This window comes from Aedes albopictus, chromosome 1, assembly GCF_035046485.1.
Source record: "Aedes albopictus strain Foshan chromosome 1, AalbF5, whole genome shotgun sequence".
Taxonomy (NCBI): domain Eukaryota; kingdom Metazoa; phylum Arthropoda; class Insecta; order Diptera; family Culicidae; genus Aedes; species Aedes albopictus.
The window spans coordinates 331,492,069-331,636,247 of record NC_085136.1 but is presented as its reverse complement, the minus strand read 5'-3'; the positions used below and the strand labels follow the sequence as shown (position 1 = coordinate 331,636,247).

Here is a 144,179-nt window from a genome sequence, read left to right as displayed (position 1 = left end):
ACTCACATTTTGCGAGTTTGTCGGGAGTGGGATTCGATCCCTGGTCCTCGGCGTGATAGTCAAGTGTTCTAACCATCACACCAGGTTCGCTCCACTACATGATATATCATGTAAACCATCATAACACTAAGTTTACATGACTAAAATGAACTTTACATGACGTGTAAATCTCATTATTTTTATCTGTGTAGCACGGCTTGCTTGATCCACATGGTCGTTCCCATAACGACGTCCAATTACGTGGGTAGTATATATCAAGCCTAACTTTACCAAACACCGTATGTTACATATGTACAAAAAATAAATTTTCACATGAAGCGCTGAATTTCGTTAAGGACTACTTAAATCACTCACCATTGGGGGTGATTTTTATATAAATACCCGAAATGCTCAATGTATGAGTTTCTATGGGAACAGCGAACTTCCCCTTCGATTTTCTCCGTTCATTGATTTTGTTAGACACGGTGTTTGGTAAAGTTAGGCTTGAAATGTATGCAACCATTAAAGTTGTTCGAATGAGTGTAATCAGTTATTGTACCATTCCGCCCTCTTTTGCTTACATCTGCAGAAAAACTAGAAGGAAATCTGATAGAAATACTAGCAGCAACTTTCAGAAGTCCCGGAAGGATCACAAAAAATCTGAGAGCAAATCAAGGAAACCCCAGCGTGAAGTCTTGGGAAAGTGGAATTAAAAAGAACAGTACTTAACCAGATTTTCTTTTCACTATGCTCACATACTGTTTTTATGTATCTGTTTGTGTATAGTTTGTTATTTGTTGTATGTGTGTTTTTTATGATGGAATATTGAACGATCACCTCACGTGGGTGGTCGATTGTTTGCTTTCCGCGTGAAGCGAACAATATATTATGTTTCCAGTTCAAAACCGAATTAGCGACATTTTTTCTTCGACTTCCGCTGCTTTTGCCTTGCGTTAAACACAATGTCGGAAGTGGGGCGCTGTATAGAGCACCAGGTGTACAATACAGCGCCCCACTTCCGACATTGTGTTTAACGCAAGGCAAAAGCAGCGGAAGTCGAAGAAAAGATGTCGCTAATTCGGTTTTGAACTGGAAACATAATAGCGCTGCAGTCTGCATGGCATGGTTCAACTTCAAATCCAGACCCGTCGATACCTTCCCGACTAACAAGCATTCCTTCCTGCAGCCTTTGGTGGAGCTGTAGCGGTTAACGCGGTCCTTCACAACAAAGGTTGCTACTAACATTCCTTCCCTCTTCCAACCTGACTGCAAGGACGTGGCCGGCGCCATTATTGAATCGTTAAAGAGAGCCTCCGAAGCGAGCACAGTGTGAATGTTGACCACTTGCAGTCAATTATTCAGTTGATTCATTGTGCAATTGGCATTAGTTCGTGTCAATCACGCAGTAGAAACCACAGATACATATGTGAGGTAGCGTGGTTCATAAAATCGTTTTTGCTCCACACCGCTTTTTCGTTTCGTAACCAGATTCTATGCCTTCTCCCAAAATTTGAGCTCATTTGGTTAAAAATGGAGACTGCACAAGCCCTTTAAAGTTTGTATGGGAATTACTATGGGAAAACGATGTTTTTCATTCAATCTACGGTCGATTTCCCCAAGTGCCCTAGAGGGTTAGTTGACCCTTGGTACTCCTAGGCTACTCTATCAGCTACAACTTTGCCGAAGATCGCATTCAAATCGGACGCCTCATTAATTAGTTACCAATTTTAATCCAAAATCGAGATCTTTACTCATGATGATTAAACTATTCGAAGGGCATCACTGCATTCTGCAGTGGACCATAGTAGCCATGACTGCAGTGTGCATCCATCCTCATCCATTCATCATTCTAGCTTTGACATCCGAGCAGAGTAGTCAACAAGTGAGCTCAGAGTCCCGACTAGCGATCCGCTCAAAGACCCACACGGTAATCTTAGGCGGATACCGCTCGTCACCCACGGATTTTCTGTTCCCACTGGCCTGTTGGCATCCCACGCTCGTATAAAGTTTTCTTTCCCGCGTTTTTTCCCCCGTTTCCGCGTCACGATCCGCGTCACTACGTTTTCCCGCTCCCGCCAACCCATCGGCATCAGATGGACGTTGAAGAGACGCCGCTTGGAGCGGCGTTAAATTCCAATGGTTCGCGCCCCAAGCGTCCCAAAACCGACTACTCCGACGCTAAGCTGCAGGAGCAGCTACTTCAGCGAAACAGTTTTGCCACACTGGCGAAGCAACCCAACAACCAACCGGCCGCCACGGTTACCACCAGCTCCGACAATCCCGGAAAGGAGAAACTACCACCTCTGGTGGTAAAAAATATAGATAGTAGAGTAAACATAGATCCGTGATGATGAATCGGTTGTATCCAAACGAACTGTCAAAATCTGTATCCAAACGAGCATGACGTTATGATTCCAAAAACACCAATGGAGCGCATGACGTCATATTCAACCGTCGCACTCTTGAAAAATACTATTCACACGCTTGAAACATTTCACTCAGCGATGTCCGCGGATCTATGTTTACTCTACTGTGCCATTCACTTCCCAGATGATCCAACGTTTCTCTCGCCAGCTGGAAGAACATCCACCCTGGATGTGTATCTATCGGATATGCGGATATGCCGCTGTCCAAACCAGTCACTTATCACGATCTGAGCTCGGACCACTACCCGGTGGTGTGTAAGCTCGACTGTAATCCCACCTTAGCACCCCCGGCGGTGACTCGAGACTACCATCGGGTGAATTGGGTGGCCCTCAGGCGCATGGTCGACCCTGCCATCCCCGAAAACCCCGATCTGTCAACCACTGGTGCCATCGACGACCAGCTGGCTGCATTTGAGGAAAGCGTCCGCGCCGCTGAAGAAGCCTGCATTCGCCGGGTTCCGGTGAGGAGGAAATTTGTCAAGATCGATCAACACACTCGCCAACTGATCCAGCAACGGAACACGGTTCGGCGAAAAATCCAGCGCTCGGGTTGCCCCCGGGAAAAGCAACAAGTCTCCCTCCTCGATAAACTGATTGGGGACAGGATGACAACAATCCGTAACAACGAATTTGCAGCCAGCATTCAACAGATGGACGACCACTCCAGGCCATTCTGGAAGGAGGCCAAAGTTCTGAAGAAAAGGCCTCAAGCGGTGCCCCCCCTTCGAAACAACTCCGGCGAAATCCTGGTGTCCCCGTTGGAAAAAGCCAACGCTATCGCCAGCAAGCTCGTGGATGCCCACAACATCGGATCGACAATGGTAAGTCCCCACGAAGACGCAGTCCGTAGCTCAGTGGATCAGCTCGACGAACAAGCCGGCCCAGATCCGGCCCTGGTCCCGATAACAGAGGAGGAAGTGCAGGCTGCGGCGCGCCGTGGCAAAAACATGAAGGCCCCGGGTAATGACGGAATCGTTAACCTGGTGCTGAAAAATCTGTCTGGCAGAGCTTTCCTCCTTTTGTCGAAGATCTTCACCAGGTGCCTCGAGCTGAGCTACTTCCCGGCCAGGTGGAAAGTTGGGAAAGTAATCCCAAATTTGAAACCTGGAAAGGACCCGACCGCTCCCACAAGCTACCGTCCAATTACGCTGCTGTCCTCGGTCAGCAAGCTTTTCGAAAGGCCAATCCTACAGCGCCTAACGGCGTACATCGAGGAGCACCACATTATCGCCCCGGAACAATTCGGCTTCCGGAAAGGACACTCCACCGTCCACCAATTGGTCAGAGTGGAGAACATCATTCACCGTAACAAAGCGCTCACAAACAACACCGCCATGGTGCTCCACAAACTGGTGCAGGCCGGCATCCCGCAGTACATCTGCAAAGTTGTTCGGAACTATCTGTCGAACAGAACCTTCCGAGTCCATCTAATCGGTGCAGCATCGGAGGTTCAAGCTGTCCTGGCCAGCGTTCCCCTAGGAAGCTTGCTGGGCCCAATCCTCTACAACATCTACACGTCGGACATCCCAGAACTACCGGGAGGGTGCAGTCTGGCACTTTATGCGGACGACAGCGGGATTGTCGCAAACGGCAGGACTCCAGCGATCTACCGATCAAGACTCCAGCGGGGGGTGACGGCCTATGTCACATACCTTGCTTCGTGGAAAATCAAGGTGAACGAAGCCAAGAGCCAGGCCATTCTCTTCCGGCACCGTCAGTCACCAAAGCTCCTTCCGCCACCGGACTGTTTCATCCGGGTGAACAACAAGCCCATTGACTGGGCCAACGAGGTCGGATACCTTGGGGTCGTCTTCGACGATAAACTGACGTACCGGGCCCACACCGATGGGCTGAAACAGAAGTGCATGTGGCTGCTCAACTCCCTGTACCCACTCATCTGTCGACGATCCCGACTGTCACGCCGGAACAAGCTGGCTGTACTGAACACCATCATCATTCCGGTAGTCAACTACGCAATGCCGATGTGGGGAACCTGCGCGGAATCCCACAAACAAAAGCTCCAAGTCGTTCAGAACCAGCTCCTACGAATCATCCTGGACGTTCCCTACGACAGCAGAATCGTAGACATGCACAGTACAGCGGGCTGCAAAACGGTCAGGGACCGCATCGAAGACGCGATCGACATCCTGTACGTGAGTGCCACCGCCTCCGAATACCCGCTCATAAGAGCGCTTGTTAATTAGGTTATCAAATTGCAATTAGGTTAAGTAGGTTATGCCATGTTCAGACTACGCCGTTGTATCATGATACAAGCGGTTTTGGTGATACAAGGCCAATATCATGTTTCTGGAACGTGATACAGCCATACATTTTTGACACCTCCAATATCACCTTCCCGAACGTGATATTCCGAATATCATGATACAACTGCTCGAATTTTCTACTCGAACGATGATTTTCTGGCAACCCTGTACGGATTTGACAGCAATCGCTTTCAAACTTTTTGTTTTTGTTTATCATTTTGTTGTCGCAAAATCGTAAAAAACTGGTGTGGAAGTGACGATTCTACAGAAGTTTTTCGGATCGAATGTTCCGACCTCGGTTCCGAAGGTGGCCCCATAAAAGGAACCAATTGATAGGGAATCAACTACGAGTAGTATGACTCCGAACCAGTTAGAACATTCATCTCGTAGGAACCGCTCCCAGGAAGCTCGCAGTAGTAGACTCACGGGGAAGGAAAGAAATCGACGTGACCGAACGTTTCCATGTCAATATACGACCACCAGCAAGAACGGAATTCCCGGAGGATCTTCAACTGGCATGCAGCTGCACCGGGTAAGTTGTGCGACCTACCCGCTAATCAACCGACGATAACTACGGATGATGTTTTCTTCCAGAACACTTCCTGTTTTCAACACGGAATCGTTCAATCTTCGATTTGTGGAGAAGCTGGAACTTGGTATATTATACGATGCGATGGTGGTCCGTGGCAGCAGATTACCCAACAGCAAAACGCTGGCTAAATTTAGGACATTTATTCGGTGCTTGATGCAGAATTAAGCTGCTGTTTGTAGTTATGAAGAAGTTATTTCAAGGGATATTGGAATTGTGAACAAAGATAAGTTGAATACTATTGACGTTATGATTTATTACTAGATCATTACAGATTCGTCCGAGCTATCTACCAATAATTTTTATGTCCTTTTCTAAGGAGTTTCTCCATTATCTCCAAAAAATCCTTTCTCCGAAAATTCCTCCAGAGATTATTCTACGAAGTCCACCGAATTCGCTTTAGAGTTTTTAGGTGGAACATTTATACATTACGTTAATCATTTGGGGAATATCCAGGAGTTCCCTCTGGGGATTCCTTAGGAAGTACCTGCTGGGGATTTCACCAGAGGTTCAATCTGGGGATTTTTCTAGGAGGATTCCACCAGAATTTCTCTCTGTTACCATTACAGATTCCACCAGCCGTCAGTTTCCCAAGGAGATTCCACCAAGAATTTCGTCCAAAGATTACTCTAGGAATTCCCTCCGCGGATTCCTCCAGCAATTGCCTTCGAGGATTTCTCCAAAAGCTCCTTCCGGGGATTTCTCAAGGAGCTCCCTCTCGGAATTCCTCCAGTAGTTCCCTCTTAAAATTTCTTCAGGAGTTCCCTCTAGGGATTTCTCCAGGAGTTTCCTCTGGGGATTCCTCCAGGTGTTTCCGCTGGAGATTCCCTCAGGAGTTCCCTGTCAGGATTCCTCCAGGAGTTCCCTCTGATGATCCCTCCAGATGTTCCTTCCGAGGATTTCTTCATGAGTTTTCTCTGGGGATTCCTCCAAGAGTTCCCTTCAGGAATTCCTTCAAGGAATCCTTCAGGAATTGCTTCTAGGATTCCTTCAGAAATTCCTTCAAGTATTATTTCAGAAATCTCTTCAGGAATTCCTTCAAGAATTTTATCAGAATTTCCTTCAAACTATTGCTTCTGAAGTTCCCTTAAGGATTTTTTCAACGACTCTTTCAAAGATTCCTTCAAGGATTGCTTCCAAAATTCCTTCAAGGATTCCTTCAGGAATTCCTTCAAGGATTCCTTTAGGGAATTTTCCAATCATTCCTTTAGGATCTCCTTCAAGGATTCTTTAGGGAAATTTTTAAGTGATTCCTTCCGGAATTCCTTCATGAATTCTTTTAAGGATTCCATGAGGGATTCCTTCAACCTTCAAGGATTATATAAAGAAATTCTTCCAATATTGCTCCTGGAGTTCCTTTAAGGATTCTTTCAAGAACTCTTTCAGGAATTCCTTCAAGGATTTCATCAGAGATTCCTTCTGGTATTCCTTTTAAGATTTCATAAGGTATTTCTTCAAGGTTTATTAGGTTAAATTAAAAATGCACACATACACATTGTATAAACACGCAAACACAAAACAGAGAAAAGAAACAAGTATCAATGATACAAAATACTTAAACTTAAGGCTGAAAATGGAAACATAAATCACTTAAACACCATCAATGTAGAACACACAAAAAGAACTGAATAAAAATTGATTTACAAATGCAAAAAAAAAAATGATTGCAGTGTGCTATCTTTGGCGCCATATGCTGCAATGTTGCCTGCTGGGAAGCTGGAGGATCACTGTTAAAGTTTGTCCAGTTGGGTACAAATCGATAACTAATTAATGAGGCGTCCGATTTGAATGCGGTCTTCGGCAAAGTTGTAGCTGATAGAGTAGCCTAGGAGTACCAAGGGTCAACTAACTCTCTAGGGCACTTGGGGAAATCGACCGTAGATTGAATGAAAAACATCGTTTTCCCATAGTAATTCCCATACATACTTTGATGGGCTTGTGCAGTCTCAATTTTCAACCAAATGAGCTCAAATTTTGGGAGAAGGCATAGAATCTGGTTATGAATCGAATAAGCGGTGTGGAGCAAAAACCATTTTTTTAACCACCTTAATGTGCAGTCAGTCAAAGCTAAGCTCAAGCGAACTGTACCGAATTATCTTCATAGTAATAATCACACTAATCTATCACATTATGCCAGGGAATCCACGCTCCAATGTGTGAACCCTCTGTCAACCTTATCCCACCAACACTCCAACATCCGCATGAATTTGCGCAAACACGTGGTATATTCGGTCTGCTGTGGATACAAACGGTTGCAATCGTCATCTCTTTCACCTTCCCCACATTGACCTACAACACGACGTATCTCATCTGTTCCTTGTGTGAGTATAGCTGATGTGGCGATACTGAAGTAGCATCTACGAGCAGTCAGTCAAGCTCAACCTTCGATAGTTCCCAACTAACAATCACTCATTTTATAAGCACCTTTATGATTATTAATTCAGCAATATGCCAACCATCTAATGGATACCTGGGGTCCATTTGGACCCCAAATTGAATTCTCTATATCTTTTTATACTGTTGTTTTAGAATATTCATGTCTTCGTCAAATTTGTTCAGTAGGTAAAGCGCCATCTAGCGGTGAATTGGTTAAATCGAAATTTCCCCACTAGATGGCGCTATTTGGAATCAACAATTTAGTAATATAATGTCATAAAACGAAATTATTGGAAGATTTAGAGCTTGTAGAAGCGTCACGTCTTCGGGAAAGTTGCTCAGTAAGTCAAGCGCTTACAGATAATGGATGGATTGATTTGAAATTCCACCACTAGGTGGTGCTAGTGTGCATGTTAATTTTGTATCTCATAATATTTCATATATATCACTGGATCCTTATCACTTAGAAAGATGACGTCTTCGAGATAGTTGTTGTGTTGGTCAAGTACTTCCAAATGGACCGTTTGATTTGAAACTCCACACATAGGTGGCGCTAGTGAGTATTCTAAATGTACATTTCTTATATCTCAGGATCCTGATCACATAAAAAGATGGTGTGATCGGTAAAGCTGTTTCATAGGTCAAGAACATACAGATGATGCAAAATTTGTTTCGGAAATCCAGACATAGGTGGCGCCACTGAGCATGCAAATTTTATACTTCAAATATCCCAGGATCCTAATAACTCTCTTATCGTCTCTACAATCTTTGGCAAAGATGTTTGGTAGGTCCAGAATTTACAGATAATGGATTGCTTGAATCGAACCTCTGTTACTAGATGACGCTAGTGAGCATACACATTTCGAATCATTTATACATCTGGATTCAGATTATTTAGAAAAAATAAGTTGCAAGAACTTATAAAAAATGAGTCGTTTTACTCTGAATTTTGCTCATAGCTTGCGTCAGTGAGCATGTAATTTTTATATCTCATATAGCACAAGATTCTAAAAAAGAGAGGAAAACACACAATTTAAAACATAAAATTGCTCTCATGCAGAGTTTGTGTGCGGGTGACTAGACTCCTGCGTGAGAGCAGTGAGAGCCAGCAAGTCATAATCCCAGTGCACAATTTCTGCACGCACTCAAAAAAAGAAAACACCACTCAGTGCACACGAATGTTCACAGGGGACTGTTCAAATAATTTGATGAATCAAACGCATACCAGTGGATCAAAAAAAAAAAAACTAAGAAACATCACATCTTCAGAGACAAACAGACATAACACTGACAGAATTTCTCACCCATATATCTCAAGGTTTTGAATACTTAGAGTATTGGTGTGTACGGCAATACTGTTACGCTGGTCAAGGACTAACAGTTAATGGGCTGTTTGATTCGAAATTCCACTAATAGGTGGCGTTAGTGAGACTGTAAATTTTAGTTTTTAAATATCTCAGGACGCTGGTTGCTTAGAAAGATAATTTCTTCGACAAAACTGTTTAGTAAGTAAAGGGCTTACAGTTTTTTTTACCATTTAATGAAAAATTTCATCTCTAGGCGGCGCTAGTTACAAATTTGCAGTAATTTGCAAATGATTAGAATTTTTAAAAATGTTTTCAACAAGCTGTAACTTTTTTCCCTTCAGACATTTTGAGTCAAGTCTAATTATAATCAAATATCAATGTATAAGTCATACATTTTCAATCCGTCGTGCTACTTCGACTGTCAACTTTCTCAAATTTTGGTAGTCAAGAACTGTCAAATCGTATGGGAAAATCGCGAAAAACGTTAATTCACAGAGAACAGACATCCAGGCTAGAATAAATTTCATTCGGAAGGTTGTGTAAGGAGTGGTAAGGATTTGAATCTTTACTTGAGTAAGGTTGCAAACCAATACACGATGACAACACTAACGCCACCAAACACCATATTGCCACAGTCAGTGGTGAGTTGAAACATTTCAAGTGGTGAATTAAATTAGTATGGGAAATTAACTGATTGCAGCGCCACGCTATTGCCACTTGTGTTGCCGATTTCAAATGACCGTTAAATTCCTTACACAGTTTCGGAACTGGACTTGGATGTCTGTTCTCTGTGGTTAATTGTTGGAAAACGGCAAAGTTTTGTGAAAAAATAGTGAATAGAAATCAAGAATGGTTTGGATTGGCAACTTCTTTTGTTTACTCCATCCCAACTAACAATTGCAAGTCACAAACAAGCAAGCTTGCTGAATTGTTGCTTAATAATGGTAATGATAGCTGAACTAAAATTATGCTCTACACATTACTGTTTAAATGATTTCTCAATTGAGAATGTAGTCAATGTTCGACTTTCCTCATCGGTATCAACAATGATAAATTAAAGCACTTTTCAAAAGTTTAACAAGAAATTTATTCGACAAGCATTGATTCCTTAACAAAAGAGTTCAACAAAACATTTGTCTGCATCTTATTAAACTGATGTATCGATAAGCATATGCTCCTGAACAATGTGCCTTTCACTTGTCAAATAAACGCCTTCAGCCCGTCATAGTTTGACTCGGAACTTTGTTCGGATTATGGGATAAATCATGGCTAAAACTGTTTAGACAACCAAGTTATTAAAAAACCATTATTTTAAACGAATCACATAAAATAAAACAGAATAGAATTTTATATGTAGTTTAACATTGAGTGCCAAGAGACGTAATGAACGTAAAAATGAGGCATTTTTTTATTATTATTAGTCTGTAACAAGATATCTTGTACCTTGATTATTATATGTCCGCAGCAGTTCGATTGTACGAGACGCTTGGATCGATGCATTTGACATTTCAGTACTGTCTGTTTACTGAATATTGTTCCCACAGTCACCTAGACAACCAAACAGCATTCAGAAGTCGACACATTTCAAGTATCCCTAAACATCCTTATGCACTATTTATTGAACACAACATCAAGATTCCATGACAAAAGCATAAATAAAAAAATTGCTTAACGGATCTTCGACTGAGCATGAGTAGATTACCTGAACAGATGCTGTGAATACACCATGTCCAAGACCATACCGCACCACATATTGTCATACATTTTTAAAGATCGATATTTAATAATAAAAATAAAAACATATTCATATCACAATTAGTACGTCTGGAAACAATATCTTCAATAAGGACCAACACTTTTTGGCCGCATTCTATACAAGTTTTCTCACCGTGCGATAAAAATACTGACAGCGGAATCAGAATGGAAAACACGTGTTTTGGGCTGAACAGCTGTTGAGTATAAGGCGTTGTTCAGTTGATTACCAAGTGCTGTGCTAATTCACCACTGCTGAACACAAGTTCAGGAGTGATCATTATTCAGTCATGGGAAGATTATGTTTTGCTTTGAGTGCTGTATCTCACCATCTCTAGGATGGCGCAGATAGGAAGGCATGCGGCTGGCAATCGACAGGTCTCGAGTTCTAATCCGGATTTAGGTAATTTTATATGTAATTCTTATTTCATAATAGGTGTTCTCAACATGAGAGCAAATAATTACTCTCGTGAGAGTTCAACATTTTTGCATTTTATTTATTTTCTATCATTTTTGCCAAAGCTGAATAACAACTTTCCTGTGCATTTGTAAAACGCTTTAACAACAAAAAAATAAGTTGGTGCACAACATGATGCTTTATAACTTCTCCAAATTTGTGTGAACAAAACCCGAACAAAGGTTGTACGTGAAAATAATTCAAATGTTATTCAACATTATGCTGAATAAATTCGTCATAATGGTGCCTGTTAAATGAGTGATTGTTAGTTGGGATGTTCCGGAATAGCTTATTCACCGAGAAAATTCGATTTTACTACCACACAAAAAAGAGCCATCTGTTATATTTTTAGTTAAAAATGTCGATCTATTGAAAAAGCATTTGTACAGTAATGTATACAGCATAATTTTAGTTCAGCTATCATTACTATTATAAAGCAAAAATTCAGCATGCTTGCGTGTTTGTCGCTTGCGATTGTTTATTGGGTTGTAGTGTAGTCAACTTGTTTTTATTCATTCGAATATGTTCCACAAGTAGTATTTACTACCAAAAATGAAGAAACTCAAGTTACTACTTTTATTCATACCATCCATTACTTGTTCATCGATTTTAGATCGTCTATAATAATTGATCGATATCAGCTATGCAGCTATGGCATGGCAGATTATGCACGTACAGTAGAGGATACTAAGGCTTGAAACAAGAGAGTACGATTTTCACGGATTCTGATGAATTGGCATGTTTTGCGAACGACATGAACATTATAGACGAGTGCACCGATGAACTGAATTCATTGCGGTCCGAGAATCATCAGCAGGACAATCATCAACAACTTTTCTTCAAGCTCATTGTTTGATCAACAACTATCACATGAACTAACACAACAAACATTTTAGCTGTATAACAGTTGAACAAACTACTCTTAAGCAAACTTCAGCTTAAGAAACTGTTGTTTAATTAACCCTGTTTCTTAAGCATGCTTTAGTTCATTTTCCTCCAATAAATATCCCATAACGTTCATATTGTAGAAACAGCACATCAATTTGCAGCCGCACATAAATCCATCGGTAGGTGAGCATTATCCACACTATTCCACAAGCCAAATATCTCAATTTGCAGCATACGTTCACCAACTTTTCCGAATTCCAAATTTTCACATTTCCAGCACATTTTCGCCATCACCAGCAATTTTCGATTGCACACTATCTCCATCATTCACCCGCCCGCACAGACAAAATCAATTCCGGAAAACTTTCGCGTCTGGAATACAACCATTATAAAAGTTGTTCGGCACTGCTCCATCCAGCTTCCCAACAGAACAGCCACAAGAGCAACACCACTGCCGTTCCAGATCTATCCGATACGAAGCTCCCAAACTATTTACAACCAAACAGAAGCATTTTATCGGTTGCCTGAACTGTGCTCACGTTTCACGTGCTCGCTTCATCGATTGCGTTACCACCGACGCGACGCCGCGTGCGACTTCAATCAATAACAACAAACAACAGGTTCCTGCATTGGTCGGGGAATCTCCGGATCGGTAAACAGAAAAAAAAACATTCAAAAAAGGGGTAACTTTGTTGCTCTACGTCTACGGAGAGGCGGTCGAAGTGAGCGGTGACTGAACTCGCGGAACGGTACTCACAGTCAGTCATGGCCATCTATGATGGGCGTTTTTCGAATTCGAAAAAAGCTCAATTGGCTCAATTCAATGCCTACTTATCTCTGGACGTGGACAATTTAGTGGTTTGAAATCGATAAGAACGCGTTGGGAGGAAGACGACGACTCACACGAATCAACGTGAAACAGTTGTAGACTAACAGTGGGCGAGAACCATGGATTTCTACTATTTGCCGGGATCGGCTCCGTGTCGGGCAGTGCAGATGACCGCGACTGCCGTTGGCGTCGAGCTAAACCCCAAGCTCGTGAATCTGATGAACGGCGAACAGCTGAAACCGGAGTTTCTCAAGGTAACGGCCATTAGGAGGTTCAAACGTGCGGTTTTAAACTCTTCCCGTAATTTCCAGCTAAATCCTCAACACTGTCTACCAACGCTAGTAGATGGGGACTTCGTCTTGTGGGAGTCACGTGCCATCACCATCTATCTGGTGGAACAATACGGTAAAGATGACCAGCTATACCCGAAGGAACCCCGTCGGCAAGCCGTGGTGAATCAACGGCTGTTCTTCGATGCCACTGTACTGTATCCACGCTTTGCGGAGGTGTTCTATCCAGGGATGAGGCTACCGAAGGAGTTGGAGAAATTGGACCAGGCGGTGGCGTTGCTGGACAAGTTTCTGGATGGGAAAAAGTTCATAGCAGGCGGGGATAGTTTAACGGTGGCTGACATAAGCATCCTGGCTACCGTGACGACGTTCGACGTAGCAGGCTATGACTTGGAAAAGTATGGGAATGTTCACGGTTGGTACAAGCAGGTCAGCGGCGTGATTCCCGGATGGAAAGAGAACAGAAGGGGAGCCTTACAAGCCATTTTGTATCGAGATTTCTTCCAGGTTCATTACCCAAAATATTTTGCTGGAGAGACGTCGAATTTGAACGAGTTGGAAGCAATGGAGCTTCTCAAGTTTCTGGATCAATTTTTAGATGGAATGAAGTTTTTGACAGGCGACGCAATATCCTACATGGATCAACAAGTGGTTCAAATGATTGATAAAATCCAGGCGCTAGAAGTTGACATGACTCCGTATTCGAACGTTTTGGAATGGGCGTCACAAATCAGATCTCTTACAAAGAAGTAAAGTCCTTCCTAATGCTGCAAACTTAAGAGAACTTGTTTCCTTCAGAATGAAATCTAGTTTAAAATCACTGAACACCAAACATAAAAACTGGATTATCGTTAAACCTGTTCACCATCTAACCTCAGCCATCGTCGTCATCGTCATCGTCATGTGGAAGCTGCGGAAGGAAGAAAATCCTCCGCGCTTCCGAAGGAATTTTATAACTTTTTACCTCTCCCTCCGTCACCCCAAGAGGGGCAACATGGGCACTCGTCATTGCATCGCGCCGGCAATGGCTAACTTTATTATTCCATTATTGCGCAACGTTTCATGCCTCCTCGGTTCTCTCGCGGTTCTTTTTATTTTAACATTATTCATGACGGCAGGCAGGAGAACGAATAGCCGATCCAAGTAAGCCACCACCACCATGCGGTCGTGCTGGCGACTCTTATTTGCGCTTGCTTGGTTGCAGTACACTGAAGAGAAGTGTCTGCTTAGAATCTTGCATTCATGCGTTCGAAAAGATTCAAATCTTATTGATTGAGTTCAACCGAAATTAATGAAATCTCACAAATTACACCTCGTCTTCTTTTATGTCCATCGTTGACAGAGCGATACTAATTCTCCCGTCGAGAGAATGGTCGCTAATAAGTAATCCAAGAGTTTATCCAAAATAAACAAAAGTTCCACTTCCCATGATCAACAATGAAAATTTATAGTAATTTCTTTCAAAGTTGAGAAATTTTCGAAGAGACCATCGAGTGATTTCAAATGGTATTTTTCGCAATATTAAAACAATTTTGAAAGGACTTTTTGAAGGCGCAAGTGCCTTCACTAACAACATTTCCGAAAGTGTTTTAAAATTCTTTCGGAAACCTTTCCAGGTACAGTAATGTTCCGATTTGATCACGCCCTCCGCCCATCAGCTCTTTATTTTTCATTAATTTACTGTTACATTTGAGAACATTTGTTTCCCCTCTTCTTAAAGATGGATGTTGAAGGCGTGTTTTGCAACGTTAAAAAATTGATAATGCGTATAGATCATGGTATAGATTTTGAAAAATAATCTGAAGAATTTTTGAAAAGGGGCGTGATAAAATCGGAACAATACTGTATTTCTTAGAAAATTATTCCAAGTTTTTTGCGATTATTTTTCAAAAAATCCTCATTTGAAAATTTGGAATGGTTTTTTAAGAAATTCCTACAATAATTCTTTCAGAAATTCCACTAGGAATTTCTCCAGAATTTATCTGATGATTTTTTTTCAGAAAGCCTTCGATAGATCACTTCAGAAACTCCTGCATTTTTTCTAAGAATTTCGCCAGGGGTTCTTTTATAAATTTCCTTAGGTAATAATTTGGAAATTTATGTTAAGACTTATTTTGTAATTTCTCCGGAGTTCCTTCAGAAATTTGACTAGCTCTTTTTTATTGCACGGAATCTCTCGATAAATCCTCAAGGATTTATTTGGAAATTTCAGTAGTTCCTCATAAGTTTCTTCTAAAATTCGCTTATGGATTTTTAAAGAAATTCCCGGAGATATTTCCTTATGAATATCTGAGGAAACTTCTAGAAAGTCTAGCATGTTGTACTTCAGAAATTCACTAGTGAATTCCTCTAGGGATTACTCCAGGATTTCTCCAGAAGTTGCTTTAAAGATTCTTCGAAGTATTTCTTAAGATACTCTTTTATGGGTTTCTTCGGAAATTTCTGTATCGATTCCTTCAAGAAATACTCAAGGGAACAACTTGAAAGGAACAAATTAATGATCAAGCCAGGGACTAGCAAATCCATGGACAATTTTCCCAGATATTATGGAACCGGTTCTAGTAGGGACTGAGGAGGACATTTCCTTTAAGAATAATGTGCAAAGAATTATTCCGAGAAAAGCCTCAAGGGAACTCCCCCATGAGTTACAGGGTGTGGTCTAAATGTTTGGGATAGGCAACTTTTTCATAGAGTGCATCAACAATTCTCAAATTTTGACTGTTTCTTAACCTATTATATGTGCATAACTGCTACAAATTTGAGCCCAATTGGTTAATATTTCACGAAGCTGGAATCGTTTTCGCAAAACACTATTTTTCAGACAGCTTATTTTTGAACTGTCATATCTCAGAAACCAGTGAACCGAATTGAATGAAATTTTGAACGTTCATCAACAATATATAAGTGCTTCACAAGTTATTAAAACATAGGTACTTTTTAAACATCTAAAAAAGTTATCATGGATTGACACTTTTTGATTTTTTCTCGAAAAAATGTATTTTTTTTACATCAATATCATTAAATTTTAGTTTTGATATCCAAAGAAATTTTACTTCTGTTCTCAAGGTATCTCTAGTTAGATATATTAGAGTTTATTAGGATTGAAAGAAGAGCACATTTAGTAATTTTTGTGTGATATTGTAAATTTGACTCACTTTTCTCCATATGGGTGAAAATGTCAAACCGGTCCCAGACAACCAGTAATCGTATAAGATGTTGCATAGGATGATAAAGTGGAGACCATATGCGTACATGCCTCCATTTAGGCGCATGTAAAATGTATGCATATCGCCTCCACTTTAACATATTATGCAACATCTTATACGATCACTGGTTGGCTGAGGTATAACCTAATTCGTCGTGAGAAAATATTATATTTTATTATGTCGCATGAAGTATCGATATGTTGTTGATAAACGTTCAAAATTTCATTCAATTCGGTTCACTGGTTTCGGAGATATGACAGTTCAAAAATAAAATGTCCAAAAGATAGTGTTTTACGAGAACGGTTCTAGCTTCCCGAAAGATTAACCAATTGCGCCCAAATTTGTACCAGTGGTGCACATATAATAGTTTAACAAACAGTCAAAATTTGACAATTTTTTAAACACTCTATGAAAAGCAACAGCATGTTGAATATTTTCGAGAGAGTAAAAAAGTTGCCTATCCAAAACATTTTGGCCACCCCCTGTATATTGTCAGGAGTTTTCTGGAGTTATTACAGAAGGAGAACTCTTGCAGAAATTCTTTTCATGATCTTTGCAAGAATACTTCCAGGCATTCCTTCAGAATGTTTTTCTTACCATGCATTTATTAGGAATTTTCTTTAAATTTACCGCCAGGACAACCACTGGAAATTTTTCCAGAAATTTCTCAAGACGTTTTTCTGAGAATTCCTCCAGGGGTTTTTCATGGATTTCAACCCGACAGTCTAAGAGACTTCTACAGGACTTCCTTCGAAGATTCTTGCCAGAATTCCTTTCAGAAATTTACACTTTTTGAGATTTTTTCAGAAATTCTTGTTGGAATTTTTGCAGTGGTTCCTCTAGGTATTACACCATGTAGTGGACTCCATATAGTCCACCTTCTGTAATTCCTCCACGAAATATTCCTTGGTGTTTCTCTAGAATTTCTGCAGGAAATTCTCAAGAGGTTCTTCTCAAAGTACCTCCAGGAGTTTCTTCAGAAGTCCTCAAGTGATTGCTTCATGATTTCAATTAGGGTTTCCAGCGATATTTTCAGAAAATTTTTCGGCATTCTTTTAAAAAAAATCTAACTTTCAGTCTTTGATTTATTGCTTGGCATATAAAAATCAGATGGAGTTCACATTCAGAGTTTTAAAAAAACATTACTCTTCACTATTCTTTTATTTATAGGCTAATTATTACATTTGTAAACACTTTTAAGCCACTAAATTGATAATTACACCTGCACTGCACTTGTACGTTCACCTACTGTCTCTGCTAAAGGTAAAAAGAGAGCGATCGGACGATCGATCGGATATTTATTAACTAAAGGTGCTGACGGGACATTCCGTTGGTGGCGATGGGCTTCGCCCGGGTGGCGCGACCGATTACTGCTGACGTAGCTGGTACTCTTCATTGTGGTTGGCCTAGTTCACCACATAATTCCTCCGGGGGTGAAAAAGCATGTCCTCATGCGTTTGTATTATCAACGACTGATTGTTCTGGTTCCGTGTGTTTGGCTACTGCTTTCTCGTTGTTCTTCTTCTTCTTGATTTTGTTTAAGATACCCATAGTGAGGTGGCTAAAATAGAAATAAGCAAACACAATTATGGTTATAGTTACCAGCGTGGAGATTGTGATTCCACTGAGTAAGCTCCAATTCCAAATTTCGTTTCTAGATTGTTGTAGATAAATGTGCTGGATCTGCTTTCGGTTCTTCAGTGTTCTGTTGTCTAAGGATTCCAAAGTGTTTTCTGAAAATTTGCGGTTGATTGCGATATTGTATGTTGCTCCATCAAGGACTGGTGTTTTGGTAATGATTTCTTTTGATGTAAATTTTTGTTTCTCGAACAAAATACTGCAGTTTGAAAATGTTATAAGAAAGTTTCCGTTCATTGTTCTATTGTCAGGTCCACAATTTGACATCATCATTTGGTTCTTTGCGTTTGTGATAAGCAAAAGGTTATCCGCTATGTAGTCGGCTGTGGTGGAATATTCTTGTTGTGCTTCGCAATGACTTGAAGTTCCCATTACCATAGGGTAGATGCAATCATCAGCAAATTTGTTGATGTACGAGTGTTGTTGTACGTACTTTTCTGGATGTGTAGTTGTGTAAAGTATCATTTTGTGCTGGATTAGATACTTGGGATAAGCCTTGATGATAGAATTGTTGTGATTTAATGGGAATATTTGAATTATTTTCGATTCTTCTTTCTGTAGTTCGGGTACTTTCAAAATGTAGAGAAGCGTTTCCTTATTAACTGCTATTTTAGGGGTAACGAACAAGATTGCCTCGTCTGGTAGGTCAATGTTTACTCCTTGATCTTCCAAAATGTTTTTGATGATTGTTATTTCGCGGGTGGAGAGAATTTTGTTACTGGTAACAGATACCTTGGACAGCGATATTGCCTCTTGAATTTCTTCTAATATTTTGTTGATGGTGTCGATGTTGATTATTGTCGATAGCGTATCGATTTCGTTCAGAATTAGCTTGTTTGCTTGGTTGATTTCTATCATTTTCCGCATCTCATTGGTAAGGGCTCTTACTCTTTGTCCCAATTGTTCGTTGAATTGAAATTGTAAATTGTTGCTTTTGATTAAGTCGTTCATTGTGCTATTGATGATTTTAAGGTCATGCGCGTCGGGGCTACCTCCAATCCACTTCCAAGTAGAACCGATGATATCTAAGCTTCTTGTGTAACGAGTGTTAGGCCTGATTTGATTGAAATTTGAGTAAAGATTTTTGATTTTATGTTTTACAATATTTGCAAGAGGATTGTCAATGTTTTTATAAGCAAGGTTGGTTAACATGTTGATTGTCGTTTCTAAATCTGTTATATTGATTTCATGGATTATTCGAAAATTACCTATTTGAATTTTACATGGATATTTGTTCAAAATAAGAATTGGTTGGTCATTCAGGTTCAAAATTTGTAAATTTTGTGCTTGGATTACTGATGCAACTAGTATTGTTGAAAGGAAAGAAAATTTTATCATTTTGAATTTGATTTGATGGTTTGATTTACGTGAATGTGTAGGATTTAAAGTATTCTGTTATTCTATCTAGTGCTAGTCCCTATGCAGTGCAGTTACTAAGGGGTAACCTAATTAAGACTAAGTTTCTTTCTTGTATTCCGCTTCCTTTCCCCGTGGTTCGTCTCTTGTCTGTTTGGTTGGGATTTGGTTGTATGGTGAACTCTAAAAATATAAGAATCTTTAAGTATTCGTGGTTAAGGTTGAAAGTGATATCCACGACGGTGTTTATCCGGGTTGTATGGGTTTGAGTCAATGGGTTTTCTGAAATTTAAAGTGGAATATGGATTATTATGTGAACTGTTATTGTTTCTTTAGTCTTTTTATTTTATTCTTATTTCTTTTAGTATTTCTAGGGATTCTGACGGTTCTCTCCTTATTTTCTAAGCATTTGGAAGTGTTGAATCTAGGATCCAGCTTCTTCCTTGTTCCTCGTTTAATAAAAATGGTTTGTCCTTCTTTAATTTCAGGAGGGTCTTCTTTTTCATTGTTGTATCTTTCCATTTTCTTCTGTGCTTTCTTTAGATTTTCTACAACTTTTGTGAATATTCTGTGTGCGTTATTGTCAATTTCTGCAAGGTTGGCTGCGTCCAGCCTGTTAAATATAATTTCGTTTGGGGTAAAGCCCGTAGCCGAGTGTACCGTGTTATTATAGAGGGCTATTACAATTCCCAGTATTTGCTCAGAACTGTTGTTTGGAAATTTGTGTTTGTTCGTATTGAACATTTCTATCAAGGTGCTATGTGTCTTCTCAATTTGTCCGTTGGATTCCGATGATGAAGCAAACTCCATTTGTGTACCCAAATTGGCTAGGTATTCTGCCATTTGAATACTTGTGAACGCAGCTTCATGGTCGCAAACTATGGTTCTTGGAATAGCAAAGTTTGAAAAATATTGGCTTAGGGCATTCTGAATATCGAAGGTGTTCCTTGTTTCAATTTTTATTGCTTGTAAATGCTTCGAAAAGGCACAAATAATTGTTAAATAATTGTTTTTATCCATTCCAAAGATATCAATATGTACTCTGTGGAATGGTGCGGTTTCTATAGGTCTTGGAGAGATTTTAATATTATAGGGTTTCCTATCATATTTATGCGCGGAGCATATTTGACAGGCATTATTGAACTGTCTTATCTTCTTCACCATCTCTGGGAAAAAGTAAGATCTCTTAATCTGTTGCTCAACCTCTTGGATACCTCTGTGAGCCCTATCGTGTTCTTGCCTGATGATGTTGTCTTGACGTTCTGTTGTAACAACATCTTCTACAATGTTTTGAGTAATTACTAGATGGGCATGAGTAAAGTGGCTCCTGTAAGACTCTTGTATCATGTTAAGTAAGTTCTCAGGTGAATGGATGGCTGTTTGTCTACCATTCCAGTACCTTCTAAGATAATCTGTTATTTTTTCCGGTGTGAAGTTTGTATCGCAAATGACCGTGCGTCTATACCCTGGAAAAGGGTTGGTCGTTAGGACTGAATCGACCAAATCTACTCTGAAAATGATTTGGTTACGATAGTTGTTGACCGGTCTTTCAGTGAAATGGATAAAATATTCATCTGAGCTAGATGCTGAATGGACTGTGTCTGCATCTGTCGGTTCGGCAACTTCGTTTGCGTTCATTTCAACTTTTCTGCTGAGTGCATCAGCCACGACATTTGTTTTTCCAGTTTTATAAACTACTGTGTAGTCGTAATTTTCGAGTTCTAATCGCCATCTAATAAGCTTTCCGTTTTTGTTCGCATTTTTAATGAACACTAATGGTTTGTGGTCAGTGACGAGCGTAAATTTTTGGCCATAGAGATATGGTTTGAATTTTTCAATGGCCCATATTATTGCTAAGGCTTCTTTCTCTGTAGTCGAATAATTAACTTCATGCTTGTTTAAAGTTCTCGAGGCGAATGCTACAGGTTGATCCTTATTTTCGTTTATTTGAGATAGTACTGCTCCCAGCGCATAATTAGATGCATCTGTAGTGAGTACAAATGGTTTTGAGTAATCTGGGTATGCCAGTATAGGGTCTGAAATCAGCATACTTTTGCACTTATCGAAAGATTTCTTAAATTCTGGATCATTAGTATCCACTTTTATGTCCTTTTTCAGATATTTTGTCATGGGCTTTGTCAATTTTGCATAGTCCCGTATGAATTTCCGGTAATAACCAACTAATCCGAGGAACTGTTTAATTTGTTTCTCTGTAGTTGGCAGTTTCCAAGTTTGAATTTCCTTTATTTTTTCGGGGTTCGGTTTAACTCCATGCGGGGTAATTATATGCCCAAGAAATTCACAGTTTTTCTTTAAGAATTCGCATTTGTCAAGTTGAATCTTGAGATTTGCGTTTTCTAATTTTTCTAATACTTTTCCCAAGTTAATGATGTGCTCGTTCAATGATTTACCGAACACTATTACGTCATCCAAATAGACATAGCAAACTGTTCCAATTAGATCACCAAGAATGGAATTCATGGCTCTTTGAAAAGTTGCTGGTGCGTTTTTTAGACCGAATGGCATTCTTAAAAACTCATAGTGCCCAAGGTCCGTACTAAACGCAGTTTTCTGTCTAGAATTTTGGTCCATCTCAATTTGGTGGAACCCTGATTTTAGGTCAAGGGTCGTAAAATATGTAGATTTCCCCAGGTTATCTAAGATATCCTCTATTTGGGGGATTGGAAATTTATCATCGACTGTAACTTCGTTAAGTTTTCTATAGTCGATTACTACGCGATATTTCTTTTTTCCAGAGGCGTCCGATTTTTTCGGCACTACCCATATTGGTGCATTCCAAGGAGAGTCTGAATGTGTGATTATGCCGTTCTCTAACATATCCTCAATTTGATCTTTGACGGTTTGTTTGTGGGCATGTGGGTATCTATAAGTTTTAGTATATATTGGTTTTTCGTGGGAGGTATGTATTTTATGTTTAATTTTGGTTGTAGATGTTAACTTTTCGTTTTCTTTAAGAATCACATTTTTATGCTTGTGAATCAATTCCATTAGGGATTGTTTTTCAAGTATAGATAGGTGATTCGTTCGAATCAAGTATTCAAAATTATCTGCATGTTCGATTGGGGGTAGTTTTTCGTGAGCGAAGAAGTTTTTTGTTTCAAAATTATTGACTTGTATTTTAATGGTGTTTTTTGGAAGCTTGGGAGGATCCTTGCCATTGGTCCTTACTAAAAATGATGTGCGATTGTTTTGAGCCTTATAAATTCCGGGTTCAATAAGAATGTTTTTATACAACTTAGTGGGTTTTTGTACTAACCAGTCGCCATTATTGTTTGTTTTAAGGGTAACGATATGATTAAAGATTTTCTCTTTTTTTATATAGTGTTTGAAGAACGGAATGGGATGGTTGTCGAAAACAATTGTTTTCTTGTCATAGTTTATCTCAGCTTTATGTTTAGATAAGGATTCTGATCCAATCAAGCCGTCGAATGATGGGTGGAAGTCAAGTTCGAAAAAGGTTAATTCTGGAAGTTCGGGGCCGAGTAGCTTAATCTTTCCTTTGGATGATATTGAATGTGTCCCTCTAATGTTTTTAGAATGTATGCCCTCTAGTTTGGATGTATGTTTTAGTATGCCGGGTCGCAGAAGGTTTTTATTAGCGCCAGTGTCTATCAGAATTCTAAGAATTCGATTCTCTGGGGTTTTAATTTTGAGAAACGGTAGAAAATCATGTTCTACGTGTCCGAGTCTGACTCGTCCAGAACGCAAAAATTTGTGTCTTGGATTTCTGTTTCATCCTCTTCGCCATCCGAGTGTGTTTCTTGATTATTTAATGTAAGGCGACTGCGCGTTGAACCTACTTCCATGGGTTCTGATTTGACGTTGTTTTTATCATATCTCGTCTTGTTTTGGGTATCGATAGGTTTTTTGAAGCCTTGTTTCTGTTCGTTAGGTTTTGGCACATTTATATCCTTTCGGGTTGGATGGTGCAGAGTCATTTCTCTATTCGTTTCGTTTGATGTGAACTTGCAAATAAAAGCGTAAGCGTTTTCTATGTTGTTGGGTTTGGCCGCTTGTACGTAGCCGAAATAAGGTTTTTGAAGCCCGCTAACATATGCTGCCAAGCTATACTCGTCAATAAAATCATTGACCGCCTCCCAATGGTCGTTATACTTGGGGTTTTGTTTAGCTAGCGCTTTAATACTGTGCACCAGCTGTTTTGTTTTTTGGTAGTGTTTACTTACACTGCCGTCCATTTTGTTATGCCATAGTTGGCAATTATAAGTGGACAAATCTTGTTTGTCGCCCAGTGCCGCTATTAATATTTCCTTTATTTCTTCAAAGGTGTTAGGGTTACCATTCGTGCACAGTACATCTTTGGCGTATCCTTCAATTTTGTTGCTTACGGCGGTTAAATAAATTTGGTATATCTCTGGAGAGACGAGAGGTTCAAAATTTTTCAAAGTTTTCTCGGCTGTGTCCAGCCACCAATACAACTGTTTTTTATTACCGTTAAATGTGGGTAAAATTTTTAATGGGTCGGGTATCCTAAATGGGTCGCCCATCACTGTTCTTGTGTTACCGTTATCGCGAGAGCCGCCGGTATGGCTCGATGCATCGTTTTGCATTTGCGTATCGTATTGCATCTGCTTCGCGGTAAGGGAGTTTATTGCTTCCATCATAGCCTGCATTTGCCGGGCCATGGCTTCTAAAGCGTTCTGCTCCGTCATATTCAGCGATGTGATAGGGATTGACAGGTCTTTAATCGGCACGTGAGAATATTCCTCTGACCTAACACTGTCGTCCGAATCTGAGCTACTATCGATATCTGGTCGAAAGAGCTCTCGCGTTCGTTTCAGGGCAGTTTTAATTTTTGGCATTAATTGCCGTAGGGGATAAGACTTGGCTCAATTCCTATCTGGTAGTAAATTGAGTTGCAACGAACGAATCGCCTATCTGGTAGTGCGATTTGTCGTAAAGAATGTGCGCCTATCTGGTAGTACGCGGTAGAGGCAGAGAAGGGGGAGAGAAGCTTGGCTTGGTTCCTATCTGGTAGTAAACCAAGTTGCGGCAAAGAAGTCGTCTATCTGGTAGTGCGATTTCTTTGTAGAGGTTATGCGCCTATCTGGTAGTACGCTAATCTCCTCGCAAGTAACTTTTTGAGGGAGTGGGAAAGAAAGAAAAAAATTACTTACGGTTTCAGTCGTGTCCGTTGGTTCGCGGTTGACGACGCTGGTGCTCCAGATGATTAGCGACGGGGGATCCACAACTCTGGTGACGGCTACGCCTTCAGTCACTGATGTTTCGAATTAAATTCTCCACGGGATCACTTTGCGGGAGGTTATTAGTCTTCCGTTACCACTGTTATTTCGCTAAAACACTCAACCGTTTCCGGACGGCTGCGCCAAAAATCAGATGGAGTTCACATTCAGAGTTTTAAAAAAACATTACTCTTCACTATTCTTTTATTTATAGGCTAATTATTACATTTGTAAACACTTTTAAGCCACTAAATTGATAATTACACCTGCACTGCACTTGTACGTTCACCTACTGTCTCTGCTAAAGGTAAAAAGAGAGCGATCGGACGATCGATCGGATATTTATTAACTAAAGGTGCTGACGGGACATTCCGTTGGTGGCGATGGGCTTCGCCCGGGTGGCGCGACCGATTACTGCTGACGTAGCTGGTACTCTTCATTGTGGTTGGCCTAGTTCACCACATAATTATATATCTAGGACTTTTTCAAGATACCTGTTGAGGATTATTCAGTTCTTTTAGGTAGTCATTCGAAGATTCCTTTCAAATATTATGATTCATCAGAAATTTCCGCTGTAATTCTTGCAAGAATTTATCTAGAATTTTTATTGTTTAAATTGCCAGGGGATTTTGTCCACCAATTAAATTGAACAAGATTGTTTTTTCTAAGAATTTCTCTAGAAGTATTTTCAGAAGTTTTTCTAGGGATTCCATCAGAAAATCCTCCAGAGATGACTTCAAAAATTTAATACAAATTTTTTTTCAAGAATTTCTCTACAAAATTTATCTACAATTTCAGCAAGAATTCCTGCAAAGTTTTTTCATATTTTTTCAGAAATGCCTCAGGTTTCCAAGGTTTCATTAAAGAACATCAATTGTTTAATCTGTCACGAAAAAAATCAATAATTTATTTTAGGAATCTCCAAAAGTTACTCCAAGGGTTCTTCTAGGGATTCCTTAAGAAATTCCTTCATGGATTTCTAAGAAAAATCGTCCAGGTATTTGTTATGCAATATCTGGAATAACTTGCAAAAAAATCCCTTGAAGGAATATCTGAAATAATTCCTGGAGGTATCTCTGGTAGAATCCCAAGAGAAATTTCTGACGGAATCTCAGCAGCAAATTCAAAACGACTCCATGTAGGAATTTCTGCAGCAAACCTTGAAAGAATTTCCGCAGAAATGTGTGGACAATTTTCGAAGGAAATGCTCAAGAAATTTTTGAAAAAAAAAATAATCATGGAAGAATTTTTGAAAAATCCCTTTAAAAATCCTGAAAAAACATGAAAAACTGAGCTTATGGACATATTTCTGAAGGAATTCTTGGACAAATTTCAAAAGGAATCCGTGCAGAAATTTGTTAAAGAACTCCCGAAGGAATTTTCGGAAAAAAAATCTCCTGTTGAATCCCTGAGAGAAAATCTTGAAGAAATTCTAAGAGAAACATGTGGACAAACTTCTTGGAAAACCCATGGTGGAATTCGTAGAAGGAAATTCTTGGAGGATTTCGTGAAAGTTTTTCTGGAGTAAACAAATTTATGAAGGAAGTTCTGTAGGAATTCACCTATAAAAACTTCTGCAAAGATTCCAGTGAAAATCTCCTGGGAAATTTCTTACTGAATTCCTGTGGAAATTCCAATGAAACATTTCTGAGTTTCTGAAAGAATTTATTAAAAAAAAACATTTACGAAGAGGTACCTTTGGAGGACATCCCAGAGAAATGTTTGGGGAAATACTTGCAGAAATACCTGGAGGCATCTTTGGAGAAACTCCTGCTTAAATCCATGAAAATAGTAATGTCAGAATCTTAGGAGGAATTCCCGCAAGATTTCCTGATAAACTCGTAAACTAAACCCGGGGAACATTTTCGTTTGAATTTTCAATGGAATCCATGGGAAAATTGCTGAAGAAATCACTGGGGCTGTTTGTGGACGATTTCCTGAAGAATCTTTGGAAGACTTTCTGAAATAATCCCTAGAAGAATTTCTGAAGGAATCCCTAACGAAATTTCAGGAGAAATCCATGGAAAGCTTCGTAAAAAAATTTTTTTTAGGAAATGAATTTCTGAAGTCGTTAAGTTATATCTGAGGGAAGCCCTGGAAAAAATTGTGAAAGAATTCCTGAATCCCAGAAAATTTCTGAAGAAATCACTGGCTTGCTTCTGATTTTCTGAAACAAATCATGGAAGATTTCAGGAACACATTGTTAGAGTAATTTCTATAAAAAAAAATCCATACAGCGATTTTAGAAGACATCCATAGAAGATTTTTCAAAGGAAACCTTAGAGAAATTTATGGAGAATCTCTGAGGAAAGTTCTGAAGGAATCTTTGGAAAAATTTCCGAAAGAATTTCTATGAGAACTTCTGAAGAAAACTTTGGAGAAAATTCCAATAAGTCCCTGGAAGATTGTCTCAAAGAAACCCAGTAAGATCAACTGAAGGAAACTCTGAAAGAATCTTGGAAGATTTTCTTTCGAGAATTAATCCTTGGAGAAACTTGTTGTGATAGTTCCAAAAGAAATTTTCGGAGAATCCTTTAGAAGATTTTCTTAAGAAACTTTCGGAGGTAATTTATTGAAGACTGTCTTAAAAGCTCTTAAATATTTTTCTGTAGGAATCCGTTGAAGATGTTCTATAATTAACCGGAGGTATTTCTTAAAAAAAAAATAACCCTAATGAAATCACCGTAGTGATTCCTAAAAATATGCCTGAAAAGCTGAAAGCAATTTGTAAGTAAATTATCAAAGGAATTTGCTGGAGGTACTCTCATAGGTACTGCCGGAGAAATTTCGAAAAAAAATGAGGAAATTATTTCTTTAGTGGGGGAAGTTTTTAACGACAGTCCTGGAGTTCCAATAGAATTGTGAAATAAGTTTTAAAAATTCCCGAAAAAAATCAGAGGTGTAATAAGTCTTCTATTGCATCACGTTGGGACAAGCTCGTTGACATAGTGTAAAGTTTGGGTAAAAATGACTCTTGTGCAAAAGAAGGGTTAAGGTAATTTCCGCAGAAATGCCAAGAAGAATTGCCGGTGAAATTCCTAAAACTGGCGTGAGACTCTAAAAAATAACATAAGAAATTCTTGAAAACATCACCGGAACAATTGAATTATCGGAATAATAAAGAAACAAATGACGGGGAAATTTTTCGAAATTCAGAACAAACTGATTGAAGAACTCCTGGAAAAAAATTCGAAAGAGTTTCTAATGAAATTGCCGGACGGTTTTGAGAAAAAATCCTGACGAATTACTGTTTAGAAATTTCGAAAGAATTGTACAGGAAACTTTTGGAAGAATTTCCTATGGACTTTTCAGAGAATGTCCTTTGAGAAACTCTTGAGAATTTATGAAGTTTAAATTTGTGTGTAAATGAATTTCCAAAAAGTTTTCAAATACGATTGCCAGAAATATTTCCATATAATTTTCAAACGAAGAATTGCCGAAGAAATTCTAGAAAAAAAATGTGATGCATTGGTGAAGGGAATGCCACAGGTATCAATAAGTTGCTTAAGAATTCCTAACGAAAACTACCTTCAGGATCTTGGGAGTTCTCTGACAATAATTAAAAAAAAAATTGACGACAGTTTTGTCAGGGATTGCACAGATAATTTGTTAATTCCTCCGGCAATTCTTTAAGAAGGCAATCCCCTGACTATCCTTTTGATAATCCTCCCATAATTTTGTTAGGAATTTCTTCGTATTTTGTTTCTGAATTCCACTGGCACTCTCCTTCTGAAATTATTTCAGTGGCATCTCCAGATTATTCCAGATCTCCAGATTGTCTCTTTAGGCAATTGCTATAGCAATTATACCGGCAATGTTTTTCATTCATTTTTTTTTCTTCAGGAATTTCTCCAAGGATTTCTTCAGGAACTGCTGCAGAGATTCTTCTAGGAGTTCCTCTCCGAGCTCTCTTTTAGGTTAGATTAGAAGGATTAGAAACATCTAGAGATTCCTCTAGGAATTCCTCCAAAAATATCTCCAGGGATTCCTCCAGGAGTTCCTGCAGAAATTCTATCAGGTATTCCTTTAAGAATTCCTCCAGGGTTTCCTCGCTGCATACCTTCAGCGCTTCGTTCAGGCATTTCTGTAGGAATTCTTTGTGACAATCTTCCAGGAATTTCTCCTGGAGTTGTTTCAGGGATTTTTCCAAGAATTCCTCCTGGAATTCTCCTGGAATTTCTGCAGGTATTTATCCAGGAATTATTCAAAGGATTGTTCCAAGGATTTTTCCAGTGTTTCCTTAAGGAATTTTTTCAGGGATTCCATTAGGAATTCCTCCAAAGATTTCTTGAGGAATATTTCAGGGATTCCTCCAAGAATTTCACTAACAATTTTGCTGGGAATTCTTGTAGGCATTTATCCAGAGATTCCTTCTTAGATTCTCGCAGAGATTCCTCCTGGAGTTCTTTCAGCGACTCCTTCAGGAATTCTTCAAGATATTTCTCCAGGAGTTGCTTCCGGGACTCTTCCTCGAATTCCTCCAGGAGTTTTCCAAGGGTTCTTCTAGAAATCCGGGATTTTCTCCAGGATATCCGTCAGGGATTCCTTAAGAAATTCTTCCAGGATTTTCTCTAGAAATACCTTCTGTAATTTTCCAGGGATCCCTCTAGATTTTTCAGCATGGTTTGCTGCATGCAGGAATTCCCCTCAGAATACCAATTACTTCAGGGATTTCTCCACGAATTTCTGCTAGGATTCCCCCAGGAATTTCTCCAGAAATTATTTCGAGGATTTCTCCAGCAATTCCTTCAGAAATTCTTACAGGAGTTTCTCAAAAGGCATTTTTCAGAAATTTCTCCAGCTATTCCTTCAGGAATTCCTCCAGGATTATATCCAGGAATTTCTACAGGAACTTCACCAGAAACTCCGCCAGGATGTCCTCCAGGAATTACCCTACGATTGTTTATAGGAATTCCTGCAGGAATTTCTCCAGGAATTGATCCAGTACATCCTTCAGAAACTTTTTCAGAAATTTCTCCGGAAAATTCTCAAGGGATTTCTTCAGAAATTCTTCCAGGAATTTCTTCCTGAGATTCCTCCTGGCGTTTTCCACAGATTCCTTCAGGAATTTCTCCAGGGATTTTCCCAGGGATTCCTCCAGGAAATCTTTCGAAGATTTGTTCAGGAAATCTTCCAGGAATTCCTCCAAGGATTCTTCCAGAAAATCCTCCTGGTATTTACTAAGGGATTTTTTGAGAATTTTCTTCAGGGATTTCTCCCAGAATTGCTTTGGAGATTTCTCTAGGAATATCTCCAGGAATTGATCCAGGGCATTCTTCAGAAATTATGTCAGCAAGTCCTCTAGGAATTTCTTTGGGAAATCCTCTAGGGGTTCCTTCAAAAATTCTTCCATGCATTTCTTCAGGAATACCTTCAGAATTTTTTTAGAAATTCCTCCAGGCATTCCACCAGAGATTTCTCCAGAAATTTCTTCAGGGATTCCTCCACGAATTTCCACAGGGATTTCTCCACAGGAAACCCTTCGAAGATTCCTCCAGGAAATCCTCCAGGAATTTTTCCAAGGATTCGTCCAGGAAATCCACGTGGAATTTATCAAGGGATTTTTTTCTCGGAACTTTCTCCGAGGATTCCTCCAAGGTTTCCATCAGGAATTCTTCTAGGGATTGCTCCAATGATTCGTCTAGGAAGTACTCCTAGAATTTGTCCAGAAGTTCCCCCAGGTATACCTCCAGAAATTTCTCCAGGGATTTCAACGGAAATGACTCCGAGAATACCTCCAGGGATTCTGCAGAATTTCCTCCAGGCATTCCTGTAGGAATTTCGTCAGGGATTCAGCCAGGAATTCTTCAAACGATTGCTTAGGAATTTTTCAAGTGATTCTTCATAAATTCTTCTCTGGTTCTCAACAAAAAATCATTCAGGAGTTCCTTCCGAAACCCTCGAGTATTCAAGGGAATATGAGCTCTTCTTGAAATTTCGAAATCACTTCTTCCAGATTTTTCCCCCTAAATTTCCTCAATCGATGCAATTCTTGGCAAAATTGTTTATAGAGATTAGGAGTTTTTTTTTTTGAGAAATTCCTCTAAGATTTTCCATTAGAATTCAGAAAATATTTAATGAATATTTTCAAGTACTATTCCAAACATTTTTGGTGCAATTTTCGGAAATTTTCTGGAAAAATCCTGGAGGGATATCTGAAACAATTCAGCAGGAAACCAGGAATTAAAAAATGTCCCATAGAAATCCTGGAAGAATTTGCGAAGGAACTCCAATGGATAATTTTTAAGTTTAGAGATATTTTTGAGAAAAAAAATCCATGGGAAAAATTTCCTTAAATGCTGAAAAAGTCTCTGGAAGTATTTTTGAATGAATCCGAGCAGGATTTTTTTTTAAATTCTCTGATGGAATTTCCGAATAAATTTCCACTAAAATACTCGTAGATACATCAATAAGTTCTTGAAGGACACTTGAAGGAATCTCTGGAGAAACATCTGCAAAACAACCTGGGAAATTCTGTAAGGAACTCCTGGAGAAATTTCTGAAGATTTTGATGGTGAAACTTCACGAGAAACCGTTGGTGGAATTGTTAGAAAAGTATATTGAAGAAATTTTAATTTTTTTTTTTAAATCCTGGTGAAATCTTATTATGCAATTTTAAGAGCATTCCCCGAAAGCATTCCTGGAGCAATCTGCGCACGCATTTAGAAAAGAGTTCCTGTAGAATATACTAGAGAAACGTCTAGATTGTCTTTTGTAAAGATTTCTACAAAAAACTCTTGAGGTGTTCTTTAAAAAAATCCTGACGAAATTCAAAGGAAATGTTTTTGAATAAACTTCTTGAAGAATTCGTGGAGGAAATCATAGAGTTACATAAACTAATTTCTGAGAAAAAACATAGGGAAAAATTCTGAAAACAAATCCTGCCCGGATAACTTATATTAATAACGTAAGAATCTTTGAAAAAAAAAACAATTTTAGAAGATTTGAAGAAAGGGTTGGAGGAGATTCTTAAAAACCCCTGGAAGTATTTTTTGAGAATCTGATGAAGTAGTTTCTGAAAAAAAACCTAGGTGGATTTTAATGTCGGATTCCTGGAATAATTTCTGAAGGAATCCATGAAGCAATTTAGAAAAAAAAACATCCTTGGACAAATTTATTGAGGTATCTCAACAAGAATTTGCGAAGGAATCTCAAGGGAAATTTTTGATGCACTGAATGAATTCTTGAAACAATTTCTTGAGAAGTTCTGAACTTAAGATTTTCTGAAGACATCCGTGGATGATTTCCTGAACGATTCCTCGTACGGATTTCTGAAAGAATCTATGAAGGGTCTTGTCCATAGACACTTTCTAGTGGAGTTCTTGTATAAATTTCAGGAGCACCCTCTAGAAATTCTAGGAAATTCTTAAAGAAATTTAAAAGGAATTTTTTAAGGAATCCATGAACGAAGGGAATCCGTGCAAGACTTTCTGAAAGGAACTTCTGGAGGAATCCAAGGAAGGCTGAAAGCCAACATTATAAAATAATGTTTTTAGTTCAATTTTAGGAATAATCTCTAGAAAACTTTGGAGAAAATTTCAAAGGCAACTATGAATTGACTAAACGAAACCCTGGAAGAGTTCCTACAAAGATCTCTGAAGGAATTTTCGGCGTTTTTTTTTTAAATTCCGCCGCAGATTTCTGTAGAAATCTCTGGAGTAGTTTCTTAAGAAATGCCTGGTGTTTTTTCACTATAATTTTTGGAGGAATTTCTGAAGATATCCATCGATGGTTTTCTAAATATATCTTTCGATAGATTTCTTCTAGGATTACCGCAACAATTTTTCCTGAGATTATTCCAGGAACTCCATTGGTGGTTTCTCCATAAAATTATTCTAGAATACGTCAAAGATTTCCTTCTGCGATTTCTTAGGGAGCTCCATCTGAGTTTCTTTTGGTTTTTTTTTTCAACAGTTTTCTCTGAGATCTCTTCTAAGATTCTTAAAAGGTTCAATCTAAAATTCTTCTAAGATTCTTTAAGGGACTTCAAGGGATTTATTTTGGGATTTTTCGAAGAGTTCTGGGAATCCTCATGGAATTCCATCCGAGATTCTCCCAATGGTTTCATTTGGAATGTGAATAGAATTTTTTTTCGACTTCCAGAAGATATTCCTGGAAAATATTCTTGCAAATTCTAGAAATTCGTCCGGGAGTCCTCCAGGAGTTCTGTCAGGGATTCCATCAGGGATTCCTTCCAGGAATTCCATACGAGATTGTTCCCGGGGTTCATTCTGGAATTTCCTCAGGAATTCTTCTTGAGATCCTTCCAGGATTCTTACAAGATCTCTGACAATAAATTCTTTCAGCATTCCTCTACAAACTTCTCCGGGATCCCTCGAGGAACTGCTCCCGGGATTTTTTTACTTCTGGGATTGCTTCAGGATTTGCTTCCAGGATTCCTTCGGTATTTCCATCGGGTACTCCTTCCGGAATTTTTCCAAGAACTTACTTTCCTCTTGGACTTGTTCAGAGATTGGATTCCTACGTGAACTTATACTTATGTCTGGAATTGGAATTTATTCAGGAACTCATTCGTGAATCCTCTGGGAACTTATTCCGGGATTCATTTGGGAACTTTTGGGTTCTTCTTTGAGCTTCTGGAATTCTTTCAGAAACTGTACACGGGATTACTCCAAGAACTCTTTTCGAGATTCATCTAAAGACTATTTTCTGGTCTCCAGGATTCCGTCTGGAACCCTTCTGAAATTCCCGCGGAAGCTCATTCTCGATTCTTTCAGATTTTTATAATGGAAATCCTCCTGGAGTTTTTTGAGGAATTCCTTCAGGTGTATTGTGAGGAACCACCAGCAGTTTTTGTTTATGGAATTCCTCATGGTAGCTACTGGACCACAAAAGCTGCCTTCAAAATGGATTTTCCTTCCGATGTTTAATTTTATCTGCTCTTTACCTTCCGTAGTTTTACCGGCTGTTCGGGTCCGTATGAAGTTGATCATCAATATTCACTTATTTTCCCGATCACCCTAGATAGCTGTGTAGTGTCGGTAGCGGTTGTCACAATTGGCTAAGAATAACACTACGAACTGCCTGTTCCGGTGGTAAGAGCCCATTAAACAGGTGACCCCTAATTTATGGTGTGATGCGGCTATATGCTTACTGTGCCTAGGAATGAATGGTTAGGGGGGGGGGTCTAATAAAATCCTAACCGCTTAACGGAGCCTGTGGAGTACTAGGGCGCCCTCCACAGTATTCTGCCCTTACTGCGCTAACCGGAGCAATGGTGCAGTTGACCTTGTGTTTCTCCGAGATAATCTGCTATCCTTCTTAAGCCTCAACTGCGAGGCTCAATTTGGGTGGGATTGTTAGTATGTTGTTTATTAGCTTCAATTATAACCTATATGGCTCTTCGCATTATGCGTTCTTCACAGTGTCCTCTGTGTATATTTGTCTCTGGGGTTCTTCAATCGATACCGAATTGGTTTTTATCGCTGCTCTTTTTTCTTGTGTTGTGATTTTAAGAGTTTGATCGTGCCTAGTTTGGGTAGTGGCTATGGTTATGACAGCTCAGATCAATCTTCATCATAAAAGAACAGCTTTGGTCCAAGAACCTTTTGTAGGGGGGATTTCTATGTAGATGTAATGCTTTAATTAACACCTATATGGTTCCGCATCTTGCGTTTGACCGATGTTTGCTACTTTCCGTAAAATTGAAATGGCAATCTCGCGTGTTATGCCTCGAGCCCCAAAATGTTTTGATAAAACTGCTTATTTGCAGCCTTGCTATTCCAAATCTTGATGGGATCATACTGTCAAGTTTATTCCGTAAGTGGATAATGCGTCGTACTAGGCGTCTTATGAAGATCAAACCTATCAATTTGACCTCTTTCTTATGAAATGATTAGAACGCTTTGTCGAGCATCACACCCGTGATGTTTCTCTGGCAAACATGCCTCTCCATGGGAACCAACATGCTTACCAAAATGGAAAATCCACTGTGATTTGTTTACACAATGTTGTTTACGATATCGGAAAAGCATTCATGCAAAAACAATTTTGTTCGGGTGTTTTCTTGGATTTCCAGGATACTTTTGAACACGTACCTTTTGATTTCATATTGGAAGCCACACGGATTGTCCTATTTATCTTTCAATGATTTCCAATTGGATTTACCAAATGCTCAAAAACCAACATCTCTTCTCGGCATTATGTCAAGCAGCGATTAGGAAGTTGAGTGTTTGTAGATGCCCCCATGCGGGAGTCTTGCCATCACTTTTGAGGCATCTCGTAGCAGAAACGCAATTGAGATAACTCAATGTGGTTTTCCTACTTATGATTTTGTCCATCACAAGCCTCAACAGGCTGTTTCATTTGTATATCTTAGCTCCGCCTGTGGAACTTTGAATTATTTGATATGTGACTACCCAGTTTTTACGCAACTGCGTTTCCGAGTACTTGGTAAACACTTGAAACTGACCTAAGAAGCCTGAATCTTCCAGATGTTCTGTTGTTCTGAACCCGTTGTGGCAAGTAGCTTTAGGCTTACTTTACTGTTTGAACCTGTTGTGGTACGCTTATGCGATTATGTCGACCCTATTCCCTTACCTTCCCTTTCCCTATCCCATCCCTTATTTCTCCCTTCGCTCTCCCTCAGGTAAATGATGAATAGGCTCGTATTCATGGCGATGGCACAAATTTCCCAAATGGAGGAGAACGTGCCTCTGGAGTCGACCTACTGATACCTGATACCGTGGAATTATGCACGGCAAAACGAATAATAACGGAAAGTCCACTAACTTTTGGTGAATTACCCTACCCAACTAACAATCATTCATTTTACAAGCACCTTTACGGCGAATTAATTCATAATGCTGTATAACATTTGAATAATTCTCAGGCATAACCTTTGTTCGAGTTTTGTTCACACAAATTTGCAGGAACTATAATGCATAGTTGTGTGTACCAACTGAACTATTTGTTGTTAAATCGTTTTACAACTTTATAGTAAAGCTATTATTCAGCTTTAGCAAAAATGATTAAATATAAACTGCCCGTGGACGCATAATTGTCCCATGTGCGAAAACATACAATCGAGAAAATCGCGTTCAAAGTTCAAAAAAGTAAATTGCCTCAACTATAAAGCGTAAGTGCTGAATCGTGTTAAAACATCGACCAATTTTGAATTTGAGCACTCATTTTTGGTTTAGAGCAATTTTAATGTTCCATAGGATTTGCAATGAAACGTGACTTTTTAGAATGTGACTAATCGGCGTTGCATTTTTCCGACAATTTCCGGAACAAACTAACTGTTTTTATTTCCCTATATGATTCATGTTCATAAGCTGCAAAATCTCAATATTGCCAAAAATGCACATGGGGAAAAAAATGCTTCCACCGGCAGTAAATACAATGCAAAATTTTGCAATTTCTACACGCAATAGAACACAATGTAACCAAAATTGATTTTTATAAACTAGACCCGATTAGTATTAGCTTACAACTCAATTGGTGCACAGCATCTCTATCCGATTGAGAGAAGCCCCATACAGATTGATTGTACGCTTAAGACCCGTCGATTGCTAGCCGCATGCCTTCCTATCTGCACCATCCTGGAATGATGAATTGAAGCACTCAAATGAATTGAAGCGCTCAAACTTCCCGTGGTTCAATAATGATCACACTTTGACTTCTATTCAGCAGTGGTGAATTACCGCAGAACATTATGGTTAAAAACTGAACAACACATTAATTCAGCTGCTGTTCAGAAAAAAAAACACGTGTTGTACTCTGAGTAAGTATGATGAAACGAATGCGCTTTTTTGACTTGTGAGAACACATTATACAGATACGTGTGCTAATTTGTATATAAACTTAACAAGAAGCAAAAAAGGTCTTGTTAAAGTATTTTGTAAAGGAATTACTGCAAGTTGAATAAAAATTTTACTAAACGCTTGCAAAGTGTTTTAAATTATCATTGTTAATACAAGGGTTAGTAATGATACGAAAGGTTGAACATTGGCTACGTTTCCAATTGAAAAAGCATTTTTACAGTAATGTTTACAGCATAATTTTAGTTCAGCTATCATTACTGTTATAAAGCAACAATTCAGCATGCTTGCTTGTTTGTGGCTTGCGATAGTTAGTTGGGTTGTAGTGTAGTAAACTTGTTTTTATTCATACGAATATGTTCCACAAGTAGTACATATTTACTACCAAAAATGTAGTAAACTCAATTTACTACTTTTATTCATACGATCCAGATTATACACGTACAGCAGAGGATACTAACGCTTGAGAGTACGATTTTCACGAATTCTGATGAATTGGCATGCTTTGCGAACGACATGGACATTATTGGCAGGACAATCATCGACAATTTTTCTTCAAGCTGATTATTTGATCAACAACAACCACATGAATTTACCCAACAAACATTTTAGCTGTACAACAGTTGAACAAACTACACTTAAGGACAGACTTGTTAGAATCCCACAATGGCCGCCACAATGGCCAACTTTGACACCTACTCACGATTTCGAGGGCACAAATCTCTTCGTAAACAAGACCAGCGCACCTGATCTTCTTATTTTAAGCTTATTGCGAGTGAGAAAGAACAGAATAATGAAATGTACTGTTGTGTGAAGCTTGCTTCTTGAGATTTGTGCGTTTGAAGTTCTGATGCACGGTTGAAGCGGGATTTCTAGACGTTTGTCCTTAATCAAACTTCAGCTTAAGAAACTGTTGTTTAATTAACCCTGTTTCTTGAGCATGCTTTAGTTCATTCTCCTCTTATAAATATCCCATAACGTTCATATTGTAGAAACAACACATCAATTTGCAGCCATGCAGGTGAGCATTATCCATACTATTCAACAAGCCAAATATCTCAATTTGGCATACGTTCACCAACTTTTCCGAATTCCAAATTTTCACATTTCGTGCACATTTTCGCCATCACCAGCAATTTTCGATTGCACACTATCTCCATCATTCACCCACCCGCACAGACAAAATCAATTCCGGAAAACTTTCGCGTCTGGAATATAACCACCATTATAAAAGTTGTTCGGCACTGCTCCATTCAGCTTCCGAACAGAACAGCCACAAGCAACGCCAGCTATGCATACCTTCTGCCGTTCCAGATCTATCCTATACGAAGCTCCCAAACTATTTACAACCAAACAGAAGCATTTTATCGGTTGCCTGAACTGTGCTGCTCACGTTTCACGTGCTCGCTTCATCGATTGCGCCACCACCGACGCCGTGTGCGACTTCAATCAATAACAACAAACAACAGGTTCCCGCATTGGCCGGGGAAGTCGTATCTCCGGATCGGTAAATAGAAAACAACATTCAAAAACAGGTAACTTTGTTACTCTACAAGTCTACGGAGAGGTGGTCGAAGTGAGCGGTGACTGAACTCGCGGAACGGTACTCACAGTCAGTCATGGCCATCGGCGATGAGGGTTTTTCGAGTTCGAAAAAGCTCAATTGCCTCAATTCAATGCCTACTTATCAAGATGGTCACAATATAATTTGAAATCGATAAGACGACGACTCGCCGCAGTTTCACACGAATCAACGTGAATCAGTTGGAAACTAACAGTGAACCAGAACCATGGATTTCTACTATTTGCCGGGATCGGCTCCGTGTCGGGCAGTGCAGATGACCGCGGCTGCCGTTGGCGTTGAACTGAATCCCAAACTCGTGAATCTGATGAATGGTGATCAGCTGAAACCGGAATTTCTTAAGGTAATAATCATCGAGAGGTGTGAGCGTTCGGATTTTGAACTGTTTTCGTGACTTTCAGCTAAATCCTCAACACTGTCTACCAACGCTAGTGGACGGAGACTTCGTCTCGTGGGAGTCACGTGCCATCGCCATCTATCTGGTGGAACAATACGGCAAGGATGATCGACTGTACCCGACGGAACCCCGTCGCCGAGCCGTGGTGAATCAACGGCTGTTCTTCGATGCCACTGTACTGTATCCACGCTTCGCGGAGATATTCTATCCAGGGATGAGACTTACGAAGGAATTGGAGAAGTTGGATCAGGCGGTGGCGTTGTTGGACAAGTTTCTGGACGGGAAAGAGTTCGTAGCAGGCGGGGATAGTTTGACGGTGGCTGACATAAGCATCCTGGCTACCGTGACGACGTTCGACGTAGCAGGCTATGACTTGGAGAAGTATGGGAATGTTTACGGGTGGTACAAGCGGCTCAGCGACGTCGTTCCCGGATGGAAGGAGAACAGAAGGGGAGCCTTACAAGCCATTTTGTATCGAGATTTCTTCCAGGTGTATTACCCGAGATACTTTGTTGGGGAGACGTCGGAGGTGAATGATTCGGAAGCAGTGGAGCTTCTCAAGTTTCTGGATCAGTTTCTAGATGGAATGAAGTTTTTGACAGGCGACGCAATATCCTTCATGGATCAACAAGTGGTTCAGATGATTGATAAAATCCAGGCGCTAGAAGTTGTTGACATGACTTCGTATTCGAACGTTTTGAAATGGGCGTCACAAATCAGATCTCTTACAAAGAAATAAAGTCCTTCCTAATGCTGCAAACTTTAGAGATCCTGTTTCCTTCAGAAAGAAATCTAGTTTAAAATCACTGAACACCAAACATAAAAACTGGATTATCGTTAAACCTGTTCACTATCTAACCTCAGCCGTAGTCGTCGTTATGTGGAAGCTGCGGAAGGCAGAAAATCCTCCGCGCTTTCGAAGGAATTTTATAACTTTTGCCTCCCCCTCCGTCACCCCAAGAGGAGCAGCATGGGCACTCGTCATTGCATCGCGCCGGCAATGGCTAACTTTATTATTCCATTATTGCGCAACGTTTCATGCATCCTCGGCTCTGCTCGCGGTTCTTTTTATTTTAGCATTATTCATGACGGCAGCAGGAGAACGAAGAGTCGATCCAAGTAAGCCACCCCCACCATGCGGTCGTGCTGGCGACTCTTACTTGCGTTTGCTTGGTTGCAATACACTGAAGAGAAGTGCCTGCTTAGAATCTTGCATTCATGGCTACCAAAATATTTAAAATTTATGGATTGAGATCAACTAAGACTGGCTGATCAAAAAAAAAAAAACTCCCAAGACAATAAGTAAACCTGTTGTAGGCTAAGTTCCGCTTCCCTTGACAACACACCAGGCTTGTCCACACTGAGCGCATGAAAATTCTGCTCTTTTGATTTAAACCACAAAAACCATCGTTTTTAAGCAATCTTCTTATCCTACCTAATAGCAGGATGTTTGAATATCCTAAATGACATTTCGAACTGTCAAAAAATCGCACCGCAGTGCCGCACTGAGCGCGCAAAGAGAAATTCACTGGGGTGAATTCACCCGGGTGAAATTCTCTTTGCGCGCACCGTGTGGCACTGCGGTGCGATTTTTTGACAGTTCAAAATGACATTTAGGTAATTTCAACATCCTTCTATCGGGTAAGATAGGAAGGTTGCATAAATACGATGGTTTTGGTGGTGTAAATCAAAAGAGCAGAATTTTCATGTGTTCAGTGCGGACAAGCCTGACACACACACACACACACTTTACTTAACTTCAGTGTATGAATCATATTTATCCACTACAAAACACAACGGCACTGATTTTTTTCATTAGGGCCCAACTGACATTTTCGATTTCTCTTCATCGATCCTCTCTTTGTGTTATAACAGAATGTGTATTGAGTTTTCCCTAGATTTTTTGGTTGAAATGCGAAGGAGACGACTACATCTTGCTATAGAAACCAAAAGAATAATGTTTTTTTTTTGTTTTGATCAAGTTATTAGCGAAAGAGAGAGTCGACGAAGAGAAATCGATCGCGTCAGTTAGGCTCTTATGAAAAATCATTTAATGTATCCCTGATTTACCTGCTTCGATACCTTGTTGCCAACAACGTAACTTCACTCCAATGCCGACCATATAGTAGAGCACCATGTTCGTCGGTTTTAGGCGATGTTCCTTCAGTTCCCCGAACGTGTAGGGTCTTTTTCAACTGCGTGTAGTGAGAGCGCTCGCAGTCGCCCACGAGGTGGCTGCCCTCTACCTGGTTCCCTGCTGAATAGTGTTTTCGCTATTCGCTTCCTTCCATCATTTTCACAACGTATCCAGCCCATTGAAGTCTGCCGTATTTTCAACGTTTCACAATATTTGTTTCTTTGTATACTTGGTATAACTCGTGCGTGATTCATGCGCTTGTGCCACACACTTTTTCTTGTTTCCCACCAAAAATTGTCTGCAATACTTTGTATTCCAATTTTTTCCGGCCTACCTCCTTTAACGTTTACGCACAGACAAACAGACGTAGCACATTGAACGATTTTCAGGGAAATCCATCGCCCAGTTCACACTACCATCACCTGGTGGAAAAGTTGCATGAATCACTGTGTTGTGCAATATCGCCAACAGAAGGCGCTAGTGTGAAACGTCGAACGCATAGAAAAACCATGCGCGCGCCTCTGGTTGTGAAAGCCACAACTATGAAAATTTAAAATGTTCGTTGAAAGCGTAGTCGATGGAAATTTCGCAAGTGTTACGTCTATTTGTCTGTGGTTTACGCCTCGTGATCGTAAAGGACTACCGGAAGAATCAGAGTCTTTTACAGAGCGAATTTCGTTTGCGTTTGTAAGTTACGAGACTTAAGCCGGTTACGTAATCCGTTAAAGGCCCTTTCCGTAACTGAAATACGCTTTTTCACTTAACGGGAAACGTCAAAGCCACATGTTACAAAGTGTGCCAAGATAAACAAATGCTTCACAAATTTCACAAATCCCCATCAAGCACTAACACTACTTAGACTGATCTCTGTCTCTACCCGCAATCAAAGTACATGTACAAGTCTTGGTAAAATAATTACACTTATGCCGTTTTTCTTTTTGATCCAGTTCCAACCTGGGTTGGAACTGGATGAGATCACAGTTTGAACCCCAACCCGACTTCGGTTTCGCTTGTACTAAAGTTTTTTGACGTTGTTTGTTTACACATTTTCCGCCAATCCAGTTCCAACCCAGGTTAAAAAAGAAAAACGACACTAGCTTCAGAAACATCGTAAAAAAAACTAATGTATGGAGCACTTTTTTTTTTGTTTTACCTGAAACTTAATAGAACAATGTACTAGCTAGTCAACAGAAGGCAGCAAACGCAACTCTCCACGACTTGAATGTAATTTACATTCACCGCGTGCAGAGTTGCTTTCACAGTTCGTTCACGAGTTTGGTATGCGTGTGCGACCCTAATGCTATTCGGCGAACTTTCAGATAAAACAACAAGGTTCAATTCATCCATACACAGTTTTTTGATAGAATGCTTCTGAACTGAGAAAGTATCAAGTGAATGTATGAATAACTCTTTGCAAATGAATGATCCCATCCCTGTTCCCAGTGAATCACATTTTTGTCAATGTCTATCTACACTGCAGAATCAAACAGGTCCGTGCACAGAAAAGATGGCAAGGGAGGGGGTTTGCGTGATTCCAGCAAAAGGTGGAGGGGCGCATAGTATATAAGACTTCGATAATGGGAGGAGTTTTATCCCAAACAATATTCATGAAAACATTTTGATTGGAGCCTTTGTCTCATGATTAACTCATTTATCCGTACTTCTGGTAGCTTTGAAAGTAGTGGACTTGCAAAATTAATCTTTTGTAAATCAAAGCTTAACTTTAATAGAAGGGAATTCAATAAATTCTTTCATCCAGCTGGGGGTTCAGAGGAATTTCAATTGCTTTCAGGGGCATTTCAAGAGGTTCGATGAGCGTTTTAGAGGGGTTCAGAGCTCCAGTGCCAAACCTAAAACCCCTAAAGTGCTCTGACACCCCTTTAAACGCAATGAAGCGCTCTGATACCACCGAGATCCCCTTAAGACTCTCTGAATTTCTTAAAAAATCCTCTGAAATACCTCTAAAGACCAACCTGAATCCCCCTCAAAAGCTCCGGAAAACCAGTCGTAATCTTCTGAGATTCCATGATACGCCCCTGAAACCTCCAGATATGCTCTGAAATGCCCCCCAAAATTCTCATGGAGTACTCTGAAATCCCACAAGGCTGAAACGCTTTTTAGAACTCAGGTAAGCAATGGAATGCCCCCAAAACACAACTAAAAACTATTCTGAAGCCCCCCTGCAACACATATACAACCTCCTGAAACGGCCATGCAAACCTTCACAAACCACTAAATGTTCACCTAGAAACAGGTCCTTGTAACTCTTTGAAACTCCTCGAGAAGCTCTCAGAGCCTGGAGCTTTTTTGAAACTCCCTAAAAACCCCTGAAATCACCTACAAAAATCCATATGGAACCCCCCAATAGCTCTCCTGCAAATCCCCTAAACCATCCGACTGTTGAATTTTCGTCGATATTTGAAGAAATAAAGTCGATACACCACTGTAGTATCCAGAGCTGTCAGGAAAAGGTTAAACAGTATATTAAACAGTTCAAATATTTATTGGATTTTTATAGCGCACACGCATGCCTTCATTTTAGCGAATAAAAGTGCTCAAAGAGGGCTAACGTTCGACAGCGCGTAGCGCACTATAAACATCAACGATGTGTTGATGCGCGTTTGATGAGCAAGGATGCCTCAGTTTAGTGAATATTGTTGTAGCGGATGGTTGTTCCGTGATGTAAGTGGTGGAAAAAAAAAATCGGCTGATGGCAAAGCAGTCGAATTGGCTGCTTTGTTGTGACTGGATACCACAACCACGTCCTAACTTGAGTTTTTATTTAACTTCACAATTTGTTTTCTTTTGACAAACAAGACCCAAAAATCATGTGTGCAAATAGCATGTAGTATAGTTATTAAACTAATTATTCTATCTACTGTTCGATATCCCTCCAACGCCATGAACTATTGGAACGAATAGGCACAGACAGTCTCCTGGAGACAGGGGTCTCCAGTTAGCCTGGTGGTTAAGGCTATAGATCGCCAATCCGGAGACGGTGGGTTCGATTCCCGTTCCGGTCGGGAAAATTTTCTCGACTCCCTGGGCAAAGTGTATCATTGTACTTGCCTCACAATATACAAGTTCATGCAATGGCAGGCAAAGAAAGCCCTTCAATTAATAACTGTGGAAGTGCTCGAAGAACACTAAGTTGAAGCGAGGCAGGCCAAGTCCTAGTGCGAACGTAGAGCCATAAAGAAGAAGAAGAAGAATAAGAAAAAAGAATAAGAAGAAGGGCCATACTGGAGAAAAACAAAACAAAAAAAAGAGAATTTAAGTGGATTTGAGGATGATTCGGAAAGCTAGTCCCGCGAAAAAAAGCATTGTCTCATGTTATGTTGATGTTATGTTTTGAGAAATCCCATTCCGTATTTTAGTAATTCAGTCGTTCCAGATAATCTTCAAAATTCAAAATTGATTATAAAATTAATGATTAAGCTGATAGGGAACTGGCTTACCTTTCCTAATTTTCACGACATAACCTCTACTTTTATTCGCCAATGGTGATGACTGGTACATGTAGCTACATGTTCTCCGGTGGACTAGAGATGGATTTTAATGGGTGAGCTTGTTTCATATTTTTGTAAAACATTCATGTTTGGATTTATACAATATTTCCAAGAATTGATCTTCACTGTTCCTGTTGATGTTTGTAAAACTATCTGTTTTCGCCCATCTTATATATACATAACAATCTTTCACCTATTTTGTTTGGTTTGTCCCTCTCAGGTAACAATTTTATGCTGTATAAACGTTTCTCCAACTACTTTAAATCAGCCTTCATTTGAACAGAAACTATGCATAAGAGGTACAATCCTTTATTCAGCTCCTAAACGTCTAATTTTGCCGAAGAGATGTTTTGTAACAATCTTCCTTTTATTCTCAGGAAATTGCCTTGAAAAGGAATCTAGACTCTAAAGTAATGATGAGCGTGCGGATTAGGCAATTTCAAATCACGGTAACAACTACGTGATATCGACCCAAATCAATTGAATTTTGAGTGGCAGTAACTAGGCCAAATAATCAAAAAACTACATGAATAATTCGGCGTGAATTCAGTATAATGGGAGAATATTTGCTGCTCATTTCTTGTCTACTTCATTCATGCTTATATACTAGATACATACAGTCATCTCCTAAGCTCGGCACTGCCCTATAACCGCTGATGTTGATGAACTACGTTGGGGGCCCCGTGATGTCGCGCCGACTGCATCTCGAACGTCCCGACGAATGGGTATGTTACGTCGCCTTACGGCTCGAAAGTCGCAATGCTCTGCGATCGGCTCCACTCTCTCGCACCGCCAATGCACTATAGGGCTGTCGCGCGACAAGTCCGTTGTCGCGAAGTCTCTCTGCAGCGAGACTGTGTTGCACTTCCTCTGTCACGCGTCAAGCACGCATGTCGCGGGCATTGCACTATGGTGACGCAGGGTTCTTCGTTCGCCCGACGACGACGAGCTAGTGAGAACTGAACTGTTGTTTCAATAAAAATAAAAGTAAAATAATTCTACATAAAGTATATGACTAAAAATATCAAGAGGATTCATCTGACCATTCAGCAGTACTATAATTTAAAAAAAAACTGTACTTTATGATCACTCACTCGTTGTAAATTTTTCTTGCATTTAAAAACCGATCTTTAATTTTGAAGCAGATTAATTAAAATTTTAAAAGTTCTGCAGAAGCACACAATTGCCAATATATCTTTAAATACTATGTATAACTATTTTTTAAAGTGTTTGTGTTAAGTAACGTTAGTTTATCAAAACCTATGAAAGTAACAAAATATGTTTATTTAAAAACTCAGTCCAACTTTACAAAAACTTGAGTATTTGATGAAATTTCGTGCTGGTGGGTCGCCAAATTCTATACAAATCAAAAGTGGGTCGCAAGCTGAAAATGTTTGAGAACCCCTGACCTAAAAAGGTTGTTTTTTTTTTGTTTTTTTTTTTTGTTTAGAGAGACTTTACCTCTGGGGCATTCGTCTCTGAAAAGGTTGTTATTCCTGGTCCACTAGCAGACTAACGCGCTTTGGGATTTTACCTTTTGTGATTCAGCACTTAGATTTCGAGGTGTGGCCGAAGCACTTAGGTTTTTTGCATGCACCTATAGATTTTCCTGGTTAGGCATTTTTTTACTGGCCAACACTCTAAATAACTGACCGATCACCAGCTTCGTTTCAACCACTCTCGCCTGATCGTGCTATTGTGCAGTGGATGCTTCATGAGGCAATCGTGTGCCAAAGCAGGATGGATCGTGGATGTAATGAAAGTGTGCGAGAGAGGAGCTGCGTAGATACTGTGTCTGATTTATAGCATTTATTTCTGAAGAAATGCACTGCGGGAAATTGTTACTACATTTTGTCGGCATAATCTCGAAATAAGTTTTGGTAACAGTTTATGAATGTATAAATTAATCTGTGGGAATACTGGTTATCAAACTCGGACCTCCTGATTTATAGACACTCAGCTTAGCACCTACACCACACACACTCATATACATATCCTCGAAAACAAGAGCATTACTTGTTGTGTCTGAATAGTCAAGAACATAAGTTGAACCAAGTCTGTATTGAAGCTGAAGAAGCGATGTAGACTTCACGAAAACATGATTGGGTCAGCTGTCAAAAATTAGTTGATTAAAGGCTGAAAAACAGATGATTAATTATGCATGTTGGTGTATGCTTTAAAGCTGGTTACCCAGATGAATAACATTCTATTCAACTTGATATGTGTGCTGATTAAAGAGGTTGAACAAGCCATACTTCAGACCAATATTCAGCTATCATTGTTTTCAGCCATTGACACCATTAACCAGCTATTGTTCAACTAATACTCTCACTGTTCAGCATTCATTGTTACTTGGGTTCTATGTGTCGACTTGGTTTCTATTTGATCGAATTAATATATGAGCGGTGAGTCTTGCACTAATAGTAATTATGTATTAACTCTGTTTTCTCGCCTATTATTTTTTCGCGTTTTTCATAAAATTCACCTATATTTTGGTAAAGCCCATCACTTTGAGGTGCTGACCACAGTATTTTGTTCCTCAATTATATTTCATTTTTTTCCTTTAGTTTTTACGAACCGTCGTGATAAGGTCAGCACAAAGTTTCGGTTCAATATCTTGATTTCATGGAAATAATAGCAAGTAACATTGTATAACGATTCACCAGATCTCCTAATTGCGAGGTCTAAATTGTGAGGTGACACAATTGCTTGTATATGTGTTTTATTTATGCTCAGAGTTGCATGGATCACAACGTTTAAGTTTAAGGTGAATTCTGATCTATTTATGTAACTATCCATCCTTCTCTACTAACAAAAACTCTTTCCCGTGACAACTGTGGAGGGTAGAGTAGTATATACAACCTTTAGTAGCAACGATTGACAAGCCAACATTCTTTCCCTTCTCCGGTTGACCGTAAGGACGTGGCCGGCGTCGTCATTGACCCAAATAAAGTTTAGGCTCTGGGAATGTGTACATTGAGGGTGATGTGCAATTCCGCTAGCTCTAGTCAGTCACTGAGTAGCAACTACGAAGTGCACGGTCACTAATGTTCATGCTTATGCTAAACCTCTCTTAGACGCCAATTTCAAGCAATTTCAGGAATGTTCTAGATGGTTCAAGGAGCTTTACAGGCTTTCAGATGAACTTAAGGGTTTTCAGAGGTATTGTCGGGGCTTTGACAGGGTAGCAGATAAGCTTCAAGGGGTTCTTCAAGGCGGTTTCAGAGATGCTTCAAGACGTTTCCACGATGCTCCATTTACCGTTATTATAAAATAAAATATACCATCAAAACCTGAAACGCCATTCTCGTTATTTATCTATCCTACACCTCTGGGTAAATTTTTAAAATCATCGTTGGGCGAAATTTTGAGTTACGCCCTTTTAAAGGGCCTAACCTCTATAAAATCGAGTTTTCCATAGAATAACACCACATTTCAAAACAGAATCATGAATTAAAGGCATCAATAACAAAAATTATCATGAATAATATTGAAATTTGGTAGTATGCATCCATATAAATATTAGTGGAGTGCATTTCTATCAAAATTAATCATTACGTCAATATACGGTAGGTGTTCTTAGGGCCTATAGAAAATAAACATTTCATCGGTGTATCAATTAAATTTAAAGCATATTGTATTGTGATTCCATATGTATAGACAAGATGTTCATATTACTCTCAGTCAAGGCGATAGTATTCACATGCATCCATCACCAACATTTCAAAAGGACGTAACTGATCTTCAACACAATATCTTCTCCCATAGCTGTAGATCGTATCTCATCTTTCTCAGGACACCAACAACCACTATCGGAAAGAATTGCATTTTCACCGTCCAGTAGTGGTTGTACATTGCGTCGGAGAGATAAAGGTTTGGCTTCAGCAAGCAGTTTCGCCTTTTTGAAATGTTATCACCGATTGAGTTTAAATAAAAGCGAAAGTAACACGGTCGATTTCTCTTCATCGACTCTGTCTTCTGCAAATTAAAGTCACAAGATGCAAATTCAATCGATTTTTCCGATTTTTTGAAGACGCGACTGCTCGAGGGTTGAACTCAATCGAGACTATACTAACATTTAAAAAGTGCGTACCAAACATTGCAAATTTCTGCTTCTTCAGATCCTCCTGAGCGTATTTCCCATTATTCACGTAAACTCTAACCAGTAACAGGTAGAGCAGTCTCCCCTCTATCTCATAACAGGATAAATTTGCATGAATGCATTGAAACACGCCTAGGAGAGATGGAAGAAGTTGAGGCGTTCAACGGTTGTTCCGCCCTTTTCACATGTTGGTCTAGAGATCGTACACTCTCTGTACAGCAAATCTGCTTTAAAAACAATAGTCAAATATGGGCAACTATAAATTAAACAAAATATCTTAAGTTATAACTTATAAAAGAATAGAAAACCAAACATTACAAGGCTAAAAGACAAAAAGTCGAAACAGGCTTCAAACAATCGAACATAATATGCTGCATGAAAATTCTCTCTTTTTTTGTTAATATGTAGGTAAGACCTTTTGTTCCTACTAATTCTACTTTTATTGACCTTGCAAGAAAAAATATCGCGCAAAGTTTTGCAAGAATTTAAAAAGAAATGCGTGTTTGTATTTAACTCTGCGCGGTCAATCCTTAGCTATTCTCCGCACTTATCGTAGAAGACACGAAGACGATATGATGTACTGGCGACGATCTATTAGCGATTTTGAACATTTTTGCGCGATAATCTACGGTTAAACACGCAATATTGTCTTTCGATTTTTTTTTCATTTGTACGTTTTGTCTTCTCAGCCTCAGCATTTCAACAGGGCGTATCAACTTTCCAAAACATTTTTTTTCAGAGCTGTGTTTCCACTTCTAAACAAAAAGAATGCTCCTTTTTCGATGGCTTACATTAGAGGGGCAACATGCAATCTACATCCATAAACGAAGGTGCCGTATGAAAAAGCAGTTATGCCCTTCTGAAATGCTGAAGCTGATGAAGACAAAACGTACAAATGAAAAAAAATGGAAAACAAAAGGTAGAATAAGAGTAAAACTAGCAGGGACAAGAGGTCTTACCTACATATTTTGAAAGAAGAAAAAATTTCACAGTGCAAATTATGCTTGATTATTTGTTGCCTGTTCAGACTTTTTGTCTTTTGGCCTTTCCATATTTTGGTTTTCTATTCTTATAACTCAAGATATTTGGCACACAGACATATTTATTTTTGTTTGATTTATGGTAACCCATATTTTTGACTATTGTTTTTAAAGCAGATTTGCTGTATAGAGTGTACGCTCTTAATATATCGGTGCTAACATTTCAAAAGGGCGAAACTGCTTGCCGAAACCAATCCTTCATCTCTCCGACGCAATTTACAACCACTACTGGATGGAGAAAATGCAATTCTTTCCGATAGTGGTTGTTGGTGTCCTGGAAAAGATGAAATACGATCTACAGCTATGGGAGAAGATATTGTGTTGAAGATCAGTTACGTCCTTTTGAAATGTTGGTGCTGTATGCATGTGAATACTATCGCCTTGACTGAGAGTAATGAGAACATCTATAGACATATGGGATCACAATAAAATATACATTTAATTGAATTTGTTACACCGATGAAATGTTTGTTTTCTACAGGCGCTAAGAACACCTACCGTATATTGGCGTAATGACCAATTTTGATAGAAAATGCACTCCACCGATATTGATATGGATGCATACTCCCAAATTTTCATTTCATTCATGATAATTTTTGTTATTGATGCCTTTAATTCATGATTCTGTTATGAAACGTTGTGTTAATCTATAGAAAACACGATTTTTTAGAGGTTAGGCCCTTTAAAAGGGCGTAACTCAAAATTTCGCTCAACGATGATTTTAGAAATTTGCCCAGAGGTGTAGGATAGATAAATAAAGAGAATGGCGTTTCAGGTTTTGATGGTATATTTTATTTTATAATAACGGTAAATGGAGCACCGTGGTTTCCCAAGTAACCAAAAGTTCCGCTTCCCATGACAAAATGCATTTTCAAGTTCCACAAAGTTCAAATAAGGTCGCAGCAAGGCTCATTATTAGCCTCTTAAGCAGCCAGAAAGTTCCATTCGGAACTGTATCTGAACTTCGTGGAACTTGAAAGCTTTTTAAGAAGTTACTCGGAACTTTGTTGGAACTTTTAGTTCTTTGACGTTCATTACAGTAGCTTGATGTTCTAAGCATTTATCTTTGTCATTTTAACAAAAACATCATTGTAAGCAAATTTTAATTGACATGTTAATTAAATTCACCAAATCAATGAATATGAAGTGCAAATAAAAAAAATATGACGCCCACCAGATTCGAACCAGTAGTCGCTGCGTTAGAGCCCTACACTTTACCGGACACCACAATGCCTTATTTACTTATGCATATGGCACTTCTATGTAGATTTGAACCGGGACCTCCTGCGTGATAAGCTGCCGTCATACCGCTGCGCTACTACAGATACATAATATGGATAAGTTAACCTCGCTACTGTACAAGTGTGCAAACCTAGATGTCGACAGAGGATTGATTCAAGTCAGATTTCATCCGCTTTGTACTTCATCGCAATTGCATTTTTTTTAATTTGCATTTCATATCCATTGATTTGGAGAATTTAATTAAGATATCTATGAAAATTTGCTTATAATGATATTTTTGCTAAAATGGCAAAGATAAATCCTTAGAACATCAAGCTACTGTAATGAACTCCAAGTAACTAGAAAGTTCCAACAAAGTTCCGAGTAGCATCTTAAGCAGCTTTCAAGTTCCGCGAAGTTCAGATGAAGTTCCGAATGGAACTTTCTGGCTGCTTAAGAGGCTAACAATGAGCCTCGCAGGAACTTATGTGCGAAGTTCCAGCAAGGCACATTGTTAGCCTCTTAAGCAGCTAGAAAGCTCCGTTCGGAACTTTATCTGAACTTTGTGGAACTTGAAAGTGCATTTTGTCATGGGAAGCGGAACTTTTGGTAACTTGGGTGCTTAGCTTATAAAGTACCCTCTTATCTGAACTTCTGGTTACTTGGGTTCTATGTATATCAGGGCATCCAAGGGATTTCGGAAGGATTCCCGGGTATTTTATGTGGCTTTCAGGAAACCTTCTAAGACGCTTATGCGGTTTCAGGTAACCTTCTAAGAGCTTCATGACATTCAGGGCATTTGCGTAGTTTTTAAAGACTCAGAGGCTTTCAGAAGACATATTTCAGAGAGGCTTTCAAAACGAACGTTATGAGGGGATACACAATTTTACAAGTGTTCGTAAGAGTTTCAGAGATATTTCAGGGGTTTCAGGGGTGTTTTAGGTGGTTTCAGAAAATGTGTGGTATGCATTGGAAATAAGAGAAATGTCCTTTATGAATAATCCTAGGTCTTACCGGGAATTGAACCCAGGCATAGGTACGCATTTACCGACTGAGTTGTGCGGGCCCTACATAATTGATATTCTGAAATTTTCATTTAGGGTTAATCTATTAAGATACCTCCATTAAGGTAATATTACCCAAATGGAATCAACCATTGGAATACTTAAGACTAGGGAAGGTTAGTTTACGGGGAAGAAGTAGTACGCGGATTTAATAACATGTTCGCGGGTGAGAGATGACGAGGGGTTGGGACTATTTAAGATTTGAAACGCCTCAATAACTCCTGAAGCTCCTGTAAGTCCATGAAGGCCCCTAAAACGATTTTAAACCTTCTAAAATATCATGAAAAGTCTGAAAAGCACACCCCTTCCCCTTCTGAAATCGCCATGAAACTCACCTTACAGCCTATGGAGCACTAAAGCCCCTCTGAAATATTCTGAAATGCATCTAAAACCCCGAAGCTCCCGTAAAGCTCATTTGAGAGCCTAAAATGCCACAGTAAGCCCCTCTAAAGCATCCTTAAGGTGAATATATAACGAAGCCAGACCTCGAATTTTCAAAAGCACAAATCTGAAGAACCGAGGGTTGGTTTGCGCTGAAAAGTTGATCGATTGATCTTCTGGACAGTCCGTTGCAAAACTAGATAAACCAAATAAGTCATGTACCAACAACAACTCGACAAGACAGTTACAGTTAGACGAAACATAAGACCAAAAACGAAAAATTAATTACCCCTGAAGATGACACAAACCCCCAGTGTCGAAACGTCGGGCAAATAATAAACCTCGTTTTCCCAAATTACAAGACTGCGTAGCCGTTTAAATCGTAGGTTGATCGATTGATCACCACCAGCGGTTCAGCAATCAATCAATTTTTCAGCGCAATCCATCTTTTGATTCCTCAGATTTGTGCTCTTGAAAATTCTAGGTGTGGCTTCGTTATATGTATATTCACCTTAAAGGCACCGAAAGATTGAAGCCCAGAAAATCCCCGTTGAAACCTACTGAAACGCCACTGAACACCCTCTAAAGCCTCCGTGGAGCTCACCTGATGACCCAACAAAACCTCCTGAAACGCTCTGAATCACATTGATCGTCTTGAAACGCCTCTGAAACAGTCGTACATTATCCTAAGAAGCTATGAAACCCCCCAAAATCCTTTTCATACCTCCTGAAATGCTCTGAATGCATTGAAACGCTTTCAAACACGCCTCTGAAACTCCATGAAATTTACCTGAGAGCCTGTGAAGCCCTCTAAAACCCCACTACGCAACGCATTGAAACTCTTCGAAACGTCTTGGAAACCCCCTGAAACTTTCGAGAAGTTCACCTAAGAGCCTAGTATGAAAACGCCTTGAAACGCCTTTGATCCCTCCGTTAGAAGATCATCTGGGACAAGGCAAACCTCCAATATCCCCATTAAATCCTTCGCATTAAATCTCCTTGCAACGCCTTTGAAACCCCCGTGAAATTCACCTGAGAGGCTATGAAGCATACTGAATCACCTCTAAAAATCCTTTGACCCCTACTGAAACGGCTTGAATCGCTTTGAAATGCTTCGAAACGTTTTTGAAACCTCATGAAATTCACCTGAGAGACTATATATGAAGCCCTCTAAAACGCTCTTAAATCTCCTGAAACGCTTGAAACCGTCTCTGAAACCCCCTCTACTATTGAAACTCTCTTTAAAGCTCTTTGAAACGCCACACGATCCCCTTTTTAAATCTTCTAGCCACTCGTCCTTCTTGAACTTAATGGCAATCTAGAAATCTATTTAGGTAATAAACTGATTCAATTTAGATAAAACATGTATTTAGATAGTCTCTACTCGTTAACTAAATGGAGGTTCTAGTGTGTCAATTTTTAAATGATCAAATGAAACCAACGTACAAATTTCTTCTAGTGCACCAACAATGTTGCTTGGATTTACGAGCCGGGGGATTTCTTTCAAACCATAAGAAAAAATCGCATAAAACGCATGGTCTGCTTCGTTTTTGAGATGATTCTTAACCAACAATTCGTGTTTAATGTAAACATTCGAGACAATGTGATGTGCGTTACCTAATGGGATATAGATTCAACTTTTAGTTGGGAATGTGGGCGCGCCTTACATTCCGGACAGGAACTTGGCCTTGAACTCATCGGCACCGGCCTGGTTCAGGTCGTAGCCGGGGGCGTTCTTCTTGCACCGTTCGAGCCATGCCTGCACGTTGGGATACTTGGAGAAGTCGAATCCGGCGACCTCGTAGGTGGCGGCGGACGCGGCCAAGCTCAGATCGGCAATGGTCAGCTCATCGCCGGCGGCGTACTGGTGGCCCTCCAGGAAGGTGTTCAGGAAGCCGACGGCCTCCTCCATCTTCTTGAAGTTGTCCGGGTTGGCGGGCTGCTTGGCGAAGATCTGCGGGTACCAGTAGTCTCCGAAGCGCTGGTAGAACACACCCATGTCGAAGTAGAGGCGCTGGTTGACCAGGGCGCGCTTCTGCGGGTCCTTGGGGTACAGTTTGTCGTCCTTGCCGTACTTTTCGACCAGGTAGCCCATGATGGCGCGGGATTCCCACAGGGAGAAGCCATTGTCGACCAGGGTCGGGATGGTATGCTGCGGGTTCAACTGTGGAAGACATACACTCAGGGAGGTTAATTGAGCTTGTACAGGGTTTGGATAATTGTTGACGGACATGCTATCCTGTGCGGTTGCTTGTCGTGACTCTGCTGTTCGGGAAGGGAAGATAAACAACTCTCGAGATATGCAAATAACGATGATGTGAGATTTATTATCTATTTGCAATGCCCCCTCGGAAACAAAATAGGCGCTATTCACCGTTTCCATACTACTCAAGATAAGATAATGGTAAATCAAAATCAAAGCCTACTTCGCAGGTGCTTGAACCTTTTCAAAAAATGGTCGGGCAGCCTCTGCCCACGTTCGGTTAACGTCGGCAGCTGGAGCTACCTTCTGGATTCTTCCGTACCATTCGTGAACATTTTTGTAACCCGAAAAGTCATACCCAGCTACTTCGAAGGTTGTCAGTGTTGCCAGCACACTCAAATCTGCCAGAGTTTAGACAACTTCCTCCGGCGATACGCTGTTGACCACACAGAAATGTGTCCAAGAACTCCAATGCCTCTCCGATCTTCTTGTAGTTCTCCGGGTTTGCCGCAGCTCCTTCGAATATCTGCGGATAGTAGTAATCTCCGAACCGTTGGTACAGTGTACCCATGTCAAAGTACAGCCGTTGATTTACCACAGCTCGCTTCTGTGGATCTTTCGGGTAGAGCTGTCCTCCAACATCATCTTTCGCGTATCGGTCCACCAGGTAGATCATAATCGCTCGTGATTCCCACAGCGAAAAGTCGCCGTCCACCAGCGTTGGCACGCAGTGTTGCGGGTTGAGCTTGAGAAACAAACATCTACCTTTAGTCAAAGTCTTCCAACAAACTCAGAGAAATCAAAACCATGCACTTTTAGTGATTCAACAACTCAAAAAAACTTTATTCACGAACTTAACAAATTCAAACACCCGCCCCCCTACTTCTCGAAGTACTTGGCAAACTCCTTGCAGCCGGCTTCGTTCACGTCCGCTCCGGGAGCTTCCTTGCGCAACCTGGCGTACCAGCTGGCCACGTTCGGGTACTTGCTCAGATCGACCTTGGCCACATCGTACGAGGAAACCGTCGCCAAGATGCTCAGATCGGCAATGGTCAGCTCATCACCCGCAACGAACTTCGAATCCTTGAGGAAGGTGTTCAAAAAGTCCAGCGCGTCCAGCATCTTCTTCTCGTTGTCCGGAACGGGGGCCTGCTTGGCGAAGACCTGCGGGTAGAAGTAGTCGGCGAAGCGCTGGTACAGCGTACCCTGGTCGAAGTACAACCGCTGGTTCACGACGGCACGCTTCTGGGGGTCCTTGGGGTACAGTTTGTCGTCCTTGCCGTACTTTTCGGCCAGGTAGCCCATGATGGCCCGGGACTCCCACAGGGAGAAACCGTTGTCCACCAGGGTGGGGATGCAGTGTTGGGGGTTGAGCTGGTTTTATCGTGGTGGGGTGGTGGGTCGGAGGGTCGTCCATGGAGAGAAAGGGGTAGGGTTAATTTGATTATACGTTTATCGATCGGGTCAATCACACAGAACATGAATGTGAACGAATACGTAGGTACGATAGGTGCGGTAGGTGGTGGACGATTCAATAAATAGAACTGTGTAGTATATTCATCAACTCGTGAAAGTGCGCGGATAGAACATAAATACATGTAAACGAGTTCTAGTTAAACTTATGGAAATTATCACTTATGATGGTTGATTGCAGAACACAGAAAAGCATGAGAAAGTATAATATGCGGAAATTTTGCAAAACTTCGGAAGGCTTATTGAGGAAAACTGTGTAGTCTCTCACCAAATACAAAGGCCAAGAAGCCAGAGTGCTGAAAGCTAAAACTATGGTTGAGAGACGTTGTTGAATGGGGAGAAGGTTGCTGATTCGGCGAACAGATAATACACCATAGTGACTTCGGATAAGCAATTGTTTTTAATTTTGTGGCATTGAATAGAGCTTTTGCCTTGATTTTTGATAGGAAATGATAGATTATGTTCATGAAGGTTACAAGAACTGGGTTTGATTTAGCGATTAATCAGATAAATATTGAAGTCGAGAGGAAAATGTAGTCTGCCCAAGATAAAATGATTATCACTAGATGATATCAACTTATCTAGTTAAATGGTCTTAATAAGTACTTTAAAAAAAAATATTGTCGACAGTAGAGGGAGCATGAATTGTATCACCGTATGATTTAGTGTAATATATGATTCTTTCATAAATATCTGCAAGAATTTCTACAGAAATTCCCACAGGAGTTCCTTCACAGTTCCTTTGAAAAAGTCTTCCAAGGATTTTTGCGGAAATTTTGTTCAGCTTCATTAGGGAGAATCCTTCCGGAAATTCATCAAAACATTCTTTGAAAAATAAATTACATGGAACACCTTAGAAGTTTTTCCACGAATATTTCAGATTCCAAGGAATTTCTCGGATTTTTTTCATAGATTCCTTCAGAAAATTCTACAAAGATTCCTCTAAAAATTCTTTTTTTTTACAATTTTTTCATAAATTCATTCAAAAATTCCTGCACAATTTCTTGATATTTTTTTCAAGAATTCTTAAATTCATTTAGAAAAATGCTGCAAAAAATCCTGTAGATATTTATTTAAAAATTCTCTTCTGAAATATCTTTTAGAAAATCTTTCAGAATTTTTTTCCGAAAGTTCGGGATTTTTTCAGCAATTCTTCCAAAACCACCGAAAACCTTCGGTAATTTCTCCACCCTCAGAAAACCTTCGGTAATTTCTCTAAGGATTAATCTAGAAGATATCATAGGAAATCCTTCATGGATTCCTAAAAAATCCTGAGATGCACCCGGAAATTTGCTTCAGGAATGACTTTAGAAATTCCTTTAGAGATTCCTTCATGAATTTGACTGGGGATTCCTCTAGAATTTTTTCAAAAAAAAAAAACTTAAAGAATAATCTGGCATGGCTTGCTTCAGAAATCCTCGAAGGATTCCTGTAGAAAACTTTTCAAAGACGTCTTTAAAAAATCCTCCATAGTTTTCTTTAGAAAATCTCACAGGGTTCCCTTTCAAAAATTCTCCCGGGAAGATTCCCAGAGATCCCTTTGGGATTCTAATTTTTCAGCGATGCCTTTGGGATTTCTCTAGGGATTCTTGCTAAAGTCATTCATTCGGAAGATTTATCCAGGGATTCTCCCACAAGTTCCATGTGAGTTTCTTCAGAAATTTCTCGAGCAATAACTTATTTCAGAAATTCTTCCATGCATTGCTGCAGAAATTTTTCTAACAATTTCTTCAGAAAAGATTCCTAAGAATATCTTCAAAATTCCTCTCAAGATTCCTTCTCAAATTTCTCTCCGTATTCCTCCAGGAATCCCTCCGCCGGTTTTATTTGGGAAATCTTCCACATATTACCTTAGAAATTCCTTCATTCAAAAACTTCCAGAGACTTTTTTAAGGAAAATATTAAAGGGGCTTCTTTAGAAACTCATCTTGGTATACCTTTAGAAACTCTCTAAGAGAATCTTTTATTTTTTTCAATTCAACCAAAGTTTGCTTGAGAAGATTTTCCCAAAAGTTCCCTCAGAAAATTCTCCATGGATTGTCAAAGAATCCTCTAGGAATTCCTTTGGAAATTCCTCCGGGGATTCTAAAGTGATTTAGAGATTCCTCCAAAAATTTCAACTTTATTACCATAGAAAAAAAAACATGGGTTTCCACAAATATCCTGCTAGGGCAGAGCTACCGGTTTTTTATTTGAAAAATCTATATGAATATTTTAGAAAATCTGTATTCCTTCAAAATTCTTAAAAAAAACTGTATCCCGTGCATACTCCGGTGGATAAAAAATCTGTATACCATATAAAACGCAATCTGTAAGACTGATAGAAAATTGGTATAATATGAATATATCTGTATTATGGCAGCTCTGCTCAAGGGTTTCCTTTAGAAAATAATGAATGTCAGAATTTCCTCCAGTGGTTACTTCAGGAACTCATCAAAGGATTTTTTGAGAAATTCTTCCATGGATGCCCTTAAGTATTCCTTTGAGAATTTCTGCACAAAGTCATTAAGCCTTCCTTCAGGAACTACTTCAGGAATTCGTTTTGAGCTTATATCCTTGATTTGAGGAGCAACTTAGTTGTCTTATTATTTGGCCATTGCAGTAGTTATGAACAAGGTGCACAAGGAACTGACACATTTCATGGCCAATTACCAACCAATTACCGTAACGCAGGTGATACAGCCCACCATATCTTGACTTCAAGAGCACTGATTTTTTTTTAAAAGATATTTAAAAACACAACTTTTTCAAATTGAAACAATTCTGAAATGCAAATGTTAAAGGCAACGTCTGCTTTCGCAAAACTGTTCACGACTTCGTAGAATCAATTTAACCCTTAAGATTGATTGGTTACAACATTTTTCAGAATCAATTTTTCAGCATTTTCTGCAAAATGGATTTTTTTATAACTTCGAAGTTTAAAAAAATAATAAGTTCAGTTCAGTTAAAATTTCAGGTTAATTGATGTATTGCATTTTTCCTGTTGATTCCTCAAGAGTATTTAGGGAAGTACCGTTAGGGAACAGTTTAATTTGGAACTCTTGTAGGATTCCCAGAGAAAAACTAAGAATTTCAAGAAAAACAAAAAAACTCCTGAAGGAAGCCTATCAAACTTGAAGGTTTCCTACAAGAAACTATTGGGGAACTTCTTGAAAGAACTCCTGCCCGATTCCTAGAAAAAAAAAACTTTGAAAGGATTCCTACAATGAACTCTTGGAGAATTTTCATAAGTTTTCTATAGGAAACATCAGAAGGAACTTCCGGAGGATTCCCAAAAGTTACTCCAGGAGAATTCCTAGAAGGATTTTCAGCAGAAAAATTCTTGAAAAAAACGCAGTACAAATCAAATAGCGAATATAGAGAGAATACTGTAAAATCTCTTGGAAGTATTCAAAAAAGAAGCTCCAAAAGAAATTCCCGCTACACCAATACCAAAATAAAACTCTTGCAGGAATCCTAGAATTTTTTTAATTAATCCTAGAGGGGTTTCCTGAAAAAAAAACCTCTTTGAAGAATGTCAGAAGGAATTCCTGACAAAATCCTAGAAAAACTTTTTCTGTCATCCTAGAAAGAGACTCAGAGGGAATCCTAGAAAGCTCTTCTGGAGAAATTCAGGAAGAATTTTTGAAAGATTTTTAGAAAATTATCTTGGAAGAATTTCCGTAAGATTTCCTAAAAGTATCCCAGAAGCAGCTTCAGTAGGTCCCCTTAAGGAATACCTGCAGGAATCCTTCTGTTAGCGCCATTTTAAAATCTGGTTTCCAATCGTGTATAATTGATAAAACAAAAATCGCAGCATGTAAGATGCCAACTTACATCCCTCGTACGCTCCATAGATTTATTTGAAAATTTTATCAGGAACTCCTCCGTAGAGATTATTTCAGGAATTTTCCATGGAATTATCCTTGGCACTTCTTCAGAAACTGGTAGATGGGTTTCGTCAAAAATTTCTTTCGAAATTCTTCCTTGGATTCCTAATGGGAGTTCTATAGGAAATTCCTTCAAGGACTAAAACCTATGTTCATGCTTGTATTCTTCCATGTATTTCTTCGAACATTTCTGAATAAATTTCTCCAGAAATATTGTCAGAATTTTGTGCAAGAGTTCCTCTTTGGGATCCCTCCGGAAGTTTTTGTTGAAAGTTCTCAAGATATTCTTCAAGGAATTCTTCCAGGGTTTCTCCAGGAACTTCTACAAACGTTTCTGCAAAAGATGCAATTTAAGGAGCATTTTTTTTTTCGAAGGTTCGGAGATTATTTCAGACATTTCTATAACGATTTTCCTCATAATGTTTGCAGAAATGATTGATGAAAGGAAGAGGTTCCTTCCTTTCTACTCTATTCATTCATTCAGACCTTTATTCAGAGATTCCTTCAGAGTTTTCAATAGTCTCTCGACAATTCCTTAACATATTACAAATATTATTTTATTATCCAACAAATTAATTTTTCTATCCCCAGTGGTTCTCTAAGGAATTTCTCTTGGATTTTTTAGTGTTTCTGCAAAATTTCCTTCCCTTACTTTCTCGAGATAGAAGCTTAGGGATTTCTGTGTACAAATCCCTTCAGAAAAAGTATAAGTTTTTTTTTGAGAATTCCTTCAGAGGTATCATCAGGAAATCTTCATAGGATTACTTCGAAAAATCCTATAAGGATCCTTTAGAATTTTACTGAGGGATTTCTTCAAGAATTCCACCAGTACTTTTGTCTACGATTTCTGCCGGCATTTTTTAAAGTTTCCTTCAGAAATTCATCTACGGATTTTTCCCGGAATCCATCCAGAAGTCTCTCAGGCATTTTTTTTCTTTTAATTACTTGCAGTGTTTATCCATAGATCTCTCTTGAATTATTTCTGAGAATTTTTAGGGCATTTCAAAGTGTTTCATTAGGTCATCTCCTGGGTATTATCCTAAGCGTTTATCCAGGAATTGCTCAAAAGATAACTTAAGCATTTGCTTTAGGAATTTTTGTCCAGGAATTTCTCAAAAATCAACAAGGAATTTCCAAAGATATCTCCAGATTTTTATTAAGGATTTCTTGAGAAAATCCTGCAGGGGTTTCTCGGAATTCTTTCTGGGATTTCTTCAAAAGATAATTAGAAGAAAGACAATTACACCGTCTTTGGCCAGAGGCCGCTGAATTTTACTGACATTAGGCAACGGACAGCACAGTGGCCCAGTGAAGAATTTTTCGTTCGACGAAAAGTTTTCTCCAACTAGAGCGGGAATCGAACCCACACTGCGAGGCTTACGAGACACATAAACGACTGACGTCGCTAACCGTTCGAGCACGATGCCTACACAAGACACAAGAGTTCTTCAGTAATTTTTGTGAGATTTCTTGAAGAACTTTTGAAAAATCCCCACAGGAATATCTGAATCAATTTTGCAGGGATCTCCAAAGCCTTCCCAGTTCCAGAAGATATTTATGATGAACCACAAGAGCAATTTCTATAAAAATCCTGTCATTCTTGGAGAAACATTGGAAATAATTTTCAAAACAGTGTAGATTTTTAAAGAAATTTTCAGAAGAATTTCTGAAAAACTCCATGGAAGAACTACTGTAGAAATCCTCAGCTGAATTTCCTTGAGCAGTCACTAAAATTTTGAAGCAGTCTATGTACATAAAAATTCTTGCTCGAATGAATTTCAAAAGGAAACTCAGCAGGAATTTCTGGAGAATCTCTGTTGAATTTCTGAAGAATACTGAATACTGAGCTCGTGCAGAAAACTCTCTGGGAATTACTGCCTGAATCACTGAAAGTAATAAATACTGCAATAATCTCTGGAGTAATTTCTACAGGATGGCAGAACCTGAAAGAACTTCTGAACAAATCGCTGTCGAACATTGGGAAGGAATCTCTGGAAATATTTCCGATGAATTTCTTGAATTTCGAAATAATTTCTAAGCCCATATAAATATACCTTAAAAAATTCTTGGAGAAATTCATAAGGGAATATCTGAAGAAACCCCTTAAGAAATTTCGTAGAAAACCACCGTACGAACTTCTGTCAGAAACCTTGGTAGATTTTAAGACCGGATTTCTTGAGTAATTTCTTAAGGAATGTATGGATCCACTTTAAAATAAATCCTTGGAAAATTTGGACTTGGAATCTGGACAAACTTATGAAGAAATTTCCGAAAGCATCCATGGCAGAATTTCTGAAGTATTCCTGGGATGATTTTCTAAAAAAAAATCGCTGAAAGAATTCCTGTAGAAACTTCCGCAGGATTTTTGGGTGAATTTCCAAAGATAATCATAAGAAACTAATAAAATCCCAGGAAACGAAAATTCCGAAGAAGTTTTGGTAGATGTTTTAACCTTTCGAAGCCTGAATTTTTCCGAGCGTATTAAAGAGGTTTTTTTCCATGTATTTCTGTGGTTTAAGTGCTGAACAGCATAGGAAGGGAAGAATATGAAACAAAATATTTTTTTTCAGGAAACCCCAGGATTAGGTCAGTCAAACTGTTCTTGAGTTTAAATTTTAAAGTTTACGGATGTAATGGCAACTTCTTTGAATAAACAAAGATAGATAGTATCAGATCAATCGGGATATCCTAAATCATCCAAATTGTTCTTGTGTTTAGATCATAAAGTTTATGAATGTAACGGTAACTTCTTCCATTATACAAAGCAACGATTTGTAATGCATCATGTCCAGTCAGTGTTCTGAAAGTTCAAAAGACAGTATCAGATCAGACAAGATATCTTAGGTCATCCAAACTGTTCTTTAGTTAAGATCTCAAAGTCTACGGGTGTAACGGTAACTTCACAGACTACACAGCCTTGCAAGTGTAGATATAAAGTTCTGTACTCCATAAACGATTGGATGACCTACATTATCATAAATCTATCATGAAGTTACCCTTGAGAGTTAAGAAGTTCATGAATTCTATTTGGTTGTGTAACGTCACTATTTAAAACGGAATCACCTCATGTTACAGTAGTTGTTTTTTTTTTATAAAACTAAGCTCCATAACAGTAAGGATGGCCCATAATATCCCAAAAATATATAACAACACTTATTGTTCCTCGAACTACTTTGGTAAATACAGCGGATGTAACACTACTTTACGTACTAGCTTCTATGTATTATCACATGTGTAAAACTGAAGCTATGGTCTCAGAATTAGTTTGGTTGATCTGGAATATCTCAAAACTATTTTGAAATGACTCATGAAATTCCAGGGGGATTACAAATTATAGTTGGAAGTATGATACAGTTCATTGTGAGAATAACTACTGTTACTGTCAAGAGCTAAACTTCAGGACAGTTTGGACGACCCTTGATGTCCCAAAGGTTCATAATAATATACAGGGTGTTAGGTTCCTGAGTGTAAACTTTTTAAAGGGTGATAGTGGACCATAAATGGTGAAAAGTTCTATGCATATGGTCAAATCTCAACCGTTGCGTAGTTATTGAACGTTCCTTGTTTTTGACTATTATTGCATTAACTTGCTATAACATGGAAATGGTCAAACTTATCGCAGTTTTTGACCCTTGTTCGATAGATTATTGAATGTTCTATCAAATGGCATCTTTGAATCGATTGGTTTAGTTAAATAACTAAGTTTTCTAGAGCAAATAGCTCAAAAGTAAAATGCGTAATAAATTAAAATTCTTTCCTAGACAAAGTTCAAAATATTTGCACTCAGGAACCTAACACCCTGTATAGTTGACCTCAGATTGGTTCAGTAACCACGATTGATTATGCAACTTTACTCAGTATATCAGATATGGCTGCTGTTACGAGTGTAGATCTGAAGTTCTGAACTCCAATATAGTTTGGCTGACCTGGAATATTCCTAAAGTATCTCTGAATGGTATTTGAGATTTCAAAAGCATCACGAATCCCAGTAGATTATATAATGCTATTATTTATGGCAAGAACACACGTAATCATTCTTGTAGATTTAAAGGACTTTAGTACAGGACATTTTGGAACACCTTTTGATATTCTTGACGACGGATAAATGAATACATATGAACGTAATCCATATCCAAATTCAGCTTTTAGATCAACTGGTATGTCAATTATTTCGTTTCTCTAAACTTGGTGTTCAGGATGTTCTAGGTTATCAGTTAAATCTCAGATACAAATAATCCCATTTTTCATTAATAGAGGACTCAATTTGCAACAACTTTGCGAAGGTAGAATTCTGTTTCATTGAATGTGTGAATTAATACAGCCGTATCTATGTTGGAGTCATATATTACCCCTGCGACTCCAAAGGGTTAAAGAGCCCGTAGAAGGGATTTCTTGAGTGCTTCGTGGGGTTATCTTTGAATACATTTCTGAAGAAATCCCATGAAGAATTTCTAAATGAATCCTCCAATATTTTCTAACCACAATTAAGTCAACACTAGGCAGAATGTGCCAGCGTTGGTCATTCGACCGAATGCCATTACACCGAAGTTTACTATTAGTCATTGGTCCAAAAAGCTTTTATTTGAGAATCAGTTGATTTTCGTATAGTTTGCTTATTAGGTATTGGAAAACCGAGTCACTAGATACTTATTGGGAAATTCGATCAGTTTTTGTGTACTACACAATGTTATTCTAACATCTCTATTGAATGTGGTCCATTGAACCTCAGATTTGAACGGTGGGTGCCCAACGGTGCATACCCACTCATTTCATGTCATCGAACAATTCATGTTGCCAACCGCCCATTTCCTGATCGGATAGTAATTCTCCGCAGTTCCCTTCGCATTCCTATTTGCATCAGTTACAATCACCGCATGCACAGCTACACACCTCCCGAAGCGCATTTGCCTCCACAACGACCCACACAGATCCACATTTTTACATGATCTTGATCTCGCCTACCAACGCGACCACACTCCCACGGTTGGCTGCTGTCTGTCGCCCCTGTCAGAGTAACGATTTCACTCGAACCCATTCGGAATGCTCCAAATCCAACCCAACAACCCGCTCTAAACTGTAATTGCACTCTCGCTTAGCTACTAAAACGGTGAACTCTTGGAACCGTTTGAAGCAAATCGTAAAAAAAAACCGAAGCTGGAAACGCGGTGACGCGACGCGGACACTTTCACATTGGCGGGCGCACGCAGTGAGCCGGATCCATGGCGCACCCCACAACCTCCGTATAACATCATTCATTATATTGAAACTTCGTTTTACTGGTTGCCCCCCATTATTATTCTTCACCGAAATGACTTGCAACAATGATGCCTGCTGGAGATAAATGATTTGGCGGCCCTCTCAATAGAAAAAAAAACACGCACAGAAGATGGGATGGGGACATACAATGGGAAGTGTTTGGTTTGGACATGGCCGCGGTAGTCGCATCGAAGATGGCGCTTGCCAGCGTGGCCTGCTGCACTAATTTTTGGACGATTGGCATGCAACTGACACAGCACACTGAGAGTCACGACAAGCACAGAACACATTTCGATCGGCATGCACTCTAATTTCCGGGACGTACCTTGAGGAACTCGGGCTTCATGTGCTCACCGGCCATCAGGTTGGTGAGCTTGAGGTTCAGCTCCACGCCAACGGCGGCCGCCGTCATCTGGACGGCACGGCACGGAGCAGATCCTGGCAGGTAGTAGAAATCCATGGTTTCTCTCTCTAATGGGCGAAAGAACGGAACGCGTTTTCGTTAGAATCACCCCAATTACAACACCGAGTCACAATTCTCTCTGCCGGGCACAACACCTTCACAATACTAACCGGTTTGTTACAAAAGCACAAAAAATCCTAACAAATTGGCACCACAAACGAAGGCACTACACAGCAGGCTTTGATCTTCAACCAGCGAAGGGTACGAATCAACTGACGCCAAACGTTCGGCGTTTTTTCGAGATATACGGCTGGGGCCGTGCCGGCAAAAAACCGCTTCCACACGCTCAGCCGAAGCAGAGGCAGTTGGAACGAGACGACAAACTCTGCTCTGCCGGCCCGCCGGCCGGCCGCAGATCAATAGCCCCCCCTCGAACCAGGTGCCCCCCAGCCAGTCCACCCCGCAACCGCGCACTTCAAGTGCTGGGCTGGACCCACATTTGACCGCGTCGTCCATCGTCACAGTCGTCGCATGACTCTCCGCAATACCTACATGCACGACACCCAACGATAAGCAAGCAATCCAAGCAGGCGGCGATGCAATGCAACCGGCAACTCCAAATTTGTTTGACCGGCTTGTGGCTGCTACGGCGACGCCGTTGCCTCGATGACGACCACGGTGACTAACACATTGACCGGTGCGGTGCGGTGTGGAGCTCGCGTGTACCTACACGTAGTAGGCCGCGGGCGGGACACGATAGTAGTGTTGTTATTCGAGCAGTTTCCATGCAACATGCAACCAACGGCTACGGCTACGGAACGAGTAGTAAGGTCAGGGTTGTAGTCTACTGAGGTGGTAGTGGAGGAATTATGTGGAGTCACTGTGAGTCACTTTGTTGTGGAAGTTATGAGTTGGGCATTGGGCATTCCGACAAAAGTGACGCAGCACTTTTAGGATAGTAAAAATATCGTGGGATTTTCAATGATTTGCTAATATGTAGTATGTTGAGCTAGTTCATGAATGTGTCAGCACGTGAAACTGTTTTTGCTTGTCATCCGTTTTTTTTTTGTGGATTCTTATAACATGAACACGAATGAGATGTTTAGAATCTCTAGAATTGTACATAATAAACCATTTCCATTGTAAAAAAACCTGAATCTTCTTACCTCCAGAACATTTTCAGTATGTACAAACCTTCAAATTTATGTCCACAAACAATCTTCGCCTGATATACTCATGAGACTCCAAGAATCTTTGAGAGTATACCCTGTCACATTTTTTAGCGGAGCGGACCTGGTGTGGTGGTTAGAACACAAGACTATCACGCCGAGGACCTGGGATCGAATCCCACTCCCGACATACTTACAAAATGTGAGTTCTGCCTTCGGAAGGGAAGTAAAGCGTGGGTCCCGAGATGAACTAGCCTAGGGTTAAAAATCTCGTTAATACAGACAAAAAAAAACATTTTTTAGTCAAAAAGTCTAAAAGTGATTCTTAAAACCACCACAAAACCGAAATAACAGGCTTTAGGTTTTATGACGGTTCTCAAAACCTGTATAAGACTAATTGGTAGTCAAAATGTTACTTGGGTAGGCGGAATCAATGATCGCTTTTTGTTTTTTTTTTAACAGTTTGTTTCCAAGATGTTTTCAGATCTGAGCTGCCAGCTCCAAGAGTCCTAGAGTGAACGAGCATAGGCCTTCAGACCAACAGACATAATCCATGACCGTTTGATATTTCCTGAAAGCGTAATGAAATAAAGAGTTTCGTAGAGCTGATCTGTATCAAAAAATGAGTTCCTTGAGCATTCCAAGTCATCCAAGAACATTCTGAAATAGAAATCTTCAGTTGACCTTTTCTGACAGCAGAGCGGCGTGATGACCCATTGGATTTGTGATTGCCCCTGCAGTCGGAGAAAACTTTTCGATATACCGATTTTTTTTTTCATTACGTCACTGGCTGTTACGTGTATCATCCGTTGTCTTATATTTCCGTGAGGCAGCATCCATTTATTACGTAACGCTAAAATCGACATTTTTTGACCCCCCTCCCCCCTCCGTAACGCTTTTTTGTATGAAAACCCTAAAATTTTTGTATGGGCCGTAACGCTCGACCAGACTCCCCCCCTCCCCCTAGAGCGTTACGTAATTTGTGGATGGCGCCTGATATCTATTTAGGTACTTCCATTACATGAATGGAATTGCTTTTCATTTAAAACAGTTGGGGAACTTAAATAGGGTTCACCAGAAAGGAGCGGAGGGGAAGTTCAAGAGCGTAGAAGGCGTTGTAACCGGAAGAAGTCTAAGGGTATCCAAAAACTCCCTTGGGCAAAGGTCATTGGATCTACATAAAATAACTAGTGATCATTTGGAGCACTATGACTAATATTCATGCTCATTCGGCCTCATGCAACTATGTTTGATCAAACAGTGAGTTCAGTAACTGTTTAGGACCATCAAGAACTTTTTACACACCCCGTAAAATCCCCAACTTCTCATGCCTTCTCGTGCCTACGAGAACCTATTTCTACAACGGGTTGCCAGTTTATCCTGCTTTTGATTCTTGAGCCTTAATCTCTATCTTGAATTTAGGATATTCTGGTGGCCATTTTTGTTGGACTTCACTGAGCTTCCCAAGGGAATCGACATCTACCGGGGAAGTTTCGGATCGCGTACGGCGGAGAACACGGAGCTAAACACAAAGATGCATGTGCTTGTCGCGGCGGTTGGTTTATTTAACAACAATATATGCACAAACAATAACAATTAATATACATACATTTAGCAGGGTCGGCACAGGGCAATGATGATAAACATCGCAACATATATTAGGTTGGCCCAAATATTCTAACAATTTTTGGACTTCAGATCTCTTCACCGTAACAAATATAATCATATTGCATGGTTTTGGAGCCTAAAACTCCATTAAACAACCACCAACTTCGATTTTAGAAAACCATCTTGGATATTCTGATAGCCAATTTTTACTAGGACATCTTTTCCATACCAAATATACCCATAATGCTTGGTTTTAGAGCTTAAATCTCCATTAAGCAGCTGCCGTCTTGAATTTCAGGACGCAATCTTGGATATTCTGGTCGCCAGAAAACTTCCCTATACCAAATATACCCGTATTGACAGGTTTTCATCCCTTAATTGCATTAGAAGAATTTTAGATCGCTATGTTGGTCACCATTTGTGCACTCCAGGCATCTTCCTTATACCAAATATACCCAAATTGCATGGTCATTAAGCTTTAAAGCCACTATTAACCCTTCAGCGCGCGCGCTGTTGTAAAAAGTACAACACTGTCAAAAAATCTCGCTTTTCGTATACAGCGCGAACGCGGTGCAGTTTCGGTTGGTTGATGGCGCGCGTCCTGGAAGGTTAAACAGCTGCCATTTTTAATTTTGGGCTGTCAAATTGGATGCTATGGTCGCCGTTTTTGAAGTCAGAACATGTTCTCCATGCCAAATATACCCATATTGCTTTGCTTTAGAGCATAACATTCTATTAAACAGCCGCTATCTTGAATTTTGAGCCATCATTTAGAATTCCAGACCGCCATCTTGGATATTATTGTTGCCATTATTGGACTCCAGTCATATTTTCCATGCCAGATATACCCATATTGCATGCTTTTAGGGCCAAAACTCAATTGAACTGCTGCCATTTTGAATTTTTAGTCGCCATCTTGGATTTTAGACCACCATCTTGGATATTCTGGTCACCATTATTGGACTCCAGACATCCTCCTCATACCAAATGTATGGCTACATTGTTGATTTTACGCAAAACTCGTCAACCATGCTAAAGTTTACAAAAATCGGCGCAGTTAGATGTGTCGCATTATGGGGATTGGTTCACTTTTTTATACGAGCAGTTCTGCCGGTGCTGATCCAGATCACTGAAATGGCCATAACTCCAAAACGCCTTGACCGATCCAGTCCATTTTTAATAGCAAACAATGCGGTAAAATTCTGGCTCGATTCGTGCTAAAATCCGAAAAAACGACCAATGAGAAGTGCCTGGAAAGTGGGTGACCTTTTTTGTACACAGACATACATACACAACATATAAACATACATGCACACATACAGTCATCATCTCAATTCAATTTTTGAGTGAATATCTTGCCTTTCATTACACTTTGGTGTACGAGAAAGGCAAAAAGGCCATAAAAATAGGGAAATTTGTACAAGCATTAAGTTTGTGCTTTGACGAGGGAATCTAGTTCGCGTGAACAGGTGTTGCTCCTGGACATTTGAAGTGTTGCTAAGGGGGTTTCCATAAAGTTCCCAGACAGCCCAAAAATGGGGGTATCAAGGCGCTTCAGGAGTGTTTCAGGGGATTTGAGGAGCCTTTAAAGAGCGTTTCCAGGCATTTCAGTGTCAATTCAGAGAATTTCAGGAGGTTTCGGGAGCATTTTAAGGGCGTACCTAGAGGTTTTAGGAGCGTTTGATAGAGTTTCAAGATGTTTCAAGGGGTTATCAGATGCGTTTCAGGGGATTTCTGGAGCCTATTAAAGGCGTCCAAAGGGTGTTCCTAATTTATTATGTTGATTTCATGGACGTTTCAATGGGTTTACGGAGATTTCAGAGGCGTTTTCAAGTATTTTATGTGAGGGTCCAATCAGGGGGTTTTCAAGAACATCTTTAAATCAAAGGTCGTTTCAGGGGCGTCTCAAAGAATATTGTGATGGGGCCTCTGAAAATCCTCTGAAAGTTCCTGAGATGATCCCCCTAAGACCACCGCTGAAACCATGTAACACACGTGAGACCCTCCGAAACCCCCGAAAACGCCTGTGTGACGCCTCTGACTCTCTCTAAGACCCAATTGGACTCCATGTAACGCAAGTGAGACCCTCGGAAACCACGAAAACGTACCTGTAACGTCTCCAAAGCCCATCGAAAATTATCTGAAACCCTTTTTCAAAACCCCCTTAGACCCACGGAAACACCCCTGAGATCTCTTGGTACTCCGCTAAAACCTCTTGGGACCCCCTGCGATCTCCCTTTGCTTTATTCTATAAACACCCTGTGGTCGACGTCGCAATAGTTAAAATAAAATCTCAATTTATTATTCAAAATATTGGTTCCGAGTAGCTTTCGCTCATTTTATGTAGGGCGTAAAAACGGTACAAAAATTCAAAGTGCAAAAGTAACATGCATAACAAAAAAAGGTTTTAGTGTACTCTGAAACGTATTGAATCCTGTTGGAAAGTCCCTTGGGACGCCCACAGACTGAAATTCCGAAAATCTCTTGAAATCTAATGAAACGCATTGAAGCTACTTAACACACGCTTTCCTACCCTGAAGCCCCCGTGGACTTCTATCAAACTCTACTGGGGCCCCCAGAAGCCCCCTGAACCCTGGTTAAGGCTATGGATCGCTAATCCGGAGACGGCGGGTTCGATTCCCGTTCCGGTCGGGAAAAATTTCTCAACTCCCTGGGCATAGTGTATCATTGTACTTGCCACACAATTTACAAATTCATGCAATGGCAGGCAAAGAAAGCCATTCAATTAATAACTGTGGAATTGATCAAAGAACACTAAGTTGAAGCGAAGCAGGCCAAGTCCCAGTGGGGACGTAGAGCCATAAAAAGAAGAAGAAGATATTCAGTAGTTATTCTTCCAATTTTCAAATCATTTGATAAATGGCAAGCAAATGACATATTTTGATATGATATCATATTATGCTATTGACATATTGTTCAAGCTCTTCATAAAGAACTTATGAATGGTAAAATTAGTTATGACAATACAATTAGTTATTCCTTTGTTTTTGGTTTGCCATTCACCTCTACCTTTGGGAAACCCCTTGAGACGACCGCAGGCTGAAACCCCATAAAGTCTCCTGAAACTCTAAAACCCTTGAACTTCAATGAAACGCATTGAAACTTCTTAAAACAAACTCCTTTTGAAACGCCTGAGACCACTCTAGACCTCCTTTAAACTGCGCCAAAACTCTCTGAGATATCTTGATAAGTCTTGAAATGCTTCAGAAAACCTCATCAAATTGTACTGAATCCCTTCGAAACTCTCTGAAACTACTCTCAAGCTTTCTGGAGCACTCCTGAAAGTCCCTCAAGCCCACTGATACCCTCAGGAAACCCTTTGAAACCCTGGAAATCTAATTGGAGTCCCCCTGAAACTCCCCCGAAAACCTCCTTGAACCGCTCTGAAACCACGCATGAAATGGCATTCAATTTCCATAACTTCTCTTTAACCTTGAAAGCTATTTTGGTAATGATCTGATTTCATCAATGTAATATGTAACTCAATTTTGGTAAAATCTCACAAATTAACACACAAGTTAATAAAATGAAACAAAAGTCATTGATAGAAGGACCAAAATTTACCAAGCATGATCACGTGCTGATTTCGGAATGATGCTCCAAATGTTTCAGGTAGAACGTTTTTGGAAAATTGCTAAAAACCGAGTTTTGCAATACTAAATAAAAGAGAATTGACTGAAATTCAAATGTCTTGTGTTATAGTGCATTGATTTTGAATCTGTTGGCGTGAAAAAAAAAGCTGAATAAAATATCTCAGGATCGTCTGAACATAATTTTTGTGTAAGTCGTGTAATTAGCAAGTTTATGGGACGATCTCTAAACTTTTTTTTTTGAATTTTTAAAATACTATTATTTATTTCTTCAGAGATTTTCACAGATGTTTCTGGGAAATTCTTCCAGAAACTCTTCTTGGGATTGTTTATAAATTTCCCCGACATGCCTTACTAAATTTCTTACGAGTTTCTGCAGGAGTTTCTTCTAGAATATCTTTTGGATTTTCTTCAGATATTTCTCTTATTCCCTTAGAAGATTTCTGAGATTTCTTCCGGTAAATATTTCGCTCATGTTTTGTATTGGAAACCGTGATGCGCTTCTAAGATTTTTGTAGGGTTTTTCTTCAGAGTCCACTCGGAACATACAGGCTTTCCCGGGATTTCTAAAGAAGTTTCTTCAGGTATGTTTCCAAAAAGTAGTCTGCTTAAATCTACAGCAGACAGCAGAAGTTCAGGGTTCCTTCTGAAATTTCTCGTGTTTTTTTTGTTTGTATGTCTTCCAGAGATTTTTGAAGAAGCTTCTTTCAGGATAATATCTGAGATAACCTCTGTAATTCCTTGTGAGAATTAGAGATTCCCTCAGGGAGTAACGGTTGACGGGGAATAACGGTTGAAGCTCGAGAAGGAATTTTAGAAAATACAACGAAAGAAAACCTGGTTGAAGGCCGGAGTGGAACTATTCTAGAAATCCCTGGACGAAGTCCGACAAAAATACGGGAAAAACTGTAACGGTTCCTGGAAAATCATTGATGGAACTCCGGCAACAGATCCCAAGAGAAAACCCAGCGGAAACCATGAGCAATGCTGAGGGATTCCACGGAGGCACGCAAGTCGATCCTGAGCGACCATTTCAAAAATATCTGAAACTTTGCACAGTTTTTCAATTTCATCTAAAACGTCATTTTTCGATATCAAATCTTCATATAGAGTCACGTCTAACTTTTCAAAAGGGTGTATGTGAAAATGGTTGAAAAATATTCAAAAAGCTGCACAGCAAAAACGGTTCGTTCGATTGTTATGATTTTTTCAGCAAAGTTAGATAACTTAATGGGGATTGCTAAGAAAATATACACTGTAAAATTTTTTTTTTTGCATTAAAAAAATATCATTTTTGTCACACAAACTCAAATATCTCAAAACCCTATCTTTTTACCAACGTGATTTTTTCAGGGAAAACGGTCCATTATATTAGCTATCTACCATAAAAATTTGGTGATGGTGAACTAATAAACAAAAAAGTTATGATATTTCAAACATTTCACAATTTTTACATTTAGTAAAAAAAATATGTTTTTTTTTACCGTGTACATTATTCAGAGAATCGCATTATGATGCTGATTTTATTGTTAAGGCTACCGCATGAATTAAACAAGTTATTTTCATGATATTTTTATTTAATTATTCATAACTATTATAGCATCTATTAGAAACTTAGACGCGATCCAGTGTAGTGATCAAAAGTATTGATAGTGTCATTATTTTTATTGTACGTGACTGGCGAAAAATTCTGTTAATAGGGTTAAAACCTGTTGATAATAAGAAACATAAGTAATATTATTTTTAAGATAAAAGCTGCAAAACAAAAGTTTTATATAGACGAATGCGTCTAGTTTACCTGCAAAAAACTTACCTCTTAGATAATAGATTTTATGATGGAGAGAAAGCGAGTAACTGCAACACCAACAAATACATAATAGGTGCATACCACGACAATGCTCTAGACGTCTAGTTTACCTGCAAAAATTTACCTATCAGAGAATAGAATCATAAATATCGGGAGGAAGCGAGTAACTTCAACAACAACAAATGCATGATAGGTACCATGACAATGCTCACGAAAAAGCAAAAAATTACTACCGCTATGGTTATTAAGGATTGTAAAGTAAAAGTTTTCTTCAGTCAAGTAAACGACACCAAACTAGTCAGTAAAAACTTGAAAGTGATTTTGTTTATTAAAATCTAACGAACAACATGAGTAGTCGCTTTCTCAACTGTTGTAGGCCGTTTGCAGAAAAAAAGTGCTCAAAAGAGTTACGAAATCTCACCGAAAGCACCATAGATAAACTGAAAGCGACAGGTTATGCTCCAATGTCCACATTGAATACAAATTTACGCATTTGCACGTCCTGCCGTCTAAACGTTGACAAACGAGCAATCTGTATATCATCGGAAGAGCAGGGCGCAGGAAGTTCGAAAACGACAACAACTGAGGAATTACTAGAAGTTCCAAGTGCAGAGAGCCTTGCCACCGTACCATCAGCGACATCTGTTTCAACAAATCAATCGGAAGATGAGTGTATTCAAAAGGTAAACATCGAACGCTTTAACGAGGGCATAGCTGGGATAAAAGTGACTCCGATTAAATGGACGAAGATGGACTACGTTTATTATCCAGAGAAAAAATACCGTGAAATAAACGAAGCTGTACGTAGAAACCTCTTCAAATTAGGACCTGAGGATGTGGAAAATACAGACTACGATGAGGTAATTATGAATATGAAGGAAAGGTTCTCGAATCCAGCCACGACAAGGAAAGAAAAATTATTGATTTTGTCGATGCTGCCAAGTTCGTGGTCTATTCAAGATGCCATTGATGAGTTCGAAACCAATAGATATACAGTAAAAGAGGCAAAACTATTTAAGAATAACTGTCTTTCAACCAAAAATACTAGGTCTAGTAATGCGTTAACAGACGAGGCAAAAGAAATAGTAGTTCAATATTTTGAAGATGATGAAGTAAGTCGAGCTATGCCTGGCCAGAAAGATTATGTATCAGTAAAACAAGATGGAAAGCGTCAAGCAATCCAAAAACGATTAATGATGACGACATTGAAAGAAGCTTACACACGCTTTAAGGAAATTCACAATAATATTAAAGTAGGTTTTTCCTCATTTGCAAGGCAATGCAAGCTTCTTTCCAATTCAGGAACACATAATGTTTGTGTGTGCACAACCCATGAGAATATTAACCTTATTTTACATAGTTTGAAAAGAATAAATTTAACAAAGGATATTAAAATGTTAACTGGTAGTCTTTTGTGTGAAAATACAACATCAAATTGCTATCTACGATCTTGTTCGGATTGTCCAGATTCTTCATTATTGGAAAATACTTTATTCGGTGAGTTTGAAGAAAAATATATTGATCAGTTATCATTTGAGCAATGGGTAACCACGGATAGGTGTGACCTAGAAACAATTGTAAAACCTGTAGATGAGTTTGTGTCATATTTTTGCTTGAAATTAGAAAGTTTAATCCCTCACGATTTCATTAAAACAGAGCAATCCAGCTTTTTAAAAAATACGAAAAATACGTTACAAAATGGTGAATTTTTAGTCATTTGTGATTTTTCTGAAAATTACAGTTTTGTATTGCAAGATGAAGTTCAGTCCCATCACTGGAACGTGCAACAAGCTACAATTCATCCATTCGTTATTTATTTTAATGGAAGTTCGCAAATTGAACACTTTAGTTTCATTGTAATTTCCGAAGATTTAAGGCACGATTCAATATCCGTAAACTTGTTCATTGCCAAAATGATTAACTTTTTACGCGTTGATAAACATAAAGAAGTCAAAAAGATATATTTTATGTCTGATGGAGCAGCGTCGCAGTACAAAAACCGTAAGAATTTTTCGAGCCTATGTCAATTTAAATCAATGTACGGAATTGATGCAGAATGGCATTTTTTTGCTACGTCACATGGCAAAGGTCCTTGTGATGCTATTGGAGGAACAATAAAGCGCATGGCCACAAGAGCAAGTTTAGCCAAAGAACGTGAGCATCCAATTAAAACTGCGAAAGAACTTTTTGAATGGGCGAATCGTAGAAAAGAAGAAGATTTAACCAAATTATCATTTTGTTTTACTACTACGGAAGAGTACGAAATAAAGGCTTCAGAGCTCAGCGAGCAATATAATAACGCGAAAACGATCCAAGGAACCCAAAAATTCCATTGTTTCATTCCATTGTCAGAAAATAAAATTAAAGCAAAACTATACTCAAACTGTTCTGACAATAATGCCAAAGTGTTCGATATTGTAAAAAAATAAATAAAATCAAATAAAAAATAAGTAAAACTGTTTTCATGATCTCATAACCCATAATAAAATCCAAACCCAAAACTCTTAGCCCTCTCTTACCCCTATTGTGTCAAATCTATGATTATTGTTGTGTAATTTGAGAATTCATTTATATGTATAAATATTATATGTATATATATTATATGTATATATATATTACATGTATATACATATAATATAAATACATATAATATTTATACATATAATATACATAATACAAATGAATACACAAATATTGAATATCGTAAAAACAACTTGTTTAACTCCCGCAAGACCCTTAACAAAAAAAAACAGCACCAAACTGTGATTCACGAAATAATTTACACGGTAAAAAATTTTTTTTCTACTAAATGTAAAAAATTGTGAAATGTTTGAAATGTCATAACTTTTTTGTTTATTAGTTTACCATCACCAAATTTTTATGATAGATAGCTAATATAACGGACCATTTTCCCTAAAAAAAATGACGTTGGTAAAAAGATAGGGTTTTGAGATATTTAAGTTTTTGTGACAAAAATTATATTTTTTAATGCAAAAAAAATATTTTTTTAGTAATCACCATTTAGTTATCTAACTTTGCTGAAAAAATCATAACAATCGAACGAACCGTTTTGCTGTGCAGCTTTTTGAATATTTTTCAACCATTTTCATATACACCCTTTTGAAAAGTTAGTCGTGACTCAACATGAAGATATGATATCGAAAAATGGTGATTTAGATGGAACTGAAAAACTGTGCAAAGTTTCAGCTCAATAGAAAATCATGAATTAAAAAAAGTCCTAAATTTTGATGCTGTTGCTTGGAATCGCTCTGCTTAGGAAAAATCTCGGAAGAATTCGCACAATGAATCCCAAAAGAAATTTTGGAAAATTCTTCAGATGAAATCTCGTAAGGGATTTTGGAGGAAATCCTAAAAAAACTTCTTTAGAAATTTTGGAACGAATTTCTGCAGAAACTTTGGAAGGAACTGCTGTTTATACATATATCTCGGGAAAGATTTTGAAAAAAAAAACCGCGAGAATCGCCGGGAGAAAAAAAAAACTGCAAGAAATGCCGGAAAACAAGGGAACTTCATAAGAATTGCGCGAAAAATTCAAAAAAAAAAAAACTTTGGATAAAATCTTGTAAGAACCTGAGAAATATATAGACGGAAACTCTTAAAGAAACATAGAGAGAAATTCGAATCTCTGTAGCAATTATTGAAGAATGCATCCCAAAATGCTGTACTTAGTGTCTGTCTGCCCAAGATTTTTGATATTTTCGCGGAGCTACGTTCCGTTTTTAATGTTGAAAAATTTACCATGAAGCTGATTGAAGCATCACCAATTGCAACCGGTTAACGACCGGTGGCTATTAGACGGAAAACTCCTCATAGGGGTTCTTGTCATTGCTCTGCATCATTGGCAAGCCCAAACTCGAAGAAGATAGATAAGATACAAAAACTATTCCCAAGTAAAAAATTGAGTTTACAGAAAGTTTAATAGAACAAATCGAAGTCTGAAAGGAGAGCTGCTTGAATCTGAGTGAATATGAAAAAAATACGATCAGTTTTCAGTACCAGCAACCACTACGAAGGATCACGCAAAGGGAACGAAGAAAAACTGAACCAACTGCGACTGCTGTTCCTCATTCGTCGGTTGGCTTGTGAAGCAAACTGAATGGTGATTATTCATGCTCACTTGCTGGGGCGAGTATGAAGATGCGAAAATGATTCAGTGGGTTTATTTTTTGTTGCTCAAAAATTGTAAAAACAATCATTCTGTTTATATGGGAAAGTTGTACGTGACTATTATAATCGATTTAATTTGAGCTTATGTTATTTGCACTGTAATAACGGGATAAAACCAAGTATATTTATTGCCGTATGTGCCGATGAAGAGAGAGATTCAGAGAGAATCAGCTAAGCCATAATTTCTCTCTCTCAGTAATAAATTTCATTGCTCATGCTCCACTTGCATGTGAGGCATGTTGACCAATGAAGGCATCCCAAGTAACACACATGGTTACAAAACAGTGACGGCAGCGTATGTAAGGGTTGCACAGAAGTCACTGTGACTTACTGCGCAACCCTTATATACGCTGCCGTCACTATTTTGTAACCATGTGTGTTGCTTGGGATATAGCTACCGCTATAGGTTGAAAAGCATCGGTCAAAGAGGAGCAAATTTGGCTTCGTTTGGGTGAATATGCTTTATTTTTCACGCACTGAAGGAGAGTTACAGGAAGACACAGACTAATAAAGATATCCAGGTCAGAAACCCAACAACAAACCAAAAAGAGTCTCAATCGTTCCCATCAGTAATGCGCCACCTACTCGTTTTAAAACTGCCCGTAGGTTTTTTTTTATTCTTCAATCACTTAACCTAATCTACAGCTCTATTGTCCACTAGGGCACTGCGTGAGCGATTCCTATTTGAAGCTGTACATACGCTTTGTACAGCGTCTAAATGTATTCTATTCTAATTGTACTACACCGAACTAGTTGCCGTGGCGCTGCTTTCACTTTCTACCCTATCACGGTAGAACGATGAGCACGAGGATGTTGCTGTGTTGGTTGTTGGTTGTGCCGGGGCTGGGATCGAACCCATGACCATCTGCTTATGAAGCAAACGTGTAGCCACTACGCCACGGGCCCCGGCCTACGGTAGAATATTATCCAGTTTATTTTTTTCTGGATATCCTAGGTCATACAAACTGTTCTTGAAATTAGATTCTAAAGTCTACGGGAGTAACGGTAACTTCTTCCATTATACAAAGCTACGATTTGTAATCTATCATGTCCAGTAAGTCTTCTGAAAGTTACAGTGATTGTTTTTATCAACTAAGCTTCATAACAGTAAGGGAACCCATAATAACCCAAAAATATATAACAACGCTTATTGTTCCTTCTAAATGCTTTCGTAAGTACAGTGAATTATGTAACACTACTTAACGTAGTGGCAAAAGCTATAATAACAAGTGTAGACCTGAAGCTAAGATCTCCGGAGTAGTGTTGTTGATCTGGAATATCTCAAAACTATCTTGAAATGACTCATGCTATGCCAGGGGGATTACAGATTACAGTTTAAAGTTCATTGTGAAATAACTGCTGTTACTATCAAGAGCCAAGGCGGGCTTCGTGGTCGAGCGGTTAGTGGCATCAGTCGTTTAGGTGTCTTGTAAGCCTCAAAGTGTGGATTTGATTCCCGCTCCAGTCGGGGAAAACTTTTTGTCAAACGGAAAATTCTCCACTGGGCCACTGGGTGTATTATGTGTTGTCCGTTGTCAAATGTTGGTAATGTCCAGTCTGTAGAGGCCGCAAGGTCGAAGAAGGTGTAATTGTCTTTTTTTTTAAACTTCGGGATAGTTTGGACGACCCTCAATGTCCCTAAGGATCATAATTATATATAGAGAGAGACTTCAGGTTGGTCCAGTTACAGCGATTGATTATAAATCGTTACTCAGTATGTCAGATTTCGCTTATGTTGCGAGTTGAGTCCTGAAGTTCTGAACTCAAAGATAGTTTGGCTGACCAGGAACATTCCCTCAATGTCTCTAAATGACATTTCTTATTTCAAGAGCTTTGCGGATCTCAGCAGATTATGCTATGCTATTATTTATGGTAAAAATACATAAAGTTTTTTTTTTGTAGGTTTGAAGGACTTCATTATAGAACAGTTTGGACGACCCTGAATGTCCCAAAGGTTTATAATCAGCTAATAGACTTCAGACTGCTCGAGTAACTGCTGTTGATTATGCAGCGTTACTCAGTATAACAGATATGGATACTGTAACGAGTGTGGTACCTGAAGTCCTGAACTTCAAGGTAGTTTGACTGACCTGGAGCATTCCTGTACTGTCTCCAAATGACATTTGAGATTTCAAAAGCTTCGCGGATTTCAGCAGATTATGCAATACTATTATTTATGGCGAAAACACATAAAGGTTTTCTTGTAGATTTGAAGGACTCCATTTAGAACAGTTTGGACGACCCTGAATGTCCCAAAGGTTTATAATTAGCTAGTAGACTTCAGATTGCTTCAGTAACTGCGGTTGATTATGCAGCGATACTCAGTATTACAGATATGGATACTGTTACGAGTGTAGACCTGAAGTTCTGAACTCCAAGGTAGTTTGGCTGGCATAGCCCTGTAGTGTCTATAAATGAAGTCCCAAATACAAATATTCCCATTTTTTCCTAAAAAAGGACTAAATTTTCAACAACTTTGATGAAGACAGTATTCTTTTTTATCGAATGGGTATATTTATACAGCCGTTTCTATGTTGGGGTCATATATGACCCCTTCGGCTCCAAAGGGTTAATGGCACGATAACTTTCCAACCGCTTGGCCAATTTCAAATCTGTAAGCGTGCTTTTGTAGATATTTATGTTGCCTATCTTTGTTCTGAACAAGCTATTCGCCAAAGTATTCATTTTTATGATATTTTTCATCAAAAACTGCCAAAACATGCTTTAGTAAAAAAAACAATTACACCGTCTTCGACCTTGCGGCCTTTACAGACTGAACAATACTAACATTTGACAACGGACAACACACATAAAACCCAGTGGCTCAGTGGAAAATTTTCCGTTTGACGAAAGGTTTTCCCCGACTGGAGCGGGAATCGAACCCACACTCCGAGGCTTACGAGACACCTAGACGACTAACGCCGCTAACCGCTCGGCCACGAAGCCGTTTGGCAGTAAACTTGATTTTTTCATGGGAAATTGAAGTTTTGGACAATTTTTGCAAGTTTTTATTCCAAACCAGATACTAAGCATCATATTTAGGAATATGAAACACAGTGAATGTTTTATTTTTCACAAAAAAATCCTTACATTATGAATATGAAAATATGTGTTAGCTCAGAACACTCCAAAAATTGAAGTTTAATGCTTGCATGTGAGTATTTAGAATATTGTTTTTCACTTTAAGCCCAACATTAAGCATAGAAACAACTGAAATATTGACAATACTTGAATTTTTAACCTTTTTTGACATGTATCCAACAAAAACAACAAAAAATGTTAATCTATAATTTGTGAAAAAGCTCCCCTATTACATAAAACTCCTAGGGGCCTATTTGGACAGAGCTCCGGGAAATTTTCTTCAAAATATGTTTTAGAAATTCAGGGAAAATAAACACGAATATTTGGCTGTCAGTTTTCAACTTCCCATTCTTAAGAGCTCGCGATGGAGTGCTGAATACAAGAGTTTCTCCAAATGTCAGGTAAAGATTTTCTCCGGATTTTGCGGTAAAAACGTCTTCAAACCAACTATTGCCAGATGATATCATGAGCACACATCTGTACATTAGTATCTAATTAGCGGCTGTGCCAACTACTTCAGAACAAGTTTTATTTGTTTACTCAGAATTAGGACCTTCTTTAACCGTCGCGTCGCCTAAATGTAATAAAACTCGTTCTCTGCCAAGGTTATTCAGCCGCTGCCTTTTACCAGCTGCTAGTAGCCTTGCGTCTATTAGAGGAAGCTAATATGCTTTACTCAATCAAAGTTTTTCAGGCTAATTTTTGTTCATAGACCTGACGAAGAGGTGTGGAGCAAAGAAGCAGTTATTATTTCGAGATCCAGTTCTGCCTGATTTGTAAATAATTCTTTTTGGGGTTACATTACTCCTCAGTCAAATAATTTGAAGCAGTAATTTGTATTATTCATCACTATAAACATCAGTAATAAACATCAGTATAAACATCACGAATCAAGGCTCCCGCATAATTACAGCATACCATCATCAGCGATAGCAATCATACATCTATCATCCATAGCGCTAATAAGAATAACAGAATAACAGGTAGGCATTCATCAGCCACATTCTTAACAGGGCTTTCAATATTACGTCCAACACTTACTACATAATGACGCATCAATACAATACGATAGGAACGCATTTCGAACGAAAGACTTTTCTAGAAAACCCATGATCGTCTTCTTGGGTCAAACAACCATACATATAACTTTCCAGGAATCCATTTCGCTTTCATAAAAAATACTTGAGACCAATGCGGGTGAATCGTATGAAATCAACTTCGAACGAATGACATTTTTGGATTTTCCAAAGCTATATTCAAGTCCTAGTTTGTGAATGGGAAGATCCCCCTAAGAACTATAGTTGCTAAAAAGTAGTCCCAACACTATCTAAACGATCTTTAAATTCGGAAACCAAACGATACAATTAGTAGGTATACAACGAAGTGAACTATGACATCATCTCAATTATCATGACTTTCATTTTTTTTATTCCCCAAGAATGCGACACAGCAGCCATTGAATCAAATCGAACAACCGGCGATCCCCATCGTCACGAACTCCTATGCCAACTGTGATGGGATCATGTTTGCGGCGGTAGTTAGATATCGGAATGCCATTCAACGTGATCGCAAAACGGTTTGCTGTGATCGTTTTACATCGTTCGTTGGTTCGTTAGTTAGTTGGCGGGAAGTCAATTTCATGAACCACTAATCACAGTCGTCCAGCCAGCATGTAACACATTGATTCCGTGCCTTGCCACAGTCCGAGTGTTGAACTGGTATTCGTTACAACAGATCAACCTCCTCCTCCTGCCGGCGCGGTGTCTGCCTGACTCTGCTGCTGGAACGTAGGTATAGACCTTGACATGCCCGTTTGCTGCTGCTGCGCTAGGAGATTTACCAAGCCGCGAGCGCCGGTGTCCGGGTTTTAACAGCCCACTGCACACTCGCGACCATAGAACTAGAGGCGATGATGGGTGGTAGGTGGCGGCGTGGCAGCGCCAGTTCGCAGTTATCAATTCTAGCTCGCGTGCTTCTAGAGGTTTCTCTTGAACCACATCCATCCAAAGAAGCAAGTGATGCGCCTGCGACGATGATCATGACTTTGAGAAATTCGGTATTTTCGTTTTGCCGGTTGCACCGGCAAAAAAAAGCGGACGCCAACGAATCAACAAACGGATGTTTGAACATCATACACGTATAGTCAGCCAGAGTTTGTTGGATAGGTGGAAGGTAGTACAAGTTGTGCGGATGAGAGGTCGGTAGTCAAGAGTGAGATAATTTCGCTGCCACCGCGACGACGACGACGACGAAGTTGAGTTAATATTATTTCTTTGGTTTCTTTCGAGTTTTCGCGCTTGGCTTGGTGTCGTTTCCGTACGTACAATGTTAGTTGATGCTGCAGATGTATGAATGCGAGACAGGGACAGGGAACATCAATTGAGTTTGCTTTGTAGTTGAAACTGCTCGAATCAGGGTTGAACTTCTTGACTTGAATAATTGTTTTTCCGGTATATTTAAAACTTTCTGCAGTCTTTTAATTTAAACTGAGGCATTAGTGTACGTTGCAGTTATTACTCAGTAGTTGGCTGCAATTAAAATGTAACAAGCTCTATTTTGTCGTTTTTCTCTTCTAAATCTCTGGAACCCTTTTTAACGTTTTCTGAAACCTAAAAAACCTAATTTCGTAACCAAGAAGACAAGAAGACAAGAAGACAAGGAGACAAGAAGACAGAGAAGACAGAGAAGACAGAGAAGACAGCGAAGACAGAGAAGACAGAGAAGACAGAGAAGACAGAGAAGATAGAGAAGACAGAGAAGACAGAGAAGACAGAGAAGACAGAGAAGACAGAGAAGACAGAGAAGACAGAGAAGACAGAGAAGACAGAGAAGACAGAGAAGACCGAGAAGACAGAGAAGACAGAGAAGACAGAGAAGACAGAGAAGACAGAGAAGACAGAGAAGACAGAGAAGACAGAGAAGAAAGAGAAGACAGAGAAGACAGAGAAGACAGAGAAGACAGAGAAGACAGAGAAGACAGAGAAGACAGAGAAGACAGAGAAGACAGAGAAGACAGAGAAGACAGAGAAGACAGAGAAGACAGAGAAGACAGAGAAGACAGAGAAGACAGAGAAGACAGAGAAGACAGAGAAGACAGAGAAGACAGAGAAGACAAAGAAGACAGAGAAGACAGAGAAGACAGAGAAGACAGAGAAGACAGAGAAGACAGAGAAGACAGAGAAGACAGAGAAGACAGAGAAGACAGAGAAGACAGAGAAGACAGAGAAGACAGAGAAGACAGAGAAGACAGAGAAGACAGAGAAGACAGAGAAGACAGAGAAGACAGAGAAGACAGAGAAGACAGAGAAGGCATGAAGTCTTCTGGATCTTCAGTGTCTTGTAGACCTTCTGGGAATTCTGGACCAACTTAGTCTTTTAGGTAGATAGACCTGGGCTCTTCTGGGTCATCTGAGTATTCTGTAACTTCTTGGTATACTGGGTATACTTGGTAAACTAGACTTTCAAAGTCTTTCTAATCCTCTGGAGTGGACGCTCTAGTTCTTCTGGGTTCGATTTCCTGCCGGTTTAGGAACTTTTCGTGAAGGAAATTCCCTTAACCCTCGAACAGTCGCGTCTTTGACTACCTGCAGCGACGCCCCGCTCACGCTGTGTACCACATGCGAGCAGTTTTCATGGTGCGTGTACTCAGTACACGACGCGACCGCTCCCGGGTTAAGTTTTATGGGAATAGAGCATCGTCGAGCCTGCTTCACGATGTATACATGATCATTGGCATTATGGATCTCGTGGGTTTTCTAAGCTAAGCTAATCTTCTGGAATTTCTTTTTCTTGCGGATTCTCTGAGTTTAATAGGTCTTCTGGCTCTTCTGGGTCCTCTAGGTCATCTGGATTTTCTGAGTTTTGTGGGCCTTCTACCCTTTTTTAATCTTATAGGTATCTGATCTGGGTCTCCTGGTTCTTCTGGATTTTCTGAATCTTTTGTGTCTTCTGGGTCTTTTGTGTCTTCTAGATCTTCTGGGTCTTCTGGACCTATCTAATCTTCTAGATATCAGTATATCTCTAAGGTCCTCTGGGCCTACCAAATCATACAAATTTTTAGTTCTACTGAACCACTTGGGTCTCCTAGGCCTATCAAATCTGTTGAGTATATGGGTCACCTTAATGTTCTAGGCCTGCCAAATCTTCTGATTTATCTGGTTCTTCCAAATCTTCAGGGTATTCTGGGGTTTCTGTGTTATTAGGATCTTCTGGGTATACTGCGTCTTCACAGTCCCTACCTTATTCTCTAAGTTCTCTGGGTCTTCTGGGTCTCATGGATCATCTAGGCTTGCCTTAACTTTTGGACTTCCTTATTTTTTCGGGTCATCTAGGTCTTCTTGTTCTTTTAGGTCTTCTAGATCTTTTAGGTCTTCTGGATCATCTGGATTTTCTTGCTCTTCTAGGGCATATGGGTTTTCTGTGTCTTATGGGCCTTCTAGGCCATTTTATTCTCCTATGTATCTGGATCTTCTGTGTCTTCTGGGTTTTTTGAGTATGGTGAATCTTCTGGGTCTTCGGAGTCGCATGGAACTTTTAGGTCAATCTTATCATAAGGGTACCTGAGTCTCCAGCATCTTCTAGGCCTGTCAAATTATCAGAATCCTCCGCTTCTTCTGGTTATTCTGGGCCATCAAGGCCTACCTAATCCTCCAGATTCTCTGTTTCTTCTCGGTCTTCAGGGTCTTCTGGGAGTAATCTTCTTCTTCTGGAACAAAACCTGTTTCTCAGCTTAGTGTTCTATAACCGCTTGGTGTTCCTCATAGTATTCCTCCAGGGATCCTTTAGGAATTTCTCCAGAATTCTACCTCCAGAAATTTCTCCAGAAATTGCTCTTCAACAATTTTCAACTAGATATTCAGCTTCCGTCTTATTCAGCTATTATTACCATGAACCAACCATTGTTCAGCAATGACTCTCACTGTTCAGCATCCATTGGGTAGTACTTCAAATCGTAAACAGAGCTCTGTGCAAAGGAGATGGATTGTTTAAAGGACGTATGCTACAGACAAGCTGGGTTTACTTAAAGAAATCCCGAAGTAAATCCCATAGTAAACCCCGAAGAAGCCGAAGGAATTCCTGAAGGAAGAGGAATATTTGAGTGTACTCGAAGAGGAATCTCTGAAGAATCTCCTTCAAGAACCACTGAAAAATGCTCCTGGAGGAACTCCTAGGAAAGTCCCTGAAGGAGTTGTTGAGGAGCTCCCTGGAAAAACTTCTGGGCAAAAGATTAAAGAAAATACACGAGAAACCACATAAGGAACTTCTGGAGGAACCCTGATGAAGGTCCTATAGAAATCACAAAAGAAAGTTTATCCAGTGATTCGGATAAACTTCATGAGAAACCCCTGAAAAAACTCTTGCAAGAATTTCTGAAAACAATCGCCGAAGAGTTCCTGAAAAAAATCCCTCAAGAAATTCCAGAAAATATCATCAGGAAACTCCATGCAAAATTCCTCAAAGGCATCCCAAAAGGAATTTTTGAAGGAATGCCATGAAATTTCCCCTGGAGGAATCCCAGGAGCCCCTGAAGAAGCTCCTGCAGAAATCTATAATAGAATTCCTGGAGAAATCCCTGAAGGAGTTCCTGAAGAAATTTTTCCAACAATTCCAGGAGAAATTCTTGAAGGAATTCCAAGAAAAATAACTGAAGGCATTCCTGGAGGAGTTGCCTCAAAATTCCTGGAAGCATTCTGCCAGAAAGCAGTGAAGGAGTTCCTGAAGTAATCTCTGAAGGAGTTTATGAAGAAATTCCAGGAAAATCCCACAAAAAATTAAAAAAAAATAAAAACAAAAAAAAAATTCAAGAAAAATTCCTGAAGGCGTTCCTGGAGAAACTGCCCCGAAATTCCTGAAAGAATTCTGCCAGAAAACCCTGAAGGAGTTCCTGAAGTAATCCTTAAAGGATTTTATGAAGAAACCATTCTAGATATTCCAGGAAAATCCCACAAAAAATTTTAGAAGAAATCTCTGAAGGAATTCCGGAAGAAATCCTTTAAGGAACTCCAAGAGGATTTTTTCAAAGACTTTCAGAAGAAATCTCTGAAGGACTTTCTGGAGGAGTCCGTGAAGAGACTGCTGTAGGAATCCCCGATGAAATTCTCAGAGAAATTGCTGATGAAATTTGTGTAGAAAGCCATGGAGGAACTACAGGAAGTCTATGAAGAAATTCCTTAAAAAATTCCTTTAAAACTCTGCTGAAATTTCTGGGGAATTCCTGAAAGAAAAAAAATCGATTAAAAAACCAAGATGAACTTCTTGAATGAATACCAAGGTATTCGTGGAGGAATTTAAGAAAAAAAAAATCCTGGAAAAATCTCTAAAGGATGTTCTACACTAATCCTTGAATGAGCTCCAAGAGAAATTCACAACGAAAATTTTCGAGGACTATTTGAAATAATTTATGCATTAATCTCCAGGAAATATCCTACAAAAAATCAAATTCCTGGAGGAATTTCCGAAGAATTCCTGCAGAAATCACTGAAGGAGTTTATGAAAAAATCCTACTAGGCATTCCAGGAAACCCCCACAAAGAGTTCCTGTTCCTATACAAATCTCTGGAGAAATCCCTGAAGGAATTCCTGGAGGAGTCCTTGAAGGGGTTTCTCCAAAAATCCATGAAAGATTACCTGGAAAAATCCATAAAATAGCTCCTTGAGAATTTCCTGAAGGGGCTTGTGAAGTCATTTCTGAAGGAGTTCCTGTTGGCTATGTGGCGCTAGTGTGCATTTCAAACGAAGTACTTTGGCATGGTTTATCTCATGATTCCGACCACCTAGAATGTTCGTGTCTTCAGCAAAGTTGATCAAAAGGTCTATGGCTATCAAATGGTGTTGAGTTTAGTGCGTAATTCCGCCGCTATGTGACGCTAGTGTGCCATTAAAACGAAGAACTTTGACATGGTTATTCTTATGATTCTGATCACCAGAAGGTTTATGGCTATCAAATGGTGGTTAGTTCAGTGCGTAATTCCGCGGCTATGTGGCGCTAGTGTGCCATTAAAACGAAGTACTTTGACATAGTTTATCTCATGATTCTTCCCACCTAGAAAGTTTGTGTCTTCAGCAAAGTTGATCAGAAGATCTATGCCCTCAAATGGTGGAATGTTTGGTACGTAATTCCACCGCTATGTGGCGCTAGTGTGCATTTACAACGAAGTATTTGACATGGTTTATCTCATGATTCTGACCTTCTAGAAAGTTCGTGTCTTCAGCAAAGTTGATCAGAAGGTCTATGGCTATCAAATGGTGGTAAGTTTAGTGCGAAATTCCGCCGCTATGTAGCGCTAGTGTGCATTTAAAACGAAGTACTTTGACGTGGTTTATCTCATGATTCTGACCACCTAGAATGTTCGTGTCTTCAGCAATGTTGATCAGAAGGTCTATGGCTATTAAATGGTGTTGAGTTTACTGCGTAATTCCGCCGCTAAGTGGCGCTAGTGTGCATTTACAACGATGTACGTTGACATGGTTTATCTCATGATTCTGACCACCTAGAAAGTTCGTGTCTTCAGCAAAGTTGATCAGAAGGTCTATGGCTATTAAATGGTGGTAAGGAATTCGAGAAGGAATCCTTTAAGCAAGGATTTCTAGGAGGAATCAACGAAACATATTGCGTATTGTAGGAATTTCGAAGAAGTAAAACAGATGAGTTTCAACATTATTCATCTCATTAATTTTACAGCGAGGTTTCGAAACACAAAGGAAATCTACAAGAAAATTTTCAAAATTGTAATATCGGTTAATAAGCGAGAATCAGCTCGTTGTCCATTTGTGAAAATTGGTTTGATATGATATGGTGCTTCCTGCTAGGTCAATTACTGCTCGTTCATCACCGCGCTCTATGCGTGTTGAAATTACTCCCTCCGTCCGTTTATCCATCGTGTCCTTCCTCTCTCACCAACACCTCCGTTTGACACCTTCATTGCTTGTCCATGGCTGTTGCTGCTGTTGGTCCTCATCACCGCTGTTACTACCGTCATCATCGTCATTGCGGGTGTGATGGTAGGGGTACTATTGTTTGAGCTTCGCCCGGAACAGACCAGCCAAAGTCTCCGCTCCGGTTTGATTGATATCCTGTGGAATTGAAATCGATGAGTGCGATTGATTGAAGCGGGCATTTACAAATTAAGGTCAGGCTAGGGGGTGAAAGGATACCTACAATTGAATTTGAAACAAAGTTTCAGAAACAAAGTATACGAGAAAATGAAAGTAATTTTAAATAAAATCTACAACAAAACTATACCAACATATAAACAATAAAAAAATAGAAAAAGAGGAAAATAAAAAAAATCGCAAATTTTTTCGACATTTAGAAAACTAAGAGAAAACATGTTGCAATTTTAATAACTTTTTCCATCTCACCTGATACCCATGCGGTTCCAGTTCCTCCTTGCACTTGGCCAGCCACGCCCGCACCTTCGGGTACGGGTGCAAATCGAACTCGAACGCTTCGATCTGCGAAACCGTAACGCACAGCGTTACATCCGCTATCGTAAAGTGGTTGGCCGCCGCCCACTGGTACTGTTTGAGCATCGCGTCGAACCACCCCAGGGCCTCGGCCAGTTTGGCCTTCTTCGTTTGATCCAGATGGGCACCGACCATGATGGTGGGGAACTACAAAGAGGGCGAACGAGAAGATTAGTAGGCGAGGCGTTGACCACGGGGAAGGTCACTACGACTCACGTAGTAGTCCACGACGCGTTGGTACAGGGTTCCCAGATCGAAGTGCAGCCGCTGGTCCACCATGGCACGCGAGCGGAAATCTTTCGGGTAGAGGCTTTCGTCCTTGCCGTAGGCCGACACCAGGTAGGCCAGGATTACGCGGCTACGGAAAAAAAGGGTAGAAGGAGAAACGAAACAAAGAAAGCGAATGGAAATTGCGTGAGATGCAACAATACCACTTTGTGTGTATTCATTAGGGCAATGAGCTCGTCGGTCACGTGAGTTCTCGCTTTGCTGTCGTCGGGAATTACTTCGAACATGGATCATAGGGTGGCCCAAATATGGTCAAATGTTGTAGTTTGAACTTTTAAATAAATGGTTTTGGGACCAATATCATCTACAGTAGACAAAATTAGAACATCCATCTCTTATACTTTCAGGCGTAGTTTTGAAGCTCTTGAAGTTCTAGTAGGGTGGGTAACCAACCTAATCTGCAATTGAAGCAATCGTTTTTATACAAAAAATGTTATCTTTTGCCTTGAACGGAATTTGAATCAGCCTTGTCATCCGTGCGGCTGTTACAACATATTGCACGGACAAATTGAATAAATCAAAATCAAGTATTTTAATACTCAATTTTGAGTTGGTTTTCATTTGGCTGCATTTGGTTGGCCTCAATTTAAACTTATTTCCCCTACTTAGGAGCTTGATTTTGATTAACCACCCGTAAATGTTACTTAAATTTCGACAGATCAGCTATCGACACAAGGAACCTATGAGATAGTTGCTCAGGACTAATCGGCATCTTGAGTGTAAGAGTGTTAGTAGTCTTTTATTTATAGGCGAGGATGAAATTAGGTTTCTGATCAATGTGGTGAAAGCGAAAGATTGCACAGTAGGGTAAGTGCTCCAATTATGGCTATAGTACCAATTATTCGCCATAGTTGATTTTCACCCATTTACGATGTAAATCAACAAGAAAATTTTTGTGAACAACAGATCACGTTCTCAAAATATGGTTGCACTCATTCATCCTTCACATTTTGCTCAAATTATGGTAGAAATAAATCTTTTTCCTTAAAATTTCGGCTTCCTTGCACCCTTTTTCGCCATAGTGTACCAGTTATGGCTAATCTCATAAGAAATGCATGCAAATAGTGCGAAAAGGAACCAAATTTAAAAAATGTATCTATAACTGGTCTCTCTCTCTCTCTTCTTGGCATAACGTCCTCATTGGGACAAAGCCTGCTTCTCAGCTTAGTGTACTATGAGCACTTCCACAGTTATTAACTGAGAGCTTCCTTGCCAATGACCATTTTGCATGTGGCAGGCACGAAGATACTCTATGCCCAAGGAAGTCAAGGAAATTTCCTTTACGTAAAGATCCTGGACCGACCGGAAATCGAACCCGTCACCCTCAGCATGGTCATGCTGAATACCCGTGCGTTTACCGCCTCGGCTATATGGGCCTATCTATAACTGGTACATGGTTCTTATCATTGGCACACGCTGTAATAAATACTAAAAGTAGTTATGGCTCCGTTTCTATATTTTTCCTGTAAAGTATGGACACTAACCTATCTTTTAACATATTGATGACATTCGTCTTCTCGTTATTTTGTACAAATAGTTTTCCTTAGGTAGTACCATAATTGGTACACGCACCCTAGTTACACATCTCGCTATCTCGAGGCGACCACGTTCGTTTTTGTTTTGGATTTTCTCTCCGCAAGTCGATATGTCAGTTTTTACAGGTTGCTAGATCTCGTTTCTTAGACGTGCAAAACATTCTGGGAAGGCAACGTACAGTACAGATATCTGTTTGTTGACGGTTTTTACTAGTTACGGATAATTTTTCAATCTAGTGTGCATAACTGTGTCCTTGAATTGGATTTCTCCCTACCTCGATGATCCCTTCAATATCTAAATGTAGAGACTCATCTGTAACGATTATAATCGTTCGGCCACGGCAGTCCGCATTTATAACACTGCGACCGCACTAGTTCGTTCTTGGATGTCGATTTGTTTTTCGGAAATGGTTGTGTGGCAGAGAGTTCACGATGGTGCGTGGATGCCAGGCGTAAACTGATAGATTGTGTGCTGATTTCTCTGAATGGGGCACAGTTCGCAGGTTGCATACCTTTAGGCGTCATGTGAAAGATTGACACTGTGCCATGAACAACTTGATCTGCAGCCGAAACCCTAGTACCACATTCTACTTGAGTGAGTACGTATAATAAGAGAATTTAGGGAGAATGGTGGCCTAACAGGGTGCCAGAAAGGAGTCTAAGAGAAGTGCAAGAAAGAAGAGAAGCAAAAGGGTACCTCTAAGGGCCAACAGAGGAAGGAAGGGAGTAAAAATGGTATTTCATTGAGATTCAACTTAGCGAAAAAAGGGGGAAGCAAAAAGGGGACCAAGGATTAAAAAATGAAGAATACAGGTAGGAAGAGAAGCAAAGGAAGTGTACACCAGTGCTGTCATGGTAATCTTATTTCCACATCTCAGCGCTCCCTTTACTGGCAAACCCCCATAAGAATGATTTCATTATTACGTTTAAAAAAATTCGGGAAACCACTCCATGAATTCCATTTCCATGTACTTCATAAGAATTTTCACCATGATTATCTCCATGGACACATCCAGTATTTCTCAATTCTAAATTCAGGATATCTCAGAACGATTTCAGCAAGAATTCCCCCTGAAGGTTGCTCCAAGGATCCCTTTTAAATGCATTCCTATCCAAACATTTCTTTGAAAAATTTTTCAAGATTTTTTTTAAGAGATTTTTTTTGAAATTCCTTGGGTCTGCTTCAGGAGTTTCTCAAGAAATTTCACAAAAGATTCATCTTGAAACTAGTCCACGGATAATTCATTCAGGGATTACTATGGAAGTTTGTGCATGTATTTCATTATGTATTTTGTAGGTTATTTAAGTTTTTGTCGATTTTTTTCCCAAAACAACATCAGAATTTCCCAATAAATTCGTCTAGGAATTTCTTCAAGGGTTTTTCTAGAAGATCCACTAAATATTTCTTCAAAAGTGCATTTTTTCACAGAGATTCGGAGGTTCAGAAATTTTATCAAAAATTCTTTTAATTTCCTGCACAAATTACTCCAGAATCTAATCCTGGAAATTTTTAAGGGAATTTTTCACCCTTGTATGAATACCTACAAAGGGTTCTCATCATGGTTCTCATGTTCTTCCAGGTATTGTTTCAAATATTCTAGCAAACAATCATTTGTTTTAGAAATTTAGAAGTTCCCAAAAAATCATCCCGGATTGTTTTGTTTCCACAGGATTCCATTCAGGAATTTCTCCTTCAGGATTTTTTTCAGGGATTTTTATACAATAATCTCTTGGAATGGACTACCAGCTTGGGCGCGCCCACAGTTGATCAGCAGGAGTAAATCCATTTTATTTTGTATGGCGAAAAGCATCTAAACTCGAATTTCTCGAAATGGCAAGCTTTTACCGAAAAAATATTTGGTAGGCACCATACCGGTCATCATTGTGCACAACCGCTACCAAATATTTTTTCGAATAATGTGTTCCACTTCGAAAAATACGCCTTTAGATGGTATTCGCCATACAATATTTTTGCGATTTACTTTTAGCGATGTTTCGCGCATAGAAGCTAGCGCCACATTGGTCGATGCGGAGAGTAGGAAAACAGCCTATGTAGGTGATTCATTGCATGGGAAACTGTGCTGTAAATAACTCCGGAGGTATCTACAGGAGTTTTTTCAAGGATTCCTTCGGAAAAACAGAAATCTGAGGATCCCTGAGAAAATTGTTGAAGGATTAATTCAAGAATCCCAGCAATACTTATGTATGCAATTTCTGCGAATGTTTTAGAAAACATTTATAGAAGATTCTTTCAAAAATTCTTCAACGGATTTCTACAGCATTACCTCCAGACATTTCTAAAAGCAATTTTTCCTTGAAATCACTACCAGAAGTGTCGGATGATTTTTTTTTTCGGAAATTGAGAACGTGTCTTAAGGAGTTTCCTCAGGTATTTTCCCAGACAATCATACAAGAATTCTTCCACAGATGTTCCACAGAATGTTTCAAGAATTTATGTCCAAGAATCTCCCCAGAAAATAAGAATTTCTTCTGAACAAGGCTCTGAAGATATTTTAGGAAGTTCCCTGACGAAATATCAGAAGGAATCCAAGCAAGAATTTCTAAAAGAATCCATGTGAAAAAAAATTAAAAACAACTCCAGTTCTGCTGCAATGATTCAATCTCTAGAGGAATATCCGAAGAAATTCTTGGAAAATTGTTGAAGTTTATCCTAACTGAAATTTCTGAAGAGCTTTGTGGGATACCTGGAGAAACTGCTACGAAAGCCTTGGTAAGAAAAGTTTATTGCGTAATTAAAAAAACTCCTGATGATATTCATCGATAAAATTCTTGGAGGATTTTCAAAAAAGTATTCCTGGCTATATCTGTGAACATATTCCTGAAGAATTCCTTTATAAGCTGCTGTAATATTTTCTAGAAAAAAAACTCATGAGAAAATTCGATTTTTTGTACAAATTTCTAGAAACATTTCTGAGTAAATTCCTCATGGAATCGGTGGAGGAATTCTTAGAGGTATCCTTAAAGGGAATGCCTAGTATATTATTGAGAAAACAAGCAGGAATCTCTCCAGGATGTCCTGAAGGAATCTCTGTATTAACTCCTGTAGGATTTTATGGATGAATCCTACAAATCAAATCCTGTTGAAATTCCCAGCCGACACACGATCGCATATGTTGTTAAAAAGGATGCTTAACTGGAGGCGATACGCTACTGAATGGAAGCATGTACGCATGCATATGGCCTCCACTCCAATGTAATATTCTATTCTACATCATATACGACTTTGTGTTGACTGGAACATTCTTGATGAAAATTCAATTGAATCACCAGAGTAATTTCTGAAAAAATTCGTGATGACTACCTGCAGTAATTTCAAAAAGAATTTTGAGCATCTCCTGAAGAAACCACTGAATTACAAATGAAATATTTGAAAGAATTTGCGACGTAGTCCCTATATAAAATTGCATAATGCGCCAAACTACGTCAATGTGCCCCTGGAGATTATCTTAGATGAGTAAAGGCTTGGCAGCACCTCTTCGGGGTGACAACGGATTCAAATGCATTAGCTGGCAGCGGATCTCGTAACTTTGTAGGCATACGATATGGATTGTTCCAAGGCAAACGTCGAAAAGAATTTGAAGTGGCTTTGTTGCCACTTTGAGTTTTAGGAGAGGAGGGGTTCAAAGCATTGCAGAGAGTTTCATTGATGTTCAAAAGGGGTTTTAGTGGTATCAAAGGGTGTTTCAGGAATTAAAATTTTCATGAAGCTTTAGCGAGGGATTCGGGGTACTTCAATAAGCTTCAGGAGGTTTTAGAGATATTTCATAGAAGTTTCAGGAACCCGTTACTCTTACTACTGGCCTCACTTGAGTTACTACCATTTACCACATACAATGCAATTTATAGATGCCCAAACCATTCGCCGCTACACCTACATCGCATACAGCAGTTTACATTATTTATTATGCAAAAAACACTGATCGTCCATGTCAGTATTTTCTCAACGAGTGTTGTTCCGTTCAAACCATTACAAATGAAATAAGATACCGAGGGTGAGCACAAACTTCTCGCATAAGACCCATCAGCAGGTACTCGTGAATGGATGCTTTATCTCCAAGTTCGGGTTCAAATGACGTGGATCTTTTCGGTGGAAACTGAAACGGTAATTGCGCTGAAAGTTGTGACAAGAGATTCTTAAGCCCTACGGCCACTATCCAACCGATTTTTGTGTTGCACAATATCGGACCAGACTCAGACTGCGGTCTGCGGGAGACTGCGCTCCCATCAGCAAATCGTTGAAGATGGAAACTTCAAGGATTATAGGGCACGGGACTCATGGACGTCTGGATCTGGGAAACATATGTCGGAAGGTTGCTTCCAAGTACTGATGTCGAAGCTTTACTGCGGTAGGTTCAACTTAATCCAAGGCAGCACGTAAAACTTTACATCCGCAGATTCGAATAATGAACAACATGACAGAGTTCTCGCCAGCACTGACTGTTTAGCCAGCACACCGTTTTAGTACCGTCTTTTTACCGGTAGGTTTTCATGTAAACGCTTGAAGTTTAGCAGCTGAGTTAAGTTCTTAGTGATCATACATATCTGGGATCCTTATCCAGCAGCACACGAGCAATGACTGTGTTACCGACACGATCGGTGAACTCCACGACCGCGGTTGACAGAAGTGTATTGTTTCGTTGACTTCGAGCGTTGTGTGAGGTAGTTCTGTGGTGAGAAGTGACGGAGAATTGTTTTGGATGGGACGTGCTCGTGGATATGTATGAATCATCCGGGATTGGCCTTGGGAATTCGAATGTGATTGAAATCATTGAGACTGAGGACGGAGACTGTGTTTGAGCATTTATGTTCGCATTCGCGGCTTGAGGCCTAACTCGGTGGATAAGGAGCCGGATTATGAGGGGTAAATGTAGTTGGAGCATACGGGCTACTAAATGTCGGGTGATAGGGAGTTCGAACAAAGTCCAAGTCTTCGAATTGCCAGTTTTCTGTCCACCACTTGCCTGTATCTTGCTGAAACGACGGCCCTGTTCAACGTCATGCTGTCCATCGTAGCAGATCTGATAACTGTCCGTTCCATCGTCTCGTTACCCACTCTCCCTCTGTCCTCATAGCATACCTTGATAACACGATCATCGTAAATGTACTACTATAGTTGATGGTACAGCTGAGCTCCTGAACGGACGTTTTTTCTCGAATCTACTCCGTGTATAACAAGACTGCAGAATCGCGCAATGCTTATTCAAGAAGTCTATCAAGGCGCCGTATCGAAGGATATCCTTGGACCATGATGAGTCTTTCATTGGCGCAGCGTAGCGGTATCTAGCTTTTGCGATGGAACGCCAGAAGAGTGTTTTTTTTTAAGATTCTTCAACTGCTGTTTGAAATCTTTCATTTTCGGTTTCTGTAACGTTTTTTTGGGTTTCGGAAACAGTAGGTTGTTGGCCTAAGGTCCCCTATCCACCGAGGTGGGGCTGCCACCTTAGGTATAGCTTCCGGTAGAGGATCATTTCATACTTAGCCGCTGGATGCCAGAACAGACGCTGTTTGAGCCGCACCTCCTTGGTGAACAGACGCTCGGGACGTACCTCCTCAATCTAGCTGAAGTCAGAAGGACAACACTGCTCAAGCTGTACTACTCCTAAGCACACAACTCTTAGCTGGCGGTCTTTGTCATCATTTGACTCGTGGAAGCATAAGGTAGGAACTTGTGATGACCAGAGCTATGTTGGACGCTCTCCTATTCGACTCACTTTTTCGACTCACTGTCAACCGCTGTAGATTGACCTTGAAAGTCGTCAGGATAATGTTCAGAGCTTCGAAAGACTCCGATTCCATGGATTTCATTAACAGAACTGAGAACAGCGCTTTCAGGTGCTCATGAGCTATCAGGTTATGATTTTCAGGTAAGCGTTGTCATGAATCAGCGACCGGAAGTTGTCTCGAAAATTGATCAAACCCTGCAGTTTTCCGAAAACGACGACAACTTCAGCTGCCGGTACTTTAACCGCGATGGCTGCACATCTACGGCCGCAGGTTGACGATCCATAACTCTTAGTTGGATTTGGACTTAAGTCTATAGTACGAATTCTCTAAATCGTGGTAGGTACCAACTCAATCAGTGTGGACAAGAATGGAAATCATACTACCAGTACCCTCATCGTCACCAGTGCCATATTCTTCACCTGTTTCGTCCCAAAGCACATCAATGATCACTATAACTGCAAAAAAACAGTCGAAAATCTTATCTACTTCACCACTTCTACCACACCTTGATTACGAGTATTATCGTAATTGTCCACAAACACCCAAGCAACACGCATGTCATATGAGAGCTACGGCAGTGCAAGTTTCGGTTGTATAGAAAGTAATTTGACGTAATTCTAAGACAATGTTAAAATTACGTGAAATTAACTTTTATACAACCAAAACTTGCGCTGCCGTAACTCTTATATGACATGCGTGTTACTTGGGCACTACACATTTTCCAACCTGCAATTGGTGTTCTTCTTTCACGAACTGTCTTAAAGTTGACTTTGTCATCGTTGCACAATATCATTTTTACAGGCCGGACAAAACACTCGATCTTTCGCTTAATCGGTAGCTTTTTTAACTACAACAGAAGCGATAAACAAAAACGGACTGTGGCGGGCTGTATTTAATGTATTGTTGCCGACGCAGCCGACCTAGGGGAGATAATTAACTGCTCTACCTTTGGTTGCTGATCAACTGTGCGATTGATGGCACTAATCTGCCGATGATCAGTGGCTATCTGCACGTCCTAACTGCTATCGGTCCGCGGTGGACAAAGAAGAGAATCTGTTCTGGTGATACCTACTCATGCTCATTCTGTTATCGGTGCGAATGGAAAGTCTTATGTTGAACTATCAACATCTTATTCAAACTGTACGTAACACTACTAATCATTAAATATGTGCAATCTACGTTTTGAATCCAACCATGCTATGACGCTGAAATTCTTCATTTGGTTCAACTGATTCAAGCCTAGTTGTTAGCAGTATTTTTATATAGGAAACCAACATCCTTGCTAGTTCTTGCAGACATTTTGATGTTGTCTCATGCGGTCTTCCATAAAAGAGGTGACAAGCCTTCAGGGCTGTCTCAGGGAGAAGTTAAAAAAAGATTCCAGAGAAATTTTAGGAGGTTACAAGACGGTACTATGAGGGTTGCATTAGGCTCACAGGTATACTCCCTGAATCTTCATAAAGCTGCCGAATTTTCTTAAAAAATACTCCCTTGGGACCTTACACAAACCTCCTCGCTCATCCAACACACAACTCTTTTTATCGCTTTACGGCAAACTCCTTTGATACGTCCGTCTTACATCTCTAGAACCCCTTAAAATCCACCCAGCTGCTTTGTTCCTCTTGGGAGGTTGACATCTCTCCTGGTCCAACCTTTTTGAATCCCTTTTAAGTCTCCTGTATGACTGAATGACTCTACCTCATTTTATGCAGGGCGTAGAACTAGTTGCATTAGCAATGAAACCGAATTACGCGTAATGCAGATCCCATTGAGATCTTCCTAGCATCGCCTATCCTTACTTCCTCATAGAACTCCCAAGATTGCAGGCATCTTGAGAGAATATTGGGTAGCGAATCCCGGTGAGAGCTACTGTCGTTGGCCGACAGAAAGGGTAAGGGGGAGGAAGCCGTTGTTGCTTCTACAAGCCTAAGCATCTGTTCTTCATGTAAGGTGTGGTTGATTAAAATTCAAGTGTGATTATAAGCTCAACTGTCCTTAACTATGGTTCTCCAGAAAGTTTAAGGGTTTCTGTCTGGCCTTGTGAGCCAGCCGTCAAAAATATTAGCAACCAGAGTTGGAAAATGTCACGGAATGTCATGAAAAATAATCTCATGATATTTTTCCATTTGACCATTTCCTGTTCAAATTTCCATCCGCGCGCATAAATCTCTAATAATGCTGATTATTTGAACTAATTATCATAAAAATTTCTCACTAAGGGCAATGAATCCAGCAAATAATAACATGACAATTCTTTTACTACCCTGATTGCAGTAGAGAGTCAACTTGAGAGCTGATATTGCTGACTGCGTAATGCTTTTCAGCTAATAGGTAAATGAAATTGTATTTGTATTAAAACCGATACTCAAGCGTAATATGAACACTGTTAAGGCAGCACAAATGTTTTTTTTTTGAGATATGATAGTTCATTCTCTCTACCTGATTGGGGTATCGGAAGCTCCAGAAGCGTTAATTTTTAGTCATAAATGTTGTTTGGGATGTCGTGGGTTGAAGTTCAAACCTCAATACAATACAGTTACAATGTATTGTAACTTTGGACTGCAAAATGGTGAGTCAACAAGGAGCGTCCAGCCTAGCTCTCTTCCTCACAAGTTCTTACCTCATGCTTCCACAGGTTAATCGATGACAAAGACTGCCAGCTAAGAGTTATGTATGCCAGTGCAGCCCGAGCATTGTTGTCCTTCTGACTTCATTTTTTTTTTAGCTAGGTTGAGGAGATACACCTCGAGTGTCTGTTCACCAAAAAAGATTGGCTCAAATAGCGTCTGTTCTGGCACCCAGCGGTTTAGATTAAAATGCAGCTCCACTGAAAATTATTAGTAAGATGTAGTAAGAAGTAACACCTTAGAAGACCTTAGGCCAACAACCTACTGTCCCGTAAGCACTGCAAACAGTACGAAATTGTACACCGGGGTCAAAACTCTAGAACATTTCGAATGCCTCGAGAAAACTGTTTAAGTACAAAAACGATTGTTGTCTAAACAGCAATAGAATTGGGTTGGCTAAATGAGAAAGCGTAAATCGCCAATTGTTGCACACCTCAAGAAAAGCATGGAGTCTTCAAAAAATAGCGAATTTTTAAGCCGTTCCACAAATAATGATTTGCCCTGTACAGAAAGGCTTTCAAATTTTCAAATTTCCGTATACCGATTTGAGAGCATATCTAATACTTTTGATAAAACTGTTTCGTTATTAAAAATCGGCACCTTGGTTTGAAATATATAAACAAAAGTTTGCATTTAGTAGTCCTACATTGTTCTTGCCTGGGCCACTCTAATGAGCCCCACAGGTGTACGCAGGACGCTGTTGCTATGAAATGGCAGCCTATTTATTGCACCCATAAACAAATCGAAACGCTCCATAGAAAATCAAAAAGTGCTCCATAAAGAAAAAACATATGTTCCATGAAAATGTGCAATGTTACCCATAAATAATTGAAAACGTTCCATACTTTATCAAAAATGTACCGGTAAAACATAAAATTTTCTCATTAAAAGTGAAATTTTGCACCAATAAATAATACTGAAATGCTCCATAATAAAATACAAATGCTCCATAGAAAAATGCAAACGCTCCATAAAAAATTGAAATTGTACCCATAGAAAATTGAATATTGCTTCATAGAAAAATTAAATTGCACCATAAAAAATTTAAATTGCACCATAGGAAAAGATGAATTCTCCATAAGTATTATCAAACTGCACCATAGAAAATATGAATTGCTTCATGAAAAATTGAAAATCCTCCATAGATAGCATATTCATATAATTTAATTCGGCAGGGCTGAATTGCTTTACATTGCACTACTTTAGTGGTGCAAATGTTTAAAGTTATGGAGAATTTTCAATTTTTTATGGAGCAAATTGTATTTTATGTGGTGCAGTTTGCTAATACTTATGGAGCATTCATATATTTTCTATGGTGCAATTTCTATTTTTTATGGTGCAATATTCAATTTTCTATGGAGCATTTGTATTTTATTATGGAGCATTTCAGTATTATTTATTGGTGCAAAATTTCACTTTTAATGAGATTTTTTTTTGTTTTACCGGTAAATTTTTATAAAGTATGGAACGTTTTCAATTATTTATGGGTAACATTTCACATTTTCATGGAACATATGTTCATTCTTTATGGAGCGCTTTTTGATTTTCTATGGAGCATTTGCAATTTGTTATGGTTGCATTAACCTTTTGCCCTATGAAATACGAATTCCATGGGAAAGGCAAATCAAAAAGGATGGGGTGATAACAAGAACGAATGACGATAGGTAGGAGTAACTTTGTGTGTCGTGGCAGGCAATAATCAGGGTGCCTTTGGGTTGGTTTAGAGAATTTGACTATTCTGTGTTTCTATGTTTTGGTTTTACGCGCTGCTATTACTTTGTTGCGGTTCGGTTCGAAAGCGTGCCGAGCGTAGCTCGGAATGACAACAAACAAGCGATAATACGGCTTCCCCGGGAACGCATAAACGAATTAACTGCTATCTCTCTGTGCTCAAGTGGTTTTTCGGGTGATGTAATGAGATTTGAAGAGGCACTTGTTTGGCTAGAGGAGCATAAATGAAAAAGCCATAATCGGCGGTGACCTTGTAATATTTTGGCTAAAGTTATACCGTGATTCCACGTTGATTTGACCGCATCTAATCTGAACGCTTATTAATTTGACCTGACACAACGTTCAAACTAAAATAGATTCCGACGTCATTCTGCTCATGGAACGGGATCAAATGGAATGCAGTTCAAGTTAATGGGGGTATACGGTACTTGTATTTGCCAGTTCGTTCTTATAGTGAATTCGTCTGACGATTCTCTTAGCCTTATAATTTAGATCTATCTGAAGGACTTACTTTGCGCTGGGTCACAGCTAATAACTATGGAACATCTCAAAACAATACTTAAATGAGAGGCAGCCTCTGCCACAGTTGACACGTTAAGCCCAGAAGTAAAAATGTAAAAAAAATGCATGAAAATAACTCATCTAGACATACTTTTCAAAATTTCCGAAGCAACGTGATACACAATGATCAAATTCGATAATAGGACAGATTGGTGTAGTACTAGATTTGTAGTAATGAGCTGAATTTTAGTATGGTGAGAAGGTCAATTCTTCGTTTCTGCAATAAAATGGTGCAAAAAGCGTGGGTATTATGATTCCTTGCCTAATTTGATGCTGTTTGAGCAAAACATTGGGCAAAAGTGTTGTTGTTTTCTCCATTTCTTGCAACATAAACAATATAATTATCCAAAGTTTTGCTCAAACAGCATCAAATTATGCAAGGAATCATAATACCCACGCTTTTTGCACCATTTTATTGCAGAAACGGAGCATTGACCTTCTCACCATGCTAAAGTTCAGCTCATTACTACAAATCTAGCACTACACCGAACGTACCCTATTGTTTCCAGCGTGTGTTCCGAATAAAAGTAATCGCTCTCATTCCATGAATTCCCAACAAATAGCCCAATGACTCCATTCAAACAAAAAAATGCCATAATGTGTAGTAATTATTTCGCAATGTAGGTATCCCTTGTGAGCCATCCATCAAAAACTTCATGAAAATATGATCAATACCCAACCCACGCTGCCTACTGCGATTGATTGTTGTTTAATTTAAAAATTGCACCAGCCTTCTTGGATGGGGCGACAATGCTGATGATGATGATGACACCGTCACCACAAGGAAGCATTCCAGGAAATAAAAAATTCAAAAATGACTATTTTCCATATGAAAGGGACTTGGACTCGGACACATGCTGTCGTGCGCGCCAATTGTCGTCACACCGTCGTACCGACTGACTGTCGTGCAGCATTGTGAACAAAGTCAGCTGTCTGTGATGGTTGGTACCTACGTAGCAATGGAAAGGTACTAGCCGAAATGTGTCGTCGGTTTTCTTGCGTGCACTTGATGACTTTGGTTCCGTTAGGTCCGCATTAGATGCGGTTTCATATCCTATGAATGTGTGGCAAGGAGAGAAGGTGCAGGTCATTCCCGGTCAGTGGCGATTGTCCTTCGCGCTGGATCGAAGGAAGACGATGCACACACGGTGTCCCGAACGGAATTTGATAACGGTATGAGTCGGCAAGCTCCTTTTCAGCTACAGTTCAGCTCCTTTTCAGCTCCTTATCTGCTCCTTATCTGCTCCTTTTCAGCTTCTGTTCAGCTCCTTTTCTGCTCCGTGTTTCTGCTCCGTGTTTCTGCTCCGTGTTTCTGCTCCGTGTTTCTGCTCCGTGTTTCTGCTCCGTGTTTCTGCTCCGTGTTTCTGCTCCGTGTTTCTGCTCCGTGTTTCTGCTCCGTGTTTCTGCTCCGTGTTTCTGCTCCGTGTTTCTGCTCCGTGTTTCTGCTCCGTGTTTCTGCTCCGTGTTTCTGCTCCGTGTTTCTGCTCCGTGTTTCTGCTCCGTGTTTCTGCTCCGTGTTTCTGCTCCGTGTTTCTGCTCCGTGTTTCTGCTCCGTGTTTCTGCTCCGTGTTTCTGCTCCGTGTTTCTGCTCCGTGTTTCTGCTCCGTGTTTCTGCTCCGTGTTTCTGCTCCGTGTTTCTGCTCCGTGTTTCTGCTCCGTGTTTCTGCTCCGTGTTTCTGCTCCGTGTTTCTGCTCCGTGTTTCTGCTCCGTGTTTCTGCTCCGTGTTTCTGCTCCGTGTTTCTGCTCCGTGTTTCTGCTCCGTGTTTCTGCTCCGTGTTTCTGCTCCGTGTTTCTGCTCCGTGTTTCTGCTCCGTGTTTCTGCTCCGTGTTTCTGCTCCGTGTTTCTGCTCCGTGTTTCTGCTCCGTGTTTCTGCTCCGTGTTTCTGCTCCGTGTTTCTGCTCCGTGTTTCTGCTCCGTGTTTCTGCTCCGTGTTTCTGCTCCGTGTTTCTGCTCCGTGTTTCTGCTCCGTGTTTCTGCTCCGTGTTTCTGCTCCGTGTTTCTGCTCCGTGTTTCTGCTCCGTGTTTCTGCTCCGTGTTTCTGCTCCGTGTTTCTGCTCCGTGTTTCTGCTCCGTGTTTCTGCTCCGTGTTTCTGCTCCGTGTTTCTGCTCCGTGTTTCTGCTCCGTGTTTCTGCTCCGTGTTTCTGCTCCGTGTTTCTGCTCCGTGTTTCTGCTCCGTGTTTCTGCTCCGTGTTTCTGCTCCGTGTTTCTGCTCCGTGTTTCTGCTCCGTGTTTCTGCTCCGTGTTTCTGCTCCGTGTTTCTGCTCCGTGTTTCTGCTCCGTGTTTCTGCTCCGTGTTTCTGCTCCGTGTTTCTGCTCCGTGTTTCTGCTCCGTGTTTCTGCTCCGTGTTTCTGCTCCGTGTTTCTGCTCCGTGTTTCTGCTCTGCTCTGCTCTGCTCTGCTCTGCTCTGCTCTGCTCTGCTCTGCTCTGCTCTGCTCTGCTCTGCTCTGCTCTGCTCTGCTCTGCTCTGCTCTGCTCTGCTCTGCTCTGCTCTGCTCTGCTCTGCTCTGCTCTGCTCTGCTCTGCTCTGCTCTGCTCTGCTCTGCTCTGCTCTGCTCTGCTCTGCTCTGCTCTGCTCTGCTCTGCTCTGCTCTGCTCTGCTCTGCTCTGCTCTGCTCTGCTCTGCTCTGCTCTGCTCTGCTCTGCTCTGCTCTGCTCTGCTCTGCTCTGCTCTGCTCTGCTCTGCTCTGCTCTGCTCTGCTCTGCTCTGCTCTGCTCTGCTCTGCTCTGCTCTGCTCTGCTCTGCTCTGCTCTGCTCTGCTCTGCTCTGCTCTGCTCTGCTCTGCTCTGCTCTGCTCTGCTCTGCTCTGCTCTGCTCTGCTCTGCTCTGCTCTGCTCTGCTCTGCTCTGCTCTGCTCTGCTCTGCTCTGCTCTGCTCTGCTCTGCTCTGCTCTGCTCTGCTCTGCTCTGCTCTGCTCTGCTCTGCTCTGCTCTGCTCTGCTCTGCTCTGCTCTGCTCTGCTCTGCTCTGCTCTGCTCTGCTCTGCTCTGCTCTGCTCTGCTCTGCTCTGCTCTGCTCTGCTCTGCTCTGCTCTGCTCTGCTCTGCTCTGCTCTGCTCTGCTCTGCTCTGCTCTGCTCTGCTCTGCTCTGCTCTGCTCTGCTCTGCTCTGCTCTGCTCTGCTCTGCTCTGCTCTGCTCTGCTCTGCTCTGCTCTGCTCTGCTCTGCTCTGCTCTGCTCTGCTCTGCTCTGCTCTGCTCTGCTCTGCTCTGCTCTGCTCTGCTCTGCTCTGCTCTGCTCTGCTCTGCTCTGCTCTGCTCTGCTCTGCTCTGCTCTGCTCTGCTCTGCTCTGCTCTGCTCTGCTCTGCTCTGCTCTGCTCTGCTCTGCTCTGCTCTGCTCTGCTCTGCTCTGCTCTGCTCTGCTCTGCTCTGCTCTGCTCTGCTCTGCTCTGCTCTGCTCTGCTCTGCTCTGCTCTGCTCTGCTCTGCTCTGCTCTGCTCTGCTCTGCTCTGCTCTGCTCTGCTCTGCTCTGCTCTGCTCTGCTCTGCTCTGCTCTGCTCTGCTCTGCTCTGCTCTGCTCTGCTCTGCTCTGCTCTGCTCTGCTCTGCTCTGCTCTGCTCTGCTCTGCTCTGCTCTGCTCTGCTCTGCTCTGCTCTGCTCTGCTCTGCTCTGCTCTGCTCTGCTCTGCTCTGCTCTGCTCTGCTCTGCTCTGCTCTGCTCTGCTCTGCTCTGCTCTGCTCTGCTCTGCTCTGCTCTGCTCTGCTCTGCTCTGCTCTGGAGGATTCCTAGGAACAATCACTGGAAAATACTGGAAAATTTTCATCAAAAATGTCTGAAGGAATCCCAGTAGCACTCCTGAGGCAATCTCAACCAGAGCTCCACAAAATTTCAAGAGAATTTCCAGTAGGAATACTGAGAGGAATTTCTGAACAATTTTTTTTTTGAGAAATCCATGGAGATATTACAGTAAGAACTACTGGAGAAATATCCTTAAGAGTTCCTTCCGAAAATCTTGAAAGAATCCTTGCAAAAATCTATGTAGAAACCACAGATAGAATTTTTTGAGATTTTTTTGAAACTCCCATTTAGGAACCACAGAAGTAATTTCTGTAGGAATCGCAGGAGGCATTGTTGGGGAAACCCAGGAAAAAAAATCAGGAGGAAACCGCAGAAGGCACTTCTGCAGGAATCCCAGCGAGCATTTAGATGGTTTTTATTTCCCTCAATTTGTTATCCCTCTTCGCTCGGGAAGCCGCATAACCCCGACGAAAATCGATACACCTCGCAGATTCAGGTACACGCTCCGATGACCAAAGCCTAATTCATCCGACTTACCTTTCCCACAGCACCAGTCCGTGGTCGTCCAGCGTCGGAATCGTGTGCTGCGGATTCAGCTCGACAAACTCCGGCTTCAGCTGCTCGCCCTCCATAACGTTCAGCATCTTGTACTCCAGCTCAACTCCAATCATCCGGGCCAGCAGGAGAACCGCTCGACACGGAGGCGACGGCGGCAAGTAATACAACACCGGAGTCATCTGGCCAGGCCTGGAACAACAATTACCAACCAAACGACAAAACGATACAAAACCGTTCGCTAATAATCCCTTCCGGATTCCTGTCATGCTCTGCTCACACACGGAACCACCCGGAAACTCACTTGGACAATTTGGACTGGAGCACGGCAACGCTCTCGATGCAGTTCCCCAGTTTGACGAACTGCTCTGCAAATCCCAGTTAGCCACGAACTCTGCTCGAGAAACAAACACGCCAAGGCGCCTACTGCGATGAAAGTTTGAACTGCAACTAATAATCCACGGCGGTGAACCCTGTCTGCGACTGATAGGCCTTAGCTGACCGACCGACCGACCGACGACGGAAGCCGAACAAATACCTACGGCACCTTTTCGATGGGATACGTTTGACTTTTCCTGCTTGGCGCCCGGCCACCACTCCCTCATTCCATGCAACAATGAAGCACCAACCTTCAGTCAGTGATTCGAATGAGCCCCCCACCTCGTGGGTGGCGAAACGGGGTTTCCATTTACTACAATACATGTTATTATTTTTAATACAGCGAAACTTCGGCCAATGACGGGAAATTAAGGTTCGTGGTGCTTGATGGAGGGTTAGCTAGCTTACTCCACTACAGTGCTGGTTGGAGCCATCAAATCCAGCATAGGCAGTGTTTGGTTTGGTTGCCTAGCAACGGGGTTTGTTTTTTACCTTCGATTCAAAACTTGCCGGAATGGGTTGGAATAGGATAATGTGAAGAGGGTGGTGAATGTTTTGATTTTACCTCTTGCTTTGAGGGTTGTTCTCGTAGTGACGGCATTCTTACGTCACTGCTCCCGATCAAGGAGAAATACACTACATCTTTTCGTTCTTATTTTTTAATTTATAAACTAAGTTTGACGAATTGAAGCGATGTGTGTTTGTGAGTTTGTATGTGTGTGTATGCATGTCTGTGTTCAAAAAGGTCACTAACTTTTCAGGCGCCTTCTATTGCCCAATTTGAATGATGTCAGCACGAATCGAACCGGAATTTCACCGTATTGTTTGCAGTTTAAAATGGTTTAGATCGATCGAGGCGTTTCGGATTTATGGCCATTTTAGTGATCCGAACCAGCACCGATGGAACTGGCCATGTACAAAACTAAACCACTCCATGCGACACATCAAATTTCGCAGGTTTTTGTAACCTTTTGCATAGTTGACGAATTTTAAATACGGCATCCAGAATATCGAAGATGGCAGCTTAAAATTCAAGATGGTGGATGTCAAAGTCCAAATATGGAGACCAGATTACTAAAGATGGCAGTCCGAAATCCAAGATAGCAGCTGTTTCGGAGAGTTTTAGGTTCTGTGACCTCAACATAGCGTAAATGGTATAATGCGCCCCATCGGGGCAAAACGCACCCTTAATTTTCTAGCGATTTTAGCACTTTCCGTATGCGTGATCGATTACAAATATTTAATATTAAATAATAACACCGTTCAACTCTAAATTTTGTTATGGGATGAGAAAAAAAATAGCAGGGGTTTGGGACCCTAGAAGTGTCATAAATATACCCCAGACAGACATGTGATACGAGTGTAATACACGTACAACGGTACTCACTGTCAAGAAAATTCTGACAAGACTGACTTGAACGGAGAGAATTATCAGTGAGGCACTCATTTCAAGCGCAATTGTACAGTGATTCCTGTATCACATGTGTGTCATAAGTATTAGTGAAAGATTTTTTGAAAAATATTGGACCGGGCCATCACAGTTCAAAATCGAAGTTTGTATGGAGAACTTGGGGTGTTCAATCGATATGTGCATTAGAACGCGCTGTGCATATATTTAGGCGTTAGGCAATAACGAAACTAACCCAAATACCGAAAACGCCTAAAAATATGCACGGCACGTTCTAATGCACATATCAATTGAACACCCCAAGTTCTCCATACAAACTTCGGTTTTGAGCTGTGAAGGCTGGGTTCAATATTTTTCAAAAATTCTATCACTATGACACTTCTAGGGTCCCAAACCCCTGTTACTTTTTTTCTCATCCCATAATACCAAATTTTGTAAAAAATTGTCGAGCAGTGTAATTGCCATAAAACTGGTCTGTTTGTTGATTGGTGCAGAAAATCAATAAAAATATCTAAAAGTCAGAAAATGAGGGCTTCGACGTAAGAAAAGAAGAAAGAGGAAGAAGGAAAGAAGAAGGGAAGGAAAAAGGGGGGGAAAAAGGGGAGAAAAGGGGAAGAAAGGGGAAAAGGGGTAAGAAAAGAAGAAAAGGGATGAAAAGGGAAGAGGGTTATCACGGGGTTGGACGTTTATCGCTTGATGGGGCGTATTGCCCTGTTTCCTTCAAAACGGCAAAAATAGGAACGTTTTTGAAAAACGTTTAAAAGCTTTCAAAACTGCCGTTCCAAAGGCAAAGTACGCATACAACACTTCACTGACTTTACGAACAACTATTTGCAATGGACAATAGGTGGAACAAGGCGTTAGTTTAAGAAATATTGCCGTTTTTGCTTAAGGGGGGCATATTATACCTATTTACCCTATGAGAGTATTTGGTATGAGGAAGCTGTCTGAAGTCCAAAAATGACGACTGAAATATCCAAAGACGGCGACCAAAAATTGAAGATGTTGACTGTTTTAAGGAGCTTCTTGCTCTTATTTCTTCTTCTTGATGGCCTGGCGGGGATAAAGCCAGTTTCTCAGCTTTTAAGAGCACTTCCATTATTGATAACTGAAAGCTTCTTCTGCCAATAACCATTTTGTATTACAATATCATGTGACAGGCACGAAGAAACTCTATGCCTATGGAAGTCTAGGACATTTCTACGAAGAGTTCCTGGCCCTAGGGCTGCAAAACGCAGCCTGGTAGTGCAGCCTGGGCACTAGATTGAGGCTAGATTGAGTAGGTACGTCTCGAGCGTCTGTTCACCAATGAGGTGCGGCTCAAACAGCGTCTGTTCTGGCATCCAGCGGCTGAGTATGAAATGCTCCTCCACCGGAAGCTATACCTAAGGTAGCAACCCCGCCACGGTGGACCTTTGGCCAACAACCTTCTGTTTCCAAAACTCAAAAAACCGTTACAGAAACCGAAAATGAAAGAAGAAGTTCCCAGACCGAGTGGAAATCGAATCCATCATCCGCAGCATGTTAATGTTGAATACTTACGCCTTTACATAACTTCTGAAATTGCCTAAGGATTGTTTGCCCAGGAATTCCTCCAGAAAATTTTCAATAATTCATTGTAGAAGTTTCCAAAGGTAACTTTAGAAGTTTTTAAGGGATTTCTTGAGACATTCCTCTAGGTATTTATTGAAATATCTTCAAAAGAATCGTTAAAGAACTCTTTAGTACTTTTTGTGCTTTGTGTAATTTTTTGGAGAACTTCTGAGAAATCTCTAAACGAAAATCAGAACAAATTTTGCAGGGATCTCTAAAAACACACAGAAGACATTGCTTGTAAAACCGTAGGTGCAATTTTTAAAGAAAAATGCTTGTGGGAATTTCTGCAGAAATCACTGAGGGAATATTCCAAAGAATTCTTGGAAAACCCCTCAGAAAAAATTGTTTAAGAAATTCCTTGAGCATAACTTTTCAAGCTTTATTTCACGACCTCCTAACTGCTTGCAGGCCCGTTTCAATTGTTCTACGAAAGGCGGGGTGACGACTGCTTGAAGGGTTGCGAGAGGCAATTTTTAAAAACGATGCCCTATAGTATTTGTATAGGTTTTTTTTTTTGAATTTTAAAAATAATTTCTGCATTTTGGAATTCTTAGAAAACTCCATGGAAGAATTTTTGAAAAAATCGCTTGCTAAAATGTCCCCAATACATAAGAATAGAGGTCATTTGAGATACACATGTTTACTCATAGGAATTTCTGAAAGAGCCCATGAAGAACCTTCGCGTTTTTTACCTATTTTTTCCCACTGTGGAATGTCTAAAAAAACGTGTTGGAAGAAATTTATTGAGGAATTTCAGAATAAACCGTTTCTACCATCACTGAAAGATTCTTTGTAGGAGTTTCTGGAGGAATTTCTGTAGAATTTCCTGGACGACTCTTCATATTGGTTTCTAAAGAAATTTCTTAAAAAAAGAATCCATTGATCAATTTTTGGAATACCGAAGCAGGTATGAAAATATTTTCGGAATTATCCTCAGATAAATTTCAAAAGAAATATCAGTCGTGGAGTTTTTATAAAAAAAATACAAATAAATATCTTTAAAAAGCTTTTAAATACATTCTGATTCAGTAAAGATGTTCGGAAGAAATATGTGAAGGAATCTCATTTGAAAAAGTCTGTAGAAGGAACTGCACGAGTATTTTCTGAAGTTTGGAAAATTGATGGAGGAATCTCGTGAATAATATCTGACGGAACCCGTCTTTTGAAATTCATAAATTAATTTTAGTAAGAATTCTTGAGAGGTTTTCTAAGGAAATCATTGGAATCCTCGAAGTAATTCTTTAAGAAATCTTGAGAAATCTGTGGAAGAATTTATAAAGGAAACTTTGGAACAAATTTTGAAGGAACTCTGCTTTTTTTAACTTTTGTGAAGAATCCGTGAAATATTTTCCAGAAGGTTTCACGGTTGTGTTTCCCATTGAAACCATGGAGTTATTTTTGAATAACATCATACAATGTCATCTCAAAGGACCTGAGAAATTATTTAAGAAATTGAGAATCCATGGAATTGCACCTTGGAAGATTTTCCTAAAAGAATTCTGGAAAGATTTTCTTAGAGAAAATTTGCAACAATTTTGGAAGCAATCCATGGTAGATTTTTTTAAGAAGTCCGCGGAGAAAGTTCTGTCTCTTCATAAATTTCTTCAGGATGCCCTCGAGTATTTTTTAAAAGAAATCTCAGGGAAAATATCTGGAGGAATTCTTAGATTTGCGTCCCATGGGACATTTTCTAAAAAAAAATCAAAAAATTCCAAAGGTATACTGAAATGCGTTTTGAAGGAACGCCTGGAGCAGTTTCTGAATAAATCTCTGGAGAGAAATACCCGAATGGATCTCAGAAAGATTGAAAGAAAGAATTTTTAGAAGAATTTCTGGAGAATGTTCTGTAGGATTTTCTAATGAAATTGTTCGGGAATTTTCCGGAGAATCTGTATATGATTATTTTTTCTTATCTGTATTAACGAACTTTTTAGCTCTAGGCTAGTATATCAAGGGACCCACGCTTTACTTCTCTTCCAAAGGAAGAACCCACATTATGTGAGTATGTCGGGAGTGGGATTCGATCCCAGGTGTTCGGCGTGGTAGTCAATCTGTGGATGAATTTATTTATGAATTAATGAAGTAGAATTTATTGAAGATTTTTCATATAAATTTCCAAAGAAATGCTTGGAAAAAATTCTGAAAATAATTGTGAAAGAATTTCTGAAAACTCACGTGAAGCACTACTTGCAAGATTTCTTCTGGCAAAATTTTATTTGAAACTTCTTGAAGCAGCCTATGGATTTTTTTAAGAATAACTTGGAAAATTTCCGAATGAATATCAAAAAGATGTTTTGAGATATTCTTTGGAAGAATTTCTGTAGAGTTTTCTTATGAAATTCACATACACGCCCAAATTCATCATCATCAATGCAATCCTCCTAAAAATCTCATAAAATACCTCATAGAATAATTCTAAAAAAATAGTGTAGAGTTTTCTGAAACAAATTTGGAACAGAAGGATCCTATTCAAGAAATTCAGAAAGATTCCTGGAAGTTTTGTTAAAGAAAGTCCTGAAGAAATATCTGAAAATAGACATTGGGAAGTTTTTGAAACAATCAATGAAAAATATTCTAAATCTTTATGTGAAATTTCTAAAGGAACCTCTGGTGGAGATTCCGAATGAGTCCCTGCTTAATATTTCCGAATGAATTCTTGAATATTTTTTGAAAGAAATAATGAAGGAGTTTTTGGAGAAATCCTTAAAGGAATTTCCGACGAAATTTGCATAAAATTTTTTGAAAAAAAAAAACACCTCCCGCGATATTCAAATTTTTGATTTCAATTTCAATGAATCTCTCTTGGAGAAATTTCTGAAAACATATTTTGAGGAATTCAATAGAAAGCTCACAAAGAAGACCAACAATCACATCAGCCTTTTTTGTATCATTTCGAATGAAAAGTGTTATTTTTTGAAAATAGAAAGGCAACATAGTTTAATACTTACTACTTCAAAAGTGTATAACGTTGTAAATCCTCATAAAACTATGCATTGTTTTGCATGCTTAAATGACAATATATATGTCGGGGCCCGTGGCGTAGTGGTCCACACGTTCGCTTCATAAGCGGATGGTCATGGGTTTGATCCCAGGCCCGGCACTTGCAATTTTTCGACAGTTGCTCTTCCCCCCGAGAGCAGCTGACACCTGACCATCTTCGGAGCATATAGCTCTAACGGACCCGGAATCTGGATATCGACGAACCGCAACTCATAATGGACGACCCCCAATTGGACTGGAAAAGGAGCAGCAGCCACACACTAACATCATCGTGCTCATTCTTCTACCGTGGATAGCGTAGACAAGTGAAAGCAGCACAAAGGCACCAGTTCAATATAGTTGAATTAGAATAGTATACATTTAGGTGCTGTACAATGTGTAAGTGCAGCGTCCAATTGGAATCGTTCATGTAGTGCCCTAGTGGACAAAGGAGCTGTAAATTAGGTTAAGTGATGAAAAAAAAAGTTACTTCGTAATTTTTTTCAGTAATATTTCTACGAAATTACCTCAATACTTCCTCCACAAGTTTCTCATGACATTCTTCAAGGAACTCTACCAAAAGCAGCTCGATGATTTCTTGAAGAATTTCTCAAGGTCTTGTTACAGAGAATCCTTTAGAAAATTTTCAGAATTCTAAAAAGACATATCTAGGAGTTCTGCCAGGGTTATCGTCAGAAAGCTGTGCAGGGAAATTTCTTAATAAGGAATTCCTTTAAAAGCTCCTTCTGTATGTTTCGTGTAATTTCTACTAGAGCTTCCGAAAAAATCGATTGAGAAATCTGCAAATAAATCCCAAGAGATGTTTGTAACAGAATAAAAGAAGCGATTCAAAAATGAATCCTTGAAGGTATTTCTTTAGGAATCTCTGAGGGATTTTTTGAAGAAATTCGTTTGAGAATCTTTAAAAAAAAATCAGAAAACAAGATAAGTCTCTGGAGATATTTTTGAAGAAATTCCCAGAAAGTTTCAAGATGCATTCGTTGGGAAATAGGTCCAATTATAGTCCATCTACGGTTCTCTGTAGTCAAGGCATAAATTCGCTTAGTTTATCAAATTTCACTAGGAATAGTTTTGAGAGACCTGCTCATTGACACATGATGGATTATGAGTTTATGTAGTCCAAAGAGGTTCCACACAGGTAAAACATGTGATTACCTTTCATCAATAGCACAAGGCCTGCCTTCAATCAAGATATCCTGAATACTCAGGAATCTAGTCGAGGAATTCACTTGCAGCAGTTCGATGTAATATTGGCTTACGGAGCCAACAGTTGTTTCCTGCGTGCAAAAAAAAAAAAAACTTGTTGTTGGCCATCTACGGTTCTCTGAAGTCAAGACATGACTTCGCCTAGGTCTCAAATTTTCCTAGGAATAGCTGTGAGAGACTTTTTCCTAACACATGATGGAATGTGAGTTTATGTAGTCAATAGAGATTCTACACAGCCAAAAAAATGTGATTACAGTTTATCTGCAGCTCAATGAACTCAAGGCCTGACTTCAATCAAGATGTCTTGTGTATTCAGGAATCTAGTCGAGGAATTTAGAGATCCATCTTGGAATGTCAACCCGAATATCATCCACGAGCTTTTCTTCAGGATTACTTCTAGAACTTCTCGAGAAGTTTCTCATGGAGTTCTTTTTCGCCACATGTATCTCAAAGAGCTTCTTCAGGTGTTTCTCCATGGTTTCCTGGAGAAATTTCTTCATATTAAACTTTAGAAGTCGCATTAGGAATTTTGTCCAGGAATCCATCCAGTTTATTTTCCTGAAATCTACAGAAGTATCTCCAAGAGTTCTTTCATAGATTCCTTCAGAATACTCTTCAGGGACTCCTAATCGCTACAAGGATTTCTTCAAGAATAATCCAGTAGATATTGGTGCAATTTTTGGCAAAACTTTGAAATAGAAGCTCTTGGCAGAATAATTGAAATAATTCCTAAAGAAGTCTCTGCAGCAATCCCAGGAGATATTTCTGACGGAGTCGCGTAGTAATTTCAAGAAGTACCCAGGTAGATTTTATGCGGGAACGCCCGGATAAAGAAGTATCATGAGGATTTTTTTCCGAAATTCAAAATTTCCAAAATAATCCCAGGAGTTTTTTTGATTTTTTTTTTATCCAGTGGAAGAATTTTTAAAGGAATTCCTTGTGAAAATTCCTAAAAAGTTCCTTGAAATATTGAAAGAGTCTCTGGAGATGTTCCTGATTGTTTCCCTAATGAAACTTCTGAAGAGATCCATGAAAATTTTCAGAATGAATTCCTAGAGGAATTCTCGAAGGAATATCCTGTAGAAATTTCTGGAGGCAAGAATCCTTGGAGGAATAATTATAATTTTAAACCCAGGAGGTATTTATAAATAAACTTCTAAAAAAATATCTGGAAAAGTTGGTTGGGAAAAGGCGTTGTCCTTAAATGACGTAGACTCAATTTTGGCCACCTCAGATGCCTCCCTTCATTCTCCCATCGTTAACTTCTGGCCTCTCCAAATTTTCAAAATTTGCATAAACCCTACATTTTCACCAGATCCTCTTTCCGGGGAGCGGACCTGGTGTGGTGGTTAGAACGCAAGACTATCACGCCGAGGACCTGGGATCGAATCCCACTCCCGACATACTCACATAATGTGAGTTCTTCCTTCGGAAGGGAAGTAAAACGTGGGTCCCGAGATGAACTAGCCCAGGGTTAAAAATCTCGTTAATGCAGACAAAAAAAAAAGATCCTCTTTCCCTTTCCCTTAGAGATCAAGTTGAATTTTTTGATAAATTTATTGAAAAATTTTTAGAAAAATTTCTGGAGGAATCCTTCAATAATATTTTTGTAGGATTTTCTGAAACAATTACTGATTTTTTTGTCTACTAATCCGTTCAGGATTTGTATATGAAATTCCACTACACGAAATTTCTAGTCTAATTTCGTTTGTTGTACTCTTGGAGGAATTACTGGAGGAATGTATGAAGAAATTCCTGAAAGAATAGCTAATGAAACTTCTTAGGAAGGCCTTAGTGAAATTAAAAAAAAAGAGAAACAAATCTGTAGAAGTTCTCCAATAAAGTAACTGGAGATTTTTTTAAAGAACTCATGAATTTCAGAAGAAGTCTCATCTGAAATATCTGCAGAAACGCATAGAAAAACGTCTGAGAAGACTCCTGGACAAATTTCCTCAGAATATTCCAATGAAACTGCTGTAAACATTCATTCGACTATTTTAGATAGATTTCAGAATGAATTCCTAAAGGAAATCTTGTATAAATTTCTAAGTGTTTACATGGAAATACAAGGTGGAGCTCCTTCTAGAGGAACACCTGCCGGATTTTCTGGAAGACTCCTCGAAGAAATTCCTGGAGACTTGCCTGCGGAAACGGAATATTTTTGGAGCGGGTTTTAAGAAATCACTGAAAACTTTTCTAGAAGAATATGAGATAGAATTATTGAATTAATCTCTGACTGCGTGGAATACTTCATTAAGCACAAATTTCAAAATTTGTAAGAGAATATCTGATGAAAACCCCTGAAAATGTGAAATAATTTGCTGGAGCAATTTCAGAAAAAAATATGAGAGCTTGACTGAACAAATTCCTTGAGTAATTTAGAAATGCGTAGAAGATTTTCTAAAGAAATCATTCGAGAAATAGCTAAAGGAATCGCTTCAGAAATTCCTGGAAAAAAATATAGAGAAACCATATATAGAAATTTGTCAGGGGATTTTTTTTTTAATTTCTGCCAAGGATAAAATTGGAAATTGTTATGAAAATTTCTTCAGGAATTCTTCCAGGGATAATTTCAGAAATTCACAGTTTCCTTTCGATTCTTTACAAAGTTTTTTAAGAGATTATTCCAGAAATAAACTCAACAATTCCTTTATAAAACCGTCCTTGGATTGCTTCCGAAATTGCGCTATATATTCCTTCAGAAAATCTCCTGAGAATTCCTAGCAGAAAGTCTTGAACGAATTATTTTTGAAAAAATCTAGAGCATCCTCCAGAAATTTCTTCAAAATATTTCTCTAGAAAGTCTTTAAGATCCCTTCCGAAATTCTTCATAGTTTCCTCCATATATTTTTCCAGAGATTTTTTAGAGATTTTCCTAGAGATTCCTTCAAAGTTCTTAATGAGATTCCTCAAACAATTTGTCCAAGGATTCCTTTAAAAAATTTCCATGGATTCCTTCCAAAATTGTTCCATGTGTTCCCTTAGATATTCTTCCAGGAATTCGGTCCCATAAGCTACGAAGCTATCTTCCAGAAACTTTTTCAGTGATTTCTTCAAAAATTCTTTCAGGGGTTCTTAACAAAAATCCAGGGCTTTCCAGGCTTCTTCAAGAGTTTTTTTTTTCAAAAAAAAAAATCTCCAAGAATTCTTTAGTTACATTTCCATTGGTTTCTCCTGAAACGCTGTCAGGGATTATTTCTACAGATTCGTTTTGAAAATCCTTCGGAAATTTCTTCAGGATTTTCTTCAAAAATTCTTTCAAAGATTTTTTCATATTTCTTTTCCAATGGTTTCTTCAAGAACTTTAAGAGAGATCCCTTCAGAAATTCGTGTACGTATTTCTCCAAGGAATCCGTCAGAGATTAGTTCAGGAATTGCTCTAGGAATCCATTGAAAAATCCCACAGGTCTGTGTTCAGGAATTTCTTCAGGGATTCATCCAGAAAATCCTCCCGGAATCCCTATAATTTCTTTTAATGATTTTCTATGTATTTCGCTGGAAATTTATCCGGCGTTTCCTCCAAGGATTACTTCACCGATTTCTCCAAAGATTCTTCAAGTGATTCATTCATACATATTTCCCACGAAATTTAACAGGAATTCCTTTTGAACTAATTCAATAAATTTCTCTAGGGATCTTTACAGAAACTTATATATTATTTCTTTCTTCTATTCTTTATATTATCTTCTTCTTTTCTCTTTTTCTTTTTTTTAATTATTTTTTCTTATATATTATATCCTTTTCTTGGAGATTGTTCCTGGAATACTTACAGAAAAAACTTTAAAAAATTCATTTAAAGCCTGTATCCGCAATAATCGGGACACAGAAATACAGCTGTCACTCTGCAATAGATACATTTAAATTGCTCAAATTTCGTCTAATAACATCTTGAGATGTATTCATTTTACCTACAAAATTTCAAGTGAATCGGTGCAGTACTTTTTGTTGTAGCAACGAAAGAGTAAAATGTTCGCCATTGAATTTTGTACAGTCCCTAGTTTTGCTTGTCAGCGATGTAACTTTTGAATTTGGCAAAGGAAATGGCTGAAATTTTGAACACAAACCTCTCAACCTACATTTGTTGCATAGGCAAAATTTCAAAAAAATCGATGCACTATCAACAATTTTATAGTCGAACCATGTATTGGGACTAAACGTGATTTTAGACCCTCAGACAGCAATTAGTCAGCACCCTTTATTGTTTCGATTGTACTTTTGAAAGTACTATACCAATAATCACCAAATTTTGCAGGCATAATATACACATAATCAAATACCTTCTGTGAAAATTTCATGAAAATTGGCAGAGAAATTGAAAAGTTATGAATAGGCAAAAATCGCACATGAAAAACACGGAAAATTTTCACTAACACTCACCCCTATCAGCACCAGTAGCTTTCAAACCAATTGATCAAAGTTGATGAAATTTTGCAAGAAAGTGTCTCTATAGGTATCATAACTGCTAACGAAATTTCATAATTATCATCACAGAACTTTGAACTGTAGCGTTAAAGAACCATCTATTATGTGAATGAAAATTGATCATGATTGTACAAAATGCTTAAAACCACGTCTGTTTGTTTTTCATCCACAGTTAAAAGTAATGCATCGATTTTTATGAAATTTGGCACAAATAATAAGGATACACCACAGAGTTCTCAGTCAATTATTTGGCCAATTTTACCGATTCATTACAGAGCTACTGACTTACTTCTGTGTCCCGATTATTGCGGATACAGGCTTTAAGTCTTTCTCCAGGAATTTTCATTAAAAATCCTCAATATTTTTTTTAAATGATTTTCACAATGGGTGTCCTGAAGAGTTTTTCTAGCTGTTTATCCAAGCAGTTCTTCAGAAACTCCACCTGAGATGTATTTGAGAATTTCCCTGGGAATTCTTCAGATCTTTCTCTAGAGATTGACGCATGGGTACTTCTTGAGATTCCGCAGGGATTCTTCCGAAGATTTCTCCAGAAATTCCTGCTCTTATTCCTTCTGAAATTCCTTCGGGGATGCTTTCAAAAATATCTCAAGAATCTTCTTCAGAGTTTTAGGGATTTCTTCAAGAATTTCATCAATGGGTTTCTTATGTAACTTTTTTCATGGAGTTTTTCAGAAACCCCTCTAAAAGTTCGTAATTCGTAAAGAGATTATTTCAGAAATTCTTAGAATGGCATCTCTTTGAATCTCATGAAAATTCTTCAATTTTCAGGGATTCCTAGATTCTGTGATACCGTCAGAAATAAATTCTGGGATTCCTTCAGAGACTCCTGCCAGGTTTGATCCAGATTTTTTCAAAAGTTCTTTCAGTTTGAAAATATTTGAAAGAATTCTCGAAGGAATCTTTGAAGCAAGTTCCGGAGAAACATCTGAATTATTATCTGAAGGAATACCTTAAAAAGCTTCTGATGATACCTTTGGAGATTCCCAGAAGAAATTCTTTAACATTTTGTGACGATTTCTAGGCAAAACTCCTGAAGCAACTTTAAAAGCTATCTCTGGAGGAGTTCCTAGAATGAATTCCAGAGAGAACACTTGAAAAAACTCCTTAAAATAACTCCTGAAATACTAGAGAAAAGTAGTACCAAGGAAAAACTGCTTGAGAATTTTCTGGAGAGATTCCTGGAGAAATTTGTTATGGAATTTTGAAGAAAACTCTGAAAAAAATGTCTGCAGAAATTGCAGACAAAGGTACTGATGAAGTTCAGAGGAACGCCAGGAATACAACCACACAATTTGCAACAATTTTCATCAAAACTTTGATTTCCATAGAAAAGTTGACACAGGATCTATCAGTTATTTTTTAGGAGAACACACGATTGGAATTTTTTTTTTTTAAATCCCGGGACTATCGGAAAAAAATAAACCCGGGATTGGGATTTTTCTGATCCCATTATATGCCATGCAGGAGACCGTATATGAAACCACTTGGATTTTCTTGAAGTCCTCTTTGAAGCTCACTTCTAATTATAGTTTGTAAATTTTACTAAGATATGAAACAAGCTATTGTTTAACATAAATGCTGAAATATCAAAACAAATATTAAAGCTGGTCTTGGTATGGCAATCACGGATTTCTTTCCGATTTCGTTAAACATCAAAGATCCCGTTCCGCGATCGAACTATTTTTTTATTGACTGATTCTTACACAAATTATTCACAAATCATCACTGCACAACCCCCGCTTTCCTCTCGGTCGCCTCCCGCACCTGTTGGTTCAACCGCTGAAACTTATCCACCGCCACCTTAACGAATTCCGCTGCCCGTTTCACGCGATCGGCTGTGACCTGCTCTCCGAGAGTCGAGATGACCTCCTTCGCCGTTTCGCCTACTCCGACGTCCAACCCCTTGGCGCTGCGGAACGATAGCGTGCAAAACGGCGTCACGAAGCACAGAATCGACGTCAGCAGCGTGCCCAAGGCAACGGCTCCGATGGATCCGAACACGAACGACACTATCTGGCCGAAGAAGGCCAGGACCGTGCGAGCCGTGGGCATTCCGGTACGGACCGAGTTCATCAGGGTGGGTTTTTCTATCGGTGTGGCCGGAACGAGGTAAGCTTGGAAGGGCTGCGACGACATGATGGCGGAAACGGCTGGCTCGTACGGAACGAATCCTCCCTGGGCGTTTTGGTAGTTGTGGCCGCTGTAAGCCTGGACGTATTTTTGGACGGCGTCCTGCGGCACGAACTGTTGGTACATCGTCGGATCGTAGGCCGGGTTCTCCAAAGCAGGCCGTGACGTGGTGGATGGCGCCGCTTGCTGTGGTTCCGCTGAAGCCAGTAGAAAACAGCCAAGCAGTAGGCTGAGGAATGCTTTTTGGCGCATTATTGAGAGCACGTGTTGTCCGAAAAACTATCACCAATAGACTGATTTGACCGGTCGGGATGAGTATGGCTCTTATAAGTGTCAAACAAAAGGCTCGAAGAGTGAAAGAATGCATCCTTTTGGCTTATCTCGACTTTCTAGAGCATCCGCACGGGTTCTCGGAACGATTTACAACTATTTTCAATTAGAACCAATTTACCCCGCAGCTGTAGGTCCACAGGATGCAGTTTTTTTTTGTTTATCTCATTTCGGTAGACAATGCAGTAGACCTAGCAGAGACAATGCTAAAATAGGATACCAAAATGAGACAACAGGTAAAACTAATGCTTTGCACAATCCTTGTTCGATTTTTTTTATCTCTACATGTCGTTCCCGAGGGAACAAGTGCATCTTGGCTGGAGATTGTTTTGTCTTCAAAAGTGCATAAGAGGATTAGAGGCAAAGTCAAGAATGCAAAAGGGTGATGAAAAAAAGCTCTACCTGCTTCGGAGAATTTGTGCAATTTGTTGTGGAAGTCATTGAGAGGTCTTAGGCAATCAAAATAAATGAATCGATTTCACAGCGCAACATTATTTTGTCTCAAGAGCAAACTTATGTGTCTCCGAAGGATTTTGGGCCGCTGAATCCGAATCCGGGCTCAGATTTGCTCGAACACGTCACAATTTCGAGCTATACCTCAATTTATAGGGCAAAATATGCGATTTTAATTTTTTAAGCAATCAAAAGGGTAATTGGTCAATTAACATCTAAATTTACGATCCATGCAAAATATTTCGTTTTACCTAATCAAATTTGATAGATTTAAGTATTTTATGTTAGTATGAAAACTTGCATGCAACTTTAGGAGGGTGACTTGTATGGGAAATATCGTACCTAACATAAATCGCTTAAAACTATCAAATTGGATTTGGTAAAACGAAATATTTTGCATGAGTCGTTAATTTAGATGTTAATTGACCAATTTATGCTTTGATTGGTTGAAAAAAATATTTCCATGCTTAATGGCTTGCAGTCAAAAAAGCCCAAAATCGCATATTTTGCCCTATAAATTGAGGTATAGCTCGAAATTGTGAGCAAATCTGAGCCCGGATTCGGATTCAGCGGCCCAAAATCCTTCGGAGACACATAAGTTTGCTCTTGAGACAGACCAAATGTTAATTTTTGTTACGCTGTGTTTTAGGCGTGTTCTGTCTTTATAGGATACATATTAACAGTTATCTCAAGGCATGACTACAATTGACTTTCGTCGGGCATTAAGAAAAGTTATGAACAAGGCATTTTGAGTCATTATGACCCATAAATGCAAACTATTGCTGTATGATGTGAATTTTGCCCATCCCAGTTACCACTAAACAAATTAAATTGCTGCGTAAGCCATGATTTTCTGCTTATTTGAAATGTTGCATGATTTTGCGAATGAAATAATCAAAGATTGCCTTGGTGATCGTGACGTTAAATCAGTTTACGCTGTTTAGTGAATCCCCCTTACTTAAAAGATAACTTTAAAGTTTTTCGGCTACGCAGTCTTTAATAAGCTAACGACGTTTATTGTTATCCCAACGTTTCGACGCTTGGTGGGCGTCTTCCTCAGGGGGTAAATACTTGTGTCGTTATTTGTCTAATGTTTTGTCTAACTATAACTGTCAACTCCGCTAGCAATGATGGTTCTCCGTAGTTGCATGTCCGAAAGATCGTGAAACTATTGAGAACTTGAGCTACAGGTCCTAAGCCCTGGTAAAGGAGGAAGGTTGCGATGGCTGTTATTCATGGCCATCGTGTAAAGAAAAAATGGATAAACCCCAATGCCAAGGTGTCATGCGACCCGTGTCGAGGGCTGAATGGTTGAGGGGGTTCTAAACATGCTCAACCGCGAACGGAGCCTGGGGTGCACCAGGGCGAACACCCCAGTAAGCAGCCCTTACTGCACTACGGCGGGGCACTGGTGCAGCGGATATTTATTTCCCTAGCTACTCGTGGGACCAAAAATGAGTACAAATTTTACAAACAACCTTCAAGGTGACGACTGCCTCTCTCAGTCGTGTGAGAGCGAAGTGGAGAATACTCTGAGTCAGCTTGGCCTTACCGAAGACCAGCTACTCAGTAGTTCGCAGGAGAAGATGGAAATATCCTGCCCCTCAACGCCTACCTCCCGGAGCAGCACATGTTTCGACAAAGCTGATCCAGATCTACAACACCCCTCATCGACCGACTCCAACCTGCTGGACATGGAAGATAACGAAGATGATGGTACACGGATCGTCATCAACCCCCAAGAATCTTCAGCAAGTAGCAAAGGATCCGAAGATAACAAAGGTTCTACGGAAGCCAAGGGGGCTGCGAGTAAGAAATTCCCCACACTCACACGTTCGCAGAGGAAGCAGCTTAGAACTCTCCGGGAGAAGGGAAAAGACCGGAATGAGGCCTTGTCCATAATCCTGAATAAGGAGAGCGAGCCCACTTCCTCAAAACGCTCGAGAAACGACCTAGACAAATCCGCCACAGAGGACCCCAAACAAAAAAGGGTGAACCACCATCTGGATCCGAGAAAGCGCGCCCAACAGTCCACAAACAGCGCGCCTCAGAAAAACGTGTCTGGACAACAAAACCCACCCATGAGGAAAACAGCTGGTATCAGCTACAGTGATATGGCCAAAAGCGTGAAGGTCGGGATAATACCCAAAGACTTTCCTACCGTCCAACTCACTACAGCCCAGCTAGACCTTCTACAAGAAGCACTCCTGCTCAGAGTAGTTCAACAACGAAACGAGCCAATAAAACCCAAATTCAACAACCTCATCTACAAGTCCGGTTACATGGTTCTAATCTGTAAGGATCAACCCAAGTAACACACTTGTCACCGAAGAGTCACGGCGGCGCAGGTTTTTGTTGCGCAGAAGTCACTATGACTTACTTCTAACAAATAAACACTTACTTGCTAGAAGTAAGTCACAGTAACTTCTGCGCAACAAATACCTGCGCCGCCGTGACTCTTCGATGACAAGTGTGTTACTTGGGAAGAGACTGCTGAGTGGTTAAAGAGAATATCCCCATCCATGAAACCCTGGGAAGGTGCAGAGCTGATGGCAATGGACGAAGTGGCGATTCCACGTCCAGAGATGATCCGAGCATTCTTCCCACAAAGCTCCAGCTATGACGACGACCGAATAAAGGCTCTCATAGAAAGCCAAAATGACATCACAACAACTAATTGGCGTATTGTGAAACGATCCATTCTGAAAGACATTCATGTCGAATGGATCTTCACAGTAGAGGGTGCGTCGATGGAAAAGTTGAAGAAGTCCAAATACACCCTCAACTACCGATTTGGTGAAATCCAACTAAGGAAGATTACAGATCAACCGACTGCCGATACCGCCAATCCGACTGGAAGGCCGACCCAAGAGCAATCTGAGGAAGCCTCCGGTTCGGGCGAGGTTAGTAAATCTCACCCCAAAAGCACCATAAAGGCTAGTCAGTCCGCCTCTAAAGGAAAAGCTCGAAGCTTACATGCGACTCCCTGCTCTAGTGGTACCAAACCAAAGGTATCTAAACAGGGCAAAGGGAGTGCAAAAAGCGACAGTTTGACCACAGAGGCGAAACTGGCGGGCCAGGTCGCTACAGGGAAGAGAAACAACTCAAACTGTAACACCAAACGACACCCTGATGATCCGCAACATCCAAAGCCGGATAGTCGTCGTCCGGAAAAAAGCGGTAACCCCGGAAATGGCGACTAAAGTTCTGCAAGTGAACCTCCACCATGCTGAGAGCGCCACGGGTGTGCTCTGTCGAAGGTTCACCAAAGAGAATCTAACCGTGGCCCTCATTCAAGAGCCATGGGTCAATAAATCCAGAATACAAGGTATTCCACAACACTCATGTAAGTTGGTATATGATGACAGCCAGCTTTCTCCTAGAGCGGCTATTTTATTACATAACAACTGTAAATACTTTCCAATTTCAGAATTCATAAAAAGGGACTTCGTTGCTGTCAGGATGGAGGTACCTTCCGCTAGAGGGAGTAGAGAGATCTTGATGGTCTCGGCATACTTCCCAGGGAACGTGGACGAAATCCCTCCTCCAGAAATGGCTGCGCTCGTAGCCTACAGCCACCGACACAACATCCCCTTCGTCATAGGGTGTGACGCAAATGCACATCACACCGTATGGGGAAGTACAAATATAAACACCAGAGGTGAGTACCTGTTACAGTTTCTCTCTTCCAAGAACATTGACATTTGTAATGTTGGTGACAAGCCCACGTTTGAAAACCTCATTCGTCAGGAAGTTTTGGACTTGACTCTATGTAGTCGGTCTATCTCTGATAAAATAAAAAAACTGGCATGTTTCTGAACAAATATCAATGTCAGACCACAAACACATCATCTTCGAATGGGAAGGGGGTCTAACGATAGAAAAAACGTTTAAAGATCCTAAGAAAACTGATTGGGAATCCTACTCAGCTATCCTACAATCTGAAGAGTACATCATAGAAAGTCACATCAAGTCCATTACACAATTGGAAGATGCGTCCAAATCCATTAAAAACAAAATCCTTAATGCCTACCAAGAGAGCTGTCCAACTAAATCAATTAGTTCGAGCAGAGACGTTCCATGGTGGAATAAAACTCTTGAGAAGCTTAGGAAAACTGCGCGTAGGGAATTCAATCGTGCCAAGCGAACCGGCGATTTGAGCCTATACAGAAAGGCCCTGACGAACTACAACAAAGAAATAAGGTCAGCCAAACGGAAATCGTGGATTCTAATGTGTGAAAGCATAGAGAATACACCCGTAGTGGCCAGACTCCAAAAAACTCTTTCAAAAGACCACTCCAATGGTGTGGGTAGCCTCCGAAAGACGGATGGTTCGCTCACTGTAGAGCCTAGCGATACACTGAGAGAATTGTTAAAGATCCACTTCCCTGATTCAATCCCTGAGTCGAGCATCGGCGACCAAGACACTGGAATTGCTGTCTCAGATCCACAAGAGATCCAATCATGGGTTTCTGGATCTAAAAAAGACGCAATAAAGGTTGCAAAGGAAGCTTTCACTCGGGCCAGGGTTGAGAGGGCTGTGAGATCTTTCGAGCCATTTAAGTCTCCTGGCATGGATGGAATATTCCCAGCGTTGATCCAAAAAGAGGAGAAAACACTGGTTCCACCCTTGGTTGAGATTTTTAGGGCGAGTCTGATTTTGGGGCATATACCCAACGATTGGCGTCAAATCCGGGCTGTCTTCATTCCGAAGGCAGGAAAGAGGGATAAAACCAACCCCAAAGCAGGCCGATAAGTTTATCCTCAAAATTATGGAAAAGGTACTATGCGAGTACATAAATCACAAATTTATGAAAGCAATGCCTTTGTCAAAAAACCAATTCGCTTATCAAAGTGGAAAATCTACGATCTCGGCACTACATACGGTAGTTCAAAAGATCGAAAAAACACTCAATGCAAAAGAAATTGCTCTTGTAGCATTTCTTGATATTGAGGGCGCATTCGATAACGCTTCTTATTCGTCTATAGGGTCAGCAATGTTGAGGAGAAAATTCGACCCATGCATTGTTACCTGGGTACATGCTATGCTAGCTAATCGAAAAATCTCCTCTGAGCTTAGCGGTTCATACATTACTGTTAAAGCAACAAGGGGATGTCCGCAAGGCGGAGTGCTTTCTCCTTTGTTGTGGTCACTGGTGGTGGATGAGCTTCTAGACAGCTTAGAGAGAAGAGGCTTCGAAGTGGTTGGATATGCTGATGACGTTGTCATTATTGTACGAGGCAAATTCGAAAGTGTTATCGTGGAAAGAATGCAATCTGCCCTAAATCACACTTTTTCCTGGTGTCATAAGGAACAACTAGGCATAAATCCTACAAAAACTTCCATTATCCCTTTCACCAAACGGAGGAAGGTCCAACTGAAACCCCTTTTCTTGAATCATACACAACTAGTTTATTCAAGCGAAGTAAAATATCTAGGTGTCATACTCGACGCAAAACTGAATTGGAACTCTCATCTCCAATCAGTTGTGCAGAAAGGTCACGATACACTTTGGGTTTGTTCAAAAACCCTGGGTAAAAGATGGGGCCTAAAACCAAGTATGATCATGTGGATATATAAAACCATTGTTCGTCCCAGGACTACTTACGCTTCCCTTGTCTGGTGGCCTAAAACTAATGAAGCTGCTGCAAGGGCGAAGCTCAACAAAATCCAACGCACCGCTTGCATAGCGATCACTGGTGCAGTTCGTAGTACACCCACTTTGGCCCTAGACGCAATGCTTCACCTGCCCCGGTTAGATCAATTCATAAAGCTGGAAGCGGAAAAAAAGTGCTCTAAGGTTAAAGAGAACAAAAACGCTGCTGTCGGGAGACCTTACGGGTCACCTCAGCATATTAAATGCATTTGCCATAAATCCCGCAATAGGAATTTGTAGTGACTGGATGGAAACGGTAGTCAATTATGACTTACCTTACGATGTGCTCATTCCTTCCCGCCAGGAGTGGGAAGGAGGTGGACCCAGCGTTCCAACAGGCTCTATAAATTTCTTCACAGATGGTTCGAAAATGAATAATCTGACAGGCTCCGGAATCTATGGCCCTAGAACAAAAATCTCTGTCCACTTAGGACAGTGGCCCACAGTATTTCAGGCGGAAATATATGCAATATTAGAATGCGTGTTATTATGCCTGAGGAGAAAGTATAGGTTTGCAAAAATATGTATTTTCTCTGACAGCCAAGCGGCACTTAAGTCGCTTAATAACTACACTTGTAACTCAAAGCTAGTGTGGGAATGCATTCTGGCTTTGAAAAACTTATCCATACGCAATCGAGTCTACCTATATTGGATCCCAGGACATACGGGTCTAGAGGGAAACGAGATTGCTGATGAGCTAGCCAGAAATGGATCTAATGAAAGGTTCATTGGCCCTGAGCCCTTCTGCGGGATCTCAGACTGCTCTGTAAAAATGGAACTGAACAAATATATGGTCAGTCAAATCACATCAAATTGGAATGCACTTCCCCATACGAGCCAATCTAAAAGGCTCGTAACGATAAACCCCAAGAAAACCCAACAACTATTAGGTCTCAACAAAAGGGATCTCAACATCTACACCGGTCTAATAACTGGACACTGCCCCTGCAGATACCATCTACAAAAGATCGGAGCAATCCAAACCTCAAATTGCCGCTTCTGTGACGAGGAGAGGGAAACATCAGAACACATCCTCTGCTATTGCAGTGCACTCACTCAACGTAGGTTCAAAGTTCTCAGCAAGCCCTTTTTAGGGCCTGCTGACATATGGATCTTATCTCCCAAGGACGTGGTTGGCTTCATAAAGCTAGTCTCGCCAGAATGGGGGAGTCACATACTGTAACTCAGGATCTCTATTCATCAATAATAGATGGTCTTGAGTTCAGTCGATACCAAGGTATCTCAGTGACAAATATGTTACTGAGATAACTTGCGTACCTCACAGCAAAAGGGTATATCACAATAGTTCTAAAATCTGGACGCAGTGATCTTCACCCGACAAACGAGAGAGAACTATAACTGTCGGGTATGTTGAATTTTAGTACATGACTTTAAAATCTTTCACTTTTTTCACCGCACAACTTGTAACACTGGCAATGGCGCAATTTTTCTACTAAAATAGAAAATGTATTTGAAGGAATTCTTTCTGATATTTTGCGGTAATTTCTGCGGAAATTCATTCACAAATATCTCTGGGAATATTTTTTCAGCCCTTTTGCTAAAAATTTTAGTTTTTTTTTTGAAGTTTATTCCACCATTCCTTTGAAAATTTATTCAATCACTTCATTGTACGCTGTTACTGCCTATTCCTTTGGGAAATAATTTTGCAATTTCTTTTGCAAATATCTTCGACAATTCCTTTGGATGTTTCTTTAGAAATGTATTTTGGATTTTCTTCGGGAATTTTGCTGGGGAATTCGCAAGCAGTTTTTCAGAGAATTATTTTTATTCATGTAGGATTTTTTCAGAAATTATTTACTTTTAATTTTTTTTTCGGTAACTCCTTCGACAATTATTTCAAACAATATTCCATCAATGGATTTGGGTGTCTCTTCTGCTATATGACTTTGATTTGAATCTTAAATTCTTCCAGGAGCATCTTCGGCAATTCCTACGGGGTCTGATTAGGCAATTCTTTTGGTAATTGTTTCGGAAGAAAATTCAAATAAGGGGAAATGACTTCAATTCTCTGTTTTTTTTTTCTGGTAATTTCTTTGGAATTGCTTTTTAAGGAATTCATTCGGCATTCCTATGGAATTCATCAATTTCCTTAGGATTTCTGTGGGATTTTTTTTTTTAAACTAACTACTTTGATGGTTTTAAATATTTTTTTTTTGGGGATTCCTTTGAAAATTTTTGCCAGCTTATTCCTTAGGAGTGCCGATGGCATTTCCTTTGAAAATTCCTACAGGATTTTTTTTTCGGAAATTCCTTCAAATTTTTTATTAGCTGTTGCTTCGACATTTTTTGCAAATGATGCTGTTTGTTTTAATGAAAACGGCGGCCAGGGGGCGTTTACAGAGGAGAGGAAATAGAGCTTGCAGGGGCATTTCAGAGGATCCCAAGGAGTTTCAACGGGTACCAGAAATCTCACGGGCGATTAAGGCGGTTTCATGGGGCTCCAGGTGGTCTCAGGGGCTATTCATGGGGTCTCAAGGAAATTTCAGGTAGACTCAAAGGCGCTTCAAGGGGTCTCAGAGGGTCCACGGGAGTTTCAAAATAGCACAAGGAAATTTCAAGAGGTTTTAGGGAAACCGGCGGTCTCATTGGCGTTTCTGGGGGTGTCATGGGGTGTCAGGCACATCTCAAGCGGTCACAGTGGTCTCAGGGGTGCTTCGGAACTGTTTAATGGGAATCTTAGGGGGTCCCAGGGGTCTCAGAGACACTTTAAGGGGTTTCAGTGTTCCAAGGATCTTAGAGGCGTTTCAGGGGATCTCAAGGGCATTTAGAGGCTAACAGGAGGTGTTAGGTGGCTTCCAGAGTATCTCAGAGGCACTTAAGAGGGTGGGTGGCATTCCAGGGGGTATAAGGGTTTCAGAAGGGTACCTATAGGTCTCAGAAGAGTTTTAGGGGGTCTCAGGGCAATTCAGGGAGACTCCAGGGGGCCTCTGGATCATGACAGGGGGTGAATGCTGTTCAAGGGGTCTCGGTCTCAGAGGCGTTTTAGGAAACCTCAGAGTCGTTTGATTGTATGATGAAGTCTCAGATAGGCTCCAGAGGCGCTTCAAGGGGTCTCAGGGAGTTTCAGAGGAACTGAGAGGACTCAGGAACGTTCAAAATGGTCTCTGGAGCCTTTGAAAAGTGTTTTAAAGGGTCTTATGATCGTTTCAGGGGATCTCAAGGGGTACCTGACAGTCTCAGGGGCGCTTTAGAGGTTCTCACGGAGTTCCAGGGGGGTTCCAGAGTCGCTTCATATTATTAAAATTCTCCCAATTTTCTTTTAAATTTCTTTTTATTCGTGAATTTAAGCTAAAGCTAATGCTTCATAACCTTTTGTAATATTTCTTAAGGCCCCTAAATTCCAGACAAAAAAACCTTGAAACCCATGAAGCGCCCCTGAAATTTCCCAAAACGCCCACTGAACCCTACATAACCCCAATTAAGTGCCCTTGAAATCTTCGTAATCAACTTAAAATGTCGCTGAAACCCCTTGGAACGCATTTAACCCTTGAGCAGTCGCGTCTTCGGCCACCATAAGCGACACCACGCACACGATGTGTACCATGAACGAGCTTTTTTCATGGTACGTGTACTCAGTACACGACGCGACCGCTCCCGGGTTAAAAGACTTAAGAAACACCCTGAAAACCTCTTGAAGCGTCCCTGAAATGCAACCAATTGCTCCTAAACATCTTGGAATGCCCTTATATCGTTCCTGAAACACCCTGAAATTGAAATGCCTTGAAACGCTCTGTTGTGGCTCCAGAGAACCCCCTGAATCGCTCTTAAAGACCCTTGAAACGTCTCCGAAATTTCCGTAATTCCATTGAAACGCTATCAGAACCTGTCGGAACACCCTTGAAAGATTGCTGACATCCTCTGAAACAAATTCTTGAAACGCCTTTCTTTTGGCTTTCTGGGGACTTTCCCTTGGCCGCATCTCAGGAGCAAGTCCAGTGAATTGCCGAAGAAGTTTCTGTTATTTGTAGTATATCAAAAGGGAGCTCGTTTGTTGTTGGTAGATGTGGACTGAGAGTTCGAATGAATTACCAAAGAAATTGTTGGCTCAATAATTCCCCAATAACTTTCGAAGAAGTTTCTGAAAAATAAATCACAAAAATATAACTGGATTGGGTCTCAACGATATTGCTGAAATAAATTCCAAAGAAATTACTGAATAAAACTCCCAAAGACATTGCTGAAACAATTCCTGAAGATATTACCGAATGAAATCCAAAAGGAATTGCCCAATTAATTCTAAATACAAGTGCTGAAGAAGTTTCGAAAAAAAATGACGAAGAAATTCTTAGAAGTTTTCAAAGAAATCACAAAGAAGTTGCAGAAAGAATCTCCAAAAAGATCACAGGAAAACATTTGCTGAAAGAAATCCCAAAGAAAATGCAGAAGGGAATTCCAAAGTTATTGTCGAATCAGTTCTCAACGTGTTGCTCAAGAATTTCCATAGTGAGTTTCAAAGGAAATCATATATATAATAGCTCTGTGTGCCTGTCGGTTGACTTCACCGAAGTTTTTCAGATGTAAATATAAGCTGCATAGAATTTACCGAATAAAAAACTCTATTCAAAACGTAGAAAAATGTAATACAGTAAAACCTCCATGAGTCGATATTGAAGGGACCATCGATTCAAGGAAATATCGAGTAGTGGAACAAAAATCCTTTGGGAAGCTTTTAGTAACCCAGAAATAATTTATCAGTATGGAAAAATTTACCTCCATGAGTCGATATCGAGTCAAGGAACATTGACTCATGGACGATCGACTGTATTTTCTTATTTAAAATCTACCAGCGTGAATAACACATGAACCGTTTATATTGAAAAAAAAAAACTCTTCTGAGCCCATGGCTCAAAGGGACCCGGATACTTGGACATCAGCGAACTTCAACCCATAATGGGCCCCCAATCAGACTGGAAAAAGGAACAACCCACAGCCACACATCAACATCCTCGTGCTCAACATTCTACCATGATAGGGTAGAAAGTGAAAGCAGCGCAACGTCAACCAGTTCGATATAGTAGAATTAGAATGGAATACATTTAGGCGTTCTACAAAGTGTAAGTACCTACAACTTCCAATTGGAATCGCTCACGCAGTGCCCTAGCAGACAAAAGAGCTGGAAATTAGGTTTAGTGATTGAAGAATAAAAAAAACTATGAATTTCTCCCCGAATCCATCAAGGAATTTAGAAATAATTCCTATCAATTTCGTTAGGAACTGTTTTAGAAACATGTCAAACGTGTTTTGATGGATCTTTACATAAGCTTATCTAGGCGCTTCAGGAATTTCTACAAGAGCTCCTTGAGAAATACGTACACAGATTGCTCCAGAAATGCTTTGAATCCTTTTTGAATTTTATTAATTTTATTAATAAACTTTTCTCAGAATTTCGCCAACGGATTCTCATTATCCAGGAAATCCTATTGAAATCCCTCCTGGGATTCCTTTAAGAAGTATCCACAAGGCTTCTACAGGAGGTAGCTTCATAAGTTTTTCCAGGGATTTTGTCAGAAATATCAGCTCAGAATCGATCACAAATACCTCCAGAGGCTTTTTTTAGATTTTGAGAAATTTCTTCCATAGAGATTTTATTTTAATCCTGTTGAGACCTTTTCTCAAATTCATACACGGGTTCTTCCAAAGTTTTCTTGAAAAAAAATCAGAGATCCCTACAGAAACTCCTACAAGGAATTTCGAAGAATTTTCTCCTGCGGTTCCATCAGTAATATCTTCTGGTATTTTTTTTTTCAGGGATTTCTAAACAAATTGCTTAAGATATTCCTCCTGGGTATTTTCGGACCTCTTTCAAAAACAATCACAAAAAATGCTGGTACAATACTTGAAATAATCCCTGAAGAAAAACCTTGAAAAAATCTTGGTCATACTTTTGGAGATGCTTAGAAGCAATTGTTGAGATTTTCCTGGAGAGATGCCTGAACAAAAAATCCTTAAACCATATTTGAAGTTATCTCTAAAGGAATTTAGGGGTAAATGACTGAGTGGTTATCATTGGAAACTTCTCAAGATGCATCCTTAATTTCTAGAAAAACTCATGAGAAACTTCTGGAGAACTGTGGAAGCAATTCAAAGCAATTGTTTAAAATATCCGTTGATAAATTTCAGTAGATATCATTTTAAAAATGTCTACAGAAATTGCTGACAAAGATACTGGTGGAATTTAAAAAAAAATCTTCCATATTTTTTAAGTTATTTCGATTTTATGGAGATATCTCTGGAGTAACTTTCTTAAGAAATGCTGATACAATTTCTGAAAGGATCACTACACAAAAATCTTCAAAATATTACCTGGAGAAATTTCTATAGGAATGTCCTGCAGAAACAAAAAAGAAATTCCGGAGAAATTCTTTAGAGAACCACTGAAGAAATTTCTTTAAAAAAATGAATATTTTTAGGAATCTGTGAGAAATTAATTACCTGGAAGAACTATCTGAAAGCAATCATAGAAGAATTTTCCTGAAAAACGCAACATTTTATAAAAATTTCCTTCGTGGAATTCTGCATTTCATTTGGAATTGTAACAAAGATTTATTCATAGATTTCAAAATAAATTCCAGCCATATCTCCAGGAATTGGTCTTTATTGGGATTCATTGGGATTTATTCAAAGATTGATATGGGGCTTCAGAAATAACTCAAAGGATTTAACCGGAACCTCCTCTAGGAGTTTCAGGGACTCCAGGTGGTCCCGGGAGCTATTCAGAGGAACTCTAAGGGTTTCCAGAGAGCCTGAAGGACATTTTAAGGGCTCTCAGGGCAGTTTCAGAGGGTCTCAGGGGCGTTTCAGGAGGTTCCATGGGGCATCTCAGGGAGTCTCAGGCGGTTCTCGGAGGTCAGGAAAGTATCTCAGTGGGTTCTAGGGGCGATTCAAAGTTCTCAAGGGCGCTTCAGAGGTTAGCAGGAAGTTTCAGGGGCTTCCAGGGGAGTTTTAGGGGGTCTCAGAGGGTTTCAGGAGGGTACTTGGAAATCTCAGGAGTCTTGAAGGAGGTCTCAGGGGTTTTCAGGGGGACTCCAGGGGGTCTCTGAGGTGCTTCAGGAGGTCTCTGAAGTACTTCAGGGGGTCTCAAGCGCGTTTTAGGGGGTTTCAGAGTCGTTACATTAGGTTCCAAGGAAATTTCAGAAAGTGCAAGAAGGTCTCAGGGGCTGTTCATGGGGTTTTATGAAGTTTCAAGGGATACCGAGAGGTATCAAGGGCATGTAAGGAGATTTCAGGTGTATTTCAGTGGATCTCAGGGGTATAACATTTGCTTCATATCTGCCAATGAACCCTACTCAGAAACCGTAGCCACATATCGTGTGAATTGAATCATTCCCATGCCATACATTATTCTGATTCGAAGCATGTCTTCAGTACGAAGAGATGTAACAGCCAAACAATTTAACACATCAGTGGCTCCAGAGGGCTCTACACTTCAAGGGTGTTTTAGAGGGTCCTAAAGGGGTAACAGGAAACTTCGGAGGCGTTTAGGGGGTCGCAGTAAGTTTCATGGGATTCCTGAAAGTCTTCAAGTATTCAGGGGATACCTGTTTCAGAGGAAGCACTTCAGTGGATCTCAGGGCACTGCGTGTGTATGGGAAAAGTTTATAACAAAAAAAATGGGCAGCGTCAAATTTTTCGCTATTCAAAAATAAAGGCTTTCAGCTTTCATTTGCAGGATCCCTCAAAAAAATCCACCGAGGGATCCCGAACAACTTTATCAGAATACTGTTTTTCCCCATACAAAATGCACGGTTCCAAATTAATCTCTATTTCTACTTAACAAACATACCCAATTTTTGTATGAAAAAGTTCCCCCGATGGAATATTTCGATGTTGGGCTTGAATGAAAGCTGGTAGCGTCAACTTTCACGTAGCGTAAAAATTAGCGATGCCCATTTTTTTGTAATAAATTTGTTCTACCAGACACACCGTGAGGGGGTACCTGGAGGTCTCAAGGGTGTTTCAGAGGGTCTCACGGGGCTTCAGGGGGTTTTAGAGGTGCTCTTTCCATCGAAACGCATCTGAAATCCCCGTAATTTCTTAGTAATACTCCCGAACGCCCTCAAACTCCTGAGATCCCATCAGAAAATCCTTGAAACCTCTTGAAACGCCTATGAAATGCCTCGAAAGGTTCTGAAACCTCCATAATCCCATTGAAACATCCTTGAAATTCACGTAATTTATTTGAAATGCCCCCGAAACCCCTTGGAAGAGGTCCTGAACTACTCTGAATCGAACCTTAAACACCTTGAACCACTCATCAACGTCCCAAAACGACCCTGAAATCTCCATAATTCCATTGAAATGCCCCTGAATTCCTCGTATTGAAAATGGTCCTAATACCCCTTGAAACGCCCTGATTTTAAAGCAGGGGTTCCCAACCTTTTTGAGGTGGCGACCCCCTTTAGGAATTATCAAAACATCTGCGGCCCACTGAACATTTTTAGAAAAAATATGAATTAAATTAACAAAAACGAGTTTTTTTTGGGCACAGTGACGTAGCCAGAAATTTACTATGAGAGGGATTTTCGACGATCAATGATACGTTTTTTTATTCGACACTCACATTTCGTAAACAGTGATATCATATGTACATTTAACTTGAGTCGTAGCTGAAAAATAGCGGCGCAGCCGAAATTTTTTTTTCTTCTGAAGGCTTTTTATACTGAAAATTTCTTCCTCAAATTGTGGTTTTTGGGGGTGGTGGTATACAAAATTAAAAATTGGTATAATTTGCACAAAATAGAATAAAAATTTAACACTTTTTTTGGTAACATCGCGGCCCCCCTGGACTAGCTTTACGGGGGCCGCTGACCACCGGTTGGGAACCCGTGTTCTAAAGCAATTACCGGATAAATTTCCAAAGGCGTTGCTGAAACAATTCCTGAAGAAATTGTTGATAGAAATCCAATAGGAATTGCCCAATCAATTTCTGAAGAAGTATCAAAAAAGGTTGACGAAGAAATTTTTAAAGCAATTGCCGTAAAAGTTTCTAAAGAAATTGCCGAAGAAAATCACAAAGAAGCTGCTGGAAAAATTCCTAAAGGAATCGCAGGAAAACAATTGCCGAAAGAAATCCCAAAGAGAATACAGAAAGCAATTCACAAATAATGTAAAAATTATCCATTAATTTTCAAAAAAAAAAATGACAAAATTTTCAAGGTTATCTTCAAAAGATTTGCTGACAGAGTTACCGAAGGAAATCACAATTTCGGGATATTTTTCCAACGGAATTTCCGGAATTTTGCAAAATACATATTATGTTTATAAGGGATTTCAGGAGCGCTCCAGGTGTTTTCAGCGACATTTCAGGCGCCATTACCATGCACAGGGGGGGGGGGGGGGGGGTATGGTGGTTTAACTCCTCCCATTGCCGATGTTCCATACACTAGGCGCCCCTCCGTCCATTGGCAATGTTAGGAAAAACCTTTCCCTTATCGCCTTTTCTATGCACGGGCTTGCCAGGTGCTTCAGGGTTGTTTCAGGAACGCTGTAGAGAATTTTAGGGACTTCCAAGAGGTTTCAGATGAGGCGTTTTCAAGGAGTTTCAGGAGAGTCCCGGGAGATTACAGAGGCGTATCACGGGTGTTCCAGGAGATTTCAGGAGTTTTCTAGAGTTTCAGGCGTGTTTCAGGGGCGTTCTCGAGAGTTTCAGGGGAGTTCCAGGGGTTTTCAAAAGAATTCAGGGGCGCTCCAGATGATTTCAGGGGTTTTCAGTAGGTTTCAGAGGCAAGGGGTTTCCAACAAGTTTTTTAGTGACAAGTAATCAATGATTACTTTGGATTTCTCTGAGTAATCTTGGTAATCACAAGTAATCATAATAATTAGAAGTAATTTTTAGTAATCCAAAGTAACCAATGGTAATCAGATGTAATCAATAATAATCAGATGCAATCAATGGTCAAATATAATCAAGTAGGTAATCAACGGTACAACCAAACAAAGTAATCATGAGTAATTAGTTGTAATCATATGACAATCATAGTTAATCTGAGTATTCTGTAGTAATCTTAAGTAATCAATAGTAATCTTGGTAATCAATAAGTAATCAGGGTATTCACAAGTAATCATGGTAATCAGAAGTAACATTATTAATCCGAGGTAATCAATGGTAATCAGATGTAATAATGGTAAGCAAATGTAATGAACGGTACAACCAAACAAAGTAATGATCAGTAATCATATGATAATTAAAGGTAATCTGTGTAATCAGTAGTAATGTTGAGTAATCAATGGTAATCTTGGTAATCAATACGTAATCACAAGTAATCAAGGTAATCACAAGTAATCATGGTAATCAGAAGTAATTTGAGTAATCTGTAGTAATCTTGAGTAATCAATAGTAATCTTGGTAATCAATAAGTAATCATAGTAATCACAGTAATCAATGAGTAATCAGAGTAACTTTTTCCGTAGTGACAGGTTATCAATTTAGTTGGAATCCCCTTGTTCAGAGGTTTCAGGGGCTTTCCATGGCTTTTGAAGGGGTTTATGAGCTTCATGAGATTACAAGGGCGCTGTAGAGAGTGTTCCTGGAGATATCAGGGGTGATCCAAGCGTTTTTGGGCGTTTCATGTGCGTGCTAGAGCGATTCAGGGGTGTTCCAAGGGTTTTCAAGATAATGTAGGAAAATCCACTATAGTTTCAAGGGCGTTTTATGAATTTTCCATGGTTTTCCGGGGCAACCCAGGTGTGTTGCAGTCGGTTTCAGGGTTAGTCCCAGGTGCTTCAGGGAGTTTGATGTGCATTTCAGGAGTGTTTCAAGAAGTTTCTGAAGTGTACCAGGGATTTTAAGTGGTTCAACCTTTCAGGACGCGCGCCATCAAGCAAACGAAACTGCAGCGCGCTCGCACTGCATACGACGAGCGAGGGTTTTTGGTAGTGTTGTACTTTTTACAACAGCGCGCGTGCTCAAGGGTTAAGGAGCATTTCAGAAGATTTCTGCGGCGTTTCATGGGCGTTTCAGAAGATGTATAGGGGCTTCAAGAGGTTTCAGGGGTGTCAGAAGTGTTCAGGGGTTTCCAAGAGATTTCAGGGACCTTCCAAGAGATTTCAGTGGTGTTCTAGGGGCTTCAAGAGTGTTCCAGGGAATTTCAGGGATGTCCAAGTGAGTTTTAGGGGTAACATCCTCTGTAACATTATCAAAACGCCCTTGAAGATCCCTGCTGTTCAAGGACGTTTCGGGAATGATACAATGGATTTCAGGAGCAGGAATGGTTTCAAGGGGTTTCAGGGGCGTTCTAGGTAATTATAGTCGTGATTTTGTTTCAATTAGTTTTATTGGTGTTCCAGGACATTACAGAGGTTTTCAAGAGGCATTTCATGGGCGTTCCAGAAACATTTTTGTAATTTAAGGAGCACTTCAAAGGATTTCAATGGGTTTCAGGGATGTTCAGAGGGTTTCAGGGCATTCCAGGAGTGTTCCTAGGGAGTTGGGAACTGTAGTAGATGGGTTTGAAACGCTTTTATAAGAGCTCCAAGAATGTTCTATGGGTCTCAGCAGGCTTGCAGGCGTATTCCAGGGGATTCAAGAGGCGTCTCCAATCCAACGAAAATCCCTGATCCTGATCTGGCGATACATCAGTAGCCTAACGGGCTGTCAATCAAGCTTTAACAGAAGTGAAAAATCGCAAAAACCATTCAAGTTTACCATTTATTGTACACTACTTCAATACTAGCTAATACCCACTCTCACTTTTCAATGTTCTCCAGAATCCAGTCCACGTACAGCGGCACTCGCAGATACGTCTTGGCAATGGTCTGGGCGATCGTACAATTACTAGGTCCCATCATCGACAGCCCGTACATGACGGCCCTTTCAACCGCACCCTGCTGCACCATCGACACCAGCGGAGCTCCCAGGTGCGGAGTACAGATATAGCTGGGTCCCTGAGCCAGCGCGCAGAACATCTTGTCCGTGACCCACGGGGTGTAGCCGTAGTCTTCGAAACGTTCCTCGCATTCCTCCCGCTCGGTGAACACCGAACGGGTTTTGTAGAGCTCCTGGGCGTACTGGTTGTTGGTGACGGTGATCTCGTACATGGATAGGACGAAATTCGTCGGGAGGTGGTTGCGAAGGTCTTCCCGGATCGGGAGACAGACCGGTTGGACGTTATCTGGAAGAGATGAAGGTGGATGAAGTGAGTAGTGAAGGGATGTGAAGGGTGCCAAGGATTTTACCGGTGAATTGAACCTTGTCAACCATTCGAACTAGGGCAAAGTCGTTTCCACGGAAGGGTTTACCGGCTTTGGGGTGGATTGTGAACGGTAGGACTGCTTTGACATCTACCGGAGCCGGAGCACATTCCTGCACGGACTGCCGAGTCACCGGATCTGTGAAGGTGCCACAGTCCCTTGGGGTGTTTAGTGTATGTTCACCTAGCCGGACGTAGTCACTGAAAACGGGAGAAAGTTGGTTGAGTGGGACGGATTAGAATGAGAGTAGGGTCAACTCACAGATCTTTGCGTTCCTTGGCCCTAAGGCAGGCAGCCGAAGTCAGAACATAGCGGTTGTTGATCAGCGATCCGGTACAGTAGGGATCATGATCGGGAGTGGCCTTACTCGATCGAACCATCGCAATCCACGGGAACTCGAAAACTCCCGCTCGGACAGCCGTTGTCGTTTGCTGAGGTCGCTTGGAAAGTCCACACTCCCGAGGTAGGAGAACGGCATTCCGATGAATTACAATTTTTTCCACTTCGCTTGGATCGCAACACACACTACGACGGACTCCACGTAGTTCGCAAACCTTTTGTCGAAGTTCGGTGGCAATTTGTTTGGTCAACAGCGGAGATCTCAGTTCGTCGAAAAGGTTTCGGCACTGCTGAACCGGGACGCAGTTTCCGTTGGCTTGTCCAGGTGCTGAACATGGGACCGTTTCTGAATGAAGAAAGAAAGAACTTGTGATACAATTTGGATAAAAAAGAAACCTTTGAGTACTTACTTTCAATTCCGTATTCGTTACTGAAATCTGTATTTGTAACGCCCGCAATCCAATCCAAATATGATATCACCTTCGTGAACACGGTATACGTAGTCGACAAGCATCGATCCTCGCCCTCCTTGGCCTTGGTGAACGACACAATACCTCCCAGATACCAGGCGTCACCTCGCTCGAAGACGATTCCACCGCCGCTATCCCCGTTACAAGCTGAAGTTCCGTTCGTGTAACCCGCACAGAAGACCTTATCCGTCAACACCCTACCGTACAGTTCCGGTTCCTTGCGCTTGCATTCAGTTTCCTCGATCACAGGAAGCTTCGCCAGCTTTAGAGTCGTCGATTTGATATCATTTTCGGTGAATCCCCAGCCTACAACGGCACCCAGTTTGCCCGGATCCAAACTTGTTCTCTTGCTGATGCATACCGGCAAAATCGAGTCGCTAAATTGAACCGGACTTTCCAGTTCGATCAGCGCAATATCGTCTTTCAGATCGTCCAGCGAAAACCCTGGATGACGGTGGATCTTCTGCGCCTTAACAACCTGTCCCTCGGGAGATCCCACAGCATTGACCCCAACTTGAACCGACAACTGTACCCTTCTGTTCGGATTGTCCGGATCCATGGTACAGTGCGCGGCCGTGACCACGAACCTCTCGCTTATCAGCGTTCCTCCGCACACGTACTCCGCCTGACCGTTCGCCGTGTGCTGCCGAACCGCAGCATGCCATGGCCAGTCGCTGATCTTGGCATCCACGCCGTTCACGATCAGCAGTGTGTTGGCGTTCTTCGGGATGCCACACTGAAACCCTGCATTTTTGAACACTTCCGCCGCCGAGCTGACACCAACGAACAGAAGCAGCGCTACCACTGACTGAGCACTTAACATCTTCCTCAGAATGAAATTATCGCGACCGATTCAGCCGACCGACCGATCGAAACTGACTTCCGAGACGCATTTTGGACAGACGGGATCACGCTAGAAGATCATCGACCAACGCAACGCCTGATCTGCGAGAGACAGAGATTGAGACTCGTTCTCGGTCGGTGGCTTGTTTGTTTCGAACCGGTTCGCTGGGTGATGTCTTCTTGCTTCTAATTGATGGTTAAGCGGTGATAATGTTTGCACGACTGGGAAGGGACGTGGTGACGGAGTGGGGAATTTCCAACGATTCTTGGTTGTAAGGAAGTGGTGGCGATAGGCTTGTTTACCATTGTGATGAGGGATGCGGCATCAAACTAGAGAATGGCAAATTGGAATCTGGGGAATCCCGCGAATGGATATGGCAAATTTGGATGCAAGAGTGAGGGGATGGCTTTTGAATTTAGCAAAACATGTAATAAGAAATAGCTCAAAATTGATAGTTTGGATAGATCCAATTTGAATAACTGTTTGACTGTGTAATGCTTACTTGTATAATGTTATCTGGCACTGGAACCTCCTTTTATGTCAAAGGCTAGGGGTGCACAATTCAAAAAATGTGCATTAATTAAAAAAGGCATGAAAATGGGAAATTTTGTGCATAAATTAAGTTCGGGCTTCAATTGGGAAACTTAGTTCGCGAGAACAGGTGCTGCTTCTAGGCATTTGAGATGGAATCAAGTGGATTTCCAGGTAATTCCCAGACAGCTCCAAAAGAGGGGCTAAAATGGGTTTCAGAGGAATGTTTCAACGGATTGGGATCTCGGGAGCCATCTAAAGGCGTTCCGACAGGTTTTGTTGGGGTTTCAATGAGATTATGGAGATTTCAACTCTTTGGAGCCGGAGGGGTCATATATGACCCCAACATAGAAACGGCTGTATAAATTCACCCATTCAGCAAAATAGAATAATGTCTTCGGCAAATTGCAAATTGAGTCCTCTGTTAAGGAAAAATGGGAATATTTCTATTTGAGACTTCATTGACAACCTAGAACATCCTGAACACCATGCAATTTGGAAAAACGAAATAATTGACATACCAGTTTTTCTAAAAGTTGAACTTAGATATGGGTTACGTTTATATGTATTCATTAACCCTTGGTCAAGAATATCAAGAGATGTTTTATATTCTGGGATGTTCTAGGTGTTCCAAATTGTCCTAGAGTGAAGTTCTTCAAATCTACAAGAATAATTTTATGTATTTTCGCCACAAATAATAGCATTGCATAACCTACTGTGATCCGCGAAGCTCTTGACATCTACAATGTCATTTTGAGACACTATAGGATATTCCAGGTCAGCCAAACTACCTTGGAGTTCAGAACTTCAGGTCTACACTCGTAACAATAGCCATATCTGTTATACAGAGTAACGCTGCATAATCAACCGCGGTTACAGGAGCAGTCTGAAGTCATTAGCTTATTTTAGCTCTTAAGGATATTCACGGTCGTCCAAAATGTTCTATAATGAAGTCCTTTAAATCTACAAGAATAACTCTATGTGTTTCGCCATAAATAATAGTATTGTATAATCTTGTGGGATCCGCGAAGCTCTTGAAATCTCATTCATGTTCAAATGTCATTTAGAGACACTAAAAGGATATTCCAGGTCAGCCAAACAACCTTGGAGTTCAGAACTTCAGGTCTACACTTGTAACAGTAGCCATATTTGTTATACTGAGTAACGCTGCATAATTAACCGCAGTTACTAGAGGAATCTGAAGTCTACTAGCTCATTTTAACTCTTTAGAATATTCACGGTCGTCCAAAATGTTCTATAATGAAGTCCATCAAATCTACAAGAATAACTCTATGTGTTTTCGCCACAAAAAATAGTATTGCTTAATTTGCTTGGATCCCTGAAGCACTTAAATTTCAAATGTCATTAAGAGACACTATAGGGATATTTCAGGTCAGCCAAGCTAGCTTGGAGTTCAGAACTTCAGGTCTGCATTCGTAACAACAGCCATATCTGCAATACTAAGTAACGTTGCATATTTATCTGTGGTTACTGGACCAATCTGAAGGCTACTTTTTATTATTAACCTTTAGGACATTCGGGGTCGGGCAAACTGTTTTAAAATGGAGTCCTTCAAATCTTCTTTGTGTTTTCGTCATAAATAATAGCATAGCATAATCTGCTGAGATCCGTGAAGGTCTTGAAATCTCAAAAGTTATTTAGAGACACTATGGAAATATTCCAGATCAGCCAAACTATCATGGAGTTCAGAACTTAAGGTCTACACTCGTAACATCAGCTGTATCCGACATACTGAGTAAAGTTTTATAATCAATCGCGGTGATTTTGTTTTAGATAGTAACGTTATTGTTACGGAAGTAACAAGCTCGAATTGCATCCGGTTTTTTAAATCGTTTATTCCACAGGAACGGTTAAAAAATTCCTACAATAATACATATTTAATTAGGATAATTCATTGTAGGTTGTTTTAGATTTAACCAACGTTTCGTGATTTCAGCCAGATTACTTAACTGTGTCTTGTTCCCGGATTATTTGGAGTGCTTGACAAACAGGAGAATGTTTTACAGTACTGCGGAACTTTTGGCTAACTGTTTAAACAAGTAGTTTTAGTTGTAATTGTTTGTAACATAAGCAATACGTTTACCTGAATGTTAACAGTGCTTGTCCTGATTATTGCATAATCATTCTATCAGCCTAACCCTAATTCACTGTAGCAAACCTAATTGAGAGTTCAAGATATTTTAGAAGGAAAAATGAATAGAAAACTTATTTTATACCTACTATTTTAGGGTTAGGTAACAACAAATTGAATTTTAGTGTTTTAATTAGGATATTTAAAGTACTTTATCTAGTTTAAGAATTCACGCTGTCTTCAGACGTAGTTCGTAGTTCAATTTTTCAGCTTTTTCTTCCCTTCTTCTCATTCTGGCTCTTCTGACAATCGTCGTTGACAGTCGTACTGTTTTGGCGCAAGGTCATCCAATTTACGGTATAGTAGGTGCGGCGTCGCACAATGGGCGTGCGCAACAGTTATACTACCAAATAGGATCTATGAACCTCTAAATTCTCAAGGGTTACTTCATGATAATTTTTGTGATAATTCCTCATTCCATATCAGCCAATTTGGACAAGTTCATGGTTTGGTGCTCGGTCAATAAATTGGAGTTCAGAGCTTCAAGTCTACAATTATGCTAAATGAATTTTACAATGGGTTGAAAAACGTTCAATAATCAACAATGCACACTGAACCATTTTGTCAGGTAAAATCGTAACATTTTTTAACTGTGTACTAGGCCGTCCCTATTTTTGCAAAAGTTGGAAATGTTAAAAGTTCAATATTGCAAAACGATCGTTTTAGCTAAAAAACCATCATGTCAAAATTTGAAGTCCCTATCTCAAGGCTAAGTGGTCCCCCACGGGGCCTAAAGTTCTCAAAAATTGTATGGGGTCAAAAAAATCATGAAATTTTTTCGACGAAAAAAATATCCTATTCTACTAGAATCGGTGATTTTAGGACCCTAAAGGGCCAAAAATGTGCTCAGAAATGCGATATCTCTTTTCGTTTTTGAGTTATCGGACAAAATATGGCAGGTTTCCTCAGGCATTTCATAAAATGGTCAAAATGTTCATTTTTAGGTAGTTTTTTGTCAATAACTCAGAAACGAAAAAAGATATCGCAATTCTGAGCACATTTTTGGCCCTTAGGGTCCTAAAATCACCGATTCTAGTAGAATATGATATTTTTTTCGTCGAAAAAATTTTATGATTTTTTTGACCCCATACAATTTTTGAGAACTTTAGGCCCCGTGGGGGACCACTTAGCCTTGAGATAGGGACTTCAAATTTTGGCATGATGGTTTTTTAGCTAAAACGATCGTTTTGCAATATTGAACTTTTAACATTTCCAACTTTTGCAAAAATAGGGACGGCCTACTGTGTACGCTATCCAGCCATGGATAAAAAATATCAAGTCAATAGGTAATATGCTATGAGATTGACTAATTTTTAGCAGAAAGT

The 144,179-nt window shown here is 40.0% G+C and overlaps 7 protein-coding genes and 1 long non-coding RNA gene across 9 annotated transcripts; 3 read left to right on the top strand and 5 right to left on the bottom strand.

Moving 5' to 3' along the window:
- The first annotated feature begins 4,644 nt into the window (after positions 1–4,644).
- On the top strand, positions 4,645–5,589 carry LOC109428846 (uncharacterized). The gene is made up of 2 exons (XR_009997557.1): positions 4,645–5,201; positions 5,264–5,589. It is a non-coding gene; the product is annotated as an uncharacterized LOC109428846 (long non-coding RNA).
- Positions 5,590–12,769: 7,180 nt separating this feature from the next.
- Positions 12,770–14,319, top strand: LOC134285787 (glutathione S-transferase 1-like). Of its 2 annotated transcripts, XM_062847348.1 has the most exons (3): positions 12,770–13,121; positions 13,179–13,586; positions 13,665–14,319. In XM_062847348.1, the coding sequence occupies exons 1-3, from the start codon at positions 12,987–12,989 to the stop codon at positions 13,908–13,910; spliced, it is 789 nt and encodes a 262-aa protein (XP_062703332.1). In that variant the 5' UTR covers positions 12,770–12,986; the 3' UTR covers positions 13,911–14,319. The 2 variants fall into 2 exon arrangements, with proteins under 2 accessions (XP_062703332.1, XP_062703331.1); XM_062847347.1 differs by having other exon boundaries at positions 13,179–14,319.
- Positions 14,320–17,513: 3,194 nt separating this feature from the next.
- Positions 17,514–25,055, bottom strand: LOC115265015 (uncharacterized). Its single transcript, XM_029869215.2, has 2 exons — positions 24,514–25,055; positions 17,514–19,639 (listed from the first exon to the last, which is right to left on the bottom strand). Exon 2 carries the CDS (start codon positions 19,337–19,339, stop codon positions 17,813–17,815), a length of 1,527 nt encoding a protein of 508 aa, XP_029725075.2. The 5' UTR covers positions 19,340–19,639; positions 24,514–25,055; the 3' UTR covers positions 17,514–17,812.
- Positions 25,056–38,010: 12,955 nt separating this feature from the next.
- LOC109414675 (glutathione S-transferase 1-like) lies at positions 38,011–39,144 on the top strand. Its single transcript, XM_062847346.1, has 2 exons — positions 38,011–38,287; positions 38,346–39,144. The coding sequence occupies exons 1-2, from the start codon at positions 38,153–38,155 to the stop codon at positions 39,078–39,080; spliced, it is 870 nt and encodes a 289-aa protein (XP_062703330.1). The 5' UTR covers positions 38,011–38,152; the 3' UTR covers positions 39,081–39,144.
- Positions 39,145–53,458: 14,314 nt separating this feature from the next.
- On the bottom strand, positions 53,459–54,674 carry LOC115253692 (glutathione S-transferase 1-like). The gene is made up of 2 exons (XM_062842206.1): positions 54,357–54,674; positions 53,459–53,959 (listed from the first exon to the last, which is right to left on the bottom strand). Exons 1-2 carry the CDS (start codon positions 54,672–54,674, stop codon positions 53,459–53,461), a joined length of 819 nt encoding a protein of 272 aa, XP_062698190.1.
- Positions 54,675–54,811: 137 nt separating this feature from the next.
- LOC109424792 (glutathione S-transferase D7) lies at positions 54,812–106,169 on the bottom strand. Its single transcript, XM_019699977.3, has 7 exons — positions 106,012–106,169; positions 105,690–105,899; positions 89,145–89,286; positions 88,824–89,075; positions 88,491–88,535; positions 64,922–65,065; positions 54,812–55,372 (listed from the first exon to the last, which is right to left on the bottom strand). Exons 2-7 carry the CDS (start codon positions 105,887–105,889, stop codon positions 54,878–54,880), a joined length of 1,278 nt encoding a protein of 425 aa, XP_019555522.2. The 5' UTR covers positions 105,890–105,899; positions 106,012–106,169; the 3' UTR covers positions 54,812–54,877.
- Positions 106,170–119,403: 13,234 nt separating this feature from the next.
- On the bottom strand, positions 119,404–120,364 carry LOC109424793 (uncharacterized). The gene has a single exon (XM_019699978.3). The coding sequence runs from the start codon at positions 120,118–120,120 to the stop codon at positions 119,461–119,463; it is 660 nt and encodes a 219-aa protein (XP_019555523.2). The 5' UTR covers positions 120,121–120,364; the 3' UTR covers positions 119,404–119,460.
- A 17,598-nt stretch (positions 120,365–137,962) lies between these two features.
- LOC109424806 (phenoloxidase-activating factor 1-like) lies at positions 137,963–140,273 on the bottom strand. The gene is made up of 4 exons (XM_019699992.3): positions 139,268–140,273; positions 138,780–139,203; positions 138,504–138,718; positions 137,963–138,439 (listed from the first exon to the last, which is right to left on the bottom strand). The coding sequence occupies exons 1-4, from the start codon at positions 140,148–140,150 to the stop codon at positions 138,015–138,017; spliced, it is 1,947 nt and encodes a 648-aa protein (XP_019555537.3). The 5' UTR covers positions 140,151–140,273; the 3' UTR covers positions 137,963–138,014.
- Between the last annotated feature and the right edge of the window lie 3,906 nt (positions 140,274–144,179).

What these genes read in the sequence shown, in the direction of transcription:
- LOC134285787 (XM_062847347.1), top strand. Translation starts at nt 12,987, where the DNA reads ATGGATTTCTACTATTTGCCGGGATCGGCTCCGTGTCGGGCAGTGCAG. An exon ending in TGAAACCGGAGTTTCTCAAG is followed by an intron (nt 13,122 to 13,178) that starts GTAACGGCCATT and finishes CGTAATTTCCAG; the next exon opens with CTAAATCCTCAACACTGTCT.
- LOC115265015 (XM_029869215.2), bottom strand. Translation starts at nt 19,339, where the DNA reads ATGATAAAATTTTCTTTCCTTTCAACAATACTAGTTGCATCAGTAATC.
- LOC109414675 (XM_062847346.1), top strand. Translation starts at nt 38,153, where the DNA reads ATGGATTTCTACTATTTGCCGGGATCGGCTCCGTGTCGGGCAGTGCAG. An exon ending in TGAAACCGGAATTTCTTAAG is followed by an intron (nt 38,288 to 38,345) that starts GTAATAATCATC and finishes CGTGACTTTCAG; the next exon opens with CTAAATCCTCAACACTGTCT.
- LOC115253692 (XM_062842206.1), bottom strand. Translation starts at nt 54,674, where the DNA reads ATGATCTACCTGGTGGACCGATACGCGAAAGATGATGTTGGAGGACAG. An exon ending in ACAACCTTCGAAGTAGCTGG is followed by an intron (nt 53,960 to 54,356) that starts GTATGACTTTTC and finishes TGTCTTCCACAG; the next exon opens with TTGAACCCGCAGCATACCAT.
- LOC109424792 (XM_019699977.3), bottom strand. Translation starts at nt 105,889, where the DNA reads ATGACTCCGGTGTTGTATTACTTGCCGCCGTCGCCTCCGTGTCGAGCG. An exon ending in AACGCGTCGTGGACTACTAC is followed by an intron (nt 89,076 to 89,144) that starts GTGAGTCGTAGT and finishes CCCTCTTTGTAG; the next exon opens with TTCCCCACCATCATGGTCGG. An exon ending in TGAAGCCCGAGTTCCTCAAG is followed by an intron (nt 55,373 to 64,921) that starts GTACGTCCCGGA and finishes CGATAAAACCAG; the next exon opens with CTCAACCCCCAACACTGCAT.
- LOC109424793 (XM_019699978.3), bottom strand. Translation starts at nt 120,120, where the DNA reads ATGCGCCAAAAAGCATTCCTCAGCCTACTGCTTGGCTGTTTTCTACTG.
- LOC109424806 (XM_019699992.3), bottom strand. Translation starts at nt 140,150, where the DNA reads ATGTTAAGTGCTCAGTCAGTGGTAGCGCTGCTTCTGTTCGTTGGTGTC. An exon ending in GCCAAGGAACGCAAAGATCT is followed by an intron (nt 138,719 to 138,779) that starts GTGAGTTGACCC and finishes TCCCGTTTTCAG; the next exon opens with TGACTACGTCCGGCTAGGTG. An exon ending in TGACAAGGTTCAATTCACCG is followed by an intron (nt 138,440 to 138,503) that starts GTAAAATCCTTG and finishes CATCTCTTCCAG; the next exon opens with ATAACGTCCAACCGGTCTGT.